This window comes from Lontra canadensis, unplaced genomic scaffold, assembly GCF_010015895.1.
Source record: "Lontra canadensis isolate GAN:19392208 unplaced genomic scaffold, GSC_riverotter_1.0 scaffold13, whole genome shotgun sequence".
NCBI lineage: Eukaryota > Metazoa > Chordata > Mammalia > Carnivora > Mustelidae > Lontra > Lontra canadensis.
In genome coordinates, this window is record NW_022631007.1 from 17,387,881 (window position 1) to 17,532,059 (window position 144,179).

General features: G+C 50.0%; 2 protein-coding genes across 2 annotated transcripts; both read right to left on the reverse strand.

The window, feature by feature from the left end:
* Nucleotides 1-44,719: 44,719 nt before the first annotated feature.
* NDUFA10 (NADH:ubiquinone oxidoreductase subunit A10) lies at nucleotides 44,720-95,840 on the reverse strand. Its single transcript, XM_032857652.1, has 10 exons — nucleotides 95,684-95,840; nucleotides 92,511-92,679; nucleotides 91,655-91,870; nucleotides 89,229-89,315; nucleotides 86,650-86,771; nucleotides 85,167-85,246; nucleotides 80,308-80,362; nucleotides 78,658-78,743; nucleotides 69,059-69,167; nucleotides 44,720-45,084 (listed from the first exon to the last, which is right to left on the reverse strand). Exons 1-10 carry the CDS (start codon nucleotides 95,756-95,758, stop codon nucleotides 45,016-45,018), a joined length of 1,068 nt encoding a protein of 355 aa, XP_032713543.1. The 5' UTR covers nucleotides 95,759-95,840; the 3' UTR covers nucleotides 44,720-45,015.
* A 9,438-nt stretch (nucleotides 95,841-105,278) lies between these two features.
* On the reverse strand, nucleotides 105,279-106,214 carry LOC116867970 (olfactory receptor 6B2). Its single transcript, XM_032857980.1, has one exon. It carries the CDS (start codon nucleotides 106,212-106,214, stop codon nucleotides 105,279-105,281), a length of 936 nt encoding a protein of 311 aa, XP_032713871.1.
* Nucleotides 106,215-144,179: the final 37,965 nt, after the last annotated feature.

Consider the following 144,179-nt stretch of genomic DNA (forward strand, 5'->3'; position numbering starts at 1 on the left):
GGAATAACCTTATCTGAACAATAGGGAGAAAATTGAATGAAAAAATAATAATAATAACAGAGCCTCAGGGACCTGTGAGACCATAACAAAAGATCTAATACTTGTGCCATCAGAGTCCCAGAAATAGAAGAGAAAGATGGTGGGACAAAAACGAAAAACAGCAACAACAATGCCACAAAACAAAAACAAACAAACAAACAAAAAAAAAAAACACTTGAGGAAATAATTCCAAAAACTTCCCAAATTCAGCAAAGGATACAAACCAGACTCAAGAGGCTGAACAAGTCCCAAAGAGAATAAACCACAAATAATCCATAAAAGGACACATCATAATCAAACTTACAAAAACTAAAGACACATTACAAAATAAACGTGAAAGCTGCCAGACCGAGAAGAGGCATTACCTATAGGAGAAAGCCTCTGAATGATGGTGAATTTCTCATTAGAAACCACTGGAGAGGGGCACCTGGGTGGCTCAGTGGGTTAAAGCCTCTGCTTTCAGCTCAGGTCATGGTCTCAGGGTCCTGGGATCTAGCCCCACATCAGGCTCTCTGCTCAGCAGGGAGCCTGCTTCCTCTTCTCTCTCCACCTGCCTCTGCCTGCTTGTGATCTCTGTCTGTCAAATAAATAAAATTAAAAAAAAAAAAAAATCTGGAGACCAGGAAAAAAATGTGGCAAAACATTTTTCATGCACTGAAAGAAAACAATTGTCAACCCAGAGTCCTATAACCAGAAAAAATAACCTTCAGAGATGAAAGGGAAATCAAGATGTTCTTAGATGAAGAAAAACTATGGGAGTTTATCCGCAGCAGACGTACCCTGAAAGAATGGCTAAACAAAATCCTCTAAACAGAAAGGAAAAGATAAAGGAAATCAGGAAGGAAGGGAGAACAGATGAGTAAAAAAGGAGCAAATATAATTCCCTTTGAGTTTTCTAAATTAAGACTGACAATTTCAGCAAAAAAATCTGTCTGATATGGTTCTAAATTTATACAGAGGAAATATTTATGACAACTATATTATAAATGGGGAGGACAAAGGGATGTAAAGGGAGATAAGTTTTCTGCATTTAACTCAAACTGGCAAACTAACACCAGCAGACTGGTAAGTTATGTGTGCATAAAACAACCACTAAAAAAACTATACAAAGATACACACTGAAAACCCTATAGATAAATCAAAATGGGATGCTAAAAATGTCAAGTAACCCACAGAAACACAGGAGAAACTAAAATAAAAGCTGAAACAGACAAAAAACAAAAACTAAATGGAAACAATAGCCTTCACATATCAATAATTACATTAAATGCAAATGGTCTCAATGCACCAATTAAAAGACAAGAGATTGGAAGAGTGGATAAAAAAATCATGACCCAACTACAAGCTGACTCTAAGAAATTCACTTCAATATAATGATATAGAAAGGTTGAAAGTAAAATAATGAAAAAATTGTATCATCCAAACATTAATCAAAGGTAAGCAGGAGTTGCTATGTCAATATTAGATAAAGTGTATTTCAGAGCAAAGAAAAATACCAGAAACAGAGACATCAAATAATAAAAGGCCAATCCATCACAAAGACATAGGTATATTCAATGTGTATACACCAAGAGCAGGGCTATATTGGAAGCTAAACACACTCCAAGATAACCCATGGGTCTAAAATGGAATCTCAAGGGAAATTTTAAAATAGTTACATTGACCTGAATGAAAATTAAATACAACATATCAAAATATGTGGGACAGAGCTAAAGCATTACTGACAGGGAAATTTATAGCTATAACTGTATACATTAGAAAAGAAAAGTCTCAAGTCAGTAACCTGACTTCCCATCTCAAGAACCTATAAAATAGAGAGCAAAATGAAGCTCACAGCAAGCAAAAGGAAGGAAATAATGAAATGCAGAAATCAATAAAATTAAAACCAGAAAACAATAGAAAAAAAAATTTTTTGAAACAAAAATGTGACACATCTTTGGGAAGACTGACTGTGGTACATAGAATAATGGTCATCTCCCAAAGATTTCCACTTTCTAATCCTCAGAGCTTATGAATACACTAGCTTACGTGACAAAGAGGAATTAAGTTTGCTGATGGAACTAAGGTTGCTAACAGATAACCTTAAAAGGGATAGGAAATATTCAAGTATATAACATTCCAAAGAAAATTAGACTGACTATATTAATATAACACAAAGATTTTTAGAGCACAGGAAATTATCAGTGAAAAAGAAACATTTCATAATTATAATTTCCCCCAATTAAATCATCAAAAGGAGATAAAAATATTTTTTTTTATAAATTTAAACTTTTTTCAAAAAGGATTTTATTTATTTGACAGAGAGCAAGAGATCACAAGCAGGCAGAAAGACAGGTGGGAGGGGTGGGAAGCAGGCTCCCTGCTGAGCAGAGAGCTGGATGCAGTCATCAATCCCAGGATCCTGAGATCATGACCTCAGCCAAAGGCAGAGGCTTAACCCACTGAGCCACCTAGGTGCCCCCCAAAATCTTAAATATATCTAATAACAAAGCTTCTAAATTTATAAAACAAAACCTGTTCAAACTAAAAGGAAAACAGATAAATCCACCATTTCAGTCCAAGACTTCAACACTCCTCTCCCAATAATGTACAGAGCAATCATGACAGCACTCCAGATGGTCTTAAGGGTGAACTTGCTTTGAGTTAACACGCTCCTAGCTTGCTTACCTAAGGTCCTTGGTCTATAACAGAAGTTAGTTACTTTGAGATTTGCAGACCACTGGCCTTGGGGAATAAAGGACCAGAGCATCCCCAGTCCACAGAGGCCAGCAGGTCTGTTGAAGACCCCTTAGCTTTCTGATTAGTTCAGCAATCTTTCAGCAGTTTTTTTTTTTCTTTTTTAAGTTCACACAAATGAATTTACTGACCTCACTTTGCACATCTATAGACCTTTCCCTCTGCAGAAAGAACAGAGTACTCTTGCACAACCACCCTTGCACACCAAGGAACCAGACCATCTTACACAATCTTCTCTGGACACCAAGGAACTAGAACTTCGTACACAACCTCATGCAGCATCATCAACGCTGCATGTAATCAAGAAATGTCACAGACCACCACACTCTTAAGACCCTTTAAAAATCTCTGGGCCAGGCTGAAACCTGGGAGTTGGCCTTTGGACAAGAGTCTGCCTTCTCCCCAGGTAGCTGGACTCCTGAACAAAGCTCATATTCATTTCTAGTCAAACTTGTTTATTGAGTAAAAAATAGTCAAATCAGTCAAATATGATTTCTGACTGCCACAGACTTAAACCAGAATGCTACACCCTCCCCCACAAAATGTGGAAAATCCCCCAAATATTTGGAATAAAACAAACTTTTCAGTAACCACTGGGTCAAAGAAAAAGATCACAAGGAAAATTAGAAAATATTGTGAACTAGATAAAAATGAAAACATAAAATATCAACATTTATAGAGCATGGCTAAAGCAGCACTTAGAAGGAAATTTGTACCATTAAATGTACATATTAGTAAAGATAAATGGCCCTCAATGATCAAAGCTTCCATTCTGAAGAACTTCTAAAGGAGCAAAACTAATCCCAAAGGAAGCATAAAGAGGAAAATAAATATAAAATCAGTAATCCGTGCAATCAACAAAATATAACAAAAAATGAAAACAATAAAAAGTTGATTCTATGAAACATGAATAAGCATGGCAAACATGGTAAAAATGTATTCAGATTATCTGGGAAAAAAGGGAAGTCACAAGTTGTTTATATGGGGAGTGAATGGGGAGACATCACTATAGACTCTACAGACACTGAAATGAATACTATGAACAACTTTATGCCAATATATTTGATAACTTGGAGGAAATGGGAAAAATCCTTGAAAGACACAAACTACCAAAGCTTACTCAAGAAGAAATATATAATACCAATAGTCCTATATCTCAATTTGATGAGAACTTCCTTCCTTCCTTCCAAGTCTTAATCATGCAGGCTTCAGGGAGGCCAGGTATGGTGCCCTCCCCTCTGGAGCTGTGGTGCCCTGTTTTTCACTGGTGCTCCCCTCTGCTTAAGCCACTTGTCCAGAAAAAAAATTTTTTTTTAAGATTTTATTTATTTGTTAGAGAGAGAGAGAGAGAGAGTGAGCTCAGGCAGACAGAGTGGTAGGCAGAGGCAGAGGCAGAGGGAGAAGCAGGCTCCCTGCCAAACAAGGAGCCCAATGTGGGACTCGATCCCAGGATGCTGGGATCATGACCTGAGCTGAAGGCAGCTGCTTAACCAACTGAGCCACCCAGGCGTCCCCAGAAATTTTAACCTCTTAGCACCCAGCTCCTGTCTACCCCCTCCTCCAACCCTGCTGTTCAAGATGCAAGGTCAGGAGTCCCTCATGTTTTGGGAATATTCTCCTAATCTTGAGGAAAACAGAGGTGTTTAAATAATCACGTTTGGACAAACCCATAGGTTCTAGAAACACAACTCTCAAGGCTGATACTGGCATCCTCTCTGAAATTGTATCAAAAAGTGCCCATGTCTCATTCTTAATTTGACTGGAATTAGTCATATGCTTCAGTCCTCGCCTATACTCTCAGGAGCTCAGATCCTTTCTCTGGGTGGTCCAGCCCATCAGTGACCTGAAAGTCCTCCTGGGGTGAGGGCAGAAGTGATAGGATGGCAAATGTGTCTATCATTCTGCAGGGCATCTAACCCTGCAAGTAATTCTGGGTGATTCTTATCCCTTGCCCCGATCCTGCTTTTACACCCTTCAAGTTCTTGCTCAAATGTCTTCTCTCTGCTCCTCTTCTTTAACTGTACCTCCACGTGGTCACTTGTTAATCATCCCATGGCCCCTTGTTGCATGGTATTACTGCCTTGGGATGGTTGCAAGAATCTAATAATATAAAGTAAAAATGCCAAAAGGCACAACACTTGGCACATAATATTCATTCCTTCACCAAATGTATCTCATACCCAAGAGTTATGTGGACCTCAGGGAGTCACACTGGGCAGAAAGGAGAAAGTAATCTACATGGGATTTACTTACCATGAGTTAATTCAGAGAGGTTTAATCTGTTCCCCCCACCCCCGGTAACACATGTATTTCTGGAAACCATGACATTGCCTTAATAATTTCTATCAACCAGCCAAAGAGAAAAGGCTTGATGAATATTTCTTGGATGCAAAACAAATAAGAGGAAGGGAAGGAGAGGAAATGGAAAGAAATGCACTTTGGGAAATGAATTTCATTTGGAAAAAATGTTATCAATGAAGGCAAGAAAAGAGAAAAAAGATATACTGCTAACTTCCAAGTAAGAATGAACAAGTGTTCACTCAACATCAAATGAAAAACACCCTGGAAAGGGTTGTGGGTGCTGAGGGAGTGGGCAGCATGTTTCAAGCAAGAGCACGGGACATCCACTCTGGCCCCAGCCCCTCTCTGGGCATCATGGGTCCCAGCCCCTTCCCACACTGCTCCTGCTGCTACGCTGCAATTTTGGGGCCACGGATTTCATCCTTTCTGGGTTGCTGACACCTTCTGAGTGGGGGGGCCACATCCTTCCCTTGTCACACCAGTCACATCCATGACTGAAGACCAGCCAGCAGCAGAGCAGGGCAATCCTTAAATATGAGTTTCAGAGAAGCACAGAGAGCCTTCTCTCAGGACAGTGACAAAGTATAATTGACCCAAACAACACCCTGCACAGCCGAGAATCCACTTAAAACTTCTGACTCTGCCAGAAACTTAACTACTAAGAGTCTACTGTTGACCAGAAGGCTTACGGATAACAGTTAATTCATATTTTGTGTGTTGTATGTGTTACGAACTGTATTCTCACAACACAGTAAACTACAGAAAAGAAAACATTATTAAGGAAATCACAGAAGGCAGAAAATACATTTACAGTCTGTACTGTAAAAAACCCACACAGAAGTGGACCTGTGCAGTTCAAATCCATGTTGTTCAAGTGTCGACGGCAACAGGTGAGACTCGGAACACACCAGGATGCTCAATAAGGGTTTGCCATCCTTTTAAGAAATCACTGAGTCTTTCATTCATTTAGCAACTCTGTTTCCTGTACTCACTGTGTGCCAGACATGGCTGGAGGCTCCGACACAGGACAACATGCAACCCCCGAGGACTGTACCTTCCGGTTCGGGGAGGCCTGTCCATCTGTGAGTAAGTGTGGCTTTCCCACCTGGTTTCTATTTAAAAATTAGTAGGACAAATAAGGACAATTGTGCGTGGAACAAGACACCAACTGCCACGTGGCTGGCTGGGTACATCTTTGGTCCAGACGTGTAGCTGGTGAGTGAGGGAATGGGATGTCTGACATGGAGGGGGCATGGTGCTGTCTGTCTGGACTGGAGGGTGGACAGGGGTTTCCTGGGCCCTGGGGGTCCCAGCAAGCCAGGAGAGGCTGGAGCCGGACCAAGCCTGAGACAGTGGCCACCCGGAGTGGGGATGGTCCACTGCAGCCAGCTTGATGGTGGCCCAACATCCAGGCAAAAGGAGGAGTGTTTGCCTCCTCAACACCATGGCCCAGGACACTGGTGTGGTATTGCCACTGGTGCCTGAATGTCCTGGAATCTGGGCCCAAACAGTTCTCCAGTGATGTCAAATGGCCACCATGGGGCCTTGTTGCCTTGTTCCTTATGTAATAAATATGGTAGTTTCATGACCCTTGAGTTGCAAAAAATTTCACGGTTCTTTCTTGTTTCAAATAAAATTAAATACTGTTTGAAGTTCCTTGTCCCTACTCCTGTGGGACCAGGAATACGGGGAGCCCTTGCTCCCATCTCACACACACACATATACTGGCAAAGACTCTCCTTGACTGAACTTTATTCAGCTTGCTCTGAGATGGGGTCATGGTGAAAGGGAGACAGAGATGGACATTTGTAGATCCAGAGCCTCCACAGTGTGGGCTGGACGTTGCCGGCCGCCATATTTCCTCTACTGGAGACCCTTGGGAAGAATGAAGACACGTCCAGGGAAGCAGAGTGACAGGTGGCCCAGAATGCCCGGTCTTCCCTCCAGGCAGCCAGACACTCCAGTGGTCGGTTTGTGGGAACCAGGTCAGAGCTCAGTAACGAATAGGCTGGTGAGAGCCACGGGTGCCACCATCCCCACCAGCAATCCAGGTGTCCTGCCTGGCACCCCAGCTCCAGGAGTCGCGTAACTCACAGCAGCGGCGACATCGCTGGAGCTCTCAGAGTCCCCCCACCCCACCTCAACTCCAGGACCCACCAGCCACAGCAGAGAGCTGGAACAGAAGCATTCCCCCAGGACCGAGAAGGCACGCTGCAGCCAGGAGACCCGGTGAGGTCGGGGAGTTGGTGACATAACCTTAGAAATGCAATTTTTAGAAAAGCTGTATTGTAGAATTCATCTTTTCCAAGCGAGCGATCGAATGGTTTCTCCTCCTTGGATTGTGTGGTGCGACTGTGGCCATAACCATGTGGAACTGAAGGGTCTTTTCAACATCCCACTAAGACCGCTCATGGCTGGAGTCTTGGATAAGTTGACAGTATGTTCTTGGTTTTCTTCCCGACTCTGGAGACACCATCTCCAGCCGCTGGGAACTCTGAGACCCTCTCTGGGGACTCAGGAAGCCATGGTAAGTTTGGGAAAGTCCAGAGGAGGCTGTCCTGTGCCCTCAAAGCTGCTGCTGGGATGGGAGCCGCTAGCAAACTGACCCCGAGGACTGTGTCTCAGGACTTGGTGGTGTTCTCTGGAACCTAGTTCAAGAAGGGCTGAGGGAGCGCCTCAGGTCCTGTCTAGGGCTGAACACACCCCCTCGAAGCCTGCCTCCCCCGCCCTGCCATCCTGCACACACTTGAGCTCCCACATGCCGGCCCCTTGTCCTTGAGGCAGACGTGTGCTCAGCATTTGCTTCATGTCACTTCCAGACTCCATGGCGCAGAGCAACACATCACAGGACCCCCCTCCTCCCTTGGATGCGGCAGAATTCAGTGGCTGGAATTTTGCTTTGGCTTCTAAATAACTGCCCCGTCTTGGAAAAGGGTGGGGGCAGTTTTCAGGGCCATGATGTATAAGAGGGCTCTGCTAAGACTTGGCGCGTTCATGCTGTTTGGTGATGTGATTGACATGAGCCCCACCATTGCCACAAAGTTGAGGCAGTGTTGGTGGCTTCAGGTACTGTGTGATCAGAGCCTCTGGTGCTGGCAACTGGCCTTGCCTCTTCTGGGCCTTCTGGAAGTGTGAGAGAGAGAGAGCCCGGATCAGAAAGTGGGAAATGAGCCACCAGCCAGGAACTAGAAAGACAACTCTCTTCTGCCTGTAAGGTTTTGCTCGCTGGAAAGAATAAAAGAGGACAACTCTCTACGTTCCCAGGTGGATCCTGTCTGAAAAGGCACATCAACATCCCCTGGAGCGAGGTGCTGCCCTCCCAGTGTCCTTGATCCCTCAGGAGCCCCGGGGTGGGGGCGGGGGAGCAGGAGGGCAGGGGTGGTGCTGGTGGTACAGCATCCGGGGCTCTCAGAGATGCTCCAACAGGACGTTGCCGTCTCTGCTTTCTCAGGGGAGCCTGGTCATCCTGTTCTGCAGGAGGAGGCTCAGGGACTTGGAGAGAGTGGGGGCCCCTGGGGGAGTCCCTGGACGGTGAGCCAGCAGGGTCCCGGGGACACACAGAGGTGGCTGAATTGAACACAGAGAACGAATCCACATGTCACTGGATTAGCACGAGTGGCAGAACAGTCTGTGCCCTTAAAGATCACAAGGGAAGTCGCTGCCCAGGGAACGGGGTGCCGCAGACCCAGCGCCCTCCTTCCCTCACCCCTGCTCCCTGGCAGGGATGGTCCTTCCTGGGGTTCCAGAACAAACGAGAGGAGGAAGATGCCTCAGGATCTCCCCACCCAGGGCCCAGCTGAGGCACCCAGAGAGATAGATGTCTACACCAAGCACTGTCCACACAGCCTCAGACCACAGGCGGGTTGCCTCCAAGTCATCCCCGTCTTCCAAGGAGGCTGCTTCTCAAGATCAGAGCCACAGCCCGACGCTCTCCTCTCTGCTCGAGCAATTCCGGTTTGTCTCTTAGTTTCACCGCCGTGAAGCGATTAATCAGTGTCTCAGACCTCTTAGATTATAATTCTTAGATAATATTCTACAAATGTGGAGTATTTAAGTAACTCGCCCATTAGTTTCTTACATTTTATCCTATTTATAAGTAGTGTAATTACACCATCTTTATTATTGCTAATAAATTCACTAAAGTAACCCAGAAACTCAGCCAGATTCTTATCTTCTAAACTAAATCCCATTTTTTTTCTTTTTCAGTTTTATTGCTGTTATTAAGTGTTTGTAGGATGTCCCAGAGACCCGATAAGATGATAATTCCAGGGTGGTATTTTATAAATGTCTGTTCTACACGCGTGAATCTTAGTGAATAGTCTCCATCTTGGGTGGTTTCCAGACGACCCTAGAACCTGCTCTCACTGCTGTTGCGTGGTCTCTCCCACTGATCCAGAATCTGTGATACGCGGTCCCCAGGTAAAGCACGTCTGGTCGTCTCTCATTCGGACTCACTGCTGTGGTGAACGGACTCTGCGATGGCTCGAGCGGAGGCTGGACAGAACTGGAGTTCTGGGGACAGCGGTGTGCACGTGGGGCGCCCTGTCCCTTCCTGCAGTCCTGGGCCCACAGACAGTATCTGGGGGCGCCCGGCCCTCAAGGCCGCGGACAGGAACTTGGATTTGGACTGATGGGTGCGTTTGCTCCAGTCAAGAGACTGACAGGTTCCACTAACTAAATTTCAGTGAAAAAGCTGGGGAAACGCTATCAGAGTGGGTCATTGTCGCCCTCAGCCCTCCTGGCGCGAGCATGTATGCAGCTGTGGGAGGCCTGCCCCGCGGCCCAGCCACCTCCCCCCTTAGCCCCAGGATCCAGCTCCTGGTGAGGCTTGTCCTCCATGGGCAGCCCACCTCCACCCTTGTTTCTGGGGGAACTCTTTCTCTGCCCCACTCTGACGGGACCCAGTGCCCCAGAGCACACTTCGGGGGTTCCTGCAAGGGTGAGGGAGCCCTGGGGGTGTCCAATGGGGACCTGAGGTCTGCCGCAACCCCAAGGGAATGAGTGGGCTCGCTCTCTTCCAGCCCACCTTCTTGAGCCTCCTATGGGGACACAGTCCTAGCCTCACCAGAGAAGTGCCCCAGGCTGCCCTGAACAGAGGTCACAGGTCAAACCTGCCCCCTCTTCAGCCAGGCACGACTCAGGCAAATTTTGAAGGCTGCCAAGATTTTCCCAGACCCCCGGCCCCCTTCCCTGCTCTCAGGCCTGGTGCTTGGTTGGGAAAGGACCTCGGAGGTCAATTGCATCCTCACCCCCTCCCCGGCCCCCTCTGACCTCAGCCACAGCCTGGCCAGCCCCAGCGACAGGTGGACCTGATGACTGTTGGCAGAGCAGTGCAGGGCCTGGGGACGCAGACCACGTGGAGTCCCTGCTTGCACACTTGACCTTGGCCACCATGGCCCCTGGTCGGCTCAGCTCCCCACCAGCATGGCCATCAGGCCAAGGAGGTGTGGCGTGGGCCGGGGACCCAGTGCTGGGTGTCCAGCAGTCCTTCAGTCAGACACCTGCAGGGCTCCCCTGTGTTCTCCCACATTTGATTTCCCTTGGCTTCAAAGTGTTGAGGGTATGAGGACCTTCCATGGAGAGAAATGGAGTCATTCACTTAGGGAGTCCCTGGCCTGCATGAACAAGCGTGGGCAGGGGCCCCGTGAGGGCATCGGGTCACCCTAAAGCGGTGTGTGGTAAGGAGGGTGGCACTGTGGAGTGTCGCAGGATCGGAGCAGCTCAGGGGGAGGGCCGGAGGCATAGTGGGGACATCACAGTCTCACTGCACAGGGAGGACACGGGAGTTTCACCGTCACAGACACTCCAGCTGGGAATGAAAACCAGTCCGGGCTCTGCAGTAAACACGGAGAGCTCAGGCATGCTCCCCCTGCAGCTGCAACTCTGAGTGTACCCGGGGCCTGTGGGTGTGTTTCTGCCTCACCCCTGTGCCACTGGTGATTGCAGAGCTCTGCGGGGACCATGGGCTCCTGAACTTGACCTTACAGCCCTTTAGGACCGAATGTTCAATTCCCAAGCACAGTGATCAGGTTTCCAAAGACCAAGTCTGGTTTGATTTTATCTTTTTCCAAATACACATCGCTCTTTCTGCTTCTGGCTGCAATGAGGCAACAGGAACTAGAATTACCCTCTGGTCTGAACTGAGGCAATGCTGGAGAAAGCGGGGAAGGGCTTGCTTGGAGACGCCGGCCATGAGGAAACCAAGGACATTGCGCCTGCAACGGAGACAAAGCTGAGCCCTCCCCCTTCTCCCCCAGGGCGCCCTCACTGCCCGGAGATGAGGTCCAGCCTCGGACATGGGCAGACCCAGCCTGGAGTCTGGCGGGGCTGATAAGACAGATGTGGAACAGGGGAGCATGGAGCAGGACACGCATCTGAGGAAACCGATCGTTACCTGAATGCAAAACCACCAAGCCCTGAAGGAGGTCACGTGCATGAAGATGTCTGGATCCACGAGGCAGGCCAAGAAGCAGGGAAGTGTGGCCCATTACGGCCGGAAAAATCAACTGAAACAGTGTGATGTGACACAGGTGACAGTGTTAACAGACAGGACATGGAGGTCATCATACTAACTCGTCCCTGTGTGTTCAAGGAGCCCTTATACGGGGCACTGGAGGGGCTGGAAGGACCCAAATCAGAGGCACAGACGAAAACTGCATGTTCATTATGGGAAGTCGCTGGATGGGATTAACGGAAGGTTTGACCTTGCGGATGAACTTGAACTTGCTGAACTAGAAGGCCGCATGACGACCAGCCCAAGAGGAGGCATGGAGAATAAAACACTAAACAAAGGAGAACAGACGGCATGATTCCATGGACACAAAATCCATGGACATGAAAACACAAAGTCCCCCCTGATCTTCAGGGGCTGCTCCCGGTCCCCAGCCAAGGCCCAAGACCGGGGACAGTACCAAATCCTACAGAGACCTTCCTCCATGCACACACCTGCAGTAAAGTGTAATTCATAAATCAGCCACTGGTGAGAAGTTAGCAGTGACTCATAATAACACAGAACAACGGGAAGCACACACTGTAACTCAAGTGTGTGAATGTGGTCTGTCTCTCTTCTCAAAATCTCCTCTTGCCCTGTGCTCAGTCCTCTTCCTGTGATGATACAAGAGGACAGAATGCCCACGTGGTGGGGGGAGGGGAGGGGGAGTAACGTAGGCGCTCCAGGGTCACCTGCTTCAGGACCACGGCTGAGCATGGGTCACCAAGACCACGGAAAGTAGAACCACAGATGGAGGGAGCTCCTGCATTAGATGGGGGCTGAAAGTTGTCACCATGCACCTGGGGGCGGTGTGGGTGGTCAGGGGCAGATGGAAGGGTCTTCATAGGAGCACAAGGGACTTTTGGGGAGTTGGTCAGGTTCAATATTGAGATTGTGGCTCAGGCTTCATGGAAGTAAGGACACGTCTAACTGACCAAACCGTACCATCTGAAAGCACATAGAGCATTATACATCAAGTGTAGCTCAGTTAAGCTGCTAAACATACAAGAGAAGCAGAGGAAATATTTAAGAGATGATGCAGAGTCCTGTCTCAATGGACTTGTCATCAGCGGTTTTCGGTCCCTTCTTTTCGTGATGTGGTTTTGCTAATTTTGCAACCGTGTGTCTGCACTGCTTTCCGTAGCAGTCAGCTGTTGCTGTGTGACAAGTAATCACAGCATGGCTGGACTGGCTTCACTAGCCCGGTCCTGGGGGGCAGCAGCTGGCATGGCATGACCAGGCTCTGTCCCCTTCCAAGGTCCTGCCTAGGGAGGCTCTTGGCCTGGGGAAGCCACCTGCACCACCCTGCTTGGTGGCCCTCAGGCTGGCGGGGTCATGCGGGCTTCTGCAGGCCAGCAGACCACCCTGCCCTCCGAATCTGGCTCAGGTAGCTGGGCTGGGCTTGCCCAAGGGATCTCCACTTGGGTCAACTCCACGAGCACACTGGCCAGCCACTGGAATGACACAAAGTCCTCTTTGCCATGCGAAGTGCTCACGGAGACATGTGGCTCGGGGTGTTGGGCACAGAGAGCGTGCGCGTGGCCTGGCACTATGCCGTCAGCTAGCCAAGTGGCTCTGAGTTTCCCTGGCACCCTGGGAGTGCAGAGCACATCCCTCTGGGCCTGGGTCACCCCCGGGGGCCTGAGCCCTGCCTCCCCCCACAAGTCTTGGAGCAGCAGCACAGCTCTCTCAGACCTTGTCCCAGCCCCTCAAAACCCAGTCTGTCCAAAATTGGGCCCCTGGCAGCGCCTGATGCCATAACTTTGCCACATGCCCATATGTTAGGATAGTGTCCCGGGGTGGTCTCCCCACGGCGGCCCAGGGACGTCCACGGAAGCCTCCCCCCAGCCCGCCCAGGGTGCACACCATGGTCCTGGGCACAGCTGCACGGCGGCACCCCAGTGCCGGTGGGGAGGGGGACCCTACAAGGGCAAGTTATTGTCAGTGACCACACTGTCCCCCTGCTGCCCATGGCCAGTCCCCGGCACCCACACCAGGAAGAGCGAGCACATTTGGAACCTGGTTTGGCACTCCTTCCTCCCAGAAAAACCAGAAAGGCCAGAAGTGTGGGCCCTGGTGCTCTCCCCACGACCCGCCACTCCAACCACACATGGAGCCCGCCAGAAACATGGCCTCCCAGGGCAGCAAGCCGGCAGCTCTGCTGTTCTGTTGCTTCGTGTGGGCTTCCAGCACCTGCTCTTCATGTTCTGTGGCCAGGAGCCCCCGGAGACCCTGGGAGCGGTGTCACTGCCCCCCCAGGCTCCCCACCCCCCACCTCCGCGTGGGTATCTCCCAGGGCACCCTGTGTCCCAGCCTGCCTGTGGTCCTGGCAGCACACCTTTGTCAGTGAGTGGAAACAGGACATGCGGAAAAGTGCTCGCATCGCACCTGCACGCTGTGGCGTCCACAGTCCAGACAGAGAGGATGCCGTGGCTCTGCCATCAGCCGGGAGCCCGGGGAGAGCCCTGCCCCACTCTGGCAGGTCCCTCCTCATGGGGAGGGGGGCGCCCCGGGGCTCCCAGGGTCTGTCGGGCTGCGATTCCAGGACTAATGCTCTCCGTTCTTGTCTTCACTGGCTATGGGTTTTCAAAGCACATTTCTCTCCTACAGCTTCTCCTTTTTTTCCTTCCCAGACCCAGCGGTGCAAAACTCAGGGGTGCGGGGGAAACTGGACCTCTGTTTCTTTTGGTTGATCGAACATTTTCTTTCCTTGTTCAACATGTTTCAGATTTCTGGGGATTGTTTTCCAGGTCTCGATGGTGTCTGGGCACTGGCCAACAGAAACACGCCGTCTGCCGTGGCCAAGGGTGGAGTGCAGAGGCAGAGGGCTGAAGTTTCTGCTAAATTTAGCTTCTCTTGGGCAGATTTATTTCTATCAGTCATGACCAGACAGGACTGACTTCCCTAAACCCAGCCGCCTGGGTGAAGAAGTGCTTCAATCCCAGAGTGAGCTTCCTGGAGCGAATGCCAACATTCTCACTCTCAACAGCCAAGCACACCGCAGCAACCCAGCGAAAACCAAAGGAGAGGCCATGCTCAGGGGTGCAGGAGTTCAGAGCTTTCTGAAACATCAGACCCAGAGGCTCCAAGTCCCTGTGATCCATGAGGGGGACTCTGCCCAGAGATGGGGAGCCCAGTGTCCCACCTGACGACTGGCCCTGGAGCCCACACATGCTGAAAGGGGACGTTCCTGCAGTCACTCTGCACACTGTCGGCCCAGCACCCCCGAGAAGGCCGCAATGCCTCCTGGCACGGGGTGGCTGAGCTGTTCCCTCCGCTGCGAGTCTGGCTGATTTGGGTACCGGGCACGCAAGGAAGGTCATGTCATGGTACTGTTCCCAGCTGTGTGTGAAATACTTTGGAACTGGAAAGGAAATGATGTCTGTGATCTTTGGAGCCGAACAGTTCATGTAATGGGTTCCCTTCTTCATAATCATGTCTGTGCTGAGGTCACTGCTGACCAAAATCATGGGGACGGGACAGTGGGGGATGCCTAAGGCCTCAGCAGGTGCTCACTTCTAGCCCCGGCCTCAGGGATATCCCCAGGTCCTGGTGGGAGGGGCACACGCGCACAGCCTCCGCAGGAGGGATACAGATAAACAACAGCCTGTCCAGCCCGGAAGGGAGCCCTCCCAGCAGATGCTTGAGGGCAGGCATGATAATGGCTTAGTGTAAACTTGCGCTTCCTCCCCGAGTTCATTCATTCAGCCAGTGCTCCCCAAGGGCAGGGCAGGCCGGTTCATTCCAGCGCTGGGGGGCCAGGCACAGGGACAAAGCCCCGCCTCCCAGCACTGATCGTCCAGTTTCTCCATTGGGAAAGCCAAGACCAGCATCCAGCATTGGAGAACAGCTCCATGGGGGACCAAGGTCCTGGCGTTTTCCAGCAGATGCATGGTGACTTGAGAGCCCGAGAAGTCTCTGGCACCTGCAGGATTTAAGCAAAGCTCAGGGTAAACCAGAAGACAGGGCAGTGTCTTCTGGACCACAGGGCAGTGGCTCTGCTGTCCTGGGAGCCTGAGGTCCAGGCCACGCGCCTCTGAGCAGCGCTGAGGGATGGAGAGGGGCTGGACAAGACAAGGGCCAACACTGACGTCCACCAGCGGGGGCAATGACTGTGCTCAGCTACGGGTCCTACACCTGGAACACAATGTGCCCAGGAACCAGATACCAGCTCCCCTCTCTCGAGCACCTTCTCTGTGAGTCTGTGTGCCGATCCTCAGTTTCCTTCTCTGCAAAAGAGGTGGAGAGATGAGAAGGTGTCTAGGACCCTCCCCTCCCAGGCTGTGACTTCATGTATGACATAAGTAATACATATATATGAGACAGAGGACACAGGTGTGACTCATGTATACCAGGCGTGGGGACGGCAATACTCTCAGTGCGGGGGGCAAATCTCCTCCTGGACATCCCTGCTTGGGTGACCAGCGGCCCACAGGCCCAGAGCTCTGGGGACCAAGGTCCCCACCCTCCCCAGGGTGCAGGGCCAGTGGGGCATGACAGACACTTGCCTAAGGCAGCTCCCCGTAGGGCAATCATGTCTGGCCACCAGCCTCAGGGCCAGAGTGTCTGAGGGGCAAGGGGCCTCCCCACCCCTGTGTTCCCTGCTGTTTCCAGGAGACCTTATCTGCCCGGAGGGTCCTTCCCTTCCTGCCCTCCTCTGAGCTGGGTGTTGGGGGGGGGGCCCTCTCAATGCCACCAGCCCCCACAGGTCAACATCAGAGGACGGGAGTTTCCAGACATTAGCGTCAGGAGGGGAGGGGTGCTAACCAGCAGGAGTTCTCACAAGGCGGTTTCTGAGATGGTGGTGCGTCCCCCGCCCGTCCAGGCTGTGAACCCCACTGCCACGGTCAGCAGAGGCGTTCGCCAAAAACCCGTGGCTGCTGCTCTCCATCCCACTGAGCATGCCTGTCCCCGGCATGGGGAATGGAAGACATCGCCGTGTTTCCTCATCAGATTGGAAGAAAGTCCATTTAAAACCACTGCCTCCAGACACAGGTGCCCTGCCACACACAGGCGGCATGGCCAGCACTCGAGGACCCGGTGCCCCTTCCTTGGGGCACACGCTGTGGGTGATGCTGCTGCATCCGTGACTCTGGCCCCTGGGCCCTGGACAGAAGAGATGCCAGGACTTGCAGGTGGCCGCACAGGGGAGCCGGTGCCCCACCTCCAGCACTGTGTACCCGCGGCAAGGGGAGGAGCTGCCCGAGACTGAGGCGGCCAGGCCACAGGATTGTGGGGCTTCTGTGCAGGGACAGGGTCCCCGGAGGGTGGGCGCCACCAGCAGTGAACGGTGGACCTGTGCTGAGCCACGTGAGCCGAGCCCGGCCCAGGGGGGCGGCACCGGGGCGGGCGAGGGGCTGGAGTCAGACCACCCGGCCCCCATGCAGGTCCCTCTTCCCACTGACCAAGTGTCTTGTCTCCATGAGCCTCAGCCGCTGCTTCTGCTAAGGGAGGCAGTGGAGCCCCGTCCACTGAGCAGCAGGAAAACCAACAGAGAAAAGGTCTGCAAAGGAGCCAGACACACCCCCCACAACATCAGCAGGCTCACAGGTGAATTTAGGGGTTTTCCAAGTGCGGATTCAGAGTCAGGGAAAACCACCCAGGAGGCAGGACGACCTGGCTGTCCCCCCAAGCGCCAGTGATCCCCTCCCTGAATGGGGATGATCAGATTCCCACCTCAGAACACAGCTGCCTTCACGAGACACACTTAGTGTTTTTTTTTTTTTATATTTTATTCATTTATTGAGAGAGAGAGCACGAGTGGGGGAGGGTCAGAGGGAGAAGCACACTCCCCACTGAGCAGGGAGCCTGATGCAGAGCTCCATCCCAGGACCCTGGGATCATGACCTGAGCCAAAGTAGTAGAGGCTTTTTCACCCACTGAGCCCCCCGGGTGTCCCCGGACAGACACTTTAGATCAAAGACACAAATGAGCTGAAAGTAAAAGGCTGGGAACAGATGTATCACATTAACAGCCAACAGCAGCCTCCAGAAGGCTGCAGTGGCCTTACTCAGAGCAAACAAAATAGGCTTGAAACAAAAATACTGCTGGGGTCAGCAAGGACACCTTGTATCCATCCACAGACGCGGCAGGAATGAAGAATTTCCAGAGACAGTGGACATCCTGTGGCCCACAGCAGGTGTGACAAGAGGACAAGGCCATGACCCGAACACACGGAAAACCACCCAGACCAACCAGCCTTCTACCGGGTGCTGCCCCAACCACGGGAGACACATGGAACATTCTCCAGCACAGACCACGTGCCTGGCCACAAATAAACTTGCCAACGAGCCAGGCCAGAGACCGTGCTGCATCCTGTGACTGAAGAAATGGGGAAATCGGGATGCTGGCAACCACGTGTCAGGCAACACTCCCTCAGCAGCTAACAGTTCAAAGGATAAACCGAAAGGTGAGTCTCTAAAGATACACAAAAATGAAGCGGCCACGCACATGTACTGGGCTTGGCGGCACTGGAGGGACACGCACACTCTGAGGGACGGCGTTCGAAAAGACCATGTCCAATCTGTCTGCGTCCCATCTGACGATGCTGGAGAAAGAAGGCTTAGACAACATGAAGGAAGCAGAGGAAAGAGAGCACAGAAACTAGAATGGAAGTTAATGAAACAGAGAATAAAAAAAAGGACAGAAAAATCCGTGAAACCAAAGCCTCAGTTCCTTGAAAAGCTGAATAAAATGATAAAGCGTTAGCCAGACTGAACAAGAAGAAAAGAGAGACGACTCCAAGCTACTGAAACCAGAGAGGAAAAGAGGAGACATGACTGTGGAGCTTCCAGAAGTAGAACGGATCGTAAAGGCAAGGCATGTGGGCAGGACGGGCGTGGGGGGCACGGAGACTGGCCGGGCAGTGCCACAGGAACTCAGAGTTACCATACGATGCGACACAGCAGCTCCGCTCCCGGGGGACACTCAGGAGAATGAAAACACACGTCCACGCCAAAACGTGCACATGAGCGTCCACAAGGCCAGGCAGAGACCGCCCCAGATGCCCATCACCTATGAATGTGTGAGCAATGCATGCCATACCCACACAGCGGGGTGTGATTTGGCCCTAAAAGGGGAAGAAAGACTGACCCCGTCACATCATGGTTGAACCTGGAAAACATGCTCAGTGGAAGAACAAGACACGGAAGAAAGGTCCTGAACAGGACACCAAGTTGACCAGTGGCCACTCAGTGGGGGTGTGGGCAGGGGGCGGGGGGCCTGGAGGGCATGTTGGAGGACAGTAATGTTGATGGTGAGCGCCACAGGCCTGCGGTTTCTTCCCGAGGTCATGAGAGGTTTGAAAATCAACCATGGTGACTGTTACACGTATCTGTGAACGCATTAAAAACCACTGAATTATACACTTAAAACATACAAAGACGTTAACCAAATGGACATAGTAAAAGACAAGTAGGAAAATCGGTCATGCCTTTAAAAACGAGAAAACCATGCTGGGAGTCCTCCAACGTGACAGAGACAGTGAACAGTAACGGCGGGACTGCGAGTGGTCCCATCATGCCCTGAGGTCTTGCTTCATGGGACCCCACTGACGTGTGACTCAGGCTCACACTGGCCTTGCAGACTTGGCCCTGAGCAACTCAGGACAGGACCCCAACCCCAGGGTTCCAGTTCCATCCCTCAAATACTCTTAAGTGTGACTCTTTCCAACGGACTCTCACCGAAGCAGGAGCAGAGTGTGCCCCTAACAGCAGTGGTGGGCCCGCACCACGGAGACCTCGTGAATGACACCCCAAGGTCAGAGGGTTCCAGCCAGTGTAGGCCCTGCTGAGGCGGACAGGAAGGCCTGCTGTGGGCCGGCCCTGGGTTCTGAGGCACCCGCCAGCCCTGGGCAGAGCCCGAGGGCAGCCTGGAGATGGTGGGCAGAGGGAGGACTCCCACCCAGGATGAGTCAGGAAGGCCTGGTATTGCTGCCCACCAAGGGTCCAAGACCACAAGCACAGCGTTAGGACAGGAAGCAAAGCAGGTAACTTCCCATCTCTGCCAAGAGCTAATTCAGGAGAGAATTAATTGCTGTCACTGTTGGGAAAGTGGCCAAGATGCCATTCCGTTTGTACAGCGGAATGAAGGCACCTCTTGGTAGGACAGTATGTTGACCTGGACACTAGACAGGTCCTGTAACATCAGCGAACCCGCAGCACAAAGATGCTGGAGCTGGCCGAGAATCACATCAGGGCTGTGCAAGGGAGAGCTGGAAAGAAAGCTGGTGGCGACAAGGTCACATCAGTCAGTTTCCAGTGCCACCTACCACCACACACCGCCGCACTTATGTGAAGGAGAGCAAAGGGGTAGGGAAACCAAGGGGCTGTCCCCCGGCAGTCCCTGGATCTCCCAAATGGCCTCGCTTGCTGGCACGCGGCCACACCTGTCCCCGCCGGCTGCGAGTGTCTCTTTAGAGCAGAGCTTTTACAGACCTAAGCTGGTCCGGCACACATCCACGTGGACAGATTTTAAGTTTCCATTTCACATTTGAAAAAAGCAGTAGTGCTCCTAAGCCTGATTGTTGCTTATAAATACATACTCAATATTTTGAGAGATCTCCTCCGTCTGACATAGCATGTGGCTGAGGAAAGATGTCCCTCCTCGCTCAGCCCTCACGTGCAGACATTCTGATCCAAATGGGGCTCTCAGGGATGGTCCGGAATTCCTGGGACCAGGCACAAATGTCTGTGTCAACATTGCTTTGTTGCCTCCTCACATGAATCATCGTAACTCCAGCTACTCAGCGTTCCCGACGGTCCTTTGTATACCTGAGAAAAACTAAGCTGGGCCAAGAGGAAACCAAAAGCCAAATGCATCACACTTTGTATTAAATTGTTCACTGTCCAGGTAGGATGTCACACATTATGACACGGACGTTTCAGATCTAAGCCACTCTGCAGGAAGAGCTCATGCCCCCATGTCTTCCCCTCTGGTTCCAGCACTAGACAAAACAAGGGGGGGCCAATTCAGAGGTCAGCAGGGTCCAGGATGTGTGCAGATAGTCAAGTGGTTGGAAGGAGCAGGAGAGAGGAGGCAGGGGGGCCCCAGAAATTCAGCTGAGAAGCATCCCGTCCCAACCCCAGCATATTCAGCTCTCCTCCCAGTTTGCCACCATTGCTCTGCCCGCATTCTGTCACAGGACATCCTTCTCCAGTGGCCTGAGTCACCCCGGCTTGGTTCCACTAAAAACCACCTTCCTCTAACAGCACCTGTCACCAACACTTTATCGTGTTGGATTTGAGGGAGAGTTAATAGATAGAGGGCAGGAATGTTTCTGTTTTTGTTTTAAAAGTGGTCTGAAGCAATTGCAGGATTTTATGCTGCACGGTGATATATGAGAGCACGTAACCATAGGACCAGGATGCTTCAAGAAGGAAAGCAAATTTAGGCTGGGGCCTCTTGGGACATCTTGCACGGACAGGACTGGCAGGCGGGGAACCAGAGAGGAGACATGTGCCCTCCCTCATCAGCTTCACGGGCAGGGATGTCCTCAGTTTGGCCACCTGCACAAATTCCAACTTCTCTGCTCTGGTGCTCAGTTCCAGCAGGGTACCAGGATGGTGGCCGACATCAGATGGCTGGTCCAGTAGGGTAATTCCAGGATTATGAAGAGATGAGTTACTACAGTGTGGGCAGTGAGGGGGTAAGGAGCCACAAGGGACAGTGTAATGCCCCAGGCTGGTAACAGCAGGGTGACGGGCCATAGTCTGAAGGGGTAACACAGACTTGGGGAGCTCTGGAGGCAGCCTGAGCTCAAGGCACAGACCCAGCAGAGGGACTTGGTGAATGCTGAATGTGGGACTAATGTCCCCACAGAGGGACTAATGCTGAATGTGACTATGTTTGCGTTTCTGAAAAATAAATACTTCATTCACCCAAAGCCCTTATGGCGGCCTTCTCACCGGGTCCTTCAAGCCTGGGGTGGGGGGTGACTCCTGAGATGGATCAGGAGGCCAGTCTGGAGGCTCACAACTACTGTTTTCTCCCTAACGAGTAGAATAGACTAGAACAGAATGACACAAAGATACTGGACTGCACAGTCCCCAATGGGGGCTGTTCTCTGAAGGCTCTTTTCTGTTACGTACATTGACATGCACACGTGTGCATGGGCTGGGACCATGCTACAAAATATGTTCTCTGTGTGAACCCCCTGGCTCTCGCAGGGCCCATAGGGGACGTGACTGAGACAGCTGCGGGAGGCAGGGGTTCCCTGGTGTGGATCAACACCTCGGAGTCAGACCTGGAGTGGCCCTGGGGGCCAAGTCCCCAGGAACGGGCAGGATTCCTGGGGGAGGGCTCTGGGGTCTCCTAATGCAGGTCTGACTTGACTTTAACCCACAGTAAGAGACATCACAGCCCATTCAACATTTGGGTTGCATTTATTCTTTTCGTTCATCTAAACAACACCCTTTTGGGTTGGTCATGGGCCTGTTTTATAGACGGGGAGATGGAAGCCCAGAGCTGAGAGGAGTGGTGAGCGACAGCAGAGGAATTCAAGAGCATTTTCCTGGCTGAGCCAGCCCACTCTAGGATCTCACTGAGGCTCTGATGAATTCCTTGAGAAAAGCAGGCTTCTCGAGGATGACTTGAACCCCACAAGGCATTTTCCAGGAATACGGCCATGGTCACTAGGGACGCCATGCGACTTCTTTTGCACTCAGTCCAAAGCAGGGAGACACCTGTGAAACTTGTCTGGAGATGACCGGGAAGGGCGTTGGCCACTGTAGTCTAGTCCAGCACGCCCTATGACTATGACAGGACTGGGCAGCTCTAGATCCTTCTGAATCGAGACTCCCAGATTGAAGGTGTGCTTCTCTTTAAGGCTACAGATAAGAAGCTCCTCTTCCCAAGAGAGCCAGACATGGCCGTGTTTACAGGGAGAGCTGATCTGGAAGAACTCGATAAGGAAGAGCATGGAACGTATACGTGTTACAGGTAAGTCAGAAAATTTCTGCAGTTTGGAAGTTGTGGGCAGGGCCTGCCATTTTTTGTAGTCTCCTTCCCCGCCATCTCTCCCTGGCTCATAGACGGCTCTGTGTTTGCTGGCTGCTGTTGGTGCAGACAAGGCCCGGCAGAAACAGGATCACTGGAGTAAGGAGGAGGTGGGGAAGCCTGGGAGCTCTTCTAGATGCAGGGGGAGTTGGGGTGGGCGGAGGGGAGGGACTTTGTGGCATTTCAATCCTGGGCAAACCAGTGTCGCCTTTCTGGCACACAAGAGAGGTGTGTGTGGGACCACAGAGAGCCTGTGGCGGGCGGGCAGCACAGTGCCGCCCATTTGTAATAGGGCATCTGCTCATCGCCGAGAGCCAGGCTGTCCAGAGAGTTGGGGCCACCCAAGGAGCATGTCCAGGAGCATGACTGAGCAAGTCCAGCAGGGCCCAGAGCTGAGCGTACAAAGTAGTAACGACAGACGGGAAGACGGGCCCACACTGGGGCAGAGGGAGCCTCCATGCACCCCGTTGTCTGTGTGCCCCACCTCCTGCCAGCTGCCCTCTCCCAGCCCCACGTGCTGACACCGGCGCCACGCCCCTCTTCTCAGCAGTGAGGTCTCCTTGCTGGGCCTGCTTCTCTCCATGCTGTGCAGTCAGAGGCAGGCAGGACCAGGAGAGGGACAGGGCTCACGGAACAGCTGGTCCCTCCCAAAATGCTTCTCCACATGACTGCCAGCAAGATGGGGCCAGACTGGGCCACCCAAATGGGCCCTGAGCTCACACATGTCTCCCGTGCAGGTCAGGGGTAGAACGGGCCTCCCGAGGACCAGAGAGGCTGACGTGGTCTGCTCTGGAGGGCAGGGCCTCCATCCAGGACCCAGTCCCCCCTCCACTATTGAGAAAGCAGCAGCTGTCACCAGCATGTGCAGCTGCCTTGGGGAACACCAGCTCTTCTCTCTGGAAAACACCTCAGGCCAGTGTCTCCAGTGGGCCTGGGAGCCTCCGCTGCCTTCCCGACTGGAAACACAGTGGGATCCCAAAAGCTGGCTGTGAACTATAAGTCTCCAGTCCTCCTGGCATCCTGCCATCCGCCAATCCTTACAGTTTGAGGGGAAGTCATCCTGTTCCTAAGACAGGTATCTATGGCTCTCGTCGGAACGAATCTGGGGGTCACAGCAGACCACTAATTCCCAGCTGTGCTTTGTTGGGGGGTGGAGCAGGGACGCCCACCTGTTATCACTGATCCCTGAGGGGCCTGGGCCCCTCACCCCTTGCCCGTCTCACATGCCATCTGTGTTAGGCAGGCCCCACACATGCCAGTGTGAGTCCGGTTACAGTCTTGACAGGAGTGGAAATACGGCCATACGACAGGGCTCAGCCTCGAACAGGCCCGCTGGCTGGCTCCTGCCACAGCCACCACCAGTGGAGGACCCAGGCTCTCCACTAAGCACCATAGACAGCATTGTAGGGTTGTGGGTGTAAGGAGGCCACGCAACACATGCCCAGCTTCTGGAAGGTGAGTCAGCTGTGGGCAGGGAGGGCAGCCAGGGGTGGGGGACAGCGCAGAGTCTCCCCAGGGAGACAGGACGGGATGGGCAGCCTCAGGAGACTGCAGCAGGCTGGCTGTCCGCTCAGGGTCTGCAGGGCAGGGACACCTGGGCTGCCAAGTGGGGAGATGTGGAATGTTCCAAGTGTGTCTGCTCCTCATGGCCTTAGGGGAATGGTGTCTGTGCCTGGCTACCTGGGCCTGAATCACGGGAAGCCACCCTCCGGGCCTGCTCTGGGCACCGGGGGTCCTTGCCTCCTCAAAATGCACATTATGGGGGAGCCACTCAGACCACAAGCCTTCCGCTGCACTACCAAGGCCTGCTCTGTGGGGGGTCCACCCACGAGCACCCTCTGCCGGGGCCCAGACAGCCTCCTTGCAGCCCCGGACCACGGGCTCTAAAGCAGAGGCGTCCTTCGTGCAGGAACATGGAACCGGCGGGACTGTGAGTGGCCCCTTGTCACCCCAGAGCGAGCTCCCCCCAATCCCCGTGAGACTGCTCTCCTGCAGCCATTCACATGAGGCTGCCTCACTGAGTCAAGGGGTTTCTCCGATGACACACGGACACCAGAGTCCCCAGGAGTGTCCGGAATGGAATTCCCGCCCTGGGATGGGTGACTGGCAGCTGGGCTCAGGGTCGGGATCCTGCAGATGCCGTCTGCAAGAGGCTGCGTCGGACACTCCTGGGGTCCCAGGTACACCCAGCAGGTGGGGGCCTTGCTTTACCGGTGGGGCTCAGGAAGCCAGAACCCACCTGACAACAGTGCAGGAGAGACCTAGCAGCAACTCTGCTCTTTGCTCCGGTCTCCCTCCTCTCTCCCCTCTGTCTGCTTTCCCTCCCCCTTCTTCCCTCCCTCTTCCTCTGCTTTCCCTCCCCCTCCCTCTTTCCCTCCCCTTTCCTCTCTACCCCTCCCTCTGCTTTCCCTCCCTCCTTCTTCTGCTTTCCTCCCTCTCTTTCTCTCCTCCTCCTTTCCCACAATTGTAAATGGTGGCTCCTCACAGAGGCAGTTGTGACTCACTGCTGAGCATGCCAGTTCCCCACCTTCTCTGACCCCACCTGTGCTCCAGAGGGGCCTGCGTCTTTGAACAGCTCCAAGACGTGCTGAGAGGCAGCCCAGGGCCCAGAGGGCCAGCCCAGGCCCCGGAGTCTGGTTGCTAGCTGAGCCCAGATGGCAGGCAGCTGGACACACAGGACGGAGGGAAACGCTTGGACCTCTCTATTTCTACCCCCAGGACAGCGGCATGGAGACCTTTACCCCACACTGGAGACTTTCTTAGCCAGAGTCCATGGTCCTCTTGGAGGGCACGGGATCCGCGGAGGACACGGGGCCTTGGGAACCAGAGGGTGGGGATTGCCATGGCCCCTTTAGTCACGTGAGCTGCTCTGGGGCTTGGGGACCTGGGGCTGGGAAGGCTCTCATCCCACTTTCTATACCCCCTGCCTTGCCTCCTGGTGTGTGCGAACCCTGAGCATCTATCCTGGGGGGGCCGCAGGGGTCCCTGAAGCCAGGACACAGCTTCCGAAGGACTCCACCCAGCCGACAGGATGCACCCCTGGGGCCCGAGCTGGGCGTGGGGGACGGGGCAGGACAGCAGCCAGGACAGACGGCACGCAGGAGTCTTGGGGCATGCCCACGCGTCGGTGGCTGTTTAGATGAGACTTTATTTAGGGACATTCATTAACAATCACAAGTTTGAGATCAAATGCCTTATGTTATGTCTACAATATAATATATAAAATAAATATAAAATATATTTATAAAATATAAAATATAAAATAAACAACATTGCATCTCGACATTTGTCCTTTACCATTAGCAAGCAAAGATGACCTAGTGTAAGTCACAGAGAAGCTTAATGGCTCTTTTGTCATTGTGCGCCTTTACCAACCTGGTAAAAATCTCATTTTTAATACTCGAATATTACTCAAGCCTGAATTGGTGGGATGAGACATTCCCTGGAGGGGAATGACTGTAATCACACCCAGCTTGTCCTCGGAAAGCACGGAGGCCAGGAAGAACTGGCATCCTATTTCCCAAAGAATTACCAGTCCCAGCCCCTCTGTCCAGTCAGGGTATCCTGCAGAAGGAAAGCAGAAATGAAGGGATTCCGTGATAAAGGGGAAGTAAGAGAACGCGTCACCACACAGAGCAAGTGGACATCCGTTGGCAGAAGAGGGGACACACGATGGGAATCGTCCACAGCTCACAAACATGAACCCAAAACCAGCCACAGACTCAGACGTAAAATGTAAATCTAAGCAACTCTTAGAAAACAGACCAGAGGTTCATCGAGAGATAAACAAAAAATGAGTAAAAAGAAACCTGGACTATCAAAAAAACAAAAAACAAAGCAAAAACCCAGCACAGAAGAAACCCCTGGGGACGGAGGCGAGACTTAGACTTGACCCCAAAGCACACCCGTAAGAGGAAAAATGGGAATATCGGACTTGGTGAAACCTGCAAACTTCCGCTCCGTGGGGGCCCCTTCAGGAGTCCACGGTGTGGGCCGGGTGACCAAGGTCTCACGTCTACAGGCGCCGAGAGCTGGGGCGGGGCGGGGGGTGCAGGGAAGACAGGGACCCAGCCGGGGCTGGTGAGGGGCTGATAAAGTCCCCCCTTGCAGGATGGTGGGAATGTGGAGAGGACGGCCATCTGTGCAACGCTTTGGAGTTTCTACAGTCATAGGCCACCATCCAGCAGTCTCACTCCTGGGCACGCACCCAGAGGAAAGAACACCACGCCCACCCAAAAATTTGTGCACAAATGTTCACGGCAACTGGGGGAGGGCAGATGTGCTGATTGTGCCATTTCCTGTGCAGCTACAGTCATTGCAAAATTAAAGCAAACGAAACACCAGTACCCAGGTTAGCAGGGCCAGAAGCCAAGAAGGCCCACCCCCTCGGCCTGGGGAAGCCGCGTCCCTGCTCAGCCGCTGGTGTCAGTCCCCAGGACGGGCAGAAGGGCGTCTACACCAAATAGCAAAGAAAGCAAACAAGTCTAACAGGGGAAAAGGCAGGTAAGAATGCCATTTTGAAGACATAGTTATTCCAGAAACAGAAGAAGAATTATACCCAAGGTGCTTCCATGTTGCAAAGAAATCAAAGAGCAAGTGAACCGCATGCATCCTGAGAGCCAAGAGAAGACAAAGGTGAGACGAGGAGATAGGGCTGGAAAAGACAAGAAAATAAAGACAGAAAATGAAAGCTGATTCAGCTCCGCACAGGGCCCAGTAATTCCATTCTAGGACTACTCCTCTGTGCGCACCCCACCCCATGGCCCCAGGACGTCCTCTCCCCAAGGGCGGCAGGCCCAGGCTGGCGGTGCCCATCGAGGGGACAGTACTTGGCTTTCAGGGATGCTCCCCATCTACCCGCTGGAGAGGCAGCACAGGTGCAGCAGGGCATGGGGCTCCTGCTAGCGGCACCTCTGCTTTCCCCCACCAACACCGGGCAGCTGTGAAAGTGGGCGGCTGGCTTCCAACATGCTCCCCAGGGGGCTGCATCCAGGGATCTGGCTGAGATGCTGTTTCTTCTACGAGATTAACTGTGAGTCGCTGCAGCAGCAGGTGTGCTCATCCGTCCAGGCGCCTCTCTTCTCATCCATCTGCCGTTCAGAGCACTGGACCCTCTGTGTTCGGCAGCTTCTGGGCCCCGACCAGCAGCCGCACCCTGGGTTCTGAGCCCCAGCCTAGGTCCTCACCCAGGTGAGCTCTGCCAGCCATGCCTCCAGACACTTCGTACCCCCACCCCTGCCCGCCCCTGAACACCATGCTCAGAGGTGACTTGGGAGACTCTGAGCATGAAGAGGGCTCCTGTCAGGGCTCACGGTCCCCTGGACCTGCTCTCAGGCATCCCTCTCCCCAGGGCCTGCAGAAAAGCAAAGTGTGAGCACCCCAGTTCATGTCTGGAAACCTCAATTAACTGATCGTGATTTTCCTTCATGTTGGGAGGCACTCCTCGCTCAGTGCATCTGCCTGGGGGCTGTGGCAGGGTCGCTGCCCCCACCTGTCTCCAGAGCTCAGTGCCAGGCCCCTCCCCACCTTCTGGAAGGCTCTCCCAGACCTTCACCGGCCTCCACCTTGCAGAGAGAACCCGCAAGTTTACATCCACTCCACAGTGGTCTGCAGGGCTGTGCTGTCCTTGCTGCCCACCCAGAACCTGGCACACCATAGGTTCTCAGCGCACTCTGTTACTGGCCTGGTGTCTCTCCTCTTCCCTTTGAGCAGGCCCAGCAGTGGCTCTCCATCCAGACCCATCCTGGGGAGACACACCTCCACACGGAACCCTCCAACACTCCTATTAACCTGCCGCTTCCAGACTCAAGTATGTCCCCTTCCTGCTGACCACACGAGGGACCCATCTGGCCCGACCCTCAAGCCGCTGCCTGGATCCCTAGCCTCGAGGTCAGGGACTGGAGCGTGACTGTGCTCTGCCCTACTGCTCTGTGCCCCTTGCCCTCCAGGCCATGCCCATGCCCTTGGATTCCTGCCCCCCTCCACTGCTAGTCCAGCCTCCCACCCCCAGGGACTCATGGACACCCCTCCATGATGTCAGGATGTGCTGGAGGCTCCGACTTTCCCTCTGTGTTGACCCCAGCCACACCCATGCGGAAGACCCCAGGCATCCTGGCCAACTCCTCCCCACTCCCGCTCCCCCAGAGCATCCAGGGCCCGGTGGGCACGGCTCCTTCAAGGCCCTTTCTCTCCTGGCTCCCCACTGGGGCCTCTGTCCTCTCTCACCAGCCATTTGCCATGGCCACAGGCTAGCCCATGTCCCCAGTCGGTGCCGGAGGGAAGGCCCCACTGTCCGTCCCCTGGTGAAACCAGCTTGGGTTCTTTCCTGCAGGAGGAAGAGAGGCCCCAGGGGCCTGGCCCCACCTGATCACACACAGCATGGTCTCCCTCCACCAGGTGATGGGGTCTAGTCAGTGTGGGGAGGGGGCTGGAGGTGTGTGTGTGGGCCTAAGCATCAGAGCCTCTGCTTCCAAGTTTGTGCCTCTTGGAAGCTTCCTTGCTTCCCAGGACAGACCAGGGGCTCCAACTCCCGTGCCAGGGACCTTATGTAAATCCCCAGACAGTCTGCTCACGCGCCACACCAGCCAGGCTACGGCGCCCACAGTCCAAGCAAACACTGATCCCGCTGTGGCTGCGAAGGCATCTGGAGGGTGTGGTTTGCACCCACCGTCCACAGCCTTTGAGCCAGGATCATCCTCCTCAATGTGGGTGGGCCTCATCCAATCAGTGGAAGGCCTTAAGAACAATGCAGAGGTTCCCCAGAGAAAAGGGAAGCCTGCCTCAAAACAGTGGCATCAAGTCCCGCCTGAATTTCCAGCCCAGCCCGCCTCCCGGATTTGAGCCTGGACAGCTCCACAACCCTATGAGCCAGTTCCTTAAAACCTCGATCTCTCTGGCCTTCCACCTGCCTCACCTGGGCCTGGGGGCGATCCCTTCCTTTCCTGACCCAGGGGTTTGATGTGCATCCCCCTGAGTGTCACACCCACCCACAGGACAGACCCTCTGAGACCGGGCTTGGGGGACAACGTAGGCCCACAGCAGCTGCAGGAGGCCAACAAAGGAGAAGTCCTCATTTGCTGCAAAAGCCAAGATCTGGTGCCCTGACCTGCTGGAGACAGGCAATTCCAGCTTCAAAGGGATTAGTCAGTCTGGGCGGATCTCGAAGGAGCAGTTTGAGTAAGTGGGCACTGGTGGGCGGCCGCCTTTGTGAACCTGGCTATTTGCTCCTTCCTCAAACACAATAATGCCGTGTTCTTTCAAGCCGGGTAAACACATCCCTCATGCTTACTCAGGGACCCAGTGTCCTGTTGCCACAAAGCACGTGTGACCAGCCTGGGGACCCCAGCCACATGAGCCTCCCACGTTGGGGGCAGAGTGCCGCCTCTGCAGTGTGTGGGGAAGACCCAAACCCGATGTGCCAAGGCCCCGGGACCCCACCCTCCTCGAGGGGCCACTGCTGTTGGTCTCCCGGGGCTGCGGATGTCGGGCAGCATGGGCTCATGGCCCAGCAGGTGACTTCTGTCTCACTCTGGCTGTCACTTCTCTCCTGTCTCTCACTGTGACCTGGGATGTGGCCCCAGCCCTCTGACCTCCCCTCGGGGTCGGCCCCCGTGGACCGTACTGGCTCCTGCAACACCTGCAGCCCGAACACGTGGCACTCGAGGCCCGGCTGCCGCCATGACCTCTACGCTCGGTGAGTGTGCATGCCTGTTCCAGTCCAGGCCTCCGGGCCTGATGTTCCTCATCCGGTGGCCTCGCCCAGGAGCTCTGGCCCCTACCCCCACTGGAGAGCCCCCAATCGCCTGCCGCTGAGCCCCGTGTGACTTCTTCCCGAGCTTGCCACCAGCGGCACAGGGGCACACTCTCTCTGCACCACGGGGGTCTCCTGCACCCCCACGCGGCCCCACGAGCCGGCCTGAGACTGCACCCACATGCTCACAGGCTGGAGGACACGAGTCCAAACCCAAAGTGCTGTGAGGACCACTCCCTTTGGTAAGAAGTTCTTTCCTTGGGGTCTGTTTCCAAAAGGGAGACTGCTCAGAGCCTGCGATGGATTTCGTTGATCTGTTGATCCAAGAGTCTACACTGTGAGTGACCCCCCCACCATGCTCCAGAAGCTTCCCTCGGTGAGGAGGACAGGCCTGGGGGCCACGGCTGCTCATGGGGTCTGGGGGTCTGACAGGGTCACTCAGGGGTGGGAGGGTCCACGGCACCTGTGATGCGGGGCTGGGAGGGCGAGAACTGGCAGCTCCCTGCCTCGTGCCTACACTCTCTGGGGCCAACGACACATCAGGAAGTAGCTTCCCACGCCATCCACGTCCCTTCCACGATCTAGCTACCCGACTGTCCACCACTTCCCGGTGTGGGGGTGCTCGGGGCCATATAGACGGTCTTCACCAGGGAAAGAGGCTGCAGGTGCTTGGGGACCTAGGGGCGCTCCAGCCACTGAGCCCTCATCCCCTGGTCCCCACGGGGGCTCCCAATGCTGGCGGGATTTCCCACAGGCCCCCGTGAAGATGCTCTCCTGGGAGCAGGTGTTTCATGCTTTATGGAACGTGACGTTGGATGCGTCCCGAATGTCAGCAACACAGGGAAGACAGAACTGACAGCCCGGGAGCCGGAGTCTCCTTTGGCACTGTCTCCTGGCTCCAGACCCTTGTCCCCATGGTGTCCCCTGGACCTTGCCTTCTTGCGACCGTCCCCCTGAGGCCACTGGGTTCCCACCTGTGAACCTGGGCTCTGAACATCCTCTGCGTGGCTCTTGCACACCACCCCCCTTCCTCAGAGCGCCCTCCTTCTCCTCATGCCTGTCCTCTGACCCTGCCCTTGGGCGCTCTCCCTGGGGGCCAGGTGTCCCCCAGCAGGGGCCCAAAGCCGTGCAGGCACTCCGGGGATCGCAGTGAAAGAATGCGGTGCTCGCATGGAGTTGGTCTGTGGCATCGGGAGGGAGAGGGCGAGCTGGGGGCAGTGACAGAGTTTCCGGCGTCCCTGGACCCCAATGCCCACAGCGTCCCACTGGTGGCTGCTCTGCCCTCCATGTGTTGCTGTGTCTTACCTGACTCGCTCCCAATTCCCATGTGCGTCTGCACCAGCTAGAGTCCCAGATGATGTCGCACAAATGTCCCTCTCCCCCTGAGATCCTGACCCAGAGGGCGCCCCTGCAGTTCTCAGAAATGGCCTGGACGGCAGTAACTGGAAATGGCCCTGTGAGGAAGGGAAACGTGAACACCTGCTGACGCCGGGCTCTGAGGAGCTGACGAGGCAGCAGGTCTGCGCGTTCGTGAAAATGCTGACTGGGGCTCTAGCCCTCCTTCTTCTGCTCAAGCTCGTGCTTTCGTGAGGATGCGGGAACGAGAGGAAGGGAGGGAGCAAATCAACACGGCAGGATGATTTTAGCCGGAGGAGCAGAACTCTCCTGCACACACCCACCAAAGGGGGACGTTTCCAGAGCCTAGGGTCCTCCCGTGTCTCTGCCGGCTTTCCTCACGGTCTCAAGACGGCTGCGTGGAGACGCAAGGGCGTCCAGAGCCAGACAGGTGCGTCTTGTCCGGGGCCTCCTTCTGGGAAGAAGAGCCAGTCATGGCCTCATGACCCTCTGGACAACTCTGGAACAGAGGGGATGGCCCCCCGGTTTGGCCACCCGCAGCAAGGGGACAGCAGGGACCGAATGCAGGCGTGTCCGCCTCCCACTGTCACCGTGACTGACGAAAGCAGCAGTGATACACATGGAACCCTCCACTTTATCTTTCTGCAACTCTGTCCTTAACAACTTCATAGACGCACAACTCACACATCCTAAGCCGCCATTCTACGGGTACCCCATAACAGTCTTTGATGGACGGACAGGGCAGGGGTCGTCCCATTTCCGTCATCCCACAGGGCCCCTCATTCCCGCCCGTGGTGGTGAGCTTCCATACATTTCAGACCGATGGGACCACGTGATGCGTGGTCTGTTTGGACTGGCTGCGTTCCCTGAGTGCTACCTTCCCGGGCTGTCCACGCTGTGGCAGCTTCCGGCGCTCCCGTCCTTGCTGTGGCTTCACAACAATCCCTGTCTGTCACGTTTCATCTGTCTGCTCATCTGAGGACAGACATCTGGGTTGTCCCTGCTTTTGCCCACCCTGAATGGCACCGCTGTGGACATGTGTGGATGAGTTTCATGTGGACACGTGTTCTCGATGCTCTTGGGCAGACACGTGGGCGTGGCACGTTGTCACGTGGCAGTTCCAGGCCAGCCTCCAGAGGACACTCCATTCTGTTTCCAGAGCAGCCACACCGTCTTCATTCCCACGGACGGTACAGGGGGACGCTGGTGTCCCCACGTGCCCCCATGTGCCCCTGACACTGGTCACCTTCTGCCACAAACCCCTTCACTGTGACTGTAAGAACCGATTTGTGACATGGCTGGAAGCTGCTCCAGCACCCAACTCACCCCATGGTCCCCGGGGTGGCCCTTGAAGTTGTGGTCAGCGTCTGGGAGTGCAGCCTTGGGGGGCTTGCCTGCTTTCCCCTTCATTCCCAGCCTTCCAAGCCAGGTCCCCAGAGGTGCCTCAATGACTTGCTCTTGTCCTTTGTGCCATCCCCGTGGGGCCACGGTTACTGCAGGGATGGGAACAGTGCCCCATGGCCAGCAACCCCCACCCTGCTGCACTTGGGCCTCGCCTTCCTCACTTGGAGAGGGGAGGCAGGAATGGCTCACTCCTCCACAGCTGGTGTGAAGTGCACAGAGGGCGGGCTTGGAACCCCCAGCCGGCGAGGCCGCCGCGGCCGTGACACTGCGAGCAGCCCAGCAGCACCTGACCCTGGCCCCCCACCTGCTCACTGCACGGATGCACCACACCCGCCGCAGGCCAGACATTCTGGAGCACGCGGGGAACCGTGCATGTCTCAGGAACTTGTCACAGAGCTCCTGCTTCCCTTCCTCTGCGGCTGCGCAGAGCAGAGGGACTAGGGCCACGGTGGGAGCGCCCCACTGTGTGCAGCTGGAGGACATGTCCCCACCAGCAATGGCTGGACACCTCCTGCTCGGGAGCCGCTTGGCAGGGCCACCCTAGCACGGGGTGCTGGCCCAGCCCCGGTCCCCACGGGGTCCCACCCCACCTACATCAGTTCTGCCCACAGGGCGGCCGGGAGAGATGAGGACTGTCTGAGCAGCGCCGAGGAGACAGAAGGACAGGCACGCTTCCGAGCACCAGACTAAAAGTGTGCAAAACGCTCACATTCACAAACGGCGTAATGCGGGGGTCTGTGTCTCCTTGTTCCACCATAAAGCCGGGAGAAATCCGCTTGCTGGAAAGGCTTTGCCAGGCAGATGGCTTGTGTTTTCAGAGCATGGGTAATTGCAATTTGGACACCTAGTATCAGACGGGGGCCCGGGGACTGGTGAGCAGCGAGGACCCCGGCTGACAGCCCTATGTTCTCCCTGGGGGAGCGTCAGGGTCTCACTGGCTCCCAGCAGAGTGGGGACAGGGCGGCTGATTGGAGTGCCTAGCCTCTCAGCCTCAGTGGGCCCCAGGCGCCCCAGGCCCCCCAGGCCACTCTCTGGCCCCTTGCCGAGGAGGTGATCTAGTCCACTGCTCCCGTGTGTGGGTTCAGGCGGACAAGCCCAGCAGAACTCTATGGAATGGAAACGTATGTGTACAGACTAGAGATGCTTCTATCAGAGGAAGTGATGCTGTTTCATTCAGATGAATTTCCCCGGGCTGTCTGCTCACTCATTCCCATGTTTCTGCTACGGCTTAAAGCACTGCTGTTCTTGCCACACTTGTATTTTTGTATTTCCAAGAAAAATCACATTTTTTAGGGGTAAAAGTTGCACGAGTCCGTTATAAAGGATGAGAGCTATGCAGAAAAATTCAAGAAATGGTCAAAGATATTTGTAATGTCTAGAATTTCCAGAAGAGAAAAGGGATTTCTTCAGGTCAACAAGAAAGGGACAGGTCTCTGCCCCAGAAAGAGGCAAAAGATGCAGCTGGCAACTCATGGAAGAAATCCTAGACCCAAGTTCGTGACACGAGGCTCAAATGATCGCTGAAGAAGAAATCATGAATCAAAACCGGACTGTCCCTTGCCCCCTCCCCCGGCAGCAGTCAGGGAGCTGGTGGACGCAGGCGGCTAGGGGTGTGGGCAGCGGGAGCCCCACGGGGCTGGCGGGTGCGCGGTCAGCACTCGGAGCCGGTGGGGGCCGCTGATGAGCACATCCCCCATCACAGCAGCTCGTCCAGCTACAGGCTGTCTTGGGCTTGGGTATCCCACAGGGACTGGGAGTGGGCTCTGCTCCTTACAGTGCCCAAAGGGGGCAGCTGATGGAGGCCACACCACCTAGAGCAGCGGTCTGCAAGCTTCTCCCATCAGGGCCAGGCAGTAAGTACTGGGGCTGTACGGCCCCCTGCGCTGGTCTTCAGGTCGGCCCTTAAGGAGCAGAAAGGCCACAGAGGGTGCCTAAACCAGCCCAAGAGGCTACGTTCCCCGAAAGCCTCACTTAGAAAAGCAGGTGGTGAGGGGGCCCAGGGGCTGTGGTTGGGCTGCAGTGTCCACAGCCAGGGGGAAAGACTGCGAGGGATCGGCATCTCACCCGGGGCTCCCCTGCAGTGGCATGGATATGCAGAGTCCCCCGTGCGCATGGTCCGGGGGCCTGAGTGGGGCGCGGGGTCCTGCCAGGCCAGAGGGGAGGGGAGTCGGCCTCCAAGGGCCTGGAAGGAGGAAACTGGCCACCAGCAAGGTCGTTCCTTGATGTGTTTCCCTAAGAAATGCTCCCACGGCCCCGCAAGGAAACATGTGTCCCCCACCCCGAGGATGGAGTCAGTGAGTATCCCCCCAGTGGACGGTGTCCGTGGGTGTCCCCAGGGGGATGGAGTCAGTGGGTGTCCCCAGTGGACAGAGTCAGTGGGTGTCCCTCAGGGGATGGTGTTTGTGGGTGTCCCCCGGGGGTCGGAGTCCGTGGGTGTCCACTAGCTAGGGCAGGACCTGCATGTCTGCAGGAGTCCCCTTGGGGTCCCCAAGCCTCACAGGGCTCTGCAATTGTTCCAAAGCAGTGACAGACTGGAATCCAGTGAATCGGAGCGTGTTGTGCCGACATAGCAGGAGTTAACGTGGAAACACAGTAAAGTCCACACTGGGGGGCCGGCCCTGCTGTGGAGGCGGTCTACATGTCCACATGGCAAAGGGCATGAGTCACACAAGACACTGTCGGGGACCCCACGGAGCAGCTGGACACAACCCACCAGCTGCTGCGGCCTCATGGATGGTGTCGAGAAGAAAAACACAGGGAGCAGAGGGCAGCGTGGTGCCCACGGAGTTCTGGTGAGAAGTCAGCCGACCTGCAGGGTGGCTGCCTGCCGTGGGCGTGAGCACGGATGGCACGCGGAACACCTCGGCCAACACACGAGCAAGGGGTAAGCACAGCCTGGCTCTGACCGCGCACCAGGACCTCGGGGCCCCATGACCTTGCCTCCCCCGCCACCGCTGTGACCTCACCCCTTCCTGTGATCTCGCCCCTACACGCAGAGAAACCCGCTCGTCAGAGCAGCAACAACGGGGGTGGGGGAGGTTTCAGGAGTGAGTTCCTCTCTTCAGAAAAACCGCACCACAAGAGAACATCACCTCAGGCTCCACCGTCCATGTAAGGGATGACAGGACACTTCTGTGCGTGTTCAAGTGGGGTCAGGGCTAGGCCTTACACGGATGCTCCTTCACGCTGTGTTTAATGTCACCTAACATCAGGATGCACCGGGGAAGCTGGGGGTTTTCCCAGCTTGAACGATCTTGGCACAACGGTCTGTACCTCTCATCTGAAAATCCCAACATGAAACAAGAGACCGACACTTGACAGATCCCGTCACATACACACATGTACACAGACCACATGTACGCGCACACGCTTCCGCACAGGCACATCCCACCCCACCCGGAAGCAGTACCTCGACGACACCCAGCCCCTTTCTGCTGAGGTCACCTGGGGGTAGTGACCTCCCTGAGCCGCCAGTCGTGCAGGGATTTTCTGACAGGCTCCACCGTGCTCCCGAGCAAGCAGTCAAAACCCCATGCCTGGGCTGGGTTCCCATTGGGGCTCCCGGACACCAGGGCCTCCGGGCAGCTGTCCAGGGACTCGATAGCTCCAGGTAAAGGCCTTGGGACGTCCCTGTGCTCACGTCCCCTCCTGTTACCACCTGCAGGCCCCTCACCCAGACCCTGGCACACCTTCCCCAGCCCCTTCCCTCCATATGTGCTCGTGGAGGTACCTGAGATCGCCGAGGTCCTCGGGCGCAGAGTGTTGGTCCTGGGGCCAGACTTCGGGCTGGGCCTCCATGCAGTGCATACACCCTAACCCCAGCCCAGCCTGGAGTGATTTTCTTCATTGGGTGCTCTGGCTGCTCAGACAGGTTCTGGAAGCCTCTGCCGTGGAGGGAACAGCTGTGGGAGACAAGAGATGAGCTCAGCTGTCACCCTACTGCCCCCGACCTCTCTGAACAGGCTGCCTCAGGGTTGGTGATCCTACAGCGAAGCTCCCGGGGACCCAACCTAGCACGGGGTAGACACAGGAGCCGCCCTCCTGACAGCCAGACCCTGGCTCCTGCAAGAAGGTAGGACAGCACCGCCAGGCACAGTGGCCCCCCTGCAAGGAGTCCTGATCCCAAACAGAAAGGTCCATGCACGCCTGGAACAAGACCCCTGCCTGACAGCTCCCCAGGGCCCCTGCAGCACAGTCCCCAAGGACAGAAGTTCCCTGAGGATGGAGGCCCCCAAGGATGGAGGCTGCCGAAGACAGAGGCTCCCCAGACACTGCAGGCCTGGTGGCCCTTGCCTGTCATTCTCGAAGATCCGGCCTGCCCTCGTGGGGCACGCAGGCCTGTGCCATCAGGGGCCCTGGGAGGCAGGCTGCCCCTCTGTGTTGTTTCTGTTAGGGCCTGGACCAGCTGGCAGGTGCCACCTCCACCACACTCATTTGGGCTGTTTCAGGAGTTTCTTTGCCAGAACTGGCTGCTGGGATCAAGATCGATGATTTACAATCTAACAAAGCCTGAGGTCCCCTAGCAGCCCAGGGTCAGGTCGGTCCAGGGCTGAGCTCCGGCCGTCTGTCCGTCTGTCCATCTGTCTATCTGGGGCTGCGCTCCTCACACCCGCAGGCCGCTCCCCATGCCCGAGGCCACACTGACCGAGGGACATGTCCCCAAACTGGGCTTGGCTGCTGCTATGGGCTCAGAGCGAACAGATGGGTCACACGGCCCCATTGCAGCATCCCAGACCTCAAGCCTCCTCACCGTGTGTCCCTGGACACGCTGTACAACTCTGAACCTCAGGGTTCGCAGGAGTGCAAAGGAGCCTGGACGAAGGGCTAGGTACTGTGCAGAGTGGAGGAGCCCGAGCAGGAGGCCACAGCTCAGGTGGCCTCTCTGCCCCGACAAACACCGCCCAGGGGGTTTAGGGTGGGAACGGGCTACAGATGCTGGCCGAGAGCAGGGGCGCTGTGTGGGGCCTCCGTGCTCATATGCAGGGATGGGTCTGCACAGCCTGACCACATGAAGCAGGCGGGAGGCTCAAAGGGAAGAATCTGCCACGTGCGCAGGGCCCCGATGTCCCTGGGCACCCTCTCCCCCTGCAGCCCCCGACCCTTCCTGCCCAGTCCAGGCAGCCGGCTCTGGCTAGTGCTGGGGCTGTTGGGAGGATTTGGGGGGGAGCTAGTGTCAGGGGCTCTCCTCTGCGGCATGAGGGGTGCTCCAACTGCTGGCTGTGCCAGGTGCAAGCAGGGCGCTGGCTTTTCCTTCATGTCCCTTCTGAGACAGGGGAGCCTGATGTCACTCCCTCCCCGGCAGGGACGCACAGCACGGGCTCTGCACCAGGGGTCCAGGTGGGCCTGAGTCACCCCCACAGGGGCTGGGACAGCAGCCTGGGACATACCCTTGGGAACACAGAGCATGTTCTCCATGGAGAGCCCCTCAGAGCCAAGGCAGGAGAGGGCAGGACCACCTCCGTAGCTCCCTACGGTGTCTTGTGGGCCTGCAGCACATGGACAGCCCCCAACGAGGCACTGACAGCAGGACTGGTGCCTTCGTGACCTGAGGTGGCACAAGGGACCTCGCAGGTGTGAGGAAGGATCTTGGGGTGGGAACAGTCCTGCCACTGTGCAGGGCTGATGTCACCCAGCATCCTTAGGAGATAGCCGGAGGAGGACACGTGAGGACAGAAGGCAAGCTCAAATGGGGTCTGGGGGTCTGAGAGCCCAGGGACCAAGGCTAGGAAGGATCCATCTGGTGGCACCGCTGTGTCAGGCTCCCAACGTCCGTGGCAGCACAGGCTCCGGGCAGCGGGGCCAGGCCATCAGGGAGCTCGCAGGGCTCACCACGTCCCACGGGGAGGTGTGTGCAGATGGCCCCGGGGTCAGCTTGGGGAGGGCCAGAGGCTGAAGCACTCATGGGGCTCGGGCCATCACAGCCACATTTCTGAGCCAACACGACAGCCTGGCCGGTCTCGGACATACCTTCCCGGAGCACCCACGGCCCCGCACGTCCCCCCGCCACGCTCTCTGCTTCCAGGCAGCCACGAGCGGAGCAAACTGCCTTTTGAGTGGGGCATTGCGGGGGGGGGGTGCTGGGCCATATCCACGGCCACACGGCCAGCTACCAATGCCCACTCTGAGGAACTTCAAAGTCTGAGCACGCTGGGCTGTGGCGATGGACACACAGGAGGCGGCCACACGGCCCTGCCCGAGCCGCTGCCTGGAAAGCCATCTTCTCTGGGTCTCCCCACGCACACCTGCACTGTCCCCCACGGAGCTCGAAGACAAGCAGCTCTCAGGCCAGAGGGCACTGGGGGCCCGAAGCCGATTTGCAGGAGGGCCCCACGGACCTCACAGGTGCCCACCATGCGAGCAGACACGTTTGCTGAAGGAGAGAAAGGGGCTAACTTAAAAAAAGAAAAAAATGTCTGGGATCTCTGAAGGTAAACATTCTCCTTGGGTTCCTTTTTTGTGCTCACAGCAAGCGCAGACTTGCCCTCAGGCTGCACTGGTGCTGGGAGGCGGAATTACCGACCTGCAGGCCACCAAGAGCCCTGCAGGGGGAGGCCCCAAGCGCCCCGGGGACTGTGCCACCCCTCTGCTCCTCCCGCCAGGGACAGCAACGCAGCCGCAGACAAATGGTTCGCCCTGCCAGCTCCTTGCGGTGGGATTTCCAGCAGCTAGAGTTCTTTCTGCAGCTAAATTACATCCTCTCAGCAAGGCTGGTTCCCCCTTTGCAGGAGGGGGCTCATTTTGATTTTGGCTTTGGCCGGTGTAGAGCGAGCTCCTCTTTCTTTTCACGTCAGCAGCAAGGAGGTTATTCCGCGGATCCACTGAGAAGCCAAGCTTCACGTTAAGTCCACAAATACTAGAAACAGTATACACGCGGAAAGCCATCCTGAGAACCGAGGGTCTAAGCAAGCTGCACACCCGGGCAGCTGGAAGGGCGGGACCCCAGGTTCCTTCTGCACAGCGTGAAGGGCAGACAAGGACAGCAGGGCCCCGAGCGTCCGGCTCAGCGGAACCAAGTGCCAGTGCAGGTGTCTGAGGCCTCGGGGTGGCGGAGAGGTCATGTCGACACGGCCAGAAGTTCACTGTCCCATGGCCAGCATGAGGACAGAGCACTGTCCTGAACGTGGGGCTCTGTGATGCTCCCCATGGTCCAGCCCCAGGTCCTCTTCCCAAGGGGCTCAGGGGGAACAGCAGCTGTGACGTGGAGGGGAGGGGAGGGCCCTATGGGACTATTCAGGACCCGGGCCTCACCCTGCTGGGGCTTCAGGGGACATCTGAGGCTGGGGGGAGCTGGGCGAGGGGCCAGGGGATGGGGTTCTTAGGGAGGGGTCAGCCGCAGCTCTGAATCAAGGGCCAGATAAACAGACTCTGGCTTCGGACACCACTATCACTCTGCCCTGTGGACAGTGTGAGTCCCTGACCCCACTGAAGGACAGGAGGTGGGTGGGAGGCAGAATCCAGGGGTTGACACTGCAGGGACTCTGGTGGCTGGCCAGCTGTCCAGGCATGGGGACAGGAGAGACTGGATCTCCAGTCAGGGTCTGCAGCCCCCCCGTGGAGGGGCACACCCTGGTCCTGGGGCCCAGTTGCGGACGCATGGCCCCCTGAGCCCCAGGGGACCCCTGACCACGCTCAGAGGCTGGATGCCTCACCCACAGCATTGTGTGCGAGGGGTACAACACTCAGAGACACTGGTGTGTCCATCATGTGTGGTGGCAGCTTCTCTATAGTGAGAGTCCGTGAGCTGGAGGCCTGGCCACACACAGCACTGATGTGAACATCAGTCACGGCTACCCTGAAGCCAGGAGATTCGACATGGGCGTCTACCAAACCCTCCGGGTCTCCCTCTGGAGAGAAGGCCGGGTGAAGCACTCGGAAGGGACACAGAGCCTTTCTCAACACCTACAAACCAGGAAAGGTGCAGGCCGGTAGGGAATGCACACCCCAGGGGTGAGCCTCGGGCCCCACTGCATCCCCCAGGTGCCCATCCTTACACCCCTGTCCGCCCGGTGCAAGGGCTGGGGCCCCTGGCTTCACCTCGTGTCTATGATGTGAAGACTGCAACAATCCTGGAGAGCCCTGCTTTTTGCAGAAGGGTCCAAGTCCTGCACTCGACACTGCAGTGTTTGGAGAAACGTGGTGCCTTTGGCCGAGGCTTTGTGGAGTCTGGGGGTGCAGGTGTCTGCAGCCGTGACCGCGCCCCCTGGAGGTGGGCAGCACAGCCAGCATCCCTCCTGCACTCCGACAGGACAGGGCTCAACCCGAACGGGGGACATGCTTCCGACTCGGGGTGATGCTGGACTCCTGGCCGGAAAGGACCCTGCTCTCCCTCCGTCCGTTCATTCATGCTACTGTCCCTGCCTGAGCCCCCACGGCCCTGTCTCCACCCACCTCCTGCTGCAGGTAGAGCTGCAGCCCCGTCATCGTGGGTCCCCTGTCTGGACCCTCCAGGAACAGCCACTCTGCTCTTCTGTGTTGGTCCTGGCTCAGGCCTGACCTGCTCCCCCTGCTGCTGGGTCTCGGGGCCTCATAGAGATCACGGCTTCAGCACATGGGCGATCGGGGCCAGTGGAGGCAGCCCCAGCAAGTCTGTGCCCGTGCTGTGCGCACTGCCACCTGTGAGGCCCGGGGACACGGGAGGCTCCGTGAGCAACCAGGCAGGAGCGCTCATGACTGTGCCGAAGGTGCACAAAGGCGAAGTCCGTGAAAGGACAGCACCGAACGGAGGGCTTCCAGAGTGCGGCCAATGGCCAGGTCTAGCCAGGGGGTTTGCTGGCACTTAGGAAGCCTCACCGATGAAAACAGGTACTGCTCTGATCACAACAATTTAAAACTTTCAGTAGGATGGACAAATGAAATGGACTCATACATTTAATGAAAAAATTTTACTGTCTCACCCAGCTTCCCGTTGGAAGAACCTTCATGTAAGCTGACTTCAGAGACCGCAGGCCGGGTGGCAGCGACCACACAAATGACCACATACACTGGTGGGGAAGTTCAGGCTCTTTGGGGGAGGAGGTTGCTTCTTTTTAAAGATTTACTTTTTTCAGAGAGAGAGAGAGAGGGCGAGCCTGTGAGCAGAATGGGAGGGGCAGAGGGAGAGGGAGACTCGCAAGCAGACCAGGTAAGGAGCTTGGAGCCCGCCGTGGAGCTTGATCCCAGGAACCTGAGGTCACACCTGAGCCAAACTGGGGGCCGGAAGCTTCAGCGACTGAGCCGTCCTGGTGCCCCCAGGGATGGGTTTCTAACGGGGCTCCACAGTCGGGGGGTGCCGACACGGGGTTATTAGAACAAACCCAGGCGGGCATCGGGGAGGACAGAGGGGAGGCCTTTCCCTGAGGCTACTTCCCCGTTCAAGGGTGGACGCATCACATCACCGTGCCCTTTCCTTTATGAAATCTGAGATATTAGATGATCCCTCTTGACGGGATAATGACTGGGAGTCTCTGCCTCTTTTTTGGGCTCTGATTTTCCTAAAGCAAAGCCTCTGGTTCACAGCTTTTATTTCTGTCCAGATGTAAAATCTAGAATCACTGGGGCAGTACTTCCATTCTCTGTGTCCTGAGCCAGGGGCTGCTGCCTGCCCATCTTCCCCCCTGAAAGCCCAAATGTGTGACCGTAACTGCAGCCTTCTCCCCACCCCGACTCTGCCAGCCCCCAGATCCTGCAGGTTGGCATCCAGGGTGGGCGTGGACCACACTTCCTACGAGAAAGCAGCTGCCTGCCCACCTCTTTGCTTGGACATGTGCACAGTTACGAACAGCCCATCCAGAAACGGGAGCTGCTGAACGGGTCCCAGGAAGATCCCAAGCCTGATGAGCGGCTGGCAGGCTGTTGAAAAGACTGGCTGCTGACAGACGAGATGGGTTTGGGCAAGCAGGCCAGGAGCTTGCTTCGTCTCTGCCGCAGCCCAGCACCAGCATCACCAGAGTCTGTGGCCACACCTGCCCCGTGAGGGGGCGGCCTCCTCACCCGAGGCTCTGGCCATGCACCTTGTGTGCAGCGTAGGGGTTGGCGGAGCGAGGTGACTGCAGAGAGGGCGCCCGGCAGCCGGAGCACCCGGGGAGGCCCGCTTGCGAGGGGGACGTGAGCCACTGACTCCCTCTGAAAACACATGGCCACGCCAACACCGCTCCAGGTCCTCGAAGCGCTGAACGTTCCAAAATGGAGTATTTAAATACATGCGGGGTTATTTTAGCTCCGGGGCTTTGAGGGGTTGTAGCATTTTTGTGAAACTGAATCATGGCTGCTCTCAAGTCAGGAGATCTGACGCGGGCATCCACCCAACCCTCAGGGTCCCCAGCTGCAGAAAGGCCGGGTCACTGTTCATTCACTCTTCTCTGCCCGGCACTCACAGGAGAAGCACCGAGAAGTGACCCAGCCTTTCTCGGCACCTACGAGCCACCACGTGTGCGGCCAGCGGGGCGTGTGCGCCCCAGCGCTGAGACTCGGGCTCCACCGTGTCCCCTGGGTGCGGTGCGCACAGGCTGGGAGGGATGAGTCTGCCTGCAGAGTGAGCAGGCTCCCACCCACGTGTCCTGACCACACGGCAGACCTGCCACCCGTGGGGGATGCTGCCGCGGAGAAAGAGCTCATTATGGCCGGGACATCAGGGACAGCCAGGATAATTAAAGATGTTTTTCTTTTCCTTCCTCCTCTCCTTAATGGTTTGTGAGGCACTTAGTCCAAAAGACACTCCACAGCTGGTCGGGTGCCAAGCACACTCCCAGGTCCTGATGAAAGCAGGGTATCCAACTTAGACGCTGCTAGGAAACTTTCAACTGTTAAGCACCCCCTCCCCAAAAAGGAAGGAGGGAAGAGGAAAGGAAGGCAAGATGAGAAAGGTGGGAGGGGAGGGGAGAGGAGTGGGGCAAACATGACCGGAAGAGGAGCGCAGGGGGAGGACAATACAGGGGAGGAGAGCAAAGGAAGGGAGGGGAAGTCAGCAGAGAGAAAAGAGGGGAGCAGGGGAGGGGAGGGAGGGGGAAGGAGGGAAGTAGAGGGGAAGGAAGGGAAGAAAATAAGGAAAGAATGAGGGGAGCAGGGGAGGGGATGGCAGGGAGGGGAGAGGAAGGGATGGGGAGGAGAGTAGGGAAGCTGGGGAAGGGGAGGGACTGGAGAGCGGTCTGGGCCTCCTTTGCACTGGGCACTACTGGGATGCCCATGAAGCATCTCAGTGAGCCCAGAGCCTGGGAGCAGGTGCGGGAGCAGGAGCCTGAGCGGCAGCCAGTGCACCTGTGTGGCCGAGGAACTGACCTCTATGTGACACTGAACTTCAAGCACCCAAATCTCAACAGGGACAGGCGTCCAGGGGTCTGCACATAGCCGGGGGCACAGCTCAGGGGGAGAGCTCTTCCATTCAACAGGGCAGGCCACTGAAACGCTCAACGAGCTGGCAAGTTTTCTTTTTGCTTTCTATGTAAGGAAATGTGATTCTCCCTCTCGGTACAGAAACCCTTTGAGTCCTGGCCTCTGTCTCAGTAAACCAGACCCACCACAGCACATGGTCAGTGACGCACGAGCAAACACACATGGCGGATGCGGGTGTGGACGGATGATGGAGGGAAACGCCGTGGAATCGGCTTTATTTCTGGAAGTCTGAAGAAACCAAGTACCAACTCAGCACGACACAGAACACAACCATAACGAAATGAAATTCTACTCACGTCTGGTCTTTAATAGCAGATTTTTCTTCCCCGTGGTAACTATGGATCATTGCCCAACAGAGCCAGCAGGCCGCGAAACCTCCTAAAGCAAGAGGCCCATCCTGCACCCAGACACTCTTCAGGGAAGCCTGCTCCTGGCCGGGCCGTTTCTCCCATGGTGACACTTTCAGGTCATTTACTATCCACCCCCCACCCCACTCTAAAGCCACATGGAGTCCATACGAGCAGGTCAGACTGGAAACCTCTTCGTTGTCTCAGTGTAGAGCATGGAGGTTGACCCGTCACTTCAGCCAGATCCACTTGTCGCCCACGTCCGCATTGTACCCAGGGCAGTACCTGCGGCCCGGCAGCTGTGGGAGGGAAGGCCACAGTCACAAGGGTTCACAGGCCCACGAACCCCAGCTCGTTGCAGCTGCTCCACGAGAACAGAGCCCCGCCAGCCCCCGTGTGCCCATAGCATGCAGGCACAGGGGGTGGCCTCTGGCCTGGGAAACAGCATGTCTGTTCTCAGGCTCTGAGGGTGGTCATTCAAACAACCCACTCGCACATCCAGAGGGCACTGCTTTGCCCGGCACTCTGGCTGGAACAGCACAGTCTCGGGAGCACTCAGGTGAGCTTACCACGGGCCCTCCACCCTTTGCCATCTACAGGGCAGGTTAGGGAAGCGGACAAAGGGGGGTGTCGAATATCAGGCCCCACCTCAGTGGGAGCTCCCGGGAGCAGGGGGAGAAAGGAGACTGGACTAGATGCGGGAGGGCTGTCGGGACAGCAATGAGACTGAGAGGGCAGAGGTCTCCTGCCAGCCCTCATGGCGTCCAGAGAGACCACGCCATGTGGCCACAAGCCCACTCCCTCGGGCAAAGGAGTCTGCAGCAAGAGCCAGGGGCTGTGGGTTCCAGGTGGCTGTGGAAGGCAGTGCCCCACAACGCAGGGTGGGCCTGCAATGGAGCCACGCCTGGCCGGGGAAACACTGGAGCACACTAGGTTTGCCAAGTTACATATGTGGGAACAAAACACTGAATTTACTTTCTCGTATTTACAAGTCAATGTGGATAAACAGATTCGTACATACTACATAAAAAAAACCCTTCATTTTGCCCTTAAGTATTAAAGCATTTGAAAAAATAAATCAGCTTCCCTCTCCTCATCAGCACCAGGCATCCAACCTCAGCCATAGCAATGGGAGCCACTAATGGGGGCTCCAAAGGCCACTGCCGAGCCAAACAGAGCTGATGGACAGCAGGTGTGCTCGAGGCCCTGCTCCCACGCTGTCGCCCATGCGGGTCATGCGGGTTTGCAGGGGTTCTGCAGTCTGCAGAGGTGCTTGTGTTGCCGGGGACTGCCGTGAGGACGGGCGGGAGGGCTGAGCCCATGCATTTCGGAGCAGGAGACCAGCACAGGCTGGCTCTGCTTTTCAGGCCTGGGATACCCCATTAACAGAGCCACTCACGTGCCAAGAGCATTCGGGGAATCCAAAAGGAAAGCAAAAGGCAAGACCCAGCTTCCCAGGAGTCCAGAGTCTAGGGAAAAAACTGGCAAGGGAGAGGGTATCACACTCCCACAGGCCACAGGAGCACCACGGGGGAGCCTGGGGTGGGGAGTGTGATTGTGCAGCTGCCCGTGGAGAGCAGGACACTCTGGGGAAGGCCGGCACCCAGGCAGCCGCACAGGCTACGGACACGGTGAGCATTAGGAACACATCACATATTCTGCTGATTCCCACGAACACTTCGACATAAGGTGGGTGCAGGGATTAACACCCCTGTCTGGCTTCCTCAGGGCTCGGGAAGCTCTGCATGACAGAGGAACAGGGGAGGGCAGGTGGTGGCTACAGGGAAGGTAAGCGACTAGCCCAGCTGTGGACACTGCGTGGAGGTGAGAGGCAGTGGGAAAGTTGGGTCTGAGGCTGCAGAGACAAGCTGTGCTGGGGACCTGCGGGTATGTGGCCACCGCCCAGCAGCTGGGGCGGAGGAGACACCACCTGAACTGATGAGGGTGCCCGGGGAAGAGTGCAGAGAAGACGTCAGGAAACACCGACCTGTGTGCAAAGGTGGTCCGGGCAGGGACGGGGCAGCTCAGGGAAGCTGGGACTGACGATGATGACGACTAATAGTGAGTGTCCTCCTGAGCAGAGGGGTGTGGCAGAGTCCCCGCGCCAAGGTGGGGGACAGTGTCAGGCAAAACAACGCCCCAACCCCCAGACCCTGTGCCTGTGAGACCTCACACAGCACAAAGGGTTCTGCAGCTCAGCCGGATTGTCCACGCACACCCGGGGTTGGCACAGGGGACGAGAAGGTCAGACTAGAGGAGAGGGGAGACCACGGAAGCAGAGGCCAGGTAAAGGGGCTGCGAGCCATAGGGCACAAGCGTCTCCAGAAGCTGGAAGCAGGCAGAAACAGAGCCTCCTCTGGAGCGTCCACAAGGAACACAGCCGACCCACATCCTCACCTCCTCCTCCTGACCTCCGGAGCCACAAGACCACACAGGTGAGTGGCTTCCCAGGACACACACGGGAATGCTCTGCCCACTGTGAGGAAGATGCTGGGGTGTGTCTGTGCACATCAGGGGGCATGCTGATGGGGGCCCTGGCCTTAGAGGAGACACCAGCTGACCGGCTGAGAACAGGATGAGGAGGGCAGGCCAGAGGCCCTGGGCTGGCCCCCCGCCGGGGCCCGCATCTGGGAACACCCAGTAAAGGGCCACGAAGGCACAACAGTCCCAGCAGGAAAGAGAAGTGTGACTTTGCAGTGTCCCAACAGTGGGCCCACCAGAACGGGACTTCTCTTCCTGGAGGACCACCCCCAGCACTGTGTCCAGGGAACAGAGAGCTGACCGGTCAGGGAAAGAGCTCGGGAAGGCGCTCAAACGTCCCCCATGCCTGCAGCAAGCTGCTCTGTCAGCAGTGTCCCCGGGGCGCTGAAGGCACGGTGTCCCTGAGCACTGGTAGCCCTGTAAGGAAGGGCTGGTGTGTGGCAGCAATGCAGCTCTGCTACGTCCTTGCACACTGGATTTTAAGGCCCAGAGCAAATAACAGCTGGCAGACCATCGGCGGTGGCGCATGGCTCAAAAACCTGCCCCTGGACTGCTCGGGGCAGCAGTCCCCTGCCCTCTGATCTCTGGAGCCTCGGGGTCCCTTTCCAGCACATTTAAGCCAATGGGGACCCTGGGGAGGGTTTCCAATTGGAACATTCCACACTGAGGGGATGCAAAATAAGCTTTTCCTTTTCTGTTTCTTCCTATCTGCATCTTCTCATTTAAAAAACCCTGCAAACTACCAAAACCCAGTTCACACCTGTCCCGTGAGAAAACATCTGCAGTGTTCTGAAAAGAGCGTGTATCGTGCAGAGAGCGCAGCTCGGGGACCGACACCGACATGCAAGCCTGGGCCCAGCCATCCCTTACTGCACACCCGCCTGCAGGAGTGCACCTGGGGAAAGGGCCGTCAGCCCAGCCTGCGCCTCCTCCTCTTCTCCCTTCCCTCCACCCGCTTCCTGCAACATGGGTGCCAGCCCATCCACGGAGAGACGGGCCAGCCCTCGGGGAGCAGGACATCAGCAGGGAGAACTCCGTGGGACAGAGCTGCTGAGCGCCTCCCGCACACAAATCTCCGGCCTTGTGCAGGAGACATAGCCACTGAGCTTAACCAAGACACAGGTGTTCTAGATCTTCTGTGGTTCCCCCCAGCCGAACTTACTCCTAATCTTAATGTGTTCCTTACACAAGAAAATATTTCTGAAAAAATTCTGACTAGTGGACAGCCCCCTCTTCACTACCTGCACAATTTCATTCAAAAACTCTGTGAAGATAAGACATGAACTGTTACTCCTGAAATGTTTAGAGACAGAGGGAAGTGGGGAAGGGGCAGGAGGGAGGACAGGGGAGGAGGGAGAGGAAGAGGGGTGCACACACTGAAGTGGCCTGGCGTGGCTGCAGGGACACAGGGCAAGGGAGGAAGCAAGATGACCAAGGCTGTCTAGCCCATCAGTGCTCCCTATCTGAACTCCCATAGCGCACAGCACCCAAGGACAATGTCGCACGTGCCAGACATCCGGATTGGCGGCATGGTGCCGAGTCTAATACTTGCAGGAGCCTGTCTTCCCACCTTCCCCATTTCCATTAAAGTCAAAGAGTGAGTTTACTAAAGAGAAAAACCCTGCAAACCACAAAGACACAGACTTAAAGCCCTCCTCTTCCAGGGGAGCACCCCAGCTGCCCTGTGCCCAAAATGCTGGCGAGCTGGCCCACCTGGGGGTCTCCATGTTGTGGGCCCCATGCCCCTGTAAGCCCAGCTATTTGGAGGGAAGAGGCCGTGGCTCTTCCCTCCAAAGGCTCGCCCTTGCGGCTCCTCTTAGGGCTGTGGGGGAGGCATGCAGCCCCACAGCTTCCTCCCTAGGCCCAGGTCTCCTCCCACTGGAAACATCCTGATAGGCACGGGACAGATGTAGTCATAGCACCACAGCCTTCGCGAAATCATTCCCAGTTTCCCCAGATCACTTAAACTGCATAAAATCTGTGTGTCAAAGGTCAAGCCTAATTGCAACTAACATTTACAAAGTGGGAAACATAATGGGCCTGACCCTCCTGGTAAGGAGCACAGGACAGCCTCCTGCACAACCCCCAGCCACACACACGCGCGCACACGCACACACACACACACTGCTGGCACACTACCCCGGGATGGTATGTGCAGAACAAACTTCTCACAGGGCTGCCTCTCAGGGGCCCAGGAGTGGGGGGCAAGGAAGGTTAGTCAGTGCTAACTGCACACTCTTCATACATTCTGTATTTTCTGGCACACACACTCCTATTTTGTTTTGTCTTTTTCCCTAAAAGAAAGGCTCAGGAGCTTGTCCACGGAGCTAGACTCCAAGCCCACGTCCTCCGGCTCGGAGTCTGCCCCTGCTACAAGGCCGCCAGCCCCTCCGGCCCGTGGGCCTATCACCCCCCGGGCGGCCAGCCCCTGCTCTGTGGAGTGTTCCTGGTGAGAAATGACCCTTCGAGGTGCCCTTCCAGACTTCTGTGCTTGATGTGAAATTCTTCACGTGGAACTGCTTACTGCAGGAAAAAATAAACAGATGCTGACACAAGCAACCAGAACGGGTTCTCGCTTAATGTGCACAAGACTCTGGTCCAGATGACGACGCTCTGCTCACGCCGTGTGGGGGAGTCAGGGCTCCCATGTCCCCGTGTGAATTTATGGCCTTGTGCAGGATCGGCAAACTATGGCCTGCAGGCCAAACCTGGCTGATGACTGTCCTGTAGAAACAAGGTTCGTGGGCGCTCAGTCCCATGGCAGAAACGAGTCCTGGGGACAGCGGGGGCAGGCCCTACAGAGCTCAACTGTTTACTCTCGGGCTTATCTCAAAAAAACTGCTACCCCTTGCCCTAAGAGAAAGTGAACAAGGTGATGACGGGATCGGGGGACGAGGGAGCCGGGTAGCTCGAGGAGAGGCTTCAGAGGCGGCCGAGAGAGGTATGTTTTGTTTGCAAGGTGATGCCACAGAGTGGGACTGCGGGTGAGTCTGACTCCAGGGAAAGCCGCCCGTCATGAAACGCCACAAGCCAGGCTGGGATTTGTGCCCAGAGGTGGCTGATGAGGTCAGAGGACACAGGGAGACCTCTCCCAGCCGCTTCCCTCAGAACCCAGCTGAGAGCAGTTACCTTTATTCACTCATTCTCCTGGGAAAAAATTCAATTCCTTCTGCATATAAAGCACATTGTGTCCTAGTGTCCTGAGTGGCATGAATAAATCCCATTTTCTCTAACCTCATGAAATACACAGAACACGTACAGCTCGTCAGAGAATGGAGGTGCCTGAGGATGGAGGAACCGGGTCTGACCCACGGGATCTGAGGCTTCAGGAACAGACGGGACCTGGTCGGCGGAGAGGAGGAAACACCTTTGGCAGCAGGCCAGGCAGCAACCAGACAGTGCAAGGCACAGCCCACGGGAGCAGCCACAGTGGACCACAGCCCACCTGAACCCCTGCAGCCCTGGCCGCACCTCTGCTGCTCGGGACGGACCATGTAAGGACACCAGACCAACCCACGCCTCCTGATGGCCACAGCTTCCCCCACCATCTGGGCACCGGACACACAGATCGGGCTGGCTAGCATCTGCGGGCGGAGAGCTAGAGGGGAGGGCCGTGGGCAGAAAAGGAGGCCTGACATACTGACGGGGACGGACCTGGTTTGCGGCTGCGCATGTCCCTGCACGTGTGGGGTGACGCTCCCAGAGGCCGGCAGAAGCCCCCTGGGGGAAGGGCACTCCTGGGGGCTGCCGGTGCTCCCCTGGGGCTGAGGGACTGAGCTCCCAGCACCCGGGGCTCACCACACACCTGGCTACCAGGCTAACCCTCCCCTATGAGCCAGGCTGCTCAAGACTGACCACAAAGCTAAGACATCAAACCCCAGAAGCTGAAGCTGATTTGCAAATGTGTCAACTGCCAGCTGTTGAGTCAAATGCTCCTCAAGGGATGAAACAAGATCAAGGACTCATAAGCAGAGACCTCACAATGGATGGTGACCGTGGAAAAGTCTCTAGCCCTGGAAAGGGAAGATGTAACCCGTATCCAGGGGAGAACAGATCAAGCCAACTCAGAGGTAACAAAGATGGGAAATTAGAAAAGACGCCCACTGAAACAGCTATTATAAAAATATTCAGTACGCTCAAGGAATTAAGTGAGAAGTGAAAATAATGAGAAAACCAGGAAACATAAAAAGAAACAAATTTCTAAGGTTAAAAAAAAAAAAAAGGATATCTGAAATAAAATTCCACTGGCTGGGTGTGCTGCTCCAATGTGCCCACAGTGTCAGCTGCTGCCCGTGTCTACAACCCTGGTCACACTGGGCCATGTCCCCACAGAAGGTGCCCACTCAGCCTGGCCGGGAGCGGCAGAGGCTCTAGGCCCTCCTATTTCTTCAGGACATGGGACTCTGCTGACAGGTACCGCTGGCCCCGAGCCACCCTATCAGCCCAGCCAGATCCACCTGCACTGTTGATATGCCTCCCTCCCTCTTCTGTCCCAGGCGTCACATGGCACAAAGGACTAAGGGCTTCCCTGCACCTTACATCTTCTCTCCCCTTGACCCTTCACAGGTGTTTCCCCAAAAGTCTCATTAATATCTACCTGATCCTATCTTGGCTGCTCCTCCTTGGAGAACCCAAACTAGCACAATGGAATTAATAGCATATTACATAAATATGAGAAAACTCCTGTGAACTTGAAGACAGGACAACAGAAACTATCCAAGATGAGGCACTGAGAAAAAGGTCAAAAACAACTGGACAGAGCCTCAGTGACCTTCAAGAGTCCCCAGAAGAGAATAAGAAACATCCAGAGAAATCATGACTAAATGTGTTACAAATGATATGGAAACAATGGACTGCTCATACCCGAGATGCTCCATGAACCCCAGGCAGGATAAACACAAAGAAAATCACATGGAAGCATGTGGTCACCAGATGGCGGGAAGTAGTGATAAAGAGATGAAAAGAGGGTCTCAGAAGCAGCCAGAGAGAACAGGTCCCTCAGGCACGGGATGGCAAACGGCAGGACTTCAGACTTATCCACAGAAGCCGTGTGGCCAGGGGTCCAGGGGCCGGTCTCAGGGTGTCAGAGGAAACAAGCGGCTAACACAGAAGTCCGTGCTGAGTGCCGCCATCTATAAAAATGAAACGCAAGTGCAGGTGACTTTTTTGAGCAAGAGCTAACGACTCATTGCCAACAGACCTGGGTGGTGGGAACAGTGAAGGCAGGAGGGGACTGGAGCTACGGAGAGGTGTCATACAGAGACCTGGGCCTGCACAGAGCGCACTGGACAGCATAGCTAGTAGTCAGGGTGAAAGGTCATGAGAACAGCTTCCTCTAAAGATAACTGACCATGGCAGAGGCCAGGGGAGCTGGACAGAAGTCAGCTTGCTGTGCGTGGGCTGGCAGGATTTGACCAGCCGCTTGTGAGCAGATGCTGGTGAGGGACAGACATGCACTAGAACAGCCCAGAGTGTTCATGAACATGAAACCAGATGGTGTAGTTGATGAGTCAGCAGAAGAAATAAAACAGAAGAGGAAGATGGCTGACCAAGCCAAAAGAAGCCAGGAAAACAGAAAGGTAAGATACAAACTCTGAACCTCACTTGCTACGGGACTGAAGTGTTCCCCGCTTGAGGAGACCTCGCCTCTACCCAGCCCGTCTCCCAAGGCCAGAGGGCGGTGGTGAGTCACTTGCTCCCGCAGGGCCCGGGGGGCCGGTGCTCTGGTTCTGGCCAAGAAGGCCGCCGGCTCTCTCAGCCCTGCTCACCAGCCAGCACTGTCCTCCTCAAGCACCACCTCTCCTGGAGACGTGCGGCAAAAACCGCTGCCTTGTGAGGAACCACACCTCTGGGAAGAGCGTTCCGGAGGCTCCAGGACAGGGTGGCAGGAGGCCCCAAGGAGGAAGCCAGCCCTAGCTCTGGCACACGCACCTTCCGATCCAGTGTGTTGGGTTCTCAGGCATTCCCAAGTGGCCCTCTGTGAGCAAGCAGGTGACCGGCTATCGGCCTCTACCTCGTCTTCGTCCTTTCCCACAACTAGCTCTTCTTGCCCAGCTCCTGCCCCTTCCTCCAGGAGCACCCTGATGCAGACAGGGTGACGGTGTCCTCTCTTCCCCCCTCTCTCCTCTTGGTGTCCAGGGCAGTCACTCACCTGCTTGATGCAAGCAGGCAGTCACTGAAATCCAAAAGCAGCACTGTCTCACACGTTCTGATGTCATGAGGGGCAGGTGGGTGCTATCTCTCCTCGGAAAGGCATTAAGTGACCTGCCCAAGCCACGTGACTATAGGCAGCAGGCTGGACCCTCAAGTCTCAAGTCCAGGAATATCTTCCACGACCCCGTGTAAGAATCCGTTAAATTAAACTGCAACTCCTAGCATATGCTAACTTTGGGAAATGATGCAACAGCTTTGTCTGTCTCACCCGTGTGCTGCCTTCGTTTTTACTGAATTCCATTCCTTCCCTCCAGTGTTCTGTTCGCCCTCCAGTCAGTATGGGTGGAGCTCTGCGCTCCGGTTTCTAGCTGTGCTGCGCCTGGGCATGCACCAGAGCCCAGCCCCCATCGACGCTGGCCTGGGGGTGGGCCCTCAGGGTTTCTCCACCCCCTTTCAGATTTACTGCAAAGTCCTATTGGGGAACTTCTGGCTCCAGGCAGGCGCGTCAGGTGCGCCCACAGATGCTCACAGCTCCTCAGCTGAGTCCTCCCGGAGAGCTAAACTAGATGTGTTAATACTGGCACCAGGTCCTTCGTTGTGGGACTGTAAAAAGGGGAATTTTTAAAAAAGGATCAGATGAAGCCCTGCCTGGGGTGGGAAGTGGGCTGTAACAGCTATGATGGACTCTGCTTTTTCCAGATGCTCTGAGGAGCTCAAACGGCTAAGGAAGTCTGCAGTGACTTGGGGATTCCAATGTCCAACTCTGTTATCAATTATTACATATAAATGCTAATAAGCTCCAAGAATAAAAATGTTTTATTAATTTTAAAGAAGAATGTTATAGAAATCATTTAGTAAATTGACTTCTTTGATATACAATGTCCCCAATTTTTCATTATTGCTAAGCATAAATTCAGTCTAAAAACACTGAACTCAACCCCCTAAAATCTTATTTTACCAAAGACCATTTTCAGAAGCCATCTTTTTAAGAATAAGTGTCTTCTACTTTTAGCACAAACACCACAGCCTGTTACAAACACATCCGTATTTAGCTGCCAAACCCACTGTCCTAAGTATCACAGCACCATGCACTTTGCATGACTCATGTTAGCTGTGAGTGGGAAAGCTCTGACTCAAACCCCTGTTTAAAGACCTGAAAACAATATTCTTGCTAGAAATTCTCCAAGAGCAGAACGGAGGGCACACACGGCGACATCCGGGCACCTGTGGTCTGCCAGGCTGTATGCGAGGACGGCACCCTATGACCCGGCGTCAGCAGAGCCCAGACAGCACGTGGTCATCTGCAATCACACTCAACCTGAAGCACCGAGTGAGAAGTCCATGTCTGACACGAGCTGCCCTGCCCCAGGGACGCAGGTCATCTTCCACACGCAGGAACCTAAGCAAAGGGGCATGCGGACGGATGAGGAGTGTCAGCCCGCGCTCAGCAAACAGCCACGTTAGCGTGTCCTCCAGCCCGCGAGCAAGGGGCAACCGCAGACACCATGCACTCTGTCACTCAGAAGAACAATTTCTAAACAAGAATCTGCAGTTTAACACAAAAAAAACAGGTACCAAGCTAAGTTCTGAGGCCCGAGTGTGGAGCGGAGTCTAGTAAGCTTTCTCCGTCAGCTCTCTGAGGCCAGCGACTCCAAGGCTCTCCCATTACTGCGAGTGTGGCCTTACCCAAGAAAGCCCCGCGGAGGCAAGACCACACAGTTGACATAGTCCAGCGACAAAGCACCACTCTTCTAGACAATGCTAACTTGGGACTGAGACAAAAACAACTTGAGATAGTAAAGAAATAAAAATAGCAGGAGAGAAAGCAGAAGCCTCTGTCGTCCTGGCAACTGTCTCGGACACGATCAGATTTGTGGAGGGAGCTCCGTATCTTAATAGCATCTGGCCTCCCTAAATTGAAAAGACACTGAACCAGTAAAGCGGAAACCAATTCACAGTTTGTCTGCCCCAAGGAAGGACTGCACGGAAATAAGAAGTAACCCAGTACAGGGTTTGAAAAATGACTTTAAAAAATTAGTAGACTGCTATGCATACATCGGCACTCACGTGAGTGTTCACAGGTTGTGCCAATGATAGAATAGGGGCCGAGTGAATGGGAAATATATGGATAAATAAACTCAGACTCCAGACACTCGTGTCCCTCTGCAAACATCACTTCAGGAGAAGCCTGAGACTGCCCAGGCAGTCACCTGGAGTATGATGGGATGGGTGCCCGAAAACCACCCTGACTCCAGCCAGAGCAATGAGAGAGCTGAACTAACACCAGAATCACAGGATCAACAACACAAAACCAAAATCTAAAACTCCTATTCATATGGAATCTTAGCGACTTTCTGTTCTCAAAAGGTCTGTCTTCACTAGTCTGCACCCCTAGGTCACCAACACAGCCAACCAGGAAATGCTCACAACAACCCCCCAACCCAGGGACCCTGAGCCCAGCTGTGCATGGCATCCTCCCCTGCACTACCCCAGCCTGCTGTGCACAGGGACTCAATGGGATGGGATGGAGCCTGGTCTGTGCCCTGCAGGGAACCTTCCAGCCTCCGGCTCAGACAGCCTCTCTGCGGCCCATTCACACTTGGGAAGAGTAACAACCCGCCCTCCCAGACAGCAGCTAGGGGCCGAACGCAGCTACTCAAAATTAGCTGTCCTTGTGCATGGCTTCCCGGTCAGGCCGGCCTCTCTACTCTCACCCCTGCCCCAGGTCCCCTTGTCCCGTACACCCCACCTTCATCCTAGCCAGCCTTCCAGAAGGCCTCTCCTTCTTACTGCCAACAAGCACGAGGGCATCAAGGCCCTACAAGAATCTGGCCCGTGCTGCATACCTGCCACTCGCTACCAGAATGCAATCGCCAGCCAGGACAGCATCTTCCGAACCATCACCCTGAACTTCTGTCCTCCACATCTTCCCACATTAGGGAGCTGCCCTGAGCTAACCAACCTCCGAGCCCCACTGTCTCCCTAGCTCTGAAATTCACAGCAGAGAGCTTCTTGTAGTCAATGAGTAATCCCAAATAAAGCCCACAGACCACCTTAAATTTTGAACTGACAAAAGTCCTTTCTACTTCTTTCTTTTCTTTCACATAATACATGACCCACCACCCTGCCTCTAGCCTTCACAAAGCTGTTCCTTCTCCCCCAAAATTGGGGAGGGCCCTCGTCTACTTGGCAAACCATCATCCTTATAATCTTGAGATTCTTGACACCTGACACTTGAACCCCCATCATGAGCCCAGGAACTATACCATGTGCTATGCTCATGCGTGTGGTGCCCAGTGGTCAGCGAGCCTGCAGGGCACAGGGACTGGGTCTGTCCCCGCATCTTCTGCATGGTGTCTGTGTGGGCTGTGCGGTGAAAGGGCACCAGCTGACACTGGCACAGGACAGCTCCCAGGAAGAGGCAGTTCTGCAGTGACAAACTCCATCGTTGGTGCAGAGCCTGAAACTGGGCCCCTGACTCCAGGCCATCAAAGCAAAAAGGAAACACAGAGCCGAACCCTTAGCCCATCGGCTCCCGAGACATGGGCCACTTCTGGGGTACAGGACTGCTATGCCCCAGGACAAATGGTAGCTCAGATCCTACAAGGACAAGCAGAAGTAAAAATCACAACATTGCAGGAAGCAAAATGAGCCAGTTGAACCCCGTGACCTGGACGCACGTCACCCAGACTTGGGCCCCGGTGCCATGAAGCCTGCCCAGCCACAGGAGGACGTGGGATCTTCACCCCAAGGGTGTCCCTCAGCTCAGGAGGGCAGCGAGGCTCCGGCTGGGGGACCCAAGCCAGGCAGCCGGACACAGCAGCGGGGTCCCTGGCTTTGGGCCACCAAAGCCGGCTTCCCTTCAAGCTGACCCTCCGGACACACTGAGGGAGGCCAGCTAAGGGGCAGGGGTCCAGAGTCCATGAGTGCTCACCTCCACAGCCAACATTGCCACTGTGTGTGTGGGTGAGCACTGCCCTCCCATCATCCCCACTGACTGGCTTCCAAGAGAAGCCACAAAGGCAACAGGATCCACAGAGACACACCACCACCATGCAAATGTGACACCAGGAACATTCCGTAGCTGCAGAGTGTGACCTGTCAAGACCTCTTTCGGGAACCTCTAGCCCTGCCCCCAGACTCGTTAGCCAACAAAGCGCCTGTGGACACCATGCTACACACAAAAACCTTTCTCTTATGCAAGTGTAAATGCAGGAAGGCTAACAGCTACAATCTACCCTTTGAGCCTGGGGCTGGAAGGGGCTCCAGCGAGATTAACGCAGGAACACGAGGCTTCTGAGGCAGCAGCCCGCGCACAGGCTGGCGTGCATGCCCCGCACTGACCTGAATATGCTACGCCCCACACCTCCCCACAGGCAGCTTCTCTTGCTGGCCAGCCGGCCCTCCGACGGCCGTGTCTCTTGCACAACAAGAGCCGGTCTGCCTGGGTCCTATGGAGCAGGGCTCCGCTCTCCCTCAGGGTGGCTCCTCCCGCAGAAGCGGGCGGGCTCTGTGAAAAGACTGTCCAAGAGCAGCCATACTCGCCTGCAAGCCGGATCCTTTCTGCACCTCCGCAACCTCTGGCTGCGCTGCGCCCTCTCCCTCCCTCCCTACGTGCTCTCACTCCTTAGCCCAGCAACAGACTGAGCCTGTCTCAGCCTTTAGAAACAAAACAACACGCCAACAAAATATGGGAAAGCCGACTTCTACCATTCTATCCAAACTCTCCTCCTGAGGTCCAGCAGCCTGCCCTGCCCATAGCAGTGACGTGGTGTGTGTGTGTGTGTGTGTGTGTGAGGGTAGGGTGGAGGGGTTGGGTGGGGGGTAGCGGGGGCAGGGAGTGGGGGCAGGGAGGAGGGGAGAGCAGCGGTGGAGGGAGGAGCAGTGGAGGTGGGGAGCAGTGGCGAGGATGGCAGGGTGGCAGCTGCTGGCCTACCATCCCACCTTCCCAGGCCCCAGGCCAGCACACTATCTGGGGAGGAAGAGGCAGGTCCTCTGCGACCAGGGCACTTCTGCTCCCCGCCAAGCCCCCTGCATGAAATGGGTCAGGGTCAGTTCACAGCTCTGCCATTGGCACCTGTCACTGTCACTGCAGAATCTACTCAAGTGTCATGAAAACAGCGAAGTCTGAGTCTCACAAGGAGGCCCGGGCTGCAATCCTCCCAGTGAGGGAGCAACTGTAAAAGGCTGGGGGAGCACCCTGTGTTCCCAGCAGTCCTCATGCTCTTCAAGCTTGGGACAGCCGCTGCCACGAGTGCCCCTGACAAGGAGGACATGGCCGACACGTGGATTGGACCACAGCACCACTCCAGTGTGCAGACAGGGCAGACAAGCGTCTGGGGTGACAGGCTGTCCCCTGGAAAGGGCTCCAGTGAGCCACCCTTTCTGGGTTCATCCAGTTCATCAGCGAATTCAGTGAGCATCAGGCTAACAGGTGTCCACAACTAAGTGTGCCTGTGGCCCATGAACAAAGCCACCATTCTGACAAACAGCTTCTGCTCTCACAAACCCTGTGACCCATCAGCTCAGCTTGCCCCTCATGATCCAGCCACTGAAGGGGACAGGTCCTGGCATGCCTGCACTTGCTCCCAGCACCGCACCCACCCCAGAGTTAGAAGGAAAGTAAGGAGACAAACAGCACACCCACCCCCGTGCTGCGTCCCTCCCTCAAGCACCCCCTGTTGGAAACCTTCCACGATAGCTTATTTAGCTGTAAACCTGACACATATGAACAGATCCGACTCCTGGGAAAGGGCAAGCCCATCATTGCAAACAGGGCCTCTCGGGTAAGAGAACGTAGCTCACCCCGGGAGTCACAGCCATGTCCCCCCGTCTCTCACCAAGACTCCCGAAACACCCCCCGCTTCTCTGCCCCCACCCTAGAACCCAACACAGCAAACACATAATCTCTGCACATAATTCAGACCCGATCACTCTCAAAACAGCGCACACTGGCTTACAGTCTCACGAAAACGTCACCCCAGGCTTCACAGCACTGCCTACAGCCCCCAGCCCCAATCATGCGCCGCTAGCTTCCACGTTCACCTCCAGCCCTGCCTACACCCCCACACCCCCATTTCACCACGGCAGACCCAGCCTGCCTCCACCTCCAAAGCCCTGTCCGCAGGTGTGGCTCGGTCACCCCTCTCTGCAGCACACTTCTGCCCAAGATCAACTTATTCCTGCCCCATCCCATTTCGATGCCCTGTTACATGTAAGCTTATTGCCTGGACCTCCTTCCCCAACCAGGATGCAAGAGATGCTCCTTGAGAACAACACTGTTTTAGCCCCTGATATGGCCCCGATGCTGACAACAGTGCCTGGAACAACAGACTTGCCAAGGGACAGGGAAGTAAATGCAAAATGGGGAGGTGACAGTTCTGTGGGGTGGCAGCAGTGTTAAGCTTACCAGCAAGTGTTCAGGGTAGACTGTCACTCCTGGAAATAACTTAGTGCCCACACAACGTCTGAATATGGCTTCTGGACAGGACTCTCTGATGCTAACAGGAGACAGAAAGTCTTTCATCAGCCAGCTCTCCTTTCTTGCCTTGAGGGTCGGGGATTTAATGAATTCTCTGTCCCAGGGGCTCACCAAGCAAACACCTGTTGAGCCTAGAGAGACAGAGCTTCCAACTCAAACCCTCCCTATTGCAGCTACAGGCAGACCCAGCACCCAAACCAGCTTGCAGAGTATGGAGAACACCAAAGCGGCTTTCTGTTTCCAGCCAAACAACAGCCCCAGAGCCCTGAAAGAGCTCTTGATATAAAACATCTAGAAATGCTTTTAAATGCATTGCTGAGCTCTGCAAGAAATCACAAAGGTTAGAAATGAAGAGCAGGGTGAAAACCAGAGTGGCGCGCTGAAGCCTCAGCAGCCCTGGGGACGTGAGAAGAGCTGCCTGAAGGCAGAGCTGCCGTCAGGGAGAGGTGGGACCCAGGAAGGGGCGTCCTTACCGAAGCACAGCTCTGGTGGGTAGCAGCCCCCGTGGAAGGCAGAACGGAAGAGAGCCTGGGCCCTGCAGAGACCTCCGCTGCCATCTGGGGAATTTACAGCCACGATCTGTCCTCACACGGGTCTGAGGGTCCCAGCTGCACTACCTCAGGGGCCTGGAGACCCTGCTGGTCGTGAGTCTGGGGGCTGGCAGCAGCGATCAGTCCTTACAGGATCCGGACAGCCAGAGCTGGTGAACAGCGTCAGATGCCCCAGTTCCTGAAACGTCTGGGGGCACATTCACCCCAAGAGAGCATCGTCATTTCTTCAAATTCAAATTTAACTGGGGATCCTGTATTTAGGAGGGACTCTCCTTACGTGTCCACGGATAGAGGCCCACAAAGCATGAACTTAGTGTCATAGTTTCCAAAACACAGAAGGGAAAAAGCCACCCCTATAGGTAAGAATCAGAGGAAACGATAAATGATAAAGTCTGGATGATCCTCCAAACCTGGTATTACCAGACAAAGAAGAGAAAGAACTGTATTTGAGATGCTTAAAGAAAGAGAAGCTATTGAAAACATAAGCAAGAAATAATATCCCATCCACAAGAGTCAAAAAGTGCTGGTGTAAGTAAAAAACAAATTTATACCCCGACCCAAAATAGCAAAGACAGAAGGAGCAGAAAGATCCTAGAAGAGAAAGGGAGACTGTGATGTTTAATTAAAAACAAAAGGTCCGCGCACTGCTCCCGCTGGCAAGAGTCATAAGTGCCATCCAGTAACTCCTAACCACGAGTACCAGCAAGTTCAGGATCCACCATAAAATATGCATCACACGTAATGGATGTATTACCCCGTGCAGAGCCCACCCTCCTGCTTCCCAGTGTCTCCACAAGCACGCTGCAGATACATTTTAAGTTCCTCGTGAAATCATGAGGTGCAACTGTAGTAATTTCATTACCTTTATTACATGAGCCAGGTTTACAGAAACTTCTCATGCTGTTGGTGGAGCTTGGCTAAAACACATTTTCAACATTAAAAACATTTTTTTCCCCTAGAAAATGAGAAACAGCCTAGCAGGGAAGTCATCTTCCAAGGGTCTCTGCCATAAAGGCACCCACCACCCCACGCGCTCCAGGAAACAAGTAGCCACAGAATGTGCTCTGCTCCAGCATCAAACAATTCCTCCTCTTGCAGAAACAATTCTTTGAAACGTCCCCACGCTGCTCACTTGTCTCCCAGCAGCAAACCCACGAGCGCATCAGGTGTCTCTGAGGCAGGTCAGCTGTGCCCGCTGCTCCCTTGAGCATCTCTAGACGAGAGCTCTGCAGCCTGGCTAGGGACCCCTTTCTGGGAGCAGATCTCCCCAGATTTCCCCAGCAGCTGCATGTGAGATCGACACAAGGCCTTCATCGCTCATCCCAACACCTCCCACCACAGGCTCTCTGGGGGACACTTGGTAACAACGGATGTCCAAACAGAATACTCTGCGAATGAGGACAATTGGTCACTACGATTTACAATCTATCTAATTCGAATTTACCGTTTTTTTTTTTTTTTTTGAAATATCAAGTAACTGAGTTTCCTTTAAAAACATCGGCACTCCTCTACACGTTCACACAATTCCCACTCAGCGGGCACCTGCAAAGCCTACGGAGTGCATGGTCACTTCCTGCAAAGGGAGCGGCATCCACATGGCCGCAGCCAGAGCGTCAAGGCCAATACCAGCAGGGACGCGGGGTGTGCGTGTGTGGCCTGTGATGTGGTGGGAACAGAGCTTCACCTCTTGGCAAACACAAACCTGGGCTAATGCTGAGAAAAACATCAGAAAAACCCCACCTGAGGAATGGTCTATAAAATCCTGACCGTCTTCCTTACAACTATCCTAAGGACCAAACACAAGGAAATGAGATAGTCATGGCCAAATGGAGTTTCTGGAGACGGGACAACTCAGTGTCATGTGGTCCCTGGATGGTCCACGGATAGCCCCTGGATGGGGTCCTGGAATGGAAACAGGGCACTGGGGAGACTCAGGACATCAAACATGGTATGGACTCAGTGAACAGTACTGCACAGATGCCGGTCTGTCCCCTGCCACAGTACACCACACCCACGTAAGACGTCAGCAAGGGAAGTAGGGTGTGGGGCACACGAGAACACTCCGGCAGCTACATAACTTTCCTGCAAATCTAACACTGTTCTAAAAGTGCTTCTTTAGAATACTTAGACATTTTTAAAATTCTTTTTTTAACGCTCAGAAATTTTAAAAATTAATTAAAAATTCCAGCATTTCTAAATATTTCATTAAAATTTTAAGTTCAATAGCGTAGATTCTCTAAATACTCACAAATTTAAAAGTAAGACATTAACACACAGAACATAATAATGATGGAAAACTGCCAAATTCCCCCAGCATGTTTGTGATTCAAACAGCTAACATACTTAGCTTCTAAGGGAACTGTGCAGACGACACGTCACTCCTGAGCCACCAGGAGAGATGGGCACCATGTGGAAAACACCTGTGCAAAGGCACGAAGGCAGGGAGGTTCCAGGTCCCCAGGAGGAAAGCAGAAGAGGCAAGCTGCCAGTGTGCCTGCAAGAATGCCTCCCCAGGGCCCACCTGCCCCTGCAGGGGTAGCTGCGAGCCCAAGAAGCCGCAGGGGAGGGGTCGGTGGAGACAGAAGGGCAGGTCAGGACCCACCGCACAGCAAGCCCCACTAACCGTGCCCTCCTTGGGAAGGGCAAAGGGCAAGCAAAGCAGACCTCACAATCCTACACTGGGCATCCGGTGCTGGGTCTGTGGATGGCCTCCGGTGACCCGCTGGAAGTTCATGCCTGACAGAGACAGCACCTGCCTCCTCTCAAGGTAAGAAAACGCTGTCCAGAGTGTCCAGCTATCTTTATGATAACTGGTGCTTAAAGGGAAGAAAAAGAAAGCACACAGGAAAACAGGACTGAATGATCAACCATGGAAGGACTGGGAGAGAGCCGGGCAATTTAAATGGATCGAAAAGAGGTCCAGATGGTGCAGTTACCAGATAACCTTGTGATGAGTGTGTTCAAGTAATGAGGGGACAAAATAATTTCAGCAGGTCACTCGACATAATAAAAAATGGAAATTCTAGAACCAAACAGGACTAGGATTATAATTAAACACGGAAACAAGGATTGGCAGGTCTAGGAGCCAATGAGAAAGAGCTGGGAAGATGAGCACCTTGGAAGCTCCACAAGAAGAACGTGCCCAGCTGAGGGTCATGGAGAAACACATGGAAACAACAAAAGAGCATCAGGGCACAGAATGTGCTCGAAGGTCCCCATGGCTGACTGGGGCCCAAGAATGGGAATACTTGGAGAGGGGTGCAGGCCACACCTAGCAAGAGGTCCTAGCAAGTCTTCCGAAACTGGGACAAATGTTAGCCAAAGAACATTAGGAACCCAAGCAGAGACAAAAGTACAGACGCGTGTGCGGGGGCTCTGGCAGGAGCTGGGACATACATGTTCACTGAGACACATGAGTGTGGTGTGAAACGGGTCACACATTGGCTACCCCAGGAAGCACGTACTCCAAGGCCATGGATGCCAGGCCCCTCGCCACATGAGAAGCCTACGAGTTGGGGACAAGGAGGCCGGACCCCGTTGCACCACCCTGGGACTGTAGGACTGCCATGAGCTCGGAGTTGCTGGCCCATGGGAGACAGAGGTAAATACAGGCATGTGGGTGAAGGACAGGAGCCTGGGGGTCCGTGGCCACACAGCCAAGTAAGTGAACGTGCAGGGAGAAGAGAAAGCGCTGGCTTCCTGTGGGGTAAGAAACAGCACTGGGGGAGCAGTGACAGAGCTACGAAGGCAAAGCCTGGCGACCGTTACATTAATATCCGAGCCACTGAGTGCAAGCCCACTGAGGAGATGGACAGTCCTCCCCCCTGAAATATTGCTACATTACAAGGACTAAAAGAGCAACTGCCAGTGAAGACAGCCCCTCTGCCAAGTGATCAGAGTCAGCACAGTCTGAGTGCAGGCCCAGGGGTGCCCTGGGCTGAGATGACACAATGGATTTCAGGAGATTCCTACAGAAAGGCAGGCGTCTGAAGCCTGGTCCCGGCAAACAGCAAACACCACCAAACGGAGGGCCATTTGAACACGGCCTGTCCTGTCCTCCTCCGAAGTGCCAAGGAAAGCCGGAGGGACAGGTCAGGCTCAGAGACCAGCCACACGCAGGCCGCTCTCCTACATCTGGTCTTCCTGCTCTCCAGAACAGCTCTGGGACGGTGGGGGACCTCAAAGGGTCTATAGATTAGAGGTAGGAACATAGGAATGTGAACTTCCTGGCCTTGACAGCTGTGCTGTGGGGGGGGGAAGAGAATGCCTTAAAGCCACAGTTCTCTCCTTAAACCAGATTCTGGGCCCCATCCCTAGGAGGTCTGTGCCAGAGAACTGGCATGGGGCCCGAGAGCCTACGTCCCCACAGGGCCAGGCGGGGCTGCTGCAGGGGCCCACTGAGAACCACCTCTGCACTGCCTGTGGCTAAGAGGGCATCTGGAGCGCTCACCATGGCTCAGCAGATGGTATGTTCTACTCTCGTTCATTCTGTAAATTTGAAGCATTCCAAAATCAAAAAACAGATAAAACAAGGATCCTAGAGACCATTTTTAAACTTAAGAATTCTTATTGTTTTAAAAAAAAAAAAAAAGAATTCTTATTGTTTGTCAGCCAGGATTCTTCAGACTGTAGAGCGAGGGCATGGAGAGCAGGGGGGACAGGGTGCAGGGGAGCCTGGGGCAAAGCTGCAGGGGCACGGACCACAGACAACGATGAACACTGCTGTCTCCAGGGCCCACAGTGCTTGGAGAAGTGAGGCAGATGACAAAACAGCACAAAAGACAGGAACTGGGCAAATGAGGAGAAAGCCCCAAGACGCCGGTTCTGGAACTAGAGACCTAGCGCACCGTGGACAGCAGTACAACGAGGATGGATATTTAACTACCTGACTGGCTACTAAACACTACGAAGAGAGTGAGAGCTAGGAAGTGAACAGAGAAAGGAAGCAGAATGAAAACAAACAAAAAACGCCTTAATGCAAAAGAGGGCCAGAAAGGAAAAAGAGCAGGTAAGAAACACACAAAACACGGAGTAGGAGGAGCTCCTGAGACAGGAGCGCAACAGCAGCTGCACTGAGTGTGAAGAGGGAGACAGTCTCAAAACGCAGATGGGATGAAAGGCTAGGCACAACCATCTCAGGGAGCACAGCGCCCGCTGGCAACACAGACATGTGGAAAGGCCACCGGCAGAAGATGGCATAAGACGCCACATAGCTAGTGAAGAAAGCAAACTTTGGGGACAAGCGCTACCCACAAGGGAGGCTTCAGGGCACACACAAACAGCACACACACCCAATGACACGGCCTTGGCATGTGCAAAGCACAATGGCAGAGAACCATGGGAAGGAACCAATCCACCAACAGTGGCGGACTTGCACATGCTCCACCCAGCAGACCCACGGGGACCCAGACCAGCCTGGGGGAAGGTGACGTGAGTCACGCCCCCACAGATGTCACCTCAAGACTCCAGCAGGACGCCACACACAGCATAAGCGGAAGGGGCACTCTCCTCCAAGACCACAAAATGTCACCAAATTGACCAAATGCTGAGTCTCAATCACATGCAAGGATTGAAATTATACAAATGATGTTTCTGATTACAGCAGAATTAAGCCAGAAATCAGTAACAAAAAGATAATTAGAAAGATCCCAACTGCTTTTAAATTATCCAGTATAATTCAAATTAGCATACTGGTCAAAACAGAAATCAGATTAAAACTAGAAAATATTCTGAGTTGACTAAGGAAAACCCAACATCAAGACTTAGGAGATCAAGACAGACCTGAAGGGCAATGTGTCTAGCCTTAAATGCGTCTATTCAAGAGCAAGATAAAAAATCAATGATGTCCCTATTCATCTTAAGAAGATGGAAAAATAGCAAATAAAGAGAAAAAATAAAGAGCAGTCACCAGTGAGCCAGAACGTGCAAGAATGCGTATCACATGACACCAGTCAGGTCCTTGAATGACAAGCTCCCTCCAGAGCGGAGGAGGACGCAGACCCCAAACTCAGCACATGTAACCACCTGATCAAAACCTCTTCGTGGCTATCACGAACATATCAAACATGACTGACAAATTCTGCACCCAGATCCGAAACGTGTGTCTCTATGTCTTGCAACACCTGCCAGTTCCAACTCCAGTTCTGGTTGCCGAGGCCAAAACCCAGCAAACAGCTTACTTGCTTCTCTCTTCCAGTACGAAGTTTAAACAGACTCTGTTGTTTGTACCCATCATCTGACCACCTCTTGAACCTTGGTCCAAGCTCATACTGCCCCTTGGCCGACATTCCTATTAGGCCTCCTAACTGGCCTCCTTGCCTCTGTTCATGCCCCTATTCTACCCAGTGTCGGGTTAGAAACCAGAATGTTCCCACTACAAAGCACATCACACACATTCTCCCTCCACTCCTGTAGAGCCCTCAACTGGCCCAGGAGGCGTCCTCCCTGTGTCTGTGCTGATAATGCCATGCCTCACCTCTGTCGCTGCCCATCGCCCTGCCTGGGTCTTTCTGCCCCATACTCCACCTGCTCCCCTCACCTCCCACAGCTCTCCAGGTGGCCCTGGAAGCACGACTCCAGCTTTTCAAATCCAGCCCCTGCCTTGCCAGGCTTTGCCCTGCCCTCTTCTGGGGACTGAATTTTCTCCACAGTAGCACCTGTCGCCATCATCTGACACATTCTGTTTTACTGCTTCCTTGCACTCTGACGTACACGCCATGAGGGCAGCCACGTCCCCAGTGTCTAGGACAAGCACGGTCCCTGGCACACACCTGGAAAGCACTCAGTGGAAAGAGTGACTGAACTGATGGAACAAAGGCAGTAAGCGGGTGGGAAGACCAGATGAAAGGGCCTGAGGCCTGCTGAACCCGCAGTGAGCAGAGCTCAGCCACTCAACTCATATGAGGCCCCCTCCCCACTTGGGTTGACAGCTGCGTAAACCCCCTGCTTACATTTGGAAAAACCGAATACGTTTAGAGGAAACCTCGCATGAGGGACAAGCAGAAAGCCAGAGCCGCTCATCATAAACAAGAGAGAGCCTTAGAAAAGTTACTCATCAGCCCCACACATCAGTGACTCCGAAGTCTCTGAGATTGCCGCCTACTGTTTCCTTGTTTAAAAGTGAGGTCGTCAAAAGCAAGAGACGTTAAAGACCTATCATGAGTAAATCAACACACTGACATAATCAGATGAATTTTTTAAAAATTTGAAAGGGCAAAAATTTCTCACTAGGTAATAGAGTATTTATGTTTTCAAGCCCCCCGCAGCACCTGTGCTCCAGCCCAGCGAACTGCATCGGGGAGACGGCGGACGCCCTCATGGCTATGGTGGAGAAGAGGCTCTGTGCAAGCCAGAGCGCCCATGACCCAGGGCCCGGCCAGGGCTCAGCAGGGACAGCAGCGGCAAGGCCGGAAGGGCGGGCTACGGGTTTTGTATGCTTGCACGTGGGACACAGGGGAGACAGAAGAAGCCACAGCACCAGTCCAAGCACCGTGGCAGCTGCCTGGACAGAGGTGGGAGTCCTTATGACACAGAACAAAATGAGGTCACTTGTGCACCAAGCTCAGCAGGACACTGGTGCAAACAAGGCATTGGCGGCAGGGAGGATCCAGCCCAGCCTCTAGACAGTACCATCCCGCCAAGCGTCGCACATGTGCACGCTGACAGCGGTCAGAAAGGAGACAAGCACACACACTATCTGTGGGTACTGCTGAGGGACGGCCTCACAGTTCCGTGTACTTCCCCGAGTTCCTACAATGAATCCAATCACTTCCAAAACAACCAGAAGAACTCCTGTTAAAGAAAATGCCAAGTATCTCCAGAAAGATAGCATGTAGTGGGATATACTTGTGGACACCCAGTCAGTGCTTGAGGCAACTTGTAAGCATCAGAGAATTACGGTAACGCAATAATATTTAAGGCTGAAACTAATCTAAATGCTGGCTGCTCAGCTTGGTGATCTAATCTAAGCACAATCCTTCCACACATTTGCCAGTAACAAGCCCCACCCACGGTTGGTGTAGAAATGGATCGTACCCTTAGCCTTCCACTGACGGCAGGACTCCCAGAGAAGTCTCTCCCTCATCTGCGGGCTTCTACTACACCACTTATATGTGCCCTCGAAGTTCACGGAATTCTGCCTGAAATGACTATCCACAAACAATTCAGAAAACAAGCAATTCACAAAAATGTATGGAAATCAGAGAAGACCAGTAACACAGTCAGAGCCTCCTGAGCTCCACCTCCCCTGACCCGGCTCCGCACCCCAACCCTGTGCTCTCTCCCGCCGCAGATGCACAGCTTCATTCCTTGTGGACACAGGTACCATAAGGAGTCAAGCAACACCCCAAGTGTGCGCTGTAGACAAGAGCTAGACAACAGACAGTGTGTCCCTATCAAGATAACACGCTGTGGCATGTGGCCCTGCAGAGAGAGGAGCTGCACCAGTGACAGGATGGGGAGGTGAAGAAGGGAGAATTACTTAAATGAAAAGGAAGCTCTTTCACTAAAACAAACAGGCAAAAAACAACAAAAACCTTTTCAGGGATGTGACCTTGGGGCCAGTCGCAGGGTTCATAGCAGACAGCTCACCTGGTTTCCAAATCTCACCTTTGTGAATTTCTGGAAGAGACGGTCACTCTGGTGAGCTCCAATCGTGACTTCTGGGAGGTAGATGGGAATGGTTGTATAATTCAGCACCTCCAGCTTATTCTGAACCCTACAAAATAAGATAAATAGAGACCACGCTAAACCATTCAAACACAACAAAATAAGCTGTAAGACTGATTTTTTAAAAAGTACATACATCCAAATAAATGCCATTCATTCCCAGACGGTCCTCTGGATGCAAAACTTTACCCCAAAGACCATGAGGTCTGTGTGAAGCTCTTTTTCTGAGGTGACCTTCAGAACCGGAGGGAGAGTCTCCAGAAAGCCTGAGCAGCCACAGAGGACCACCTTTCCAGAATGCATGAGGTTTGGGACACATAACAAAGGAGCTATGCTGTGCTTTAAACACAGGAATAGCATGGATAAAACACCACCTCCACGCCGCCCACTGCCCCAGGCACATGGTGAGCCCTCACTAAAACATGCAAAATTAATGAATCTTTTTTTTTCCCCCCAAAATGGGCAGAAGACATGAACAGACACTTCTTCAATGAAGACATACAAATGACTAACAGACACATGGAAAAAATGTTCATCATCACTAGCCATCAGGGAGATTCAAATCAAAACCACATTGAAGGGGCACCTAGGTGGTTCAGTGGGTTAAGCCTCTGCCCTCAGCTCAGGTCATGATCTCAGGGTCTTGGGATCGAGCCCCAAAAGGGCTCTCTGCTCAGCAGGGAGCCTGCTTCCCACCCCCACGCCCCCGCCTGCCTCTCTGCCTACTTGTGATCTCTGTCAAATAAATAAATAAAATCTTAAAAAAAAAAAAACAAAAAAAGAAGTTCAAAACCACATTGAGATACCACCTTACACCAGTTAGAATGGCCAAAATTAACAAGATAGGAAATAATAAGTGTTGGAGAGGATGTGGAGAAAGGGGAACCCTCTTACGCTGTTGGTGGGAATGCAAGTTGGTGCAGCCACTTTGGAAGACAGTGTGGAGATTCCTCAAGAAATTAAAAATAGAGCTTCCCTCTGACCCTGCAATTCCACTACTGGGTATTTACCCCAAAGATACAGATGTAGTGAAAAGAAGGGCCATCTGTACCCCAGTGTTCATAGCAGCAATGGCCACGGTCGCCAAACTGTGGAAGAACCAAGATGCCCTTCAGCGGACAAATGGATAAGGAAGATGTGGTCCATACACACTATGGAGTATTATGCCTCTATCAGAAAGGATGAATACCCAACTTTTGTATCAACACAACATGGACATGACTGGAGAAGATTATGCTGAGTGAAATAAGTCAAGCAGAGAGCCAATTATCATATGATTTCGCTTATTGGTGGAGCATAAGGAATAACATGGAGGACATGGGGAGATGGAGAGGAGAAGGGAGTTGGGGGAAATCGGAGGGGGAGACGAGGAACCATGTGAGACTATGGACTCTGAAAAACAATCTGAGGGTTCTGGAGGGGTAGGGGGTGGGAAGTTGGGTAAGCCTGGTGGTGGGCACGCATTACATGGAGCACTGGGTGTGGTGCATTAACAATGAATTCTGGAACATTGAAAAGAAATTTAAAAAGTAAAAATTTAAAATTAATTAATTAATTAATTAATTAAAAACAAAAAATCAAAAAAACCTCTCTAATGAATTGTGAGGGAAAGGCAGCAAGTAATGCAGTTCCTCCAGATTTACCCCACAGTGTCCTGCTGCCCGGCCCAAAAGGTTCCAGGAGCAGAAGGGCCACTGGGAAGTCAGGAGACTGGCCAGCCAGGCACACCCTCGCCTTGCTTCGCACCAACAAATACAAAGCATAGGATACGCTCCTTGTTTCACCATTTTATTTTGGCTGAAATCTGAAATATTTACACTGTGTTATAACTGCTTATTTTAAATCAAATTTAGTCTGAATATGACCGCTATACTTGAAGATGAAAAGCATTTTTGGGGCTTTTAGAAAGAAACATTTAAATAAAGTCTCCTCTCTTAAGGGCTCAAAACAAATCAAATAATTACTTTAAATGACCACTTTTCCCATTAATGAGTTACAAAGGCAAAAGAGGTTTCTGTTTATAATGGCCCAAATGGAAGTTCTTTGAATGCATCTGGCTTTCAGCTACTTTGTGATAAAGAGTGCAGACCCATGGTGGCCAAGGCCAGACCCCTGGCAGCCGGGGCAGACAGCCACGGTCAGAACGCCCCTATCTGAACCTGGGCCGGTGCTCCCCAGGCCCCTCCTGCCGAGGACCGCGGTGCCTTAAGAACATGTGGCAGGTGGGATGAGAGGAGAGCAGGAAGAGGCACATCCCGAGGGTCACTGGGACAAATGAGACTTCACTCATACACAGACTCATAATCTGGCAACAAATATCACCCCCCCAGGAAATGCGGCCCAGGGATATCTCTGTGGACGTCCACAGGCACACAGCCAGCTACCAAGAGCAGGGCTCACCTGTCAGCCCCCCTAATAAGCTGGGCTTACTAGGGCGCACCAAGAGCAGGGCTCCCTGTCAGCCCCCCAGTAAGCTGTTCACACAACAGACTTTTGCACGCAGGTGCAGAGAACGCATAAGTACACATCCCTTTATTGTTAACACAGAGAATTATTCTTTTTATAGAGATAATTTTTAAAGTGATCTCACAGTAAACCATTTCCACTAAAAATGAAAATTAGTGTTTTTAAATGTTAACAGATGTCACAGTGGAGTATGATTTGGTTTTCTCAGTAGTTTGAAAACCCTACAAAATTCTGGAAAATCCCTTAAGAACTTGTTGGCCCCGGAGCCAGTGGGCGACACACAGAGCAATAGCGCCCTCTATGCCTCGTCTGGCTGAAGTACAGTTTATATGCCCCCCTCCCCCCCGCCCCGCCACAATAGACGGTCTCTTTCAACAAATACGCTTCCAATTGTCTCCGAACATTAAAAAAATAATCTGCTGGGGCGCCTGGGTGGCTCAGTGGGTTAAAGCCTCTGCCTTTGGCTCAGGTCATGATCTCAGGGTCCTGGGATCGAGTCCCACGTCGGGCTCTCTGCTCAGCAGGGCGCCTGCTTCCTCCTCTCTCTGCCTGACTCTCTGCCTACTTGTGATCTGTCTCTGTCAAAGAAATAAAATAATAATAATAATAATAATCTGCTGCAACTGTCTACAACTTGTTTAAACTCGGCTAAACCACTGTCGCAACGTGTCACCATGAGCTCAAGCGGTGACTTCTGGGATGAGCCTATGGTGTTTTGTCCCCTATAAACGCCAAGAGTGGTGACCTTCCATCAACCCGATTACTCTAGATTGAAGATAAGTAAGGAACAGAGACGAAAGGGAAGCATTTTATGACCCAGGGAGCAAAACACAGAGAAAGAAAACATTCTGTTCACAAAGCACTTAAATCTAATTGAGGAGAATTCAAAAACTGGCTGAAAATAACATATCCTCTTAACATTGGAAGACAAAGTGCCCGAAGAAGAAGATGAACTGTAGCGGGGCTTGGTTCACAACACAGGGCAGTAGGCCCCATATTCTACAAGAGTGAGGTAGGAAAAGACAGAAAAAACACCTAGTAAATTATGTCTTATGGCTCACACTGGTTCCCAACTGACAGAATGTCTATCCTCGCTCCTAAAACATGTCCACAGTCCACCTGTCAGCTTGTCCTGAGCCGCAAAGTTCTGTTTGAACACCACACTGATACCAAACTCGTATCCCACCAACTGCGGCCCCAGGATTTCGTACTATAAGGACCTTGTCCCAGAGTCACAAGAAACAGAAGCCTCTAGGATGAAGCAAACAGGGTGAGCAGAGGGCAGCCCAGGCTCTGGGGAAGTAGGAGACAGGGGCCCAGAGCCCCGCACACATGAAGCCCTGCCTGGTGACCAGAGTCACCCACACAGGAATGAAATGGAGCAAGGCGGGCTCCAGCCAGTAAGTTAGGGAATACGCACGGGAACACAAAATGCTACCCAGGCTGACATGTACAGTTACCGTCTCTCAGCATAAGCGCACACATAATTACACACCAGCATACGTAACTGAGATGGAACAAAAATGCTCGAAACCAATAATTTGGTCAGGTTCTAGACGAAATGAGTGTAACTGGTAAATGGCATGTTTACAGTAATTATCTTAGAAAATTGGGCATAATTTTCATTTGAGTCCCCCAAATTAAGAAATGGCACTCACATGAAAATAAACACAATTACTGCTGCACGCGGTTATGAAATACCCGGGGCACAGGGGCAGAAGAGTGATGGACCTCGAGAAGGAGCGGAGAGACCATCTACAGCAAAATAAAACAGTGAATTGAGTGCTGTAATCCATAATCTTCAAGGGAAGTACTGAACCCTTCTCTGTGATCCGACAACAATGCAACTAAGCAACCACTAAAATCAGGATCTTAAGATTATCATTTTGGACACAGTCTGGAATCAAATGGACACACATTCCAGACTGTGTCTAGAACTCGAATCTGCTTCAGTGGAACAAGTCAGCAGGCCCTGGCCTTGGTGCGACAGCCCAGCACAAGGACAGCCACCTTCTCACACGCTCCCTCATGTCTGCGTCCAGCAGTCACTGGCATGAACAAGAGTCACGTACAAAGCCTGGTGAAGTGAAGAGAGGGTATTCGATGGGAAAAGACTGAAGACAGCCAGACTTAAGCTAGGATTTTTAGACAATTACTGGGCAGGCAGGGGAGGGAACAGATCCAGGAAGAGGGAGAACCAGATGATCAGGGCTCTGAATTACTTTGCAGAAACGAAATCTGGATTGATAACCAAACAAGGGTGAGCCACCGAAGGACCCAAAGTGAAAGGAAAACAGCGCCACTGTGACATTTTTATGAAAATTAGCCTGGTGTGCACTGCCTTGCACACAGGATGAGCAATAGGAAGAAATAATTAATGGCAGGATAAAGATCAAGAATGAGAGGACCAAACCTCAAAGACAACAAAAGTTAGGAAAGAAGACGAGAGGGAGAGAAAGCAGAGGGACAAACACACAGGCCTCAGAGTGTTACTCAGGATGTGCGGGTAAGAGGGCCGGCCGGGAAAGGAGGGTCCTAGCAGCATGACAGAAGAAGGAGGTGATAAGCCCACGAGGATCCAAGCCTGAGCTGCTGGGAGGAGCGGAGACAGCAAGGTTTGCACGCTGGGCCGCAGGCAGGTCACGGTGGCCCCTCCTCACCGAGCAGGTCGGCACTCCTGAGCCGCGGCTTCCCCAGCTGTAAGGTGAGGGGAGCCCTCACTGGGCAGGGGCACTGTGGTATCAGAAACATTTCTGGAATGCCTTCTGGACACAGTGCTGACACTGTAACCACGATTCATTTCAGGCTAATACCCGGAGCCTTCAGACCTAGAGGCAGACACTACACGGCTGCTGAAAGGGGCTCCAGCAAGGTGCACCATATATATCTCATTTAGGTCAGTTTACGGAAACATTTGCACAGAGCAGCATCTAGACAAAAAAAGTGAACCAGAGCTTTCAAAAACGGAGACTTCCAGTTTCAGGTGCAATAAGGAAAGAGCTTGAAAGTCATCACTCCTGTCCCTCCAACAAGAACACATCCTTGCAAATCAACTTCTGGTCCCGGAAGAAAAGCAGATGGAGGGAGGAAACGGGCACTCTGCTTGGAGGTCCCGGCCCCACCTGGGAGGTGACAGAGCTTGGGGACGTGGACTGTGACGAGCACACGGCGAGAAGTGCAACCGCTCTGCCAGGGGAGGGGAAGATGGAATTGAAAGGAGGCTCAGGTCCAACCAGACAAGGTGGGAGAAAGAAAACAAACAGCAAATGCAACAAACGAAAAACCTTCCCTGAGAGACACAGTGAATGTTAATACACATACATCAACGTTCCTTTTAAATGTAAACTGTCCACACATGGCAATTAAGACACAGAGACGGTCAGAAAAGAAGAAAACACGGGCCTTGAATCTGTGTGGCTCCAAGACACCCACGGTAAGCAGACTCGGGTCCAAAGGGAAGGGATGGAGGAAGACACCCACACGAATCAAGCCGGAACAGACGGCACCCATGCGGACGTGACACACTGCAGAACAGGAACATTAACAGGGAGGCAGCAGGGCGCTCCGTGGCAAGGAAGGGGTCAGTTCTCCATGAAGACACACGACAGCACCGCATCAAAGTACATGAGGTAACAACACAAGTCAGTGGAGACAGGGCCATGTGCTCCTACAGCTAAGACCTCGCCACCCCCCCTGCTCGTGGACCCCACGGGCCAGGAAGCACCCCAGGAAGAGGGGGGCGTGCACGAGAAGAACACCCCCGCCTGCGACAGAGCCTGGTCTCCTGACACTGCCAGAATGTTCCACTCAATGGCAGGAGGCGAGTTCTTCTCCCGCCCGACCAGGGCATGACTCTAGATGAAAGCACACCTGAGCACGTCAAGCCCCCGAGCCCAGGCAAACACGCAGATGGCAAGCACAGCTGCTTCTCAGATCATTAGCGCCCTTAAGCCGGAGGGACACCAACAGCACCTACAGATGGCACGTATGGAGAAGACCTGAAATCGAGCACCTAGGCTTCTGCAAAATAGTAATGATAAAAACTAGAACAGGAAGCAGACTGAAAAAGAAAAATATAGAAATTCAAGAAAACAAAAAGCTGTTTTTTAAAAAAGATCAGTAAATGTGAAGAAAAATTCACGAAGGACAAATAAACGGGCAATATAAACAAACTATTTGAAGCTCAGTGTTTATAAAATGTAAAGTAAAGCAAACACTTTTCTTTGGCATCAAAATCACAACTGTCTGTCTGCTTTTTGTTCGAACTTCATGGTCTCTATAGGACTTCGGGAAGACGGTCCAGCTGGCAGACCAGCATGTGTTTTCCCAAGAACAGTGCCCACGCAAGGAGAGCTGTACGGTGTGTTTGCACGCCCGCACCCAGTGTGCTCTGCTTCACTCCCAACATGGAGCAAACTCAGGTGCGACGTGCTGGAACCACAGGGGGCCAGATCCGACCCCAGAGTGAGCCAGTGGGACTCTGATCACTAGTCCACTGGCTTCCACCGCCGTTTCTATGCTCCCTGCCACCTCACCCACGTCACATCTCTCACCATCACACTCACTTGCTTTTGTACACTCTTCTCGCTGATCCTGCTGGGCTCCAGAGCTCTGCCCGCTCCCTGCGGACCCTCGGGCAGCTGCAGCAGCGGGAGGCCATCCCCCTTCCACCGGATGTTAGTGCCACCACCCTACCCTGCTGTCCATAGCACACTCCCGGCCCATTCTCCCCACTCCAACACCCAGACAACACTTTCTACCTTTCCTCCCTCCTCAGACCTTCAGCCCAACCATCCCCTCCATTGCCACCTGTGGCTGATGACCCACTTCCCATCACTACGAAGACAAAGCAACCATCAGGGAATGTCCACATGCCCAAGGCACAGCCCCACTCACCCAACCTCTGCCCACACCCCTCCGTCCTGTCAGAAGCACGGACTGCCACGGAACACTAGGCCACGTCTTCGGAGGCCACTCCAAGCCTTCCCCCAACCCCACAACTGTAGGATCTTTCCCATGTGCTATTTCTTCCATCTTAACCCTAAAACAAAAAAAAACCTGCTAAAATGACTAAAATTTTAGGTCCCACATTTAATAACAAAATCAATAGGTTCAACATGAGAAATTCCTGAAATCTATGGACTCTGATATGCTGACATTAGGGTGCGTCCAAGCGCAGAGAAATGAGCGTGTCAGTTATCATAAGGAACACCATGAGCTCGCCAACTCCCCAGCAAACAGGGAAGGTCTGGCCCTGGGCACCCGCTCGGGCAGAGCTTAGCCAATGGGCTGAGAGGCAGAGTGGTCACCAGGCAGGATGGACACTCTCCGTGGGCTCAACACTCACAACGATGCTCCCCAAAACTGACACAGCGCAGCCAATGTGTGTCCAGCGTGGCGGAACAGAGGCTGATGCTGAGCCTCCAGCACAGGCCGTTGCTGGAGACCAATAGGTAAGTCAGTGACACGGGGCCCCACCCTTCTTGGAGGGGGCAGCCACTACCCTCACAGGAAACTTCCATTTCCTGGGTTCAGATCTGCCCTCCTGCCCAAGACCTGTCTTCCAGAAGCCTAGCTCTCAGAAACAGAGCAGGCCCGAGACTGCGGTCTTCCTCAGCTGGCGTCTGAGGCCTCAGTGTCTAATAAATGCTGCCCTGAGGCGGGGGCACCACACACTGGGCACCAGGGTATAACATGATTTACGGGGAACACCTGCCTTCTTACTCAAGGTCAGAACTTGAGCAGCTGCTAAGACCAACGTGACCAGCACCCAATCAAAACCCTGGGCACCGAGTGGCTGATGGGCTCTGTGGCAGAAAGACTGCCTAAGCGCATGTTACTGCTTTTCTTGGGCCCAAAGCAGCTCATTTGGCACATCCCTCGTGGGGGGGAGCCTAGAGCGCCTGTGCCTGGACTGCTCCACATTTGTGTGCCTTTCTCCTCACTGACCAGCTGGGAATCCTCACTGATTCCCTGGGAAGACCTTAGCCATGAGCACAACCATCTGCTGTGATTCCCGAGTCCTTCCAGTGAGTTCTCAAGTGTGGGGTTGGGCTCAGGGCCCCTCAAAACACATGGTGTTCTGGGTTGAATAATGTCCCTGCAAAATTCATGTCTGCTCGGAACCTGTGAATAGGATCTCATTTAGAAACAGAGTCTTTGTAGAGAGAAGTTAAAATGTGATCACAGGGGATCAGCAGGAGTTCTAATCCCATGACATGTGAATTTATAGCAAGAGAGAAATGTAGACACAGATGCAGACACTCCAGGAAGAAGACCCCAAGAGGACAGAGGCAGAGTGGGAGCGATGGGGCCACCAGAGGACCACCAGCAGCCACCAGCAGCCGAAAGAGGCAGGAAAGGTTCTTCCCCGATCCTGAAGAGCCGGGCGGCCCTACCAACACCCTGACTTTGGGCTTTTGGACTCCAGAACTAGGAGACTAGCGCTGTGTGTGGCCACTCGCCACAGCAGCCCCAGGTCACTCACACATGCGGTCACCCACTCATGATGCAGCCTGTCCAAGGAACTCACGTTAGGGCCCAGGAGGTGTGACAGTGGCTCCATGCATGAGACACTCACTGTCTGACACAACTGGCCTCACAGAACAGTGAATGGTCCCCAGAGGGACATCGAGGCACTAGCTGGGGAAAGCACTCTGTTGTGTTTGCAAATCAGGGCGCTGCTCGGCCAGCGAACCAGCAACAGGATTTATGCCCATCTCCCCAGCATCCTGGGTCTGGGGATGGGAGGACAAAGTGCCCAGAGGAGATGAAAGCAGGAGTTTTATTTGATGCCAAATCCTCTAAATCTGGTACAGTGCTTGGCTCATGGTAGAAGCAAAATATCTGTTGAATTAATACTGGCGATCAATTAACCAATCGTCAGAGTGGGCAGTGCAACAGCCTCTTTGAAGGGAACCGGAAGTACACCTCATTATTGCTGGGACTGTTAACACCTCACTTGAAACAGAATTCCTTCAAACTTCTCCACGTCCCTACAGCAGGCAAGGGCCCACATTCCAACACCCAGCCCCTCGTCCTCTTGGGCTGGTTCCCCACGGCATGGAACTCACAGCATCCGCAGATGGTGAAGAGTGCGGTCGTCCTGCTCAAGCCATGGCCCTTTGTCGTACTTGAGGTACTCGATGTCCTCTACCACCTGAGACAAAAACAGTTTCAATTTCAGGTAGAGTCCCATTTTGAAAATTTAAGGGAGATAACATTTTAATATACTATAAGCCATGAATATCTAGCAGGAACAATCAGCACAGAAATCAAAAAGAAAGGAATTCGGACAGATGGCCTTCAGGGAGGAAATGGGATTGAGCACTGACCCTCAGTGTGGGTGCCCAGCCTGGCGGACGCTGGGGTCAGGGGCAGGGGAGTGGAGCTGACCCTCGGCGTGGATGCCTGGCCCAGCTAACACACAGGTGGCAGAGAGATTATGTGTGAGGCTGGGAGAAGCAGCACAGGACAAAAAATTCATGAAGACTCGGGGAACCAAGTGTCAGGGACAGACTACTTATTTCCTCCCTAGAGAACAAGAAAACGAATCCACTTCCTAGAGAGATCCAATACACTGTTTCCAGCCCCACACACGTAGCCTGCAGTCCGACCTCCCAGAGGAGCAGTCTTTCCAGATGCTTTCTGCCCCCAAACATGCCAAATTCAGGGTCCTCTCCTAACTTTCAAGAATTTGAGCCTGAACTCAAAATACAACACAGTGCTACAGAGCAAATGCATTCTCCTACTCAGACACACAGCACCTGAACATATCTCAAGGTGTGAAAATCTCCTAAACACAACCACGTCCCCAGAAACAAAAACACGTGGGATGTAATCCGTCAGAGCAGAATGGGCCGCTGGCGTCCTCAGCGCTGTCCCAGCACCACAAAGGGACACTTTCTCGGGTGCTCAGGGACTGCACTCCTCTCCACGGAGAAGACCTTCCGCCAGAGCTTTCTCCTGCTCCTGCACCCAGAGCCGGCCAGGCCCTTGACTCCACAGCACTCTAGACCTCATCACCATCTAGACCTCAACCCCACATCGTAACACTGGCATTTTCTTCTAGAATTTTCATATCTTCTGTTTTGCTTTTTACAATTTACAATTCATATATAAGATACGGGACTTTTTTTGTGTGTAACTGATGATCCACTGCCTCAACACCATTTAATAAATAATCCATTTCCTTCTACTTCATTTCTTCTTTCTCTTTAAAGCTCTACCTTTACCAAAGTCAAGTCACTCACACACACACACACACACACACACACACACACCCGTTTCTCCACTCTCTGCTCCTGTTCCATTACACCACGTATTAATTCCTGTAGTAATACTGCAGTGCTTTCATCACCATAATTTTGCAATATGTTTTTGTATTTGGGAAGGCAAATGTTCCTGCATTATTCTTTTTCAATTTCTTTCGGCTATTACTCATTAAGCTCTCTTGAAAATAGCACAGAGATTGACTTGAATTTTACAAAGTGCACTTACTAATGTACCTTCTACAATTTTAAGATCCTAGAAACTGAATTATTTAAATGAAAATCAAAATCTCATGCCCAGGGGAGTGATGGGCTGCCTTAGTGCCTCCTTGAGCTTATGAAATGCAGACATTTCTAAGACCAGTGGGAGCTGAACTGATTATCTGATTTATAAGAACTTTACATATGAATCAAATTTAAGAATAATTATAAACTTCTCAGCCGATTTCTTACCTTCTCTGCATCTTGAGCTTCCCTTGCACTGTACTGTAACACCTCACATTTCTCACTGTAAGGAAAGGCAAGAAGAAGTTCATGGTAAATCTTCTAAGCTTATAAACAAATGAGTATATAGCATTAAAGTCTACTGCTACAAACATTAAAGCTACCCGTTCTGAAGAGAACAGTGTGCTGGACACGGGCTGGCTCACGGGGCCTGAGAGGCTGAGGAAGACCTGCTAGCTTCTGGCAGGACAGTGACAACAGCAGGTATATCTCCTGACTTCCTTTCTGGCTACCCCACCCCACTGCACCAGCACCAGAGACCAGGGGCTGAGGGGGACAGGGTGCATGGTCACCACTGCCACAGGTTCATCACTGGACGTGGGCCCAGAGAACAGCCAAGTGGTGGAGGAGGAAGGGCAGGGTACTTGAGCTGCTCAAATCTAGGAGACAACCCAAGTCTGCAGCAGGAAGGCAAGAGCCTAGTTCCGTTAGTCCTTGGCCCTTCGTCTAAACACTGAAAAAAGACACAGCTAGGTCCTGAGAAGAAGAAGACGGCAGGATGCCCTTTCCAGCACTTTTGCGCATGCCCCTACCACGCAGACGGCTGGCTGCCCGCCCAGGACTTGACTGCCAGCCAACAGATGGGAAAGTCTGTACCTGACAGATGAAGGCGGCTGCCTCTGCCACCACCTCCAGACCAAACCGTGGGAGACTTGAAGCCACAGCCCCGGCCAGAGAGATGGTGAGGCCGCCCAGACTGGAGGCCTGCTGGAAAGCCCATCACTGCAGAAATGTCTGACCTCCTTACCACAAAGGGGACAGCAGAATGTCAAGGACAGACTACTACTTCCCCCAGATCAGTTGCATGGCACATCCAAGGAGATTACACAAGGGACACCCTCTCATTCAGGAGTCGATAACACAGCACCCCCCTACTGGTGGGGGGTAAATCCACAGACAGTCCAAGACCTTACAAGCTATGCTCGACCTGAAATCCACATCTGACCCTACACAATGGTATCCAACTTCACCAACCAGGAACCACCTTCAGTGGGCCACTGGTTTAAGGAGCTCAGTTAGTAGCTAATTATTATGGACTCCTATGAATCCCCAATTTCTTAGGTGCTGTGCTTACAGAGAAGCCTGCATTCTATAGTTGAAGGAAGTCATTTGACTAGATGACAGTTTCTCGGTGCAGCCCAATCACTCCATTTTTTGTCTAGAGATAAAAGAAAATGATCAGAAACCACAGGCACAATGATGATGGCCCCATAAAGCCAGAAACGGAAGCTCACTGCACCTGCCCTCCTGGCCAGAGCAAGAGCCACTCCTCATTCGAGAACTCAGCATCTTTCCTCCTCAAGCACCCACAGCCTCCCACTGTCACTAGAAAGAGAAAGGCACAAAGGTTAGTGATCTCCCTCCACAAGCCACACAAGCCAAGTCAGAATTAAACCACGTGTGTAGGAGACAGTCGTGGACACTCCGTGATGATCAAGGAAGGGCAGCTAGCATGGAAGCATTATTGTCTATCTCATAGGCATGTAAACGCTCACCGTGGATGTGGCATCCCTGGCGTGGCTGTCAGAGGCGTCAGGAAAGCAGTGACGGGTACCTCCGGCACACAAAACAGCACACTTTCAAAGCCCCTGGAGGTGGCAAGCACGGCGCAGCATGGGCCAGAGGACGAAGACAGGGCCCCTGCCCTCACAGAATGTGAGACTCCAGACCACCTACTGAGAACAACTCACAGAGCCAATTTCACAGCCTAACATTTCCATCTTCGTGTGACTCAGTTCAACGAACATTTGCTTCCCAGGTGCCGTAACAAGCAGCGTCCCACAGCAAGTGCCTCAGTGACAAAATGACAGAGGACACATCAAAGCCTCCTGCTGGGTCCCCCACCCACCCCCATTCCCACCGGCTTGTTTGTGAAGGGAGACCGAAACAAAGAGGGTGGCCTACAAGGGTCTCAGAGATTCAGGGACACCATCAAGGCCTAAGGAGTGAGCTGCCTGATTCCCCCAGGCACACCTCTCCCAGGAACCCCTGGGTCTCCTGGGAATAGCAGGGCTAACAGTGACATTTATAAATAGAGTAGAGTAAATGTCTCTTCACAATTGTTTACACAGATGTTTGCTAAACCCAGCTACAGCTCCACAATATAAGGTAATGAGGATAAAAAACATGTTCTCCAACAATTTTCAGCATAAATGTTGACAAAGCCAGAAAACACATATTCCTATGGTAGTTCACTGTGCCTCGTAAAATCTCACAATATGACTTTGACCAAAGCTGCACCGTTCTTCATGCGTTCAGACAGGACACGTAAGATGACAGTGTCCAGGTCACAAAAGAAGAGCTAACATAGGAGAGACTGGCTCAGGTGCCAGCAACACTAATCAAGCCCAGTAAATCTACTTTGCTTCAAATACTGACATTCAAGCCAAAAGACACTTCTCTTATTCAGTTTTGATTTTACTGATTAACTACTAATACTCTAACAATTTTACCTTCTAAGGTTAGTACTATAAATATGTAATAATTAACTAAATGATTTTAAATAACCAAACCTAGGAAACCTAAAATTGTTTCTGTGGGAAATACCTCCTGAATTCTAAAACACAAATCACAAATACTTACAAACTTCAGATAACCTAGTCATGATAGTTTCTTAAAATTTCATGTACAGGGGCGCCTGGGTGGCTCAGTGGGTTAAAGCCTCTGCCTTCGGCTCAGGTCATGATCCCAGGATCCTGGGATCAAGCCCCACACCGGGCTCTCTGCTCAGCAGGGAGCCTGCTTCTCCCTCTCTCTCTGCCTGCCTCTCTGCCTACTTGTAATCTGTGTCTGTCAAATAAATAAATAAAATCTTTTAAAAAAAATTTCATGTACAATTTGGCAGTTCTAGTCAAATCTCACAGTGAATTCCCAAGAGAAAACTTCGAGACACAAGTAGGTCACCAGGCCGTGGCAGGACCCTGGTCTATGATCGAACACTTATATAAATTGGGCTACACAGAAACTTTCACACAGGTGCTCTTTTAAATGTGACAAATGACCGCCAATGTAAGTGGCTCCCAGAACAGCTTGAGTTATGACAGTGGACAGACGATATGTGTTTGGAAGACAGAGCTGAGAACAGAGCAGGACCACAAGGGGAGAGACCACTGCCTGTGGTATAATGAGTCTCCGTGGCAGGAGAGCAGGTGACCTACAACTTTTAAAAATCTTTACTATGCTATTCATTTGGAAAAATCAAATTAAATCCCACACATTCACCTGTCCGTCTATTGTTCTCATTATACAAACTGCTGAGAGCAGGGCTCCACTGGACTCTCCTGAAAGCAGGGGAGGGGATAGTCCCCAACACGTGTGGTATCTTCAGGTGAGCATGCTACAGTCAGCAGCGCGACCATCAGTCGTGGAGAGGCACCCTCTCCTTCATGGCGACAAGCACACAACCCCGTGCCTGTCCCGTTAGTGGCCACGTGCTACATGTGTTCCATGAGAAACACACACCTACCCTAAGCGCCCCTCCTTCCCTTCACCTTGTTCACCTGATGCCCCCCGAGACAGGACCACCAGAGCAAGAGGACCCCCTGGGCGCGCAGGGATGTAACCAGGGCAGGTATCCAGGCCAGAACAGAGATGACGCAAGGGGAGCTTACGATGACCACTGAACATACTTCATTATCAGGAAGCCCTCTAGAAGAAGTTCTTGAAAATCACCACAAAGTAAAAGAAAACCACCCTCACAGAGAGCCTGACTCAGGCATTATTAGCTAAAAATTTCGTTTGAGAATTTGTCAGGACGCCGTCTCTCAGCTGAGGTTTCTAGAGTCAGATCTCCAAGAGTTTTGGAACTGCAACACAAGGGTCAACTATCTCCATTTCTTCTGCTTATTCACGTATGTCTATACATTCCCGAGCACAGATTACGAAACCTGCTTTTTTCCTGCACTTCTAGTCCTGAAAACAGAGCAGTCCAACAGGAAGACAGGGACCTACAGCTCACCCTGCTCTGTCCTGCTGCTAGGTAACAGCTTAGCACAAAACAGACACGGGAACATATGCGTCAATGCTTATGGTTAAAAAAAATTAGTTTTCAATTTACAAATCAAACTTTTCTTTCAAAGTTACCATAACTTGCTTTGATTTTACTCACGCCTTCATACACTGAAATCTTAAGCAAAGGCATGAGATTTTTAGGCATCAAGGGGCTCAAGTTTAACACTGTTTAAGACAAGCTGCTAGATACCTTCAGGAAAAGATCAAACACCTCCTTCCAGTGGGACTCAAGGGACAGTGGCCCAGACTTCCCTCTCAGATACTGGCAGCCAAGGACTAGGGACGAAGAGCAGACCAAGGGGAGAACATTTCCTTTTGTGTTTTCAGGAAAGAAACAATGTGAGCAGGAGGAAGGAAAGAAACAGGAGGACCCGGTAGGATTTTAAAAGGATCTACACAAATTGCTGTCCTCCATGAATTCTCGGCACGGATTCAAGGAGCACTTTCGAGTAAGCCTTTTAGGTAGCCAAGAATACTCGGCTGCCACCTCAGGTTAAAACACAGGAGTTCTCTGATGCTAACTGCCTGGGGTGGGATACAGCATGGCTTTCCTTCTAGCCTCCAATGATTGTACAAATAAAACAAAGAAGTATGGGCAAACTAAGCAAACCAAGAAACTAAAAATCCCCACCAATTAAGCTGAAATGTGTGCTGTCACTGCTGCTTATAAACATGAGATTAAAACACTGCAGACAACATCTGCTGTAATAAATAGGAGTGAACTCCCGGGCTGCTGGACACAGGGAACCACGTGTGGGGATGCCGCGCCACAGGACTCAATCGCACGCTTAGCTCACCTCATCTCTGGCAGGAAGGTCTTCTTGTAGGAGTTCTCGATGTCCTGCAGATAGGCGGAGGTGATCTTCATTTCATGAGGCTAAACAAAAGCAGAGAAAAACAAGCAGAATGTTTTAGACTTTTTCTTTTACTTGCACACCTGTAAAAGCTGAAAACAAGCAACAAACATGGTTTTCTTGGAACACCTCCTGGGTGTTGCAGAGATGACAGGAAAGGGGCCTCAGTATTGGTCAGGGCCGACCTCGTTGTGCCACAGCAGGGCACACACGTTTGCCCAGGGGATCCCATGGCCTAACCTTTCACACGTTAAGGTTAAGACACACACTTAGAACGGGAGCAGGAAGAACCTGTTATAGTATACACGTTCCACCTGGCATGGACTGTAGTGCACACACACACACAGAGCACACACAAGCACTCATGTGCGCAAATACCAGAGCCTGGCAGCTAAGACCATGACAACAAGGGGACTGGCCCATCTCTCCCCCAGCCCACACCCTCCTCTCCACCACAGACTCCCTCCTGTCTTCTCCCTTCACTACTCGCACACCGCAACCACCTCTCCCACTTCCTGCACCACTCACCTCCCTTATCGCCTGAACTGTGCTCCACCAAACTCAGAGACCGACACCTCCACATCTGAGCAGCCAGTCTCAGTACCTAAAACCTCTTACAGTTCAGCAATGCTACAGGCAAGTCATGTTATCTTCCACCTCATGTTTCTTTGTGGCACTGACTGACCTCCACCTGGTACCTTCCTTTGCTTCCCTGTTTGCTGCTGACCCTGCCCACAACAACCCTACACTTGCATCACAGCACTGGAAAGAAGACCTGTTCTGTCCCAGGAAAAATTACTCGACGTGAGAGTGGTGTCTTCAGACAAGAACTAGTCTGAGCGGCAGTGAAACCTTTGTGCCCCGGGTCCTGCTCTGTGCCCCGAGCCAGTGAGCAGCACCAAACCGCAGCTTCCGGCCCCCTAATGCAGGTTCAGCCAGCACTGCCTGAGTGGGGAACGCAGCCCCTGTGCTCTAGTCTCCACAAGGGGAAAGGAGGGAGAGGGGCTCAACCTGAGGTAAACAGGAAAGGAAAACTGAAAGGATGCTAGAAATCACATTCACTTGGCCAACAGAAAATTGGGTGCAGAAGCCCCACGAAAGAACAGAACATGGCAAGGAGCCTGCCACCAGCATACTAACCCATCCCCATAGGGTGGCTTAGGGGACAAGGTGTGACGGCGGGATGGTGCTCCGGGCTGCGGAGCACTGCCGGAGAGCAGTGACTGACCACAGCCCCTTCCAGCCACCGCACAAGGGCCCACACTCAGGTACCCCCACCATGTGGGCCACCCATCTTTGTGAAGGCCGGTGGCACCTGACAGCAAACTGCTGTGACTGCCACCAGGAAGTGCTGATCTACGAGGACACATCAAGATAACAAGGACAAGTAGAAAGAGCGTGGTCTGCAACTGAAAAGCTGAGTTACATTTCCTTTCTTCTGAATCCGACTCTGGATCTCTGGAACGGGCACGTCGATGTAGATGACCACATGAGGTGGCAGGTGCTCGCTGATGGTGACCTTCTTCACCTCGTTGTAGTGGTCCACACCTACACACACGAGAGAGGCACATCAGTCACGGACGGGGCCGCCACAGGATCCCCCAACATGCGCCCTTCCAAGTAAAAGGGCAAAGGTAGACTGCAGGGCCCAGAGCTACGTGTCAATCCATGAATCACAGAAGGCACAGGTGTCTGCACCGGCAGCACACACACGACACAGGACCCCGTGGCAGGTGCCAGAGGCAGCCCCCGCCCTGCAGCGCTTCTCCTGCCCGCAGACAGCAAGCTCTGGGCCCAAGGACTGCACATCACCTCCACAGGGCGGGACGCTGGGACTTATGCACTGGCCTCCATGTCATCCAAAAGGCCAGATTCTAAGGGCATCTTAGCCACAAAGAAGGCCAGGAGAGGGCACACAAGTGTCCTCTTTGGTGGCCTGTGGCAGTAACAGACACGGTCCCGTCTCCTCTAGCGAGGACAGACCTTTGTTATTCACTTTCTTTTTCAAGTAACTAAAAAATAGGAAGCTATATTTACCTGGTTTCAGTAAATTTAATCAGCTACACAGAACTACGTACTGTAACAGACTTAGTAATATAAAATAAAACAGGAAGCAAGTTAAGGCTGAGGGCTCACTCTCCCTGGGTCATCCTGTGCAGAACAGCCACATACAACCTGTGGCCCTAAAGGACACGGTGCTGTTTCGAGGACACTCTGCACCTGGATGTCCTCTGGCGTACAAGGACGTTACTAGAAAGTCAGGCAGAGCACACTGTGGAGCGCTGGAATGAAACCACCACCTTCACCTACCACAGGAGCAACATCAAGAAACTGCCATCTCTGCAGAGGTTCATGTGGTGGAAACTTCCAGAAGAGATCAACTTTGGGGCTCACACTAGAGCCACAGAAAGGCAATGACTTTGCTCTAAAGGAAATGTTCAGGTGACCACTGCAGTGAGTCTGGTTTTAGTGGCCATTCAGGGCACACCTTGGACCCAAGTCAGCAAAGGTCTGACCTGGAGGACTATCAGGGTACACAGGTGATGCCACCGCAGCGAGTGACTGAGGTTTCCCTTGGGCACTGTTCTCCTTTCCATGCAAGAAACCCCCGGTCTCATCTCAGCTTCCCACCTGGGCAACACGGAGCGAGGCCAGCCTCCCCTGCCCTCAGGAAAGGCATCTGTTCTTCCGCCTCCTGCTGCTCGGACTCCTATGAGCGGAGTTCCCCTTCGGAGACGACCTTCCACCTCACAGTGCCCTCTACTCTCGAGTCCTCTGTTTCCCCTAACCCAACCTGGAAACGCCACTCACTAGCCACTGGCGTCCCGGAAAGCCCTTCTCAGCTCCGGGTGCCCTGCACTCTCCGGGTGCCGACTGTCCCTCTGTCACCCTCGCTGAGACCACTCAGCTTCAGGTCTGCGGCAGGATGACCCAGTAGGCAGAAACCCAGAAGCCCAAGGATCCCAGCCTCCGTGCTCCCTGCTCACTCTGGGCTTTCCCCACCTGCCTCTCCTGGGCCGCCCCTGCCATCAACACCGCAGGAACCTCCTCCACGCTTCACCCCGCTCACCGGCCGCCCTGCTGCCAAGCTCCCTCCTCAAGGCCGCTGTGGCTGACAGCACCCGGTCTCCCACCAGTTAGCGCTCTTCCGTGTGCTCCTGCAGCCCCAGGAGGAACCAGCATCGATGCAGCTTCCGTGCCTGCCTCACCCCGGCCAGAACCGCAAGAGCCTTCCTTGTCTTCTATCGTCATATTCCTGGCACCTAGGACTGAGCCCGGCACGCAGCCAGCAGCTCTCACAGCAGAACATGGAAGCAGACAAGAGCGGAGCGCCTCAGCCCCGAATCGTCTCCTGGCTGGCTTGGCTCTCCCCACTCACTAACCAGCCTGTAGTGCTCGGCCCTCCGGGGAGAGCCGGCCGCTGGCTCCGGCCAGCTGAGCACTCAGATGAACAAGCAGACTGAGCACAGGGCCCCACAGCCCTGCCCTGGCACATGCCTCCTTAGACACCCCTTAGACATGTGTCCCTAACTCCTCAGTCAGGCCACCTTTGACCAGACCTCATCCTCGTCCGTGTCCACCTGTTAGACCTCCAATGAGCCCCACAGGGTGCCGCTGTCCTGGGAGGAATCAGAACACCGCCGTATCAGACAGAAGGGAAAGAAGACGATGACGCCGGCTGCAGGTGCAGGCTCAAAAAACACAGACATCCTGATGACACACAAAATCACACACTAGAAACTGGTTAATTCAGCGAAATTAAACTAGATCAGAGAAAGTAGCTTAGGTGTTTGGCGGAACCTGTCTGCTTTCCCAGAGATAGGAATTTAGGAGGAAGAGAGGGTGGAAAGAACGCTCTTTTTTCCTGTTAATGTAACAAGTAAAGGCACTTATTCATGTAGTCACCACACATGCCGAGTGCACACCAACTGTAAAGGGAGTCTGCCAGAGCCTCAGCCAGCGGCACAACACACCCAGGAAGGCCTGACCACAGCCCCGACTCACACTGCTTTCGGATGAAGCCTTGGTTGTACATCGCCTCTAAGAACACGAAGTCACTGAAGATGGAGCGTTCCAACACAACGCCTTGTCCTGTCAGAAACAGGGAAGCAAAATCAAAAGTTAGACAGATACAAACCAAAGCACTGGAAACGAGTAACTCCATTTCAGAAAGGCAAAAGTTATTCACGGTACACTTTGCATATCAAATATTTCAAAAGCACAGACGTGTTCTTCTAAGTGGGAAATCGTTTTAGAAAATGAGAACACTTCCCGTTTTGGTGCTGTCACATTCTGTCTCATCCTGTCGGCTATAACCTATCACATTAGGAGGAAGGTATTTCTGTCTGAAACCATACCTTTTCCATCCTGTCTACCTACCCCAATCCTGCCCTGGCCCGACCTCTCAGCCAGACCCCAGCAGCATCCAGACTCTCCCGCCATGCCCCGTGCCCCACTCATCAGCGAACCACCAGCTTTCTCCCAACCACATCTTGAACCCAACCGCTGAAGGCCTCCTGACTGCTGGCCAGGTCCCAGTCCCAGACCCCAGCTAGGCCCAGCCTCCGCCCTTGACCCCGGCTGCTCTCCCAACAGATGGGCACTCTCAGAGCTGAACCCCGATCCCGTTACTCCTCTGCTCACAGCTCCTGATGACTCCCTCTCCCCTCCAGAGGGAAAGCCATCTTGCCCAGGTCACTTCTCTGACCCTGTCCCATCTACTCCTAGCCCACTCACGTCACAGCAGCCTCCTGTAACCTCAGCGACTCTGTGCACTATCCCCACCAGCTCCGGCTGGCGTCCCTGCACTCAGGCCTGCTGTGTCAGCATGGAGGCCTCCCCCACCTCCTCACCAGGAAGCATGGCCCCGGGCCCACAGCAAACCCCCTTGAGCCTCTCACTACTGGATAGGACACTGAACATGCCCATGTTTACGCTCTCTCCCTACCACAGTGTCAGTTCTAGGAGGTAGCAGCCTTTGCTTCCTCCTCCCAGGCTCCTAGAACGCACCTGGCCCACGGTAGGCGCTCACACAATGTGCAACAGTTCATGGAACACAAAAAGAAGCAAGTTTTCACTTAAAGTGCTCTTTTTTCACCCTAAGAAATAGGGAGCCCTAAGATAGGGTTGAAGTATGCTTCCAAAAGAAGCTGGGGTAAGGCAAGTCTCAGTATTAATTCCAAGGACAAAGCAGCTCCTGCAAGCCAGGTCCTGGTACAGAACATCAAAAGGGAGACCGCATTTTTTTCTCAGGAGCGGCACTAACCAAAATCAGGGCTTATGTTTGCCTGAGGAAAAGTATCACTAAGAAAATTCCGGAAAAGCAAGACAATAACCAGACTCCTGTGTAAACATTTAGGTGAAGAGTGAATCCTGCAGCTTGGGGCATGCACCGTGCACGCAGAGCCCGCTGGAGTGTGAGCCAGTAGGTCCTAAATGCAGGTCTGTACATCAGTCCCATCCATTACTGGGGGCCCTTGTTGCAAGACCTTCTTGTTCTCCCACCCATGAAGCACACCCCCCCGGTGGCAGCTGAGCTGCCTGTAAGTGAGCTCACTGCATTAACAGACAGCCACCCCGGTGTGGCCACCGCTGCCACAGGAGGCAGACACAACACTTAGACAATCTGCACCTCCTCTCAAGCATGCATACATGCTGTCTGCTGCCGGCTGCATATTCAGCACCTCCGAGGCCAGGGCTCTCTGGCACAGCATGGTAGTATCTGCTGCCCCCATGGGAGGGGCCGAGTTTAACCCATACTGCTGGTCGCCAGGATGCTGCCACCCCCCACACCACCCCATACCAGACCCTGTTCGGTGCTAACTTTACGTACTGACTCCTACTGCCTGTCTCCCAGACTCTAGGCAGCACCTGCCCCAAACAGCCCTTGTCTGTTTCTTGCTGGGTTCCAGAAACATACCCCCTTAAAACACTGCACGGGCCCGCAGGGCCCTGTGTGCTCTGCCTGCCCCACCTCTGCACTTTCTCCAGGGTAAGCACTACCCAGTGGGTGCAAGGTGAACCCAGCCCACACCTGGCCTTCAGAAACAAGCCTGTTTTGTGTGTCCCATCTGTGTGTGACAATAGCGCCACTGCATGCCTGGGACTACACGTCATCACAGCCACTTACAGGCACTTCCTTCCCTGCGTCTGTGGATACCTCTCCGGGGAGCCTAGAGCAGCGGCACGGAAACTTCCTACAAAAACCACCAATCCTACCCCCGTCCCCAGGAATGAAGTAACAGAAAGCAAACTTTACTCTGAAGCAGGAATGACATGAATTGTGGGGGAATTTATAATCTTATTAAGAAGACAGAACTTGCCTCATCCAACACCCTCAAAGAAAAGCTCTACTTAGTGGCCATGGAACATGGCGGGACTCCAGAAGGGGGCTAGGGCACACATGTGGCCACAGGCCTCGGAGAGCCCACCTGTGCTCAGCAGGTGCTCCAGAGCGTCGGCGTACTGCAGCAGGCGGCTGGCGTACAGCCAGGACTGCAGGCGGTAGCTGTTGCCGTCGTTACTCTTCGGGTCGTCATAGAACTTCTCTATGCTGCAGCTGCCACTGAGCTCTATGTCCAGGGCCCTCCCATCTCCTGTGGTGCTGTCTGCGTAATGCACCCCCGCTTCTGGGAAGTGCTTTAAGCCTGAGAAGAAGAAACGAGACGTGAGTGCCTCACCTGCCCTCCATGGGCAGCCGGGTCTCACAGAAACCAAGCCCCACCCAGACACATAGCAGAGGCTGGTCACTTAGAACCTGGGCAAAGTTACCCTCACACCTGTGTTTGCACATGACGCTGAGGATGATGTGTCCAGAACAGCTGTAGGACGAGGTCCCCCGGAGACCCTCCCCGCCCTCGTGGAAGATCCTCCTGAAAAGGAGGGTGGCCCAGCACTGTGGGAGCCCCACATGTATGAGTGAGCACCAGCCAGTTGTACTCGACAGGAACAGGGTTCAGAGCCTGGCTCTGCACCAACCAGCCTCATGACAGCAGCTTCTTACCCCTCTGGGAGTGACAGCAGTAATCACTGCCCTACTCAGAGGACTGCTCCAAAGCTCAAGTAAGAGCAAATTATCAAGAAAGAGTTCCAAGTCAAATTGACAACCAGTATGGGTTTTTAATTTTTCATTAAACTTAATACATTAAAACAGCTTTTAATGCATTTTAAAAATGTGAAACACCTGCCCAGGGCCCAATTCTGTCTAGTCAATGTTAAAGTAAAATCAAACTCAGACAAGCAGCCGTGTAGCCGGGAGGAAGGCACTCCAGAGACAGAAGTCCATACCTAATTTCTCTGCTATTTCTTTTGCGAGCTTGCCTTTTCCAGAACATATATTGCCATCTACAGTTATCACTTTGCTGTGTTCTGTGAATCTTTTGGTTGTTCTTTCACCAAGTATGTAGGCCAAAGGGCCATACCGTAGTTTGCACTGTACACTTGTATGAATTCCTCCCTGAAAAACACAACAGCATCTGGTTACTGCGGGAAACAGCAGCTATTAGGTAAAAACGCCAAGAAGACCCTTGGTGATAAAAATGCCAACATCTACATTTTAATTATCTATTGTTTAATTACCAGTCTCCCTACTCCACCCCAGTGTAATTTCATAAGGATGGGGGGACTGCCTGTTTTGTTCACTGCTAAATCCTCAGGGCCTAGAACAGTGTACCTGGAACAAAATATGCATACCATGTTCGATAGAAGTTGGATGGATGGACGGATGCATGCATGGATGGATGGAAGGAAGAAAGGCAGGGAGGAAGGAAAGGGAAGATAGAGAAGAAGGGAATGGAGCTTTTTTGTAGGCCAGACTTCTGTCCTGAGCTCTGGACCAGGTTACCTGTCTTTAAACAGCTCCATCTAGTGGTCCTGAAAATACCTGAAAGTTAATAGGCTTAAAACTGAAATTTAACATACATACCCTAACCCCTCAATCTGCTCTCCCTCCCAAGCTCCCTATCTGCAATCTACCAAGCAAATCCAAGCACACATGGGAATCACCTTGGATATCCTCAACCTTCCTCCAACCCTATCATCACTCACAAAATCCTACTGATAATTCTGAAACCTCTCTGGAGCCAACTGTCTCCTCCCTATCCCCACCGCAATGATTTTGCAGACATCTTCACGCCTCTCGTCTATGGTGCAATACCTGCCTCATGTCCTATCTCCAATAAATCCAGTCTATTCTCCACTCAAAGGCCAAATGGTCTATCCCCACCAACACACACACAAAGCACACACACATCAAGGAAGAAACACAATCAAAAGGCAAGCAACACTATATATATGTGTATATATATGTATATGTATATATATATACATATATATATATATATAGTATATATAAAGGTTGTATGGACCAGCGAGGACTATTGAAATAAGGAAAAACAGGAATGCACAGCTTATTTTGAAAGTATTAAAAATAGCCAAAAACCATTTGACAAAATGCTCACTCACCTATTTAATCATTCAACAAGTACTTATTAAGAGCCTACACAATGCAAAGCATGTTTTCTAGACAACGTAGATATGGAAATGAGCCAAAGGATTCAACGGGACAACAAAACAAAAAAGTAATAACAGTTGAGCTCTGAACAATGCAGGAGCTGGGGTGTTGACCTCCCCATGCACTTGAAAATTCACGTACAACTTTTGACTCCCCCAAACCTTTACTAATACCCTACTGTTGACAGGAAGCCTTACTGATAACACAGTCAATTAACACATATTTTGTATGTTATATGTATTATACACTGTTTTCTTAAAATAAAGTAAGCTAGAGAAAACATTCAGAAAATCATAAAGAGAAAATACATTTACAATACTGTACCTATCCAAAAAAAAAACAGCAAAGAAGTGGACCCATATGTTCAAATTTGTGTTGCTCAGGCATCCACCATACACAGTATATTAAATAATCACTGTGGAGGGCAGCACCGTGTATGGGACGGGCCGTAGGCTATATTGGGAGGCCAAGGAGCCTTTGAAGGAAGAGTGACATTTGAACCAAGATTGGAAAGTGCCAAGGGAACTGGTCAAGTGGACATCTGGAAGAGGGTCTTTCAGGCAGAGGAAACAGTAAGCACAAAAGTCCAAGGGCAAGAGCACTGCAAGATTAGCAAGTCCAGTGAAACTTATGCCAAGTGGACTAGGGAACAGCACATTAAGGGCATATGGGGATGTTAATCTTATCATACCCTGCATCCTAGAAATTAACCACTCTCTCCTCCAGGCTACCTAACAAGCCATGTGCAAACTGCTTCCCTGTGTGGCCATGGCTTGATCATAGCACAGATGAGGCACAAAGCAGGTGCACAGTAATGTGTGATCAAGCCATCGGCCATTTACTGACTGAAATCTTTAGAAAGTGCTTTTTTATAGAGTTATGGTACAATTCTCTACAATTTCCCATCCTTGGTCCTGTTTACTGCTCTCTAGAATCACACAGAATAGTAGATCTTTCACGACACATCTCCAATTCCTTTTATTATTTAAGTAACAAGGCGTATTCCCTTTCAATCTTCCTCCTTTTTCTTTGGACTTACTGAAGTTCATCTACATCCCCTGTAGAGGGTACCAGGAAGTGAACAAACTGTTACAAGGGGGTCTGTCCAATACTCACATTGCAGCAGAGTAGCACCCCCTTAATTCTGGGTCCCTCACTTCCACTGACACTGAATATTAAAAAGGTGACCACTTGTCTATTTCTTCTCTTTGGTGGCCTGAGTCATCTCCTGAAAACACATATATAGCTTTTTAGCAAGACTATTACACTGTTCTATTCACAATCCTTTGATGAGAATCTTTAGCAGGGAGATCAAGCAAGTCCCTTTATGATCAATCTGACACGGATGCAGTGGGAGGCATTAGCAAGGAAAGAAGCGATTCTACAACCGCGGTTATAAAATAAAGTTTCCTAAGGTTTCCGGCCTCAGTTCTTTTGCTTCTTGTGTTCCCTCTGCGTTGATGTTACCCTGCCGGTGGTCTACCTTGGGAAGTCCCCTAAGCCTTTCTGATCTAACCGAAACGCCTTCTCTTCGGGTTTTGCTCCACGTCACATTCCCGCGGTGCCTAGCAAGGGCTGAACTCTAAGTGGGCTTGACAGCGCCACTAGGATCGTCCGTGGATAAACACCACCCAGGCTCCCCCGGCTCCCCCACACCTGCTCGTGCGTCCGGCGCGTAACTGCACCGAGGCACCTGCAAGAGGACCTCCCACACCAAGGCAGCCGGGCGGCCGATTCACCACGGTCCCCAGCGTCCTGCCTGGAGAAGCTCCCGGCCCCTATGATCTCTGCCGCGACTCAGGACCAAAAACGCTGGGGGCAAGGGGAGCTCCCCGGAGTGACCCCGGGAGCCGCTGCCCAGAGGCCCGGGTAGAGGAAGGGTCCACGCCGGGAGGGCAGGCCAGCACCACCCGCCGCCCGCCCGCCTGCTCCCCGCTCGCCGCCTCACCACGCGGTGGGCGGCCGCCGCCAGGCCCCGAGCCGACGCAGACGCAGGGACTACTCTCAGCAACCTCAAGGCCATCGCTCCTCTGTCGGGACCGGCTCAAGGACCTGAGGGGACGCGGTCGCGACGGGGTCCTCTTCCGCGCCCGGCGCGCCGCTGTGACGTCACGGCCGAGGTGCCCGAGCGGCGCCTGTCGGGAGCTTCCGGGCAGTGAGCGCAGGCGCTGAGAGCAGCTGGTCTGGGCTCAGGGCCGCTGGCCGCTTGGTCTGTCTCTCGGTCCGCCCGGGCCTCTCAGGGTCCGTCGCGGAGCCGACACCGCCCGCGGGCGGGCAGCTACTGCACCCGGGACACCCCCTGCCCTCCCACATCCCCCGGGTGGGCAGGTGCAGACCTGAAGATCAGCGAGACGTCTCCGTAGCCCGATGCCAGTCCGAGCCCGGAGGGCAGCTCCGGGCGGGGCAGGGAGAGGAGCCGCCGCGACGGTGGACACGGCCTCTCCGCCCCAGGGCGCTAGGCAGGGGTCCCCGTCTTCCCGGCCGCGTGACGACGGGCCCCAGGCCTGGTAGGGCGTTAACACCTCGGAGGCGTCTGGACGCACACGCGCCGTGGGTTCTCCGTCACCGCAGTCCTCCAGGACTTTAACGCGGGTTTTTTTTTTTCCTACTAGTCTGCCGTTGGGAAGGGTTTTAGCATCTCACCGAGTCGGGCTCACGGTTCTTAACTCCCGAAGTTTTCTGTCGTTTAACTTCGTTTGGTTCTCAGCTTTTCGGAATGACCGTGGAATTGTACGGTAGGGTGGGAATGCGGTTCTGGAAAGTAGGTCTTTGAGCGGATATTTCTCTCATTAGAAAATTCCTGCCGGTCCGAAATGCAGAGTCCTAGTCCGCGGAGCCAGAGCGACGTAGAAGATCTGGGATGGGTCCTGAACTGCGATGGAAATGGTCCTCACTGAAAGAAACACTGTTCTAAACCCTTCGTTCCTGGAGAGCAGGGGCCCCGTTCACGTCCTGCCCCACCGTGTCCCCAAGCAAAGCAAGCAGATGTGACCAGGGAGCCCTAAGTCCTCTAGCCCCCGTGGGGTCACCACCTACCCAAGGCCTCCCTCCACATCCCATGTGTCTGGGGTCAGAATTCAGGGAAGGGCTCCCTGTCCTCTTACGTTGCTTTGTTATCTGTCCCACTCACATACTGCCTCTGGTGCTCCTGTTTTCTTTCCCAGCTGTACCCCGGATGAAGACCCATCCTTTATGTTCTTACCCAAGGTTAAGTCCTTGTGTGAGCAACAGGTCCTGAAGGCAGAGTGAGACAGGGATGGAGGCCACAGTCATAATCCCTGCCAGGTGAGGCACGGCCAGTCATCTCAGGCCCTCTCCACCAGCTGTTTTGGGAGCTGCCTCCCTGTTCCAGACCTGGGCTCCTCTCCTCCCCGGTACCTCCTCCAGGGATGGATCCTGAGACAGAACAACAGGGGACAGAGTCCATGGGGCCCAGCTCTGAACACTAACATTCATGATGAATATTGAAGTAAAGGATATTCTGTATAATGCTTCCCAACTACTTTTTGTAAACCGACATTTATTTAAAGACATGAATCTTATAACTAGAGTAAATTAAGCTCTTGGTACACAGAAATAGATAATATGTTTCAACTGTTCCTCCTTGTGAGACCATTCATAAACACTCTGTTAGGGCACCTCCATAGCCAGCTCCCACCAATACTGTCATTCCTGTCCAGAAACACTGGAGAAGGAAGTTGTGAGCTTGGGAAATTCACGTCCAAATGAACTTCATTTATAAATATCCTCCAAGTTACACTTCTGTCCAGCTGCAGTTTGAATGATTGTATAATCACTATAATGGTGAAACCAAATGAGAGAAAATTCAGTATCGGTTCATAAGAAAAAGTTGATGTTTCTGGATTGATAGGAGATACTTGCTCAATCCTGAGATCACATGACTTGTGAGACTTTACTAATAAAATTCGTTTATGTTGTGTACACCTGTAGAGCACTAGCCCCCAAATCCTAACCTGTCAAGTCTCCATCTGAGATACTGTGTAACACCTGGCGGTCAGCACCGACCCACCATGTAAGGCATGTGATGGAAACCTCACTGGACCCAGGCAGTTCTGTGCAAGCATCGGCTGCAGGTACAGCCTGATCTAGATCTTGAGCATATTCTCCCCATGTCATCTCTGACTTCTGCTTCCCTGAGAACTTGGGTCCCCCACAAAACCCCGTGCACGGATGTTTGTGGCAGCTGTATTATGATAAGGAGACACTGGAGTCAGGCGGGATGTCCTTCAGAGGGCGGGTGGCGAGCAGACTGACAGGTGCACACCATGGAGCGTGGACAACACTGAAGGGGGAAAGAAGAACAAACAGGACCCGCACTACATGGAGAATGACTTCGGAGATGGTGTGACTCCATTTACACAACATCTTGAAATGCCATTTTGGAGACAGAGGACAGGTTAGTTGCTGCAGGGGTTAGCAATGGGGGTAGGTTTGCAGTCAGTGGGAGGAAGGTGGTGTGTATAAAAGACCAGCTCAAGGAATCCACGTAGTGGTGGGTGGGGTGGTGTCTTGAGTGTGGTGGTGGACCCAAAACCTGCACAGATGAAAGTGTTCTCTAAAACAGCACACACACCGAGGCCAACACAAGTACGGGAAATGCGGGAAGCCTGAACAAAGTGGGTGGACAGAATCAGCATCCACATCCTTGTGTAACCTTAGTTACGCAAGTGTGATCATTGGGAGAAATGGGGCAAACTTCACAAAGGATCTCTCTTATTTCTTACAACTGCATGTGAATATGCAATTATCTCAGGAAAGTCTTTGATTAAAGACGGTGGTATTTACATGGAGCTTTTCTCTTCTGTCCCATCATCATCTGTGTGTGTCTCAACAATACCCCAGATTGATGACTATCTATAGAGTAGTCTCAGCATCAATAGGCTAATTCCCCCAACTTTATTCTCCTTCAAAATTGGTTTAGCTGTTCTACTTCTTTTGCCTCTTCGTGTAAATTTTAGGATCATCTTCTCTGCATGTACGGAAACTCTTGCTGCGATTTTGGCAGTAATTGTGTTAAACCTGTGTATCAGTTTGGTGAGCATTAGCCCCTTTGCTGTGCTGACTCCTCCCACCCATGCGCAGCAGACACCCCCCCCATTTCTTTGCTCCCTAACTCCTGCCACCAGCATGGAGGTTCTCAGTTTTGTTAGATCTACACGTAAGTACTTAAAAACCGTTTAGTCCTTTCAAATGATCATGTTATCTGTAGAAAAGAGCGGCTTTATTTCCTTCTTTCCAGCCCACATGCCCTTCACTTCTTTTCCCGTCTGGAACTTCCGGTTCTGTGATGGACGGTGGTGGCAAGAGCTGACCTCCTTGCCTTCTTAGAGACAAACACTCAGGTTTCAGTGAAGTGTGATGCTAACTCCAGGAAATTTGTAAATGTGCTTTAGGAAGTTGGAGAAGCTCCCTCCATTCTTCGCTTCCTGAGAATTTTTACCATGAAAGACATTAGACTCTCTTAAGCAGTTTCCCCACATCTATTGATAGAAGCATGTGACTTTCCTGTTAATATGGTGGATCTCAGTGACTGGTTTTTGAACACTGAACCAGCCTTGTATCCCTGGACTAACCCCCATGGTCATACTGTGTCATGATTTTTGTATATTGCTGAGTCCTATTTGCAAATATTAAAGAATTTTTCATGTATATTCATGAGAGAGATGGGCTGTAGTTTTCACTTTGGACCATCTTTAAGGTCACGCTATCAGAATAATACTGAATTCATAACATTACCTGGGAAGTGTTCCTCTTTAACTTTCTCCAACCACTTCCTGTCATTGGACTCCTGACTGCCCCCTTTGCCAGTGATGCTGGGCTCAGCCTGTGGCATTGGGGGGACTGTCCACACAGAGGAAGAAAGAGTCCCTGGGATGGGACTCCTGCACCCAGCACAGCTGTGCTTTTCCCCTTGTAAAGGGGGAAACAAAGACATTCTGAGGAGAAGGAACACTGAGGGACGTTTCCAGGAGAAACTACCCCTTATGCGTGGTTACAGGAGTTTCCAAAGCAGAGAAGATGTAGTGAGAGGACCCTGGGGAATTCTGAACGAAGGGAGAACTGTGGCGGGGGCATGAACAGAATAGACCTTCCTTCGTGAGCTGCTCAGATCACATCGGATGGCTGAAGCATGTCTAATGTATGTGGAGGAGGCAGAACAATAACACTGAGAAAGTAGGGAGGGTCCAAGGATGTCAATGAAGGTTGACTATTAGCCCGAAGTGGTAAAGCAGCGAAGACAGGTTGTGATTGAGCAACCGTGAATGAAAGAGACCACGCCATACAGAATGGCACTGCCCAAACACCACCTCCTACGCAAGTTGAATTATTATTATGACTCTATAACTAAATCAAGATGGATCTCTAAAAAATGTAAAGGTTTCCAACCAGAAGGTAAGAGGAAAGAAGCAGACGAAAGAAATACAAAGGAAAACAGATGTAAGCCCTAACAATTATTTGATAACCTGGATTACCCAAATTGAACTTGTTATTTTAAAATCTGCCCACCCCCCTCAAAAAAGAAATTTCCAGCCCAGATGATTTCACTGGGGAATTTTGCCAAACACTTAAAGATTTAACTCTATACAGTCTCCTCTGAAAAATAGAAGAAGAGAGAATGTCCCCAAGCCTATTTTATGGTTCCCAGACAGACAAAGATAGCACCAAAAAAATGGAAAGAACATTATAGACCAATTTATCTCGTGAACTTAGGCACAAAAATTCTCCACGAAACATTAACAGATTGAAACCAGCAATGAATAGAAAATGAAGACCACACTACTGCCAAATGGAATTTGTTTAAAGGTTGCAAGTCTGACTTGATATTCAAAAGTCAGTCACTGCAATCCACCTTAACAGGTTAAGAAGAAGAATCAGGGATCAGAACACCTGCAGTAGAAAAAACATTTGACAAACCACAACGCTCATTCACTTAAAAACAAAACAAGCCCTGACAAGCAGGGAATAGAGGGGTAGCTGCTTCAACTTGGTAAAGGACGTCTGCAAAGAGCCCACGGCTGATGTCACACTGCACGGTGAAAGTGTGATGCTTCCCTTCTAACCCTTATATGAGAGGAGACAGCAAAGATAACCACTGTCCCTGCTCTCGTTCAACAGAGCCTTGGAATCCTGAACAGTACAGTAAGGCAGGAATAAAAAGCATATGAAAGGAAGAAATTAGACTGCCTTTATTCATAGAATACATGACTGACTATGTAGAAAATCCAAAACTATATACCCAGAAAAGCCCCTAGAACTAATAAATGAGGTCTGTGGGCTTGCAGGTTACAAGGTCAACACACAAAAATCTAAGATGCATTTCTGTATACTGCCAACAAGAAGAGGAGGCTGAAATTTAAAAATGAAATACTACTTATGATTGCTCCAGAAAAAAATGTAATAGGTATAATCCAGTAAAGCACGTATGGGGTCTGTATGCTGGAGACCACAGACCACTGGGGAAAGAAGTCAGAGGAAATCATCAATCAGCGGAGAGACTTGCTGTGTCCCTGGGTTGGAGGACTTGGCAGAACAATAATGCCAGTTCTCAAAATGATCTGTAGGTTTAATGCAGTTCTTGTCAAAACTCCATCAGATTCTTTGTACACATGAACAGGCTTATTATAAAATTTATAAGGAAACGTACAGGCCCTAGAATGGCCATAGTTATTTTGAAAAAGAAGAATAAAGTAGGGGAACCACTCATCCTTGCAATGTTAAGAATTTATCAGGTAGCTACCTTTCTCAAGCCTGCACAGTCCTGGTGGGATGGACAGACACATAGATCCATGGAACAGAATAGAGGACCAGAAACAAACTAACACAAACATCCTCCACTGATGTTTTACAAAGGTACAAACGTGATTCAGTAAAGGAAGGACAACTTCTTGCACACTGGTATTGCAGAAACTGGACATCCAAGGGCACACACACACAAATTAACCTTGATGTGACCTTCACACCACATGCAAAAACTAACTCAAAATAGATTATGGACCTAAATGTAAATGTAAAACTCTACAGCTTTCAGAAAACAGCTTCCAGCACCTGGGATGAAGGAAAGAATTCTTGGACTTGACATCAAGAGCATGATACACAGAAGGGGGAACTCAGCAAAACTTAAATGTTTGCTCCATCAGGGAGGGACCTTACACAAATGGAAAGGCAGACATCAGATGGGGAGAAAAGGTGTGAAATTTGACAAAGGGCTCGCATCTGGAATATGGAAAGAACTCTCAAAACTAAACGTTCATTAAAAATCCACTTAGAAAACTTAAAAATCCACTTAGAAAACAGGAGGCTTGGCTGAATGGCTCAGGCAGCTCTGTGCCCAACTGTTGATTTTGGCTCAGGTCGTGATCTCAGGGTCCTGTGATCAAGCCCTACATCGGCTTCCCACTGGCTTGGAGTCTGCTTGAGATTCTCTTTCTCCCTCTGCCCCTCCCCTCCCTCTTGCACTCGCTCTCTCTTTCTTTCTCTCTCTCAAATAAATAAATCTTAAAGAAAACAGGGTAGAGATGTGAACGGACTTCTCTGGCAGGGACGGGCAGGTGGCCAGTAAGCACAGGAAGGAGGCTCAACATCATTGTTAGAGGGATGCAGATTAAACTACAACGAGGTGCCACTGCACACTTTCCAGAAAGGCTGAGGGAGATGTGGTGATGACACTGATGGGGCAAGATGCCAAGGGAACCACTCACTCACTCGCTGCTGGCGGGAGCAGAGAACAGCACAGCCTCTCTGCCCAAGGGCTGGTGGTTCCCTTTAGCATTGCAAGTGAGCTGTAACACAACAGTGATGCCGGTGAGCACCTGGTCTCCTGGGCGCTTACCCAGAGACATGAAAACTTGGCTTCACGGAGAAACCTGGACTGAGTGTTGCCTGCACAGTCATGCCTCACAGCTGGCAGCTGGGAGCACTCCCACCCCGCCTGTCCTTCAACAGGTGAACGGCTCAGCCCTGGTACAGAACTTGTGGTGGCAACAAAAAAATAGATTGTTGACACACCACAGCCTGGATGGACCCCGAGAGGATGCCTTTGAATGGAAAGAACCAATATCAAAAGATTGCGGTCAAGTGTGAGTCCTGAGGGGATGGAACATTCCACATGCCCTAAAAGTTCTATTCCCAAAACTACGCAAGTGGTAAACTACAGAGTCACATGTGTGTCCACACGCGCGCATTCACAGATGACTGCATGTATAACGGGTGGGATGGGAATCTGTTGTGCGGATTGCCTTGAAGTCAGTTGTCTGGTCTTGATGCCAAGCTCATCATGTAGGATGGTGTCATGGGGGAAGGCTGGGCAAAGCACACAGAGAGCCTCCCTCCATATTTTTCTACAATATCCTGTAAATCTAATTATTCCAAAAAAGAAAGTTTAAAGATTTTGTTCTATGGACCAGCAACAAAGGAACAGAGGTAATTTTTTTTAATTTAAGAAATAAAAATTTAAACAGAAAAGTTACCATTTATGTTAGTTAAAAAAAAAAAAACCAAACTCAAGAATATGCCAAAAAATGTGAAAGATCAATAAGCTGGAAATCATGAAACAGAATTGAGAAGTTGAAGGAGCTGTGAATGAATATAGGCGTGTGTCTTGCTCTTAGATTAAGAGTCTCAAAATTATAAAGATGACAGTTCTTTCCAGATTGATCTATAGGTTCATTACAATCCCAATTTAAAAAAACCCAACAATTTTTTCTTGTGTTGAAATTAACAAGCTGATTCTCACATTTATATCCCCCAACACCCATTTGGGAAGGGCTAAGAATAACCAAGGCAATCTTGAAAAACAAGAACAAGGATGGAGGATTTAATACCAGATGTCAGTATATAAAAAAGCCATAGTAACTACAACAGCACAGCACTGGGGCGGGAGCTGACACACAGACAAATGGAATGGAATGAAGAGTCTGAAAAGAGGAGGATGGGTGGATAGATAGAAATTTGGTTTACAAAAAGGGCGACGTTGCAGCGGGCAAGACATGGTCATATCAATATACGATGGGTGCAGGTCAATTTGATATCCACATAGAAAAGGATAAACTTTAACCCGTACCACATACCCTAAAAAAAAAAAAGTCAGTTTCAGATGGGTTGTAAATCTAAACATGAAAGATAAAACAATAAAGCTTCTAGAATTAAATAGAATGTCTTTATGGCTTGGAATAGACAAGCCCTTCTTTTTTTTTTTTTAAGATTTTATTTATTTATTTGACAGAGAGATCCCAAGTAGGTAGAAAGAGAGGGGGATGCAGGCTCCCAGCTGAGCAGAGAGCCTGATGTGGGGCTCAATCCCAGGACCCTGAGATCATGACCCAAGCCGAAGGCAGAGGCTTAACCCCTGAGCCACCCAGTTGCCTCTAGATGAGCCCTTCTTAAATGGAAAATAAACCAAATATAACGGGAGAAAGTGGACAGACTAGATGTCAGCATCAAGCAGTGCTCCTCATTGGAAGACACCCTTGGAGAGAAAAGGCAAGCCCAGGAACTAGGATATTTTTGCAGTAAATGCAACACAGAGGCATGCAAAAATGCCCACCTGGGGGCGCCTGGGTGGCTCAGTGGGTTAAATCCTCTGCCTTCCGCTCAGGTCATGTTCTCAGGGTCCTGGGATTGAGCCCTGCATCAGGCTCTCTGCTGAGCAGGGTGCCTGCTTCCCCCTCTCCCTCTGCCTGCCTCTCTGCCTACTTGTGATCTCTGCCTGTCAAATAAATAAATAAAACCTTTTTAAAAAACGCCCATTAAAAAATGTTAAAAAGAAACAGCGACTAGATCTGAGACCAGGGGACGCAGTGGTGATGGGCGCTTGAGAAGGCAAACACCCAGGACAGCAGACCCTAACGTCGCTGGGGCACTCAGCATTTGTCGCTGGGGGAACTACAAGGACACCAAATGTCGGGGCGGCTCTGGGCTGCCGGGACCCTCGCACACTGCTCGTGCGGGAGAAAAACCGGTGTACCTGCCTGGAAAACAGTTTGGCATTTCCTGCTAAAACTGCCCAAACACATACCTCCTTCAGCAGCAATTACTGGTGTCGCTTCTGTGAACCTTAGTCCACCCAGGCACACAGCTAGCAGTAGTGAATGTGCATTAGTGAAAACAAATGAGTCTGAGTGTTTACCGCGACGCTAACCGTAGTGATGATAGGCTCCGTCTCTAACACAGTCCACACAGTCAATGCATAGCACACTGTGATACATCGACACGGTGCAACATTATACACCATATGCATGAATCGTTGCTACATGAGGAACCATGAAGGAGTCACTCAAGCATCACACCGGATGAAAGAAACATAAAAGCATCTTCACAACTGCATCTATAAAAACCTCAAAATATACCCAAAGTGACCGCTGGCCTACGGGAAAACAAAAGCAAATAAAGGCTTATGATTTCTGTGTGTTTCTATAGTTTGCCAAGTTTCATTTGTAGATTTACTTTAAAAAAGCAGAAAGTGCAATAAAAGATAGCATTTTATCATCCTACCAATCAGATTTCCAAAAGTTTTGGTTGTCCTATTATGAAGACTGACCTAGCCCAAGAGCCTTTTTCAAGGCAGCCTTAAATTCTTTGTTCCGAAGACAGTAGATCAGTGGGTTGATGATTGGGGTGAGAACAGTGTAGACAGCAGAAATGAGCTTGTTGGAGCTCCAGGAATCAATGGCCTGGGGCCGGACATACATGAAGATCATGGCCGTGTAGAAGATGGTGACCACGGTGAGGTGGGAGGCACAAGTGGAGAAGGCCTTCCAGCGGCCAGTGGCAGAAGGGATGCGCAGGACAGCCACGGAGATGTGCCCATAGGAGAGCACGGTGGCCACGAGGGGAAACACCAGGATGATGAAGGCCAAGATGAAGTCCACCAGCTCTGCCGTCGAAAAGTCTGTGCAGGCCAGTTTGAGGATGGGGGAAATGTCACAGAAGAAGTGGTTCAGGACGTTGGAGCCACAGAACGTGGCACTGGAGATGAAGTACACCTTGATGGCAGAGATGGAGAAGCCGCTCACAAAGGAGAAGACCACCAGCTGCACACAGAGCCCCCAGGTCATGATGACCTGGTAGCGCAGAGGGTGGCAGATGGCCACGTAGCGATCGTAGGCCATGGAGGCCAGGAGCACACACTCAGTGCACACCAAGGAGCTGAAGAAGTACAGCTGGGTCATGCAGCCAATAAACGAGATGTGTTTCTGCTGCAGGAGGAAACCACCCAGCATCTTGGGGATGATGTCAGAGACGTACCAGATCTCCAGGGAAGACATGGAGCCCAGAAAATAGTACATGGGCCTGTGGAGGGAGGAGCTAGTCTGGACGGTGAGGATGATGGCCAAGTTCTCCACCAGCACGAAGAGGTAGGTGAGCAGGAAGAGGAGGAAGAGCACGTACTGCAGCCAAGGGGCCGTGGGGAAGCCCAGTAGGACAAATGCGCTGACCTTGGTGACATTCTCTCCCCTCATCCTTGTGTGCTGGGAGCCTGCAAAACACCGTCATTCCAGAGTGAGGGGCTGTGGGGCCTCGGGGGAGAAGGCCAAGCTCACCCTGCAGGAGAGTTTTGACCCAGAGATTGGACGCCTGACTCCATGAGCAGCAGAGGGAGCAGAAATTGTCCCCAAGTGAAGCTTTTCCCATCAGGAGTTTCCCAGTGCCTGTGGGGCAGGTCACACTAAGAATAGGGGCTCTGGGAATGCCCGCCACATCCTCCCCGACATATCCCATGATGGTCCTATTTTCCTACAAGCTGGAGGTCTCCTAAGATTCTAAAGACAATAAGCTCTCTGCAGCCAGCCTTGCTTGGGCCTTTTGGTGGTCATCTGGCAAGCTCTTTCTAAATCAGTGGATACTGACTCTTCTGCCTGGTTTCAGAGTTGATTTTGTAAGAGGAAGGGATAGCAGCGGGGCTCATGGGAGTGCGATATGCTGTCCCAGTTTGGCCAGACCCTGGACCCAGACACACTCACAGGGCTGGGGTTTTTGGGAGCAGCAGCAATCTCCCAGGCCAAGGAGGAAGAGCAGTCACATACCTATCTTTGTGTCATCTCAAAACCCCTGAAAATATGACAAAGGAGTAAAATGATAAAAACCCAGGGGCGCCTGGGTGGCTCAGCTGGTAAAGTGTCTGCCTTCAGCTCAGGTCGTGATCCTGGGGTCCTGGGACCGAGTCTGGAGACTGGTATGTATGGGGTTCCCCACAGAGCCTGCTTCTTCCTCTGCCCCTCCTCTGCTTGTGCGTGCTTGACCTCTCCCTCTCTCTCAAATAAATAAAAACAAATCTTTAAAAAAAGATAAAAAACCATAACATCAAAATATCAAAAGAGACCAGGAGGGGGGATATCAGCAAGGGAAGGACTTTGAACCAATTCTGGGGAAAAGAAAGCAGATGGCAGAAAGGTGGCTGGGGCAGCAAGATCAGAGAAGTCTACCATCAAAAAGGGGAATTACAGACCAATATCCCTGATGAACACAGATGTCAAAATATTCAACAAGATCCTAGCCAAGAGGACCCAACAATACATTAAAAGGATTATTCACCAAGACCAGGTGGAATTTATTCCCGGGGTGCAAGAGTGGTTCAACATTTGCAAATCAATCAACATGATAGGTCACATTAATAAAAGAAAAGACAAGAACCATATCATCCTCTCAATTGATGCAGAGAAAGCATTTGACAAAATACAGCATCCTTTCCTGATTAAAGCTATTCAAAGTACAGGGATAGTGGGAACATACCTCAATATCATAAAACCCATCTCTGAAAAGTCCACAGAAAATCTTATTCTCAATGGGGAAAAACTGGGAGCTTTTCCCTTAAGGTTAGGAACACGACAAGGATGCCCACTCTCACCATTTCTGTTCAACATAGTACTAGAAGTCCTAGCCTCAGCAATCAGACAACAAAAAGAAATAAAAGGCATTCAAATTGGCAAAGAAGAAGTCAAACTCTCTTTTAGCAGATGATATGGTATCTTATGTGGAAAACCCAAAAGGCTCTACCCCTAAGTTATTAGAATTCATACAGCAATTCAGGAACATGGCAGGATACAAAATCAATGCACAGAAACCAGTTGCATTTCTATACACTAACTATGTGATTGAAGAAAGAGAAATTAAGGAATCAATCCCATTTATAATAGCACCCAAAATCAAAAGATACCTAGAAATAAACCTAACCAAAGAGAGAGAGAGAGGATCTATACTCTAGAAACAACAGAACACTTACTAAAGACATTGAGGAAGACACAAAGAGGTGGAAAAACATTCCATGTTCATTGATTGGAAGAACAAATATTGTTAAAATGTCTATGCTGCCCAGAGCAATCTACACATTCAATGCAATCCCTATCAAAATATCATTGGCATTTTTTGCAGAGCAGGAACAAACAATCCTAAAACATTTATGGAACCAAAAAAGACCCCAAATCACCAGGGGAATATTGAAAAAGAAAACCAAAGCTGGAGACTTCACAACGCTTGACTTCAAGCTCTATTACAAAGCCATCATCATCAAGACAGTATGGTATTGGCACAAAAAGAGACACATAGACCAATGGAACAGAATAGAAACCCCAGTAATGGGCCCTCAACTCTATGGCCAACCAACTTTGACAAAGCAGGAAAGAACACCCCACGGAAAAAAGATAGTCTCTTCAATAAATGGTGCTGGGAAAACTGGACAGCCATAGGCAGAAGAATGAAACTAGACCATCCTCTTATACCACACACAAAGATAAACTCCAAATGGACAAAAGACCTAAAGAATCCACCAAAATCCTAGAGGAGAACACAGGCAATAACCTCTTTGACCTCAGCCACTGCAACTTATTTTAAGACACATCTCTAAAGGCAAGGGAAACAAAAGTCAAAATGAAATTTTGGGACTTCATCAAGATAAAAAGCTTTGTATGACAAAGGAAGCAGTCAACAAAGCTAAAAGGTAACCTACAGAATGGGAGAAGATATTTGCAAATGACATAGCAGATGAAGGGCTGGTATCCAAGATCTATAAAGAACTTCTCAAAAACAACACCCAAATAACAAATAATCCAGTCAAGAAATGGGCAAAAGACATGAACAGACACCTCTCCAAAGAAAACATACAAATGGCTAACAGACACATGAAAAAATGTTCATCATCACTAGCCATCAGGGAGATTAAAATCAAAACCACATGGAGATACCACCTTACACCAGTTAGAATGGCTAAAATTAACAAGACAGGAAACAACATGTGTTGGAGAGGATGTGGAGAAAGGCGAACCCTCTTACACTGTTGGTGCAGTGTAACCCTCTTATAAGTTGGTGCAGCCACTTTGGAAAACAGTGTGGAGATTCCTTGAGAAATTAAAAATAGAGCTTCCCTATGACCCTGCAATTGCACTATTGGGTATTTACCCCAAAGATACAGATGTAGTGAAAAGAAGGGCCACCTGTACCCCAATGTTCATAGCAGCAATGGTCACAGTCACCAAACTGTGGAAAGAACCAAGATGCCCTTCAACAGACAAATGGATAAAGAAGATATGGTCCATATATACAATGGAGGATTACACCTCCCTCAGAAAGGATGAATACCCAACTTCTGTACCAACATGGACAGGACTGGAGGATATTATGCTGAGTGAAATAAGTCAAGCAGAGAGAGACAACTATCATATGGTTTCATTCATATGTGGAACATAAGGAATAGCACAGAGGACCACAGGGGAAGGCAGGGAAAACTGAATGGGAAGAAATCAGAGAGGGAGACAAACCATGAGAGACTCTAGACTCTGGGAACCAAACTGAGGGTAACAGAGGGGAGGGGGGTGGGAGGATGGGGTAATAGGATGATAGACATTAAGGAGAGCCCGTGTTGGGATGAACCCTGGGTGTTATATGCAACTGATGAATTGTTGGCTGCTGCAACAAAAACTTATGATGTACTATATGCTGGCTAACTGAACATAATAAAAAGATAATAAATAAAATAAAGTAGTTTTAAAAATTTAAAAAATTTTAAAAAAGAGTGGAGAAGTCTAGAATGTTCTCAAGAGCTTGTATTTTCCCCAGCATGTGACAGGTGTGATGGGGGAGGGGATGAAAACAGGGCTCCTACATGCAATCTGCTTCCAGAACAGTCTAGTGGTTGCCCCTGTGCCACTCTCCTCATCCTGTGTGTGGGTCCCCAGAGCTGGCATTGATGGGACAAAGGGCCATGTCACCCTCATCACCCTCATCACCCCCATCACCGTCATCACTGACCAAGTATTTTAACATGAAACATGTCCTGTCATCGTCACTGAGGCCCTGGAAAACAAGGCCAACATCTTCATGTTCAAATGAAGTTAGAGCAAAATGTTTGCAGGCTTGCCCAACATTGTGGCAGCACCAGGACACAAACCCAGGCCCTCCAACTCCATGGCTGCAGCTCCTCCCACCAGATAATCCACAAGAGAGAAAACAAACCCATCTGGCTATGGCCAGAAATCTGGAGTTGTTAAGATGGGTAGACGGCCTTGCGGGCTGCCTTCTGACACAACTCTAATAGTCTATACTAACAAAGGTCACAAATGAAGAAAATATTTTTCAGCAGAACATGCAGACATGTAAGAAAGAAATGCTGGCTACGTACATTTGTCACATCTGTCTCGGAATACTGCGCCATCCCTGAGAAGGAACCCATCTCTCTACAGGAATGGAATGATTTCCAAGACACAGAGTTAGATTTTCTAGATATTCTTAGGAGTACATACAGCAGGTCTCTACTGGTGTACGTAAGGGCACATATGTGGGACGACTGTGTGTGACCATCCCACAGGGAACTCGGCACGGCCATCACCCTGGCTGGGAGGCAGGTGCTGGAACACAGTGGTGGACCAAGAGCTTTCTATGGTCTATTTTTGCTATATTTTCCATTTTGTTTCATGTAAGTGTATTATTTATCAAAAACAGTGATCCCTTCCTTATTTTTAAATTCTCAAACTCTCCTTTAAAAATAAGATGTTATGTGCTGGATTAAACATTCAGCAGGTAAACATTTCCCTAAACCACAGTTCACATCTGCACAGAAAACCCATGGACAGACTGGGTCACTGGGCATGTGCCTCTCACGTGGCAAGGCCCTTAAGTGTGGTATCGGGAATAATGACGCAGCAAGAATGTGTGATGAGAATCATAGCAAAAGCATCTGTCTTCCCAAAAGAGTAGAGAATTGAAAACACAGAAAAGAAAACCTGAAGGGGGTATAATAGAAATACAGCTGACCCTTGAGCAAGGTAGGGTGATGGGCACTGACCCCTGTGCAATCAAAAATCCACATTATAGCTTCTGCCTCCTTAAAAACTTGACCACAGATAGCCCACTGGTGACCGGGAGCTTTCCCGCCACCATCAACTGTCAATGAACATGCATTTTGTATGTCGTATGTATTATACACAGTATTCTCACAATATAGTCAGAGGAAAGAAAATGTGATCAAAAAAATCACACATACATACAGAACTGTAGTATCTTTATCGAAAAAATCCACATATAAGTGGACTGCTCAGTCCCATCCTGTGTTGTTCAAAGGTCAACTGTGTATTAATGGAATTATCAGGGCATGAATTAGTACAAATTATTAAGAATCTAGATAGCTGAATATGAGTCTAACAGATTCTTAGAGAAAAATGTGTAGGAAATACCTGTTCAGCACCTGGCGGGCGGATAGCCTTTCATAATGGTGGTAGTAATGGGAACAGGAGTTGAATTAATGAACTACAGCCAACCTACCCGCAATTGTGCAGGAGTGCTGTGGCTCAGGGGACATAAGGTGGGAATTTGACCCAAGTTCTCCAACTAGGAGAGCCTGGTGGAGGAAGCTGTATGACTCACGGAGAACTGTTTGTCACTGCAAATAAGCGGGACTTACAGGGGTGCTGGTGGCTGGCCCCAGGCTCAGGAGGTTGTAAAGGGGTAGGTCACCAGCGAGACCAATATTGGAACTTCAAGGAAAGAATGCTAAAGGCATCTAGACAGAATAAAATACATTTTATAAAATGGAATATCAGTGGAATTAGCTTTACTTTTCACCATATCTTTAGAGCCCATAAAACAACAGAGAAACCTTTACACACTTCTGGGATGGACATCTGGCCGATCCAGCAGAGGGATGAAGGCTGTCGACAAGAATACAGTGTCCAGACCCATTACATGAGATGCTCTCCACACAACCTATTCTGAACATGGGGCTGATCAGTGCTTCCTCCATGGGAAACTCAAACATCACAGCCGTCAGCTTCAGAAGGACAAGTCCCAGCCCAGGCTATTGGCACATGGAGAGGGATGAGGAGGAAAAGTGAACACAACCAACACAGCAATTCTTCAAGTGTTGTCACTATACTTAAAGAAGAAAATGGGAATGTCAGTTCTTGTGGCTCAAGAAGATAGATAATGCAAAATAATAATAATGAGAATTCAACGGGAAAAAAAGAAGACAGAAACTGGGTTTACAGACATCAGGGAAAGCCTGGGACATGCAATGATTATAATGAGGAAAATCTGTGTCTGTTGCCTCATTTCTCAGAGGAGGACATCAAACGGTTATGTCTTGTTCTTGGAGTTTATAATGAGAGTGACATCAATTCTTAACATTTTTCAAGTAAACAATAGTACCCAAAAGGATATGGACCCTATAAAGCCTGGAAGGACAACATGTAGAAGAATGTAGAAGTAAGGAAACATCAAGAGAGTGTGTAAATAAGGTGGGACAGTCACAGGAAAAGAAATGCATTGGCCACAACAATAAATGTAAACAGAATAAAATTTGGCAAAAGGAGAAGACTCTCAGCATGTGAGAGAGATCTACGACAATATGTGTCATTACAGAATATGTGTGGTCTGCAGAATGAAACACTCGGGGAGGGTGACATTACAGGCTTAGCTGGGTGTGTCAGACACACAATAAGAAAGCCTGATTTCAGAATTAATATTGGATCAGGTAACACTCAAGGCCTCAAATGGTCAGTCTACTTCCTGAACCTTCTGGTCCCTGGCACGACCTCCACCCAGTCCACAGTGGCTTCGCTGTGAAGAGAAGCAACCAGAAGGAAGGAGGCCACAGATAGACACACGTAGCTCAGGCCGTGACAAACCCCCATGGCAAGAATGGGTGAGGATGTGGAGTGTCAGAGTAACAGGACTTACAGGCTGATTGGAAGGCTATTAACTCAGTACCTTGAAAAAAGGGAAGTGCCCACAGAAAATCTGAAAAAATTCTCTGCCACAGCATAAAAAGTCTACCAGATTTCCAGAGTAGACATCACAGATCCCCCAATTTCTTAAAAGCGATGGAACAAAAAAATCTAAACCAGTTAACATCAGACTAAACACAACAGCTAAGCATGTGGAAAAGAAGACAGCTTCTGCTAATGAGTTCCCATTTCTGCAAGGAAATCAGAACCACAGTCACAGACTGGGTAGGACGTGACACAGCAACACTTATGTGTGACTTGACCAGATAGATGTCCATGCGTGGGTCTGTGCTTCTAAAGGCTTTTACTGTTTTGCCAGAAAGGAGGGAAAAATAAGTAAGTATTCCATTCAAAAAGTCAGAAAATGGGGGTGCCTGGGTGGCTCAGTGGGTTAAACCTCTGCCTTCAGCTCATGTCATGATCCCAGGGTCCTGGGATTGAGTCCCACATAGGGCTCTCTGCTAAGCGGGGAGGTTGCTTCCCCCTCTCTCTCTGCCTGCTGCTCTGCCTACTTGTGATCTCTCTTTCTGTCAAATAAATAAATAATTTTTTTTAAAGTCAGAAAATGTATTAAGCCAATCTGAGGACAAACAGAGGAAAGAAAAGGGAAAAAAATCTATTTTAATTAGGAAAAAGAATAGGATTTGTCTCTATTTGATCAATTTGCCTCTATGGATCAATAGAGGCAACAATGGGCTTAGAGGCAGCCTCAGAGTGGGGAGCAGTAACACAGACAAAGCCCAGCTCGTCCAACAAACATGAAAATAGGAAGCATGCAGGCATCATTTTAATGATGAAAGAAGGTACCAGCTACAGACAGAGATTCATCAAGGGATAGGAGAAGGCTCAGCAGCATCTATAAAGCACCTACTATGTGTCCTTGAGTGGCTGTCCTGCAGTGTCACTATCCATGAGCGTCTCCCTGTCCTGCAAGCAGCTCTGGAATGCAAAGCTCAGGGTCTGGGGCAGAGAGAAGACTTTCTGAGAGACTGACAAGTAGAAACAGAAAGCCCAGCGTCATCACGATAGAAATCTGGGGGTTGCTGGAGTCTTTGCAAAGGAACCCAGATGCTTCTTCCCCTGCCCGTAGCTCCCATTCCCCCGGGGCTGGCTTCCCCGTGCTCTCTAAACTATTACAGAGAAGGTGAAGTGCATCTCAGTGCAGATTCCTAACAGCACAGAAACCCTCAGGCACTGCACAAAAGGAAAGCTATATGCCAACCGCCCAGCTTGTTTCACTAGCAAATAGGGCAGTATATTAAAAAGGCATCTGTCACCCACCATCTTCATCTATTTCAGGGCTGCACAGAGAGCTCATGGTTAGCAAATCCATTCGAATGATCACAGTGACAGCCTAGCTGATGCTGAAAAGCTTTGACTGAAAACTATGCCAATGTTTTATACATTTGTCACCTGGGAGAAATCGCTTAGATTAATAGGATAAATAAACACTGCCTCAGCCCACAGCCTACAGCATCCCCAGAGCTGAATACAAATGTCCCTCCCATCCTGCTGAGATCAGTACGGAGACAGGTCCTTGTGAAAACATGCTGGGACCCACTACATAAGGGGGTAAAGAAATAGGCAAAATTCTCTCCAAAATTCGTTGTTTCTTGCCTTGTTAATTTTTGCCATTCTAATTGGTATAATGTGGAACCCTCTTGCACTGTTGGTGGGAATGCAAGCTAGTGCAGCCACTTTGGAAAAAAGTATGGAGGTTCCTCAAAAAGTTAAAAATAGAGCTACTGTATGACCCTGCAATTGCACTACTGGGTATTTACCCTGAAGATACAGATGTAGTGACAAGAAGGGGCACATGCACCCCCATGTTCATAGCAGCAACAGCCACAATCCCCAAACTGGAAGGAACCAAGATGCCCTTCAACAGATGAATGGATAAAAAAGATATGGTCCATATATACAATAGAATATTACTCAGCCATCAGAAAGGATGAATACCCAACTTTTGTATCAATATGGATGTGACTGGAGGAGATTATGCTGAGTGAAACAAGTCAAGCAGAGAAAGTCAATTATCATATGGTTTCACTTACTTGTAGAGCATAAGGAATAACATGGAGGACATTGGGAGAAGGAGAGAAGGGAGTTGGGGGAAATCAGAGGGGGAGACAAACCATGAGAGACTGTGGACTCCGGGAAAGAAACTAAGGGTTTTGGAGCAGAGGGGTGGAGGGTTAGGTGAGCCTGGTGATGGGTATTAAGGAGGGTACGGATTGCATGGAACAGTGGGTGTTATATGTAAACAATGAATCATAGATCACTGCATCAAAAACTAATGATGTACTGTATGGTGACAAACATAACATAATAATAAAAATAAAAAGAAATATACAAAATTATCTTTGTTTCCACATAACCTGGCTTTTAATCTAGAAAGCCCAGAACATTGTTACAATTGATTACAAGGGATCTCAAAGTGAGTATTAAAAATGCAGTCATCTCGTATACCAGCAATTATGAATAAGAATGCTCCATGATGAAAAAACATAATATTGCAAGATCAATATTGCCAAACTGATTTCCAAAATTCACTCAATTACTGTTGAAATCTCATCAAACCTTATTTTTCTTAAAAACATGAAGAAATAATTCTTAAAACCATCTGAAACATGAACACATAGGAAAAGCCATGAACATTCAGAAAAAAAAGGAGACTAATGAAGGGGACTTCTTATGCTGGAGCATAAAAACGAAGATACTGTTTTAATGAAAGAAATATTAAGAACAGTGACCCATACAGAAACACAATACAGGAACAATAAGAAAGCATTAAAAACGCAGCTGAGGGTATCCGGGCATGTAATCATCAAGGTAAGGGTGGATGGCTTAGTAAGTGAGGCTGAGGTGCTGGGCTCCGTATCTGCCCAGAAACACAGCGGGACCTCTTCTCCCTGTTACATCAGGAGCTGAGTTTCTGATGGCTGCCGCATCGGGGGCGTGACTGCCAGTCCTGCAGCCCCGGGCTCCCTTCCCATGGACATAGGGGATGCAAGCACAGACCGGCCCCTGCAGACGGTGTCCACTCATGGGGGGCCGCTAGTTAGAACTCAACCCAAGACGATTACTGACATTTCAGATGTACATCGGGAGTTGGGAGAGAGTCTACTGTGGGCGCAGTGAGAATCTGAGCGACATGTGTACCATCGGGTCCCAGACACCACTGCGCTACCATGTTTCCACTCTGTCCTTCACTTTCTTTCAGAAATCTGGACACTTTCACTGTAACAATCATTTTGGAAAATCAGAACATTCTTGTTGAAGTACAGATTTCTGGCTTCTCTTGAACAACTGGGAGGTCGGGGAAATGTGGCCCCACCTTGCTGCACACCCACCATGTACAAGACCCTCTGCACTGTGGGTAGCACTGTGGGCAGCACCTGCCAGCCCCTCGGCTGCTGGCCCAGCTGCGGATCTGCTGCTGCTCGCCCCGCTCCCCAGGCACTCTTCTCTCCTTTGCGCTGGCTCTGCTGGAGCTTTGCACCTCTTAGAGGAGAAAAGAAGTCTCCTCTCTCACATAAATGCTCACCTACAGCCATGGTCTGGTCCCCGCCTTCCTCCACCACCAGCTGGCCTCTGTCCCCACACACCCCAGCCTGGCCATCCTGCAGATGCCCGGGACCAACCTGTTGCTAGTTTCTGGGCATGTGTGTCACTCCCCACCGCTTCTGCCCTTGGCAGTGTGGCCCCAGGCTTCTGTTCACACTGTCCACACGGAGTGCAAACACCTGCCTGGTGTCTTTCATGGTTGTGCCCGGATGACTACCCGGGTCCTCCCTGATTTCCCTGCGGACTCCACTCAGGCATCCAGCCAACGACAGGAGACCTCCCCTGGCCACAGAGTTCACACCCTTCTTGGGCTCTTCGTCTCAGGAAATGGCACCACCTGTCCAGGCCAGAACCCCAGCTTCTGCTCCCCTCTCCCCTCTTCTCCACCCGCACAGCTCTGCAGGCATGGAGTCCTGCCCACAGCACTTCCTAAATGTCTCCAGAACCAGTTCTCTTGCCTCCACGCCATGCCCCACCCCCATCCAGCTTCCATCGTCCCCTCCCTGGATGACTGCCACTGCCTCAGATGGCACTCCTCCAGTCTTTCCTTCCTCCCCCTGCTCTGGGGTCTGTATGGTAGAGAATGGCATGTGAGACACTGTTCCCCACCACATCTGTCAAGGGTCCTTAGCATAAATGCCATACCCTGTGCTCCTGCCCCTTGTGAGCCACAGTGTCCTGCCTGGGAGATCCCCGCTGGTCCTGAGAGCAGCTTGCTCAGTGCCCTATGGCCCTGCCCTGGGCCGAACTCAGTCCAGACACAGCTTCTTCCTGAAGGGCTCCCATGAGCCCCCAGCACTGCCACTCAATGCCCCCCAGAAATGGAGAATGCTACAGTGTCTCCCAGGCATCTGCCTCCATTAGCATTTGGGTGCAGAGGGAAAAAGCACGCATTAGGAAAGACAGGATGGTGAGGAGCATGGTTTCAGGTGTGCTGGGAGCAGAGGTTTGCGGAGGCCAGGCGTGGGGGCCTCCCACACCAGCCCAGGGTGTCTGAGCCCACGGAGAGACAGGGCAGGCTGTCACCTGGGGCTTCCCACTTATTCACATGCCCAGGATTTCCTAAGCACCTACTATGCGGCAGTCATGGCATCAAGGCAATGGGGATAAATCAGGAAAGAAAGCCGTCTAAGGCTTCAGCCTTTGTGGAAGAGTACGTTCTAGTAGGGGCAGAGAGGACGGACCATAAGTAACACTCACCATAGAGAAGTAACTGCTTAGCATGCATGAAAGCACGGGGCGGAGAGTGGTCCAGGTGGCACAGCTAGGGTGCTGGGGGCCCGAGCCAGGGTCATAAGAAGGCGACTCAGGGTCAGAGTCTCGAAGGAGTTGCGTGTTAGCCTCGGGGCTGTTGTGGGGACATGGGAGCCATGTCGGGGGCACATGGAGGGCAGTGTGGGACATGCACAGAGCAAGAATCAGCATTTAAAAAAGAGTCTTCCAGAAGGTGACTTGGGGCAGGTCAGGGACAGTTTGGAGGAAACCTGCTCAGGTTCCCAGGTATGAGCAGCAGCAGAGGGAGGAGCCCACACGGCAGAGAGACCAGACAGGAGGTCTGGGGGCTTCAAGACCAAGAGCGTGCTCCCATCCCTTTCCATGCCCCTCCCCGAATCCTCAGACTAGCAGAGTCCCACCCTGACCTGATGTGCAGGGGTGAGGGCTCTGTCCAGCTGCTACTTTAGGGGGAAGCATGGGTTTTGTCCGGGATTCGAGCTCAGCACTGGAATTCGGCCTTCATTAGAGGCTAGGGCTGGAGTTGCCCAATGTGTCTGCTCAGGGGCACCGGTCCCACCATGACTGGGTCAGGGCCAGGTCCCACTGAAGGGTCGACACTTCCCTGACCCTTTGTCCACCTGGACCATGCAGAGCATTTAAGGGACACAAGCTTGGTGTTTCTTTGGATCTTTCTGCACTTTCCAATTTTAAGGCAAATGTGCGGTTATTTCTGGCCTTGTCAAAGACGGGGAAATGGAGGCTTAAAGGAGTGAGAGCTGGGAGTGTGGGCAGTGAAGGGAAGAGCGAGCAGGGCTGGGTGAGGGGCAATGGGGGAGGTGGGCAGGGCAGTCCTCCTCTGAAGCTGGGATCCATCGGCGCCCCTCAGAGGCAAAGGCAGGAGTGAGGTGGTACTCTGGAAGCAGGCCCTGCTGCCACCCCCACTTCTCCCACCGGCCGGGCCCCTACTCTGGCTTTGCTGCAAGTTGGGGGCTGGTCTCATTGACACCAGACTGAAAGAGTGGCCCCTACTGAAACGTTCCTCCATGCCCACTTTCAGCGGACTGCCGTCCCTTGTGAGGACAAAGGGGACAAGAGGGGACAGGCAGGTCGGGCCAAGGGACGGGGGGCAGAGAACAGGTGTCACCGCTTGGGACTGAGAATGTGGGCCAGGCAGACCTGGGTGGTCTCTCCAGGTCCTGGAGGGGGAAGCGGGCACCACTGCAGGGTGTGGACAAAGCAAAGCAGATGGTGGACGAAGTGGGCAGTGGGAGGAGGGGCTGTGCCCCTCGGGGGAGGATTTCAGAGCTCAGAGGGAGAGAAGGACGCTGGAGATACCAGTGAGGGCAGGAGTGAAGCGTTGACATGCAGGGGTGCAGGGTAGGGAGGAAGTTCCCACACCGCCCACTCGGGACCAGGGGCCAGCGCCAGTGAGGGGTGGCTCAGTCCTGGCCTCACTCCTGCCATTTCCCTGAAAGACCAGGTCCAGAGGCCGTCCAGACCACCACTTTGCTGAGAGGAAGCACGCCATGGGGACCTACCTGGGACAACTGCAGGCGTCACTGGCCGCCCTTCTCTCTGGCACCCTGAGTGGGCAGCCCCTGGAGTTGCCCCCAGAGCAACTGCTGGTTTAAAGGAGACACCAGAGAGAAGGGACTGTTGGCTCCCTTCCCCGTCATGCACAGAGGTACAGACCCCAGGGTCCAATTACCCCGCTATTGAGAAGTAACTGCCCCACACTGCCAATTAGCCCAGAATCTCGTGTCCGCGGGCGTCTGGGCCCTGGTGACAGCAGCTGGCTGGGGGCCGAGCCCTGTCTGGCTTCTCTGCTGTGCCCCATCCAGGGTCCAGACCCCCTAACCAAACAGCCTCCCCTGTCCGCTTGATCTCTGGGCACACAGCACTGTCCGCACCAGGACCTCTAGAATGCTTCCCTTCAGGGCTGGGGAGGGGGATGACTCCGGCTCAGGAACAGAGGACCTTTCTGGGGGCGGTGACCATGGCCTGGTCTGGGGAGATGGACTCAGGGCAATGCTTCTTTACCCCAGAGTTCATGAATATTATTATTCACAAAGGGATAGGGAAATGCGAGTTTCTGGCATAAGGTAAGAACTTTTCCCACAATTATAATCAACCTAAAAACCACTGATGTGTCTAAGCCAAAAGAGGTCCATCTTGTAAATGTTTCCCAAGTTGGCAGAAGACAAGAGCAGCCTAGAGTCTTTTGGCCAAGGGGTCTGGGGGCCACACTGACAGCCACGGAGCTCAGGCACAGGGAAGGACGCAGTGGGGATGGTTGTCATTCTTATAAATGAATACTCCAGCTCGCCAGCGTCTTTCCTCCTCTCCGGAGAGCAGCCAATGGAAACAGAAGAGGATGGCCCGGTTACAGGGCAGGAAGGCGAGCAGACACTTCAAGATCAAGAAAGAGAAGAGGCTGCAAAGAAGCACTTAGAAAATGCACAACAGAGCTGTCAGCGGAACGCAAATCAAAGCCATGTGGACACCGGTCAGTGTGAAATAAAGCAGAGACAGCACCAAGTGCCAGGGTTGCGTGGGCAGTGGGCAGTGTCTGTACAGATGCCAGAGGTCCTGCCAGTCTGGAAAGTAGCTTAACAGTTTCTTATAAAATTGAATGTTTGCTCACACAGAGACCTGGGCACAAACGTCCACAGCAGCTCTGTTCATAATTGCCAAAAGCTGGAAAGGACCGGGATGCCTGTCAGCAGGTGAATGGACAAGCGGGGGTGGCCAGTCCATACCCAAGTGCAATGCACAGTACAACAGACACAAACAGCCCTCCAGCAGCGTGGATGGAACCCACATTCGCACTTGTCTGCTGTCCATCTGCACATCGGAGGTTTTCAACGTGCATTTCCCTAATTGCTGATAAAATTAGGCCCCATCTGTATGTACATACGCTTATCGGCCAGCTGGCTGCCCACTTTCGGAAGCAAGTGCTTCCTTCATTTCTTGTTTCCGTTGGGTGCTCTGTATTTCTCTCATCAATCTGTAGGAATTCTTTGCCTCATTTGTATCTTTAGATATATTTTTGGAAATTTACATGAATTACATGTTCTCCCACTCTGTGTCTTGCTTCTTGATCCCCTTTCTAATTTCTCGTGATGCCCAGAAGCAACACTGGACCACAGCCAGTCTGGGTGACCAGTCTCCCCGACCTAGCCCATGGAACGTGGGCCAAGGCTAGTGACTCCCCCCTTCCTGGGAGAAGAATGAACTAACTCAAGCCTCTAAACCACGTGTGGTTATCACATCCTTTCGCCCTGACAGATCTATAGGAGCCCAGATTTAGAAAATCAGCTCTTGAAATTGCTTTGGAAACAGTTCACGGTTTTGGGTAGACATGGGATCTATGCTGGCCCTGATGGGAAGATGCTATTTCTTATTCTGTTAACGGTTTCATTAGTTCATTTGTTCCTTTAGGTTGGCACTAATTCTTAACAACCTATTTAGAAATGTCTGCTTTCTCTGGAGTCATAAGGACACCTGCCGTGTCTTGTTTTGAAGGCTGTTTGGATCTCCTTTGTGGCAAACCATCACTCCTTTAGCTTCAGGCTTATTGCTGTTTCTTTCCATCTGTCACTGATTTTAGCATAAAGTTTTCTACCCTGGGAAGGGACAGTACGTTGGGCCTCTGAGCTCCTCTGACTGTTGGTAGCACGACCAGTCTGACAAGTGACTCCCCCTCATGCAGGTGAGGCCACATAGGAGCGGAGCCAGGGGACCTTCTCAACCACCAGGCAGAACGGCTGCCCTGCCTGTCAGCTCCAAGTTTTCCAGATAGGAAGTAGGCACGCTCCACCCCATCAACCCTCAGAAAGCGTTGACGTAAAGGCTTGAGGTGTAGTTAGTGCTTTGCTGAGCGATTGTCCGCACCTCTGGCCATAGCCCCGCACCCAGGAGCACCAATCATAGGGAAAAGGGGAGTCGAGAACCTAGCAATTTTCTGTTGGAGGGCATACACCCTATGGCTGCGGCAAGCAGCATTCTCGTCCAAAAATCCCAGTGTTGGCCACTAGGCGGCACTCACGGGCTTCAGCCCTGAGCTCCAGTTTGTGAAGTGTGAGCTGTAAATCCTTCCACAATCATGTGTGAATGAATCATCAGGGCCAAGAGCAGCCATAGGGCGAATGCTTTCTGCAGTTCAGACACAGCCTGCTGTTGCCCAGACCCCCATAAATATGATCTCCTTTAGGGTGCAGTTAGAAGTTAGCAATATACCCAGATGTGGAAAGTGCAGCCCCGCAAATCCAAACAGTGCCATCATGCACTGGCTTCCTCCTTAGTTCCAGGGACAGGCAGTGGCTGCAGCTTATTTTCAGTCACCCATGGGACGTCACGGGGGGCTTCTGACTGTGTTATTCCTAAAAGTCTCACCATTTGCGTGTGCCCTGCCGTCTGTGCAGGATCTGTCTTCCAGCCTCAGTGAGTGGCTCATATCAGCACCACACTTAGGCAGTACCAGATGGCTCCTTAGTTTCTGATATCATCATGGTATCAACTGAGTGTTTTCTTACATTCAGAGTGCACCAAGTCCATGTTCTTTCTAACCAAATTATGACAGTGAGCTGGTGAATTCAGAAAATCCATGGCTGTTTGTATTGGGATCCTTTCACACGAAGGCAGACTGCAGCTGACTCTTTTCTGAAATCAAGACTGAGACTGAGAAAAGAGCATTTGCAAGACACATCAGTTAAGAAATGGGAGAAGACATGAACAGACATTTCTCCAAAGAAGACATACAAATGGCCAACAGATACATGAAAAAAGATCCACATCACTGGGCATCAGGGAAATCCAAATCAAAACCACAATGACCTCACAGAAGTCAGAATGGCTAAAATTAACAAGTCAGGAGAAATAAATGTCAGTGAGGATACAGAGAAAGGGGAACACTCCTACACAGTTGGTGGGAATGCAAGCTGGTGCAGCCACTCTGGAAAACAGCATGGAGGTTCCTCAGAAAGTTGAAAATAGAGCTACCTTATGACCCAGTAATTGCACTACTGGGTGTTTACCCCAAAGATACAAATGTAGTCATCTGAAGGGACACCTGCACCCCAATGTTCATAGCTGCAATGCTCACAAAGCCAAACTGTGGAAAGAGCCCATTGATAGATGTCCATTGACAGGTGAATGGCTAGAGAAGATGTGGTTTATATCTATAATGGAATATTATTCAGCCATCAGAAAGGACTAATACATACAATCAACATCGACATAGATGATATAAGAAATAGCACGGAGGATCATAGGGGAAGGGAGGAAAAACTGAATGAGAAGCAATCAGAAAGGGAGAGAAACCATGAGAGACTCTTAACTCTAGGAAACAAATTGAGGGTTATTGGATGGGAGGTGGGCGGGGAGTGGGGTAACTGGGTGATGGGCATTAAGGAGGATAAGTGATGTTATATACAACTGATGAATTATTGAACTCTATATCTGAAGCTAATTATATACTATATGTTTGTTAATTGAATTTAAATTTAAAAAGTAGACATAAAAAAGACACATCCCAGAGTACATGTCTCTTTCAGCTTGCAGTATTTTTTGCACTCTTGAAACCACAATAAGAGCTGCTGGTGCTATTGGTGGTACTCCTTTATCAGACCTGGTTGGTCTACTGTCAGCCTCCATGAGCCATCCGCCTTTCTCACACGCCATATAGGACTAGTACACAGAATTTATTTACAGAAGTTCCAGCTTCTAACATGTTGTTAATGAAAGTGGCACTCTCTTTCTGTGCACTAGGTATTCTACACTGCTTGAAATTAGCAACCTGAATGGGCTCAGACAACTCTATGGATTCTCATGTAGTACTTCCAATGAGTACTGTCTGAAGGGTGAATTTATATGCCTTCTCTTTTATTTTATTTTATTTTTAAAGATTCATTTATTTGAGAGAGAAAGAGAGAGAGGAGGGACAGAGAGAGAGAGAGAAGCAGATTCCCTGCTGAGCATGGAGCCCAATGCAGGGCTCAATCTCATGACCCTAAAATCATGACCTGAGTCAAAATCAAGAGTCATACACTTAACGCACTGAGCTACCCCAGCACCGCTGCTTTCTGTTTTATAAAACTAGGTAGGGGGAGTGCTCCCTAGTTGGACATAATATCTATGCCAATAATATTTTCGTATAAGGGAGGCACAGCTATTTACCAACAGTTTTGGAAGTATAGTGAATTAAGCTTCATGTCCCAGATACCCCTCAGTTTTTTTCTCTACCCTCTGGCCATTTTGTCCACAAATACATATGGCTTTGGGGCCCCAACTAATGGTTGAGCCAGAAGACCCTGACCATTTGTTAGCCCTCATACTGAAGAATGAAAAATATTGATAAAGTCAAATACCACAACACATTTCTGAAAGGAAATAACAAAGACCTAAAATTAAATGGAGAGATATACCATATTCATGGATTAAAATTTTCAATATTGTGAAGATATTAACTCTCCCCAACATGATTTATTTGTTCAATAACACATTCAAAATCAAAATGCCATCAAGCTTTAGAACTTGAAAATCTTACCCTATGCTTTTAAAAAAAATTTTATGTTATTTTATTTAGTGTTCCAAAATTCATTGTTTATGCACCACACCCAGTGCTCCATGCAATTCGTGCCCTCCACGATATCCACCACCAGGCTTACCCCACCCCACCTCCCCCAAACCCTCAGTTTGTTTCTCAGGGTCCACAGCCTCTCGTGGTTTGTCTCCCTCGTGGTTTGTCTCCCTCTCCAGTTTTCCCCAACTCACTTCTTTTCTTCATCTCCCAATGTCCTCCGTGTTATTCCTTTTGCTCCATAAGTAAGTGAAACCATATGATAATTGACTCTCTCTGTTTGTCTTATTTCACTCAACATAATCTCTTCCAGTCCCATCCATGTTGATACAAAAGTTGGGTATTCATCCTTTCTGATGGAGGCATAATATTCCATTGTATATATGGACCATATCTTCTTTATCCATTCATTTGTTAAAGGGCATCTTGTCTCTTTCCACAGTTTGGCAATTGTGGCACCTGCTGCTATGATCATTGGGGTACAGATGGCCCTTCTTTTCACTACATCTGTAACTTTGGGGTAAATACCCAGTAGTGCAATTGCAGGGTCATAGGGAAGCTCTATTTTTAATTTCTTAAGGAATCTCCACGCTGTTCTCCAAAGTGGCTGCACCAACTTGCATTCCCACCAACAATGTAAGAGGGTTACCCTTTCTCCACATCCTCTCCAACACTTGTTTACTGTTTTGTTGATTTTGGCCATTCTAACTGGTGTAAGGTGGTATCTCCATGTGGTTTTGATTTGAATCTCCCTGATGGCTAATGATGATGAACCTTTTTTCATGTGTCTGTTAGCCATTTGTATATGTCTTCTTTGGAGAAGTGTCTGTTCATGTCTTCTGCCCATTTTTGACGTGATTATCTGTTTTGTGTAAGTTGAGTTTGAGGAGTTCTTTTACTCTATAATTTTTACAGAAAAGGAAAAATCATACAAGAGTCAAAATAAGTCAAGCAGAGAAAGACAAGTATCACACGGTTTCATTCATATGTGGAACATAAGGAATAGCACGGGGAGGGGAGGGAAAACTGAAAGAGAAGAAAGCAGAGAGGCAGACAAACCAGGAGAGACTCAAGACTCCAGGAAACAAACCGAAGGTTACAGAGGAGGGATGGGTGGGAGTATGGGGTAACTGGGTGATGGGTATTAAGGAGAACATGTGTTGTGATGAGCCCTGGGTTTTATATGCAACTAATAAATCGTTGAACATTACATCAAAAACTAAGGAGGTACTGTATGTTGACTAACTAAACATAAAAATTAAAAAAAGTGTCACAACCATTTTTGAAAAAGAAAAAACATTGTAAGATGTCTACTAGCTGATTTTAAGATCTACTATAAAGTTACAGCAATCTAATCAATGTGAGATTGGTGTAAAGATAGATGTATAGTCCACTGGAACAGAATCTAGTATAACCCATAAATTAACTACATATAAAATGATAAATTGGACTTTGAGAAAAGTGCCAAGGTAGGGAAAGTACAGACTTCAACAAATGATCCCAAAACAGTGGAAATATAAAGAAATTCTTAAGGTGAATATACACTTATTTGGGGGGAAACTTTTAATATTTTATGAAATATAATGTCTGCTGTGGATTTTTCTTATTAGAATATTCCTTTTAATATAACCTAATTGAGCTTTAATTTATTTATTAAAATACACCCATTTTAAATGTAAAGCTCTATGAAATGTATATAGTTGTGTAACATTACCAATCCCATCATTATATAGAATTCTTTTAAGTTCATTTGCAGAAAATGACCCCACACATTGTCACAGGAAACTATTGATCCATTTTTGGTCACTGTAGTTTAGATTTGCCTTTTCTAGAATGTGATGTAAATGGAATCATGCAGTATGGCTCCAATTGACTAGCATAACATTTTGAGAATCATCCATATAGTTGGGTACGTAAGTAATTCATTCTTTTTTATTGCTGAAGAGTATCTCATCTTATGGATATACCATACATTTTTATCTATTTACCTGTTAATTGGCATTCGAGTTGTTTCTGTTTTGACTATTATGAACAACACAGTTATGAATTTGTGTATGTATCTTTTTGTGTACAGAGGTTTTTATTTCTTTTGCATAAACACTTAAGGAGTGCAAATCCTGGGTTATATAGAAAATGTATTTTCAGCTGTATAAGAAACTGGCAAATAATTTTCATAGTGGCTGTACTATTTTACATTCTCAATGTAATAACATGATGGATTGTAAAAACATATGGACTGCCAATAAGCACACGAAAAGGTGTTCAACATTATGAATAATTAGAGAAATGTAAATTAAAACCACAAAAAATGCCCCACACAGTCACTAGAAGGGTAATATTTAAAAGAATGGCATTACTCTAAGTGAGGGCAGAGAGTAATGTTTGAGGGTTTTGTTGCTCTGCATACTAATTTCTCTAATTACTGATAATGTTAAACATGTTTTATGCACTCATTGGCAACCCATATGTGTCAAGAACTGGAGGAGCTGAGATTTTACCCACTTAGAAGCTAATAGTTAGTTCTGCCATGGCTTCATGGAGGCTGGTAGAACACATAAGGCTCCTAGATCAGAGACAAAGGATTTCATTACTCTTCGCACAGTAGGCAGAATGATTTTCCTAATTCCATCAATTTCCCCTTACCCACTCTCCAGTACCACAGGAATGATTTTGAGTGGCCTGGGTAGATATTGCATACAGAGTGAGTTTGCACTGCAACCAAGAAACTCCTAAGACCCCAATCTTTCATAAGGAGCCGGGGATAAACTTGCCCAGGCTGAACAATACAAACCTGCCTTTTTCATTTTAAAATTTCTCTATTTATTGAATTGCTTCTTGCTTTAAAGTACATTCATCTGATACTAGTATAACTACGCACAATTCCTTTTGTTTAACTTTACATGATGTACATTTTCCCCTCACTCTCACATTTTTTCTTGGTCTTTATATTTATGGTAGGTCTCTTGTAAGAAGCATATAAGGTTTTTATTTAGCCAATCTAATAATCTTAGTCCTTTCAATAGAATATTTAGTCCACTAACATTTAATGTAAATGATGATAAAATTTTGTTGACATCTATCGCTTGTTTTTTAGCTGACATTTTCTGCTTTTACTAAATGATTACCCCTTATTTTTGGTGATAGCATTACAAATGACTTAATTTTTTTCATTTTCCTGTTATTTGTTGCTAGTACATAGGAAAACAGTTAATTTTGTGTAAATTGCATCCTATGGCTTAACCAAGTTTATTCATTAGATTGAATAATTTTGGTTTGTAAATTCCAGAGTATTTTATACATAGAAACTCATGTTATTTGTGAATAAACATTTTAATTATTTTTTGTTCATTCTGTATCTTTTATTTCTTTTTCTTATCTTCTTTACCTGTTAAAACCTTTAGCACAGTGTTAAATAAGAATGGTGACAGCAGATATTCTTGCCTCATGTCTGATCTTAGGGAAAAACATTTCATTTTTTACTATCATGTATATAAGCTATAAGTGAGAAGATGCCCTTCTCAGCTCAAGGGAATATTCCTATTTCTGAGTTGTTAACTTTGAACAGGTATTGATTTTTTTCAAAAGATTTATTTTCTGCACTTGTTTAGAAAATCATATTTTTTCTCTTTTATTCTGTTAGTATAGTGAGTTACAATGAATTTTTTTAGTTTTCTGCAATCTTGAATTCATGGAATAAACCCTACTTGATCATTATTTGGTTCTCTTTATGCATTTCTAGACCTTTTGGCTAATGTTTTTAGAAACTTTTGTGAGTATGTTGATGAGGGATTGGTCTATAATCTTCTTTTCTTTTGATGTCTTTATGTTTTGATAGCAATTTCTGTCAAATCATATGAACCTAGGGTTTTCTTTGTATGGAAGATTTTATTTACAAATTCTATTTATTTAATTGAAATATGGCTATTGAGATATTCTTTTGTGCCTTGTGTCAGATTTGACAAGGTGAATCGTTAAAGTTGTGGACTTCTCATCAACATTGTGAAATTTGTTGGCCTAGTATCCTTACAATTCCAAACATCTTCAAGAATAGCTGTTACTGATACAGCAAAATAGATGGCTAGATAAAAAATATATATTTAGATATAGAGAAAAATATATATTTCTTCTACTTTCTAAAATTGCCTTAATTTTAAAAAATAGCAATTTTTGCCACATCTGGAAATTCTGCTGCAAATAAAAACAATGTCACTGATTATAAACTCAGAAGGTAGAAAGTTCGTATTACATCAGAAAGGCAAATTAAAGCTTGAGGCCTTCAGCTCTAACTGAAATAACTGAGCTCCTTGGAGGAAAATATCCTAGCTGGAGAGAACTTGGTGATGGCTTGGAGAAGACTGTCCCATGAAGAAAAAAGACAAGTGGAAGGAGAGATCATACCTTGAAAAGGCTGAGAGTTCAATGGTAGCTAAGACATTGAAGAATGGATTTAAGGAGGAAGAGGCAGAGCACATGATCAGCTGGTCTCAGGGCTTCCCAGGCTCAGGGATGTTTTCTCTCTTTCCAGACTCTGCTTTCCTCTGCCCATGAACTTTTTTGGCCAAAGAGTCTTTGTCTACATAGCAGAAACCTGCTGCCAACAGTTTCCATGCTCCACATCTCCTATTTCACCTCTTTAGGGCATTGTGAGTTACACTTTTGGTCTTCTAAATCTGTTTTAAAATTCCTGGTGGGAAGACCTCTCATCGTCCCACCTTCTGTTTGGTGCCTTCTCCCAACAAAACAAGAGTCACCAAGATTCTGAATATGTAAGACGGTGACAGTATTCATTCAAAGCACACACTCATGGAAGTTCAGCAAGGTAAGGCATGCTGAGCTGAGGAGTATGGGTGAGTGCCATAGAGGACCAGGGTAGTTTCCTTGGGAAATGTTTTTGGCCAACCTTACATGTTAGGTTTCTGGGACTTAGAAGAAGAGAGAATCCTACTGGAAAAGCTCCCTTTCTAAGCAACGTGATACTAATACTAACCACGTATATTTCATTAGTTTTGTCTACAAAGTCTTTGAATTTGGAAACTAATGGGAGGATGAAAATTGTTTTGGCAGTTCAACCTGTGTTGGGCTGAGAATTTCACAGTCAAGGATGTATGGAGAAAGCTTCTACTTTACTTGGCCTACATTCCCCTTTCTTTCTGCAAAGGGGAAAATGCTAATTAAATGCTAGTCAGCCTTTGCAGTGGATATTTATTTGAGGAGAAAGATACTGGCTGCACATGCCAGAGCTCAGGAAACCACTAAGCAAAAGAGACAGGCATCTTACAATTCTTGGACAAGCATGGAAAAGCTGAGTGAACAGTGATTTCAAAACAATCTGCCTTTTTAAAGTAAGGTTATTGATTTAGAAATTAGAACATGTGTTTTAAAAACAAAGGCAACTTTCTACCCTTTATTTTGAGCATTTACTCCATTTAAACTTAATGTAATTAAGGTCATGTTCTGTTCTAAGTGTCCCACATTATTATTATGTTTTCTATTTACTCCCTTTGTTCTTTGTTTCTCTGTTTCTCTCTTCTTCTCTTCTTTTGGGTAAATTGTGCGTTTTTTAGAGTTTCACTTTATAGCCCATATGGATATTTTGGCTCTATTTCTTTGTTTAGTAGGCATAATAACAGTGGTAGACAGAATAACAGTGATGACGTTCACATGATGTTCCCCCATTATGCCCACATCCTAACTCCTGGGATGTGTGAATGTTACTTTACATTGCAAAGGGACTTTGCAGATCTGGATAAGATAAGGATCTCTTTAGATAGGGAGATTATCCTGGATTATCTGGGTGGGTCCAATGCAACCACAAGGATCCTTAAAAGATGGAAGGGCAGGAAGAGTGCTGATGGATGCATAGATCAGAGTGCCACCACCAGAAGCCACAAGCCATGAGCCATGAATGCCAGTGGCCTCCAGAAGCAGGAAAAGGCAAGGCATTGATTCTTTCCTGGACCCTCCAGAGGGATCACAACCTTTGTATACCCTGATTTTATCTCCATCAGACCTATTTTTGGATGTCTGATTTCCAGAATTGCAAGATAATAGTTTCATGTTGGTTCAAGCCACAAAAGGTGTGTTAATTTGTTATAGCTGTAACAGGAAACTAATATGGTTAGTTTCAGGGATTATTCTAGAAATAGAAACATGTATCTTTAATATATCTACCTCCAGTTAATATTACACCATTACAAAAGCAGTGTGAGTGTTCCATCCGTCTGATTCTATTCATTTCCCTTCTGAACTTCTTGCTCTTGATTCTGCTTGTTCTTATTATCTTATATTTTCCAAAACTTGGTTTTGTATTTCCCATATGCTCAGCCTTATTCTCTTTGCCTTCTTTATTCCTTCCCTGAAGATTCAGGATCCCATCTCATATCATTTTCTTTATACCAGGAGATATTATTCATTTCACAGGTAGAACCTAACCATTCATCTGTTACATATAACACCCAGTGCTCATCCCAATAAGTGCCCTCCTTAATGCCCAGATACTCCATTCCCCCTCCCCTCCAGCAATCCTCAGTTAAGGGTCTCTTATGGCTTTCCTCCCTTTCTGTTTTCATATTATTTTATTTTTCCCTCCCTTCTCCTATGTTCATCTGTTTTTTGTTTGTTTGTTTGTTTGTTTTTTACTTTTTAAGTTTTTTTTAGATTTTACTTACTTATTTGAGAGAGAGAGAGTGAGAGAGAGCGAAAGCATGAGAAGGGGGAGGGTCAGAGGGAGAAGCAGACTCCCTGCTGAGTGGGGAGCCCAATGTGGGATAAATTCTGGGACTCCAGGATCATGACCTGAGCTAAAGGTAGATGCTTAACCAACTGAGCCACCCAGGTGCCCATCATCTGTTTTGTTTTTTAAATTCCACATGTAAGTGAAATCATATGGTATTTGTCTTTCTTTTACTGACTTATTTTGGCTAGCATAATACCCTCTAGTTCCATCCATGTCATTGCAAATGGCAAGATTTCATTCTTTTTCATGGCTGATATATTTCATATATTCCACATCTTCTTTATCTATTTTTCTGTCGATGAACATCTGAACTCTTTCCATACTTTGGGTTTTGTGAACATTGTAGCTGTATTCTTTTAGAATGTCTCATAGTACAGGTCTGTGGACCCCAAGTTATCTCAGCTTCTCTCTGCCTGAGAATGTCTTCATTTCTGCATTCATTTTGAAGAATACCTTTGCTGGATATAGAATTCTACCTTGACAGTGTTTTCCTTTCAACGATTTGAAGATGCTGTTCCACTGCCCTCAGACTCATTTATAAGTGAGACTCCACTTCCTCAGACTCATTTATAAGTCAGAAATATTTTTATTGTTATTCCAGTATATGTAATGTGTCTTTTCTCTCAGGCTGCTATGAAGATCTGCTCTTTGTTTTAGTTGTTCAGCACCCTGACTGGGATGTATGAAAGTGGGACATGAGCCAGTCTGGCTATAATTGGGTGAGGTGTGGCCCCTGTAGTTTGGTTCACTTTACCACAAGCTTCAAATGTTTTGAGGATGGTAGTGGCATCAAGGGTCTGTGATTAGTGAGATTTCCAGGCACCTGCAGTTGGAGCACCTCCTTAAGAAACTGTGAGAAATATCCTCACGCTTTATACCACAGTACCCAGGATTCCAGGTCACAGAGGACATTTCTCTTTGTTCTCCAGTCACATACCTGTTTTCTGTGCCAGAAGAGATTGCTTTAGTAGCATTGCCTTCCACCAGTCTGAGTGTTCCTCAACCCTGTTAGGGTCATTGGCTGGAACTAAAAAGTGAACTGACAAAGATTAACAGGAGAAAAGCATACAGATTCTATAGAATTTTTACATGTACATGGAAAACTTCATGACAGAATGAAGATGCAAAGTAGTGCCCAGATCAGGCAGCTTTTATAGATTTACATGGTAAAGGACACAGGAAATTTGTGAAGATTTGACTAAAGTGTTTGGGCTAGGGGTGGTGAATGGTGGAAAAGTAAGTAGAAAGATCAGGGTATTTTTAACAAGGTTTGTTTGTATATATTTCTTGGTCCTCAAGTCCCTATCTCTGGTGAAAAGAACCTCTTCCTACCTCCTGGTACAACAAGATCAACTCTCACATGGATATTTGATGACCCGTTTCAGGGAAGAGGTGTGAGAAGGGGTTGTCAGAGTGACCTTCCTGCTTCTGCCATTAAAAAAAATTCCATTATAGATCTTGTATACCAGCCTTTTATCTGTAGTGTCATTTGCAAATCTCTTCTCCCATTCTGTGGGTTGTCTCTTTGTTTTGTTGACTGTTTCCTTTGCTGTGTAGAAGCTTTTTTATCTCGATGAAGTCCCAAAAGTTCATTTTCACTTCTGTTTTCTTTGCCTTTTGAGACTTGTTTTTAAAGAAGTAGCTGTGGCCAATGTCAAAGAAATTACTGCCTCTAGGATTTTGATGGCTTCCTGTCTCACATTTAGGTCTTTCATCCATTTTGAGTTTATCTTTATGTGTGGTGTAAGAGAATGGTCTAGTTTCATTCTTCTGCATGTGGTTGCCCAGTTTTCCCAGCACCATTTATTGAAGAGACTGTCTTTTTTCCATTGGATATTCTTTCCTGCTTTGTCAAAGATTAGTTGGCCATAGAATTAAGGGTCCATATCTGGCCTCTCTATTCTTTTCCACTCTCAAAAATCAATACCAAAAAAAACAAGTAATCAATTAAAAAATGGCCAGAAGACATGAACAGACACTTCTCCAAAGAAGACATATGAATGGCTAGCAGACACATGAAAAAATGTTTAACACCATTAGCCATCAGGGAAATTCAAACATAACATAATAAAGAAAAAAAAACACATTGAGATACCACATTACACCAGTCAGAATGGCTAAAATTAACAAGATAGGGAACAACAAATGTTGGAAAGGATGTAGAGAAAGGGGAACCCTTTTACACTGTTGGTGGGAATGCAAGTTTGTACAGCCACTTTGGAAAACAGTGTGGCGATTCCTTAAGAAATTAAAAATAGAGCTACCCCATGATTCTGCAATTGCACTACTGGGTATTTACCCCAAAGATACAGATGTAATGAAAAGAAGGGGCACATGAACCTCAATGTTCATAGCAGCAATGTCCACAATAGCCAAAATGTGGAAGGAGCTGAGATGCCCTTCAACAGATGAATGGATAAAGAAGATGTGGTCCATATATACAACAGAACTCAGCCATCAGAAATGACCAATACCCACCATTTGCATCGACATGGATGGAGATGGAAGGGATTATATTTAGTGAAATAAGTCAAGCAGAAAACATCAATTATCACATGTTTTCACTCACATGTGAAATATAAGGAATAGCATGGAGAACATTAGGAGAAGGAAGAGGAAAATGAAGGGGGGAATCAGAGGGAGAGATGAACCATGACAGACTGTGGACTCAGGAAACAAACTGAGGGTTTCAGAAGGGAGTGGGGCAGGGAATGGGTTAGCCCAGTGATGGGTATTAAGGAAGGCATAGATTGCATAGAGCACTGGGTGTTATATGCAAACAATGAATCATGGAACACTACATCAACAACTAATGTACTGTATGGTGACTAACATAACATCATCTAAATAAATAAATAAATTCCTTCAGCTCAGGCTATTTTTTTAAAGATTTTATTTATTTATTTGAGAGAAAGAGAGAGAGAGCACAGGGGAGGGGCAGAGGGAAAGGGAGATGCAGACTCCCTGCTGAGCAGGTTGCCCAACACCTGGGCTCTATCCCAGGACACTGGGATCCTGACTTGAGCCAAAGAGAGACACTTAACCAACTGAGCCACCCAGGCACCCCTCAGTTTAGGATATTTAATGAGCCAAGGTGCTCTGTGTGGGGGCAGAGTGCTGTGGACCCCAGTGGGTCAATTCTGGGAATGCCAGCAATGACTTCGAGGAGCTTCTCTCAGTCTTCCTGCTCCACCCACAGCCTCTCCTAGCTGGAACACAAAAGAATCTGCAGAGTTCTCAATTAAGCTGTATACTCTGAGCTTCTGTAGCCTAAAGCCATGAGTGCCTCTGATGGGTTTCTCTAACAACACTGCACCACCCCACACATGTGTATCCCTTTGCACGACGGATGTCTCTCAACTCATTCTCTGCCCACCCCTCACCCCTTGGCATTCTACCCCTTGTATTAGGTGAAGACTCATGACTGTAAGTTTCCAGATGGCTGCAATTCCACTCGTGGCTGGAACTCTTTTAGGTTCCATTTCCCACGCCAGCAAGATGAGATGACTAAAATTCAGGGAAAGCTTGTCTGTGTCTTCCTTCCCCCTCTGCAATGGATTCCTTTTCCTTAAAGAGTTATGTCAAAGATGGAAACAGCTGTGGAATTTTTTTATTCTATGAAATGTTTGGCACTAAGGCTTTGTTCACTTAGGTTTTGTTTTGTCCTCAAGCTCAGCTGAGGAGTGTTTTCAATTACATTTTTATCTTGAGATAACTGTAGGTTTGCATGTTGCTGTAAGAAATAAGAAATAATGCATAGGGTTTTATAATTCTAAGTTTTCCATTTAGGCTCAGGATCCATTTGTCCTAATTTTTACATATGGTGTGAAATCTAGGTTGAGTTGTTTTGCTGATTTGTTTGTATGTGGCTCTGAATATCCAATGAATCCAGCAGATATTGAAAGGCTATCTTCACTCCACTGAATTGTTTTCTTACCTTTGTCAATAATGAGATGGTCATGCTAGCATGAGTATCGTTCTGTTTTTTTTTTTAATGTGTTATGTTCGTCACCATAAAATACATCATTAGTTTTTGACGCAGTGTTCCAAGATTCATTGTTTATGTACAACACCCAGTGCTCCATGCAATACATGCCCTCCTTAATACCCACTACCTGTTCTGGGGTTTGGGAGTATTGGCATTACTTTTTCTTTAAATGTTCAATGCAATTGGCCAGTAAAAGTATTTAGCCTAGGCTTTTCTTTGTGGCAAAATTTAAAGTTACTAATTTAATTTATTTACTTATCATAGTCTTTCCAGATTTTCTTTCTTTTTTAAAAAATTTAAATTCAATTAGCCACCTTATAGTACATCATTAGTCTCAGATGTAGTGTTCAACAATTTATCAGTTGCATATAGCACCCAGTGCTCGTCACTTCACATGCCCTCCTTAATGCCCATCACCCAATTACCCCATCCCCCCAGGCACCTCCCCTCCAGCAGTTCTCAGTTTGTTTCCTACAGTTGAGAGTCTCTCATGGTTTTTCTCCCTCTCTGATGACTTCCAATTCAGTTTTCCTTCCCTTCCCCTATGATCCTCTGTGCTGTTTCTTACAGTCCCCATATGAGTGAAACCATATGATTGTCTTTCTCCGATTGACTTGTTGCCCTCAGCATAATACCCTCCAGTTCCATCCAAGTCAATGCAAATGGTAGGTATAAATCCTTTCTGATGGCTCAGAAATCTATATTCCATTATAGATACATACATATATGTATATATATACACATATATATGTTTGTAAGATATATATATATCTATATAAACATACACACATATATATATACATATCTATACATACATATATATACCACATCTTCTTTATCCATTCATCTATTGATGGACATCTCAGCTCCTTCCACAGTTTGGCTACTATGGACATTACTGCTATGAACATTGGGGTACATGTGCCTATTCTTTTCACTACATTTATGTCTTTGGGGTAAATACCCAGTAGTGCAATTACTGGTCATAGGTAGCTCTATTTTTAACTTCTGGAGGAACCTCCATACTCTTTTCCAGAGTGGCTATATGAGTTTGCATTCCCAACAGTGTAAGAGTGTTCCCCTTTCCCAAGATCCTTACCAATATTTGTTGTTTCCTGTCTCGTTAATTTTAGCCATTCTGACTGGTGTAAGGTATCTCATTGTGGTTTTGATCTGTATTTCCCTGATGCAAAGTGATGTGGAGAATTTTCTCATGTGTCTCTTGGCCATTTGTATGTCTTCTTTGGAGAAATGTCTGTTCATGTCTTTTGCCCATTTCTTGACTGGATTGTTTTTTGGGTGTTGAGTTTGATAAGTTCTTTATGGATCTTGAATATCAGCCCTTTATCTTTAGTGTCACTTGCAAATATCTTCTCCCATTCCATGGGATGTCTCTTTGTTTTGTTGACTGTTTCCTTTGCTGTGCAGAAGCTTTTTATCTTGATGAAATCCCAATAGTTCATTTTCACTTTTGTTTCCCTTGCCTTTAGAGATGTGTCTTGCAAGAACTTGCTGTGGCCAAAGTCAAAGAAAATGCCACCTGTGTTCTTCTCTAGGATTTTGATGGATTTCTATCTCACATTTAGGGTTTTCATCCATTTTGAGTTTATTGTGTATGGTGTTAGAGAATGGTCCAGTTTCATTCTTCTGCATATGGCTGTCCAATTTTCCCAGCACCATTTATTAAAGAGACTGTCCTTTTTCCATTAGATATTCTTTCCTGCTTTATCAAAAAATTAGTTGACCATGGAATTTGGAGTCCATTTGTGGGGCCTCTATTCTGTTCCTTTTGTCTATGTGTCTGTTTTTGTGCCAGTACCATGTTTTCCTGATGGTAACAGTTTTATAATGTAGCTTAAAGTTAGTCATTGTGATGCCCCCAGTTTTGGTTTTCTTTTTCAACATCCCCTGGTGATTTAGGGTCTTTTCTGGTTCCATAAACATTTTAGGATTGTTTTTTCCAGCTCTATGAAAAATGTTGATGGTATTTTGATAGGAATTGCATGATGGCATTAAATATATGGATTGCTTTGGGTAGCATAGACATTTTTAACGATATTCATTCTTCCAACCAATGAGCATGGAATGTTTTTCCATCTCATTGTGTCTTCCTCAGTGTCTTTAGTAAGTGTTCTGTAGTTTTTAGAGTACAGATTCTTTACCTCTTTGATTAGGTTTCTTCCTGGATATCTTGTGGTTTTGGTGTTATTATAAATGGGATTGATTCTTTAATTTCCCTTTCTTCAGTCTCATTGTTAGTGTATAGAAATGCAACTGATTTCTTTGTATCAATTTTATATCCTGCCATGTTGGTGAATTCCTGTATGAGTTCTAGCAATTTGGGGATGGACCCTTTTGGCTTTTCCACATATAGTAGTATCATGTTATCTGTGAAGAATTAGAGTTTGACTTTTTCTTTGCCAATTTGAATGCATTTTATTTCTTTTCATTGTCTGATTGTTGAAGCTAGGACATCCAGTACTATGTTGAACAAAAGTGGTGAGTTGGGCATCCATGTTGTGTTCCTGACCTTAGAGAAAAGCTCTCAGTTTTTCCCCATTAAGAATAATATTGGCTGTGGGATTTTCATAGATGGGTTTTATGATGTTGAGGTATGTTCTCTCTATCTCTGCACTTTGAAGAGTTTTAATCAGGAAGGGGTGCTGTATTTTGTAAAATGCTTTCTCTGCATCAATGGAGAGGATCACATGGTTCTTGTCCTTTCTTTTATTAATGTGATGTATTACATTGTTGAATTCATGAATGCTGAGCCACCCTTATAGCCCAGGAATAAATGCTACTTGGTTGTGGTGAATAATCCTTTTAATGTACTGTTGAATCCTTTTGGCTAGTACCTTGGTGAGAATTTTGCCATTCGTGTTCATCAGGGATATTGGCCTATAATTCTCCTTCTTGATGGGGTCTTTGTTTGGTTTTTGGGATCAAGGTAATGCTGGCCTCAGAGAATGAGTTTGGAAGTTTTCCTTCCCTTTCTATTTTTTGAAACTGCTTCAAAAGAGTAAATATTAGTTCTTCCTTAAATATTTGGTAGAATTCCCCAGGGAAGTTCTCTTGTTTGTTGGGAGATTTTTGATTACTGTTTCAATTTCCTTGTTGGTAATGGGTCTGTCCATGTTTTCCATTTCTTCCTGATTCAGTTTTGGTAGTTTATAAGTTTCCAGGAATGCATCCATTTCTTCCAGATTTCCTGATTTACTGGCATATAGTTGCTCATAATATGTTCTAACAATTCCCTGTATTTCCTTGGTGTTGGTAGTGATCACTCCTCTTTCATTTATGATTTTATTAATTTGGGTCTTTTCTCTTTTCCTTTTTAAAGTCTGGCTAGGGGGTTATTGATCTTATTAATTCTTTCAAAGAATCAACTTCTAGTTTCATTTATTTGTTCTACTGTTCTTCTGGTTCTATTTCATTGAGTTCTGCTCTAATCTTTATTATTTCTCTTCTCCTGCTTGGTTTAGGCTTTATTTGCTGTTCTGTCTCTGGCTCCTTAACTTGTGTATTTTCCTAATATTTTGAGAGAGTCTTGTATTGCTGTGTATTTCCACCTTAGGACCACCTTTGTTGTATCCCAAAGGTTTGGAACAGTTGTATTTTCATTTTCATTGTTTCCACAAACTTTCTAAATTCTTTTTTAATTTCCTAGTTGACCCATTCATTCTTTAGTAGGATGCTCTTTGACCTCTGAGTGTTTGAATTCCCTCCAAATTTCCTCTTGTGCTTGAGTTCAAGTTTCAAAGAATTGTGTTCTGAAAATATGTAGGGAATAATCCTAATCTTTTGGTATTGGTATTTCATAATTTTTAATTGACAAACTGATATTTTGGATAACATAACAATGCAACTCTGGAAAAAGATAACATCCAGGATTTGTTATAGTTGCTTTTTTGTTTTGTTTTGTTTTGTTTTTCTTGTTTAATGCCTTTTCTGGTTTAATTCTGTAAAGTCTGTATTCCTCACATTTTGTGGATACCAAAATCTTTGGGTATTTTCTTTAATTCTGTTTTTACTTTTAAGCCTGGCATCCTAAGAGTTACTTGCTCAGACCAACTTAATAGCCAGGCAAATGATTGCTCAGATTTTCTTAAATGCCTTCAGTGATAAATCTTCCACACTTTGCTGAGATCTGTGTGTGTTGAGGCACTCTTTCAAAGCTCAGGCAATTTACACATCTGTCTTAGCCTTGATTTCCTGTTTGTGCAGAGCCTCCATATCATTGACAAGTAAGTGACTGAAACTCTCTTATCTTTCCTGGGCATGTACACAGCCAGATGATGAATGCAGCCTTATAAGTCCCCAGTGGTGTGTATGAGCTTTTCAAACCCCCTTCTGGACCTATTACTCCCCAGATCTTCCTTTTAAATTTTGACTGAGCTCTTCTTTATCCCAAAAATACTGGTATTGTAGCATGTAGCAGCTTCAATGTTAAACACCTTCTGGTGACTTTTCAATAATTCTTTAGGGATAAAACTGGGCTCTGGGTCAGACCAAACAACTGTCACATGAATGTCGCTTTTCCAAGAGACTGCAGATCAGGTGAAACAGTGACAGTACTCTAGGGATTGAGGGACTGTAAAATCAATGTTATCCTTCCAGAATCTGCAAGGCTGTTTTTCAAGGCTAACAATCCATGGAGGTAGTAAGGGGGAAATGGGAGAAACCCAGATCAAAAATGACATAGCCTTTGAGGTTTTTATCAAGTTTCATTCATTTTTATTTAAAAAAAAATTGTTGCTATATTACATTTATCAGTACTTGATTATATGGCCACATACATTGCAAGATGAAAAATACCATCTTTATTTTGAGTGATCCTGAGAAGAGTTAATAATAAGGATCCTCTTACAATAATAAAAGGAAGTGGATGTTGAAAGGTATTATCAGTCTTTTTCACAGAGTATAACTTGGCCTCCCTCTTTTGTTCATGAGTAAAGTATTTTCCAGCTGTTTCCCCTTTATGTGTTGTTGGTCACTATTGGACCAGCTGCAAGGCTGCTAAAAAAGCTAGTGTCTGGTGTTTTCAGTCTGTTATGGGGAAATATCTATGCAAATAGGCAGATAACAGAAAAAAATGGTCATTCATCTCAGCAAAAAGCAAAAAAGACTGTTACTTTTATAGTAAACATTAACATCTGGCTGGGAAAAAATGCCTATTCACTGTTCTTTTTCAAGTATTCTTTGTTATTTATACACCTTCTTTGGCTGGCTCTCTGAATTCATACAGCAAGTCAGATCTCAGTTTATCTAGGCTTTGTTTCCTTCCTCCATGAAAGGGTGGGATTTGACCAAATGAACTTTTGGGTAGTTCCACGTTCTTACAGTCTGGTCCCATGAGATATTGAACTATTTAGAATACAGTGTTTTGACAGTGTCAACAGTGAGGAGCTTTTTATTGAGGATGGGTTGCTCAGCAGAACACATGGATTGTGAGACTTAACTTTGTAGGTGATTGTGATTTGGCAAAGTGAATACCTTAGAAAATGTGGCTTGTCAGACTGGTTCAAATAGAGGCTGGGGTCAAAAGCCCACACTCATTATGATACACAGTTTGATTAGATGTGCTCTCTGGGAGCTGGTTGGGGGCCACACCAGGCTCATTAGGATCCTGAGTCATGAGGCTGAGCTCGCCAGCGTGTTAAATCCCAATTCTCCCTGTCTCAGAATCCATATTCTCTGGGGGCCGTTTCCTTGGCCAAACTCCATTCCTGTTTAATTAGCTCATTAGAAACTCTTTAATGAGGCAAGAGTTGTAAGACTGTTAGCAGCATAGTTTTTTTTTTTTGAAGGAAGAGCCCAGGAGAGTATATAACTTCAGTGTTAAGAGAAAAATAAATTTGGATATTATTAGTAAACAGTCCAAGGTGATGGCTAAGTCACTTCTGATAGGGTTAAGATAGAGGACAAATGGAAACGGCAAGCTTTTGTATAGAACTGGTGCTGGATGTATGTTCAGAAGACTGGGCTGGAGTCCTAATTCAGTCACTAGCAGTGGGCTCCCTAGAACTACATTAAATATTGCTAGGCACTATTAATATTTGACTCACAGTATTGTTAGAATGTATTTAAATAAGCACACAAGTGCATTTTAGCTGCATAGCATAGTATAAGAATAGGTTGATTAACATTATTTTGTAATATGTATCTGAATATAGTATCTTACATGAATGTTGGCATATCATTTGACTGTATTTGTAATAAACATACAAATAAATATTTGTATAAATATATATATATAAGTTATATATATATTCAAATGATATGCTAGTACTTATGTGTTCAGAAATTTAAAAATCCCTTTTCTGTCCTTTGAATCTTTTTGAATCCTTTCTTTACTGAATATGATTAATTAACTTGAAAGTTAATGAAAATTCATAATAAAAATACAAATACTTTGTGGACATACCATGTCCTTTATTACACTGTTATATAAATTAAACCTGTATTGGATTGAAAAGGATGAGGAATTAAGATGACAGAGGAGGAGGGACACCCTAAGCTTGCCTCATCTCTCAAACACAGCTAGATAAATATCAAGTCATTCTGAACACCAAGAAATAAATCTGAGGACTGAGAGAATGAAACTGTAAGTCTACAAGTAAAAAAAAAACAAAACACAATTACCTTCTGGAAGCTTCGTTTAACAAGCAGACCAGGGAGGACTCAAGATGGCGGAGAAATAGCAGGCTGAGACTACTTCAGGTAGCAGATCAGCTAGATAGCTTATCTAAAGATTGCAAACACCCACAAATCCAACGGGAGGTTGAAGACAAGAACAGCAATTCTAGAAACAGAAAATTAACCACTTTCTGAAAGGTAGGACTGGCTGAGAAGTGAATCCAAAGTGACGGGAAGATAGACCACGGGGGGAAGGGCCAGCTCCTGGCAAGTGGCGGAGCTATGGAGCACAAAATCAGGACTTTTAAAAGTCTGTTCTGCTGAGGTACATTGCTCCAGAGGCTAAACCGGGGTGAAGCCCACGCGGGGTCAGCGTGGCCTCAGGTCCTGCAGGGTCACAGAAGGATCGGGGGTGTCTAAGTGTCGCAGAGCTTGCAGGTATTAGAACGGGGAAGCTGGCTACAGAGACAGAGCCGAGGAGTGAGCTCTCAGCTCGGGGTTACCTTGAACTGGTCGCAGGCTTGGTGAGTTCAGAGCGCGGCCAGAGGCCAGGGAGACAGGAGTAATTGGGCGCTATTCTCTGAGGGCGCACTGAGGAGTGGGGCCCCAGGCTCTCGGCTCCTCCGGGCCAGAGACTGGGAGGCCGCCATTTTCTTTCCCATCCTCCGGAACTCTACAGAAAGCATTCAGGGAACAAAAGCTCCTAAAAGCAAACCTGAGCTGATTACTCAGCCCGGCCCCTGCTAAGGGTGGTGCAATTCTGCCTGGGGCAAAGACACTTGAGAATCACTACAACAGGCCCCTCCCCCAGAAGATCAACAAGAAATCCAGCCAGGACCAAGCTCAACTACCAAGGAGTGCAGGTTCAACACCAAGGAGAGCGGCTGAATTTCAGAGGAGGAGAAAGCAAAGCACGGAACTCTTGGCTTTCTCCCCATGATTCTTTAGTCTTGCAGTTAATTTAAATTTTTTTCTTTTATTTTCTTTTTCAATTTTTTTTCTTCTTCTGCTAATTTCTTTAACTTTTACCTTTTTTTAACGTTTTTAAACTAGTTTATCTAATATATATATATATATTTTCTTTTTTATATTTTTTCATTTGTTTTCTTTTTTAAATTGTTTCTTTTTTTTTCTGAACCTCTGCTTATCCCCTTTCTCCCCCCCCCCGCCCCCCACCACTATTTAGGATCTCTTCTGATTTGGTTAAAGCATATTTTCTTGGGTCTTTGCCACCCTTTTAGTATTTTACTTGCTCCTTTATATACTCTTATCTGGACAAAATGACAAGGCGGAAAAATTCACCACAAAAAAAAAGAACAAGAGGCAGCACCAAAGGCTAGGGACCTAATCAATACAGACATTGGTAATATGTCAGATCTAGAGTTCAGAATGATGATTCTCAAGGTTCTAGCTGGGCTCGAAAAAGGCATGGAAGATATTAGAGAAACAATCTTGGGAGATATAAAAGCCCTTTCTGGAGAAATAAAAGAACTAAAATCTAACCAAGTTGAAATTAAAAAAAGCTATTAATGAGGTGCAATAAAAAATGGAGGCTCTCACTGCTAGGATAGATGAGGCAGAAGAAAGAATTAGAGGTATAGAAGACCAAATGACAGAGAATAAAGAAGCTGAGCAAAAGAGGGACAAACAGCTACTGGACCACGAGAAGAGAATTCGAGAGATAAGTGACACCTTAAGATGAAACAACATTAGAATAATTGGGATTTCAGAAGAAGAAGAAAGAGAGAGGGGAGCAGAAGGTATATTGGAGAGAATTATTGGAGAGAATTTCCCCAATATGGCAAAGGGAACAAGCATCAAAATCCAGGAGGTGCAGAGAACCCCCCTCAAAATCAACAAGAATAGGTCCACACCCCATCACCTACTAGTAAATTTAAAAGTCTTAGTGACAAAGAGAAAATCCTGAAAGCACCCCAGGAGAAGAAGTCTGTAACATACCATGGTAAAAATATTAGATTGGCAGCAGACTTATCCACAGAGACCTGGCAGGCCAGAAAGAGCTGGTATGATATATTCAGAGCACTAAACGAGAAAAACATGCAGCCAAGAATACCATATCCAGCTAGGCTATCATTGAAAATAGAAGGAGAGAGAAAAAGCTTCCAGGACAAACAAAAATGGAAAGAATTTGCAAACACCAAACCAGCTCTACAGGAAATATTGAAAGGGGTCCTCTAAGCAAAGAGAGAGCCTAAAAGTAAAAGGAACAGAGACAATATACAGTAACAGTCACCTTACAGGCAATACAATGGCACTAAATTCATATCTCTCAATAGTTACCCTGAATGTTAATGGGCTAAATGCCCCAATCAAAAGACACAGGGTATCAGAATGGATAAAAAAACAAAACCCATCTATATGTTGCCTATAAGAAACTCATTTTAGACCCGAAGACACCTTCAGATTTAAAGTGAGGGGGTAGAAAACAATTTACCCTGCTAATGGACATCAGAAGAAAGCAGGGGTGGCAAT

Bases quoted from the DNA above. Each gene is read 5' to 3' on its own strand.
- NDUFA10 (XM_032857652.1), bottom strand. From the start codon at position 95,758: ATGGCCTTGAGGTTGCTGAGAGTAGTCCCTGCGTCTGCGTCGGCTCGG. The intron at 78,744-80,307 runs GTAAGAAATCGG...TTTTTGTCTCAG, and splicing joins AAGCTCAAGATGCAGAGAAG to GTGGTAGAGGACATCGAGTA. The intron at 45,085-69,058 runs GTGAGATTTGGA...TCCCTCCCACAG, and splicing joins TCTTCCAGAAATTCACAAAG to CTGCCGGGCCGCAGGTACTG.
- LOC116867970 (XM_032857980.1), bottom strand. From the start codon at position 106,214: ATGAGGGGAGAGAATGTCACCAAGGTCAGCGCATTTGTCCTACTGGGC.